We start from the raw sequence: 144179 nt of genomic DNA, 5'->3' as shown, positions 1-144179 counted from the left end.
CCCGAGTAAATAATGTCTCCATACTCGAAGGCAATGTATAATCGCTGTCATCTCCTTATCATGTATCAGATACCTTCGCTCGGTCTCATTAAGTTTCCGACTTTCGTACGCCACCGAATGACCTTCTTGTAACAAAACACCACCTATATAAAAGTCTGAGGCATCAGTTTGTACCTGGAACGACTTCGAGTAATTGGGTAATGCTAGAATTGGTTCTTTTGTGACGGCCTTCTTTTGCTCCTCAAACGTTTCTTGACACTTATCTGTCCACTCCCATGCGACCTTCTTTTTAAGTAGATCAGTTAGTGGAGTTGACCGTGACGAGTATTCTGATATGAATCTTCAATAATAATTGACCAAACCTAGGAACGATCGTAGTTCGAACACGTTCTTAGGTGGTTCCCTTTCTGAAATTGCTTTTATTTTTCTTTCATCCATGTAGATCCTCCCGTCCTTAATCTTGTGCCCAAGGAATCTTACGTCAGGTTGGGCAAAAGTGCATTTCTCCATCTTTACATACAATTGGTTTTCCTTTAATGACTGAAAAACCAATCTTAGATGTTCCACGTGTTCTTCCAATGTTTCTGAGTAGACTACGATGTACTCTAGATACACTACTACGAACTTATCCAAGAATGGGTGGAAGATTTTTTTCATGAGGGTGCAAAATGTGGCCGGTGCGTTTGTGAGTCCAAAGGGCATGACCAAGAATTCAAACAATCCATACCTGGTCACACATGTTGTCTTTGGCTCGTCTCCTGCTGCTATGCGAACTTGCCAATACCCTGATCGTAGATCTAACTTTGTGAACCATCGAGCATTTGTGAGTCTATCGAAGAGATCGGCGACTAAGGGGATTGGGTACTTGTTCTTCACGGTTACCTTATTCAAGGCTTGATAGTCAATACACATTCTTAGACTACCATCCTGTTTCCTTTGGAACAATACTGGGGAGCCAAAGGGGGCTTTGGAAGGTCTGATGAAGCCAGCATCTAGTAACTCCTTCAACTGTTTTCTTAGCGCTTCTAATTCTGGTGGTGCCATTCGGTAAGGTCCCAACGTTGGTGGCCTTGCTCCTGGTTCTAATTCTATCTCATGATCTACCTCTCTTCGTGGTGGTAGTTTCTTGGGTAATTCTGGTGGTATTACCTCTTTAAATTCCTCAAGTACCTTCTTGATTTTTTTCGGTACCTCCAGTTCTGGAAAATTGACTTCTTCTTTTAATGTGGCTAGGAATGTCACCTCGCCCCTCCGAAGGCCTTTGCTAAGTTGCATGGCTGAAATGATACGGGAATTCTGTAACAGCCCGGAATTCCAAGTATTGTAATAATTATGTTTTTGGGGTGTTTTAAGAGGGGACTCGGTGAGTTGGAGCCTAGACTCGCCGAGTAGGATCGCAGACCGGGTCGCGGGTTCACGACTGGACTCGACGAGTCCAGATATGGACTCGGCGAGTCTGCACTGTTTAGCGAAAACCCTAACCGTTTAGGTTTGGGACGTATAAAAGGCACTCATTGGCCGTCATTGTTCATTTTAGCCTTCTGAGAAGAACCCTAAATCGATTGGGTGTATCTGGAGCAAAATTTAAGGGCCATTATTGATCTTGGAAGAGTTGTTGTGCAAGGAAGAGAAGGGCTTGGCTAAAGGAACAGCAAGGGAGTCACGTTCTGAGGATTTGGGGACACAGAGGGCACATTATTCAGGTAAGAATTCGAGTTATGCTCTGCTATGTTGATGTGTCATCGAATTAGGGTTTATAGAACCCCTTTTGTGACTAGATTGAATGTTACCCTAGTTCCCCAAGCGATTGTAACCTTGTATTGGGACCTTTGGAGGTCCAGAATGTCCCATGCCTGTGCATTTCGGGAATTGATGAAGGCTTTGGATTTGAATCCTTATGCCTTAGGTCAAAATGTGAATTATGAATCATGGGGTGTATCATGAGCACTGAAATGAGGACCTTACGTGGTGGATCAGTCTAGGAAGGCCAGACTTATGTATGGTCGGAGCAGTTCTGACCTTAGGAAGCAGTTTGAGCGGTTGCATGGCATGGACTCGCCGAGTCCGATGAACAGACTCGGCGAGTAGCTTGAAGAATAACTGGGACTCGTCGAGTTGTCCTTCAGACTCGGCGAGTTGAGTCGGGGTGGCCCCGCGATTCTTCCAGGAGGAACTCGTCGAGTCAAGGGGAATACTCGACGAGTTAGATCGCGGATTGAGTGAAGTTCTGAGTATGGGGACTCGGCGAGTCATAGGGTTGACTCGGCGAGTAGGGTCAGTCAGGGGTTGACTTTGACCTTGTCTTTGACCAAGGATTTACCAGTGGTTCCAGGGGTATTTTGGTAATTGTTGTTATTGTTTGAGTTCAGTGCATTGGTGACTGTCCAGAGGTGGAGATCGTATCAGTGATCGGAGCAGCTTGAGCTATCTGTTCAGTCGGCAGTTTCGAGGAGAGTTATCCTCACTATATCGCTAGGGTTTATGGCACCAAAGCTGACCCTCTTTATCGGATAGAAATTCGGGTAGTTGTCATTGTTATGATATAGGCCGGAAGGCATTACATGTTATGGGCCGGAAGGCATTGCTATGTGGACCGGAAGGTCATGGCCTGGAAAGGCGTATGTATGCATTTAGTGTGTTGACTGATTCATAGGGTAATGTTATGCTAGTGACCGGCCATACCGGTATCTTGTTTAGAGTAATGCTATGATATGTGATCTGTTGATCGATTGTTGTTTATGAACTGCTATATGATTATTTGTTATGTTATATATGCATTTTATGCTTATGGGCCGCAAGGCGATATGTTATGGGCCGGAAGGCAATATGTTGTGTAATGGACCGGAAGGTCGGCGTGGGTAGGACCGGAAGGTTTACCCAGCAGGGACGGAAGTCCCCTGAGACACATGGACCGGAAGGTCAGGGCCTGGAAAGGCGTATATGTGGTTGGTATTCTGGGGGTATCTCACTAAGCTTTCGGGCTTACAGTTGTGGTTTTATGTTTCAGGTTCTCAAGAGGCTGTGGCAAGGCAAAGGCGTGATCGTACCGTTCCTCGCGTTGGTGTTTTATGATATGAACCTGGGAAAATACTCTGTTAAATAATGTATTGAAAACCTTTTTGTAACAACGTTATTAAAATGAGTGGTTTTTGAAAAGTTTTAATTGTTTTGAAATTTTGGATGTTACAAGTTGGTATCAGAGCCTTGGTTTGAGTGAATTGGGGAAACATTCGTGTGACTCCAGTCTCAAATCGAGGAGGATTTAAAAAAAAAAGAAATTAAAATGGTTTTCAATTTAGTAAAAGGAGGACGCGGAGGTACGATCAGCCGGAGCCAGTAAGTAACCCCAAGATACCACACATGATATTTGTTTGAGCTTGATAGAACAGCATGCTAGAGTTAGGCTAGGGATCTTCAGGAATTCATGATAACGTTGCCTGATTTGTGATGCCTGTAGCCTAGGGTCCCCTATGGGATGTTCTCAGTGTTCCTCTAGTGGTGAGGGTTGATAGTTGTTATGCATGTTCCCTAGGGTATTGTGGTAGTACTTCATACAAATATGGGTAGGTGTGGAAGGTAGTATGGGCCCATACTACTGAAAGCACAGGACCCATACGCGTATCAGGGAAACCATGGTCTCTAGGGTAGGGTTGCGAGAGTTGGATCCCAGGATTTTGGGAAGTGTCTGAGATTGGTAGGGTGTCCTCAGTATGGAGATTTCGAGGCATGATGATAGTGGATCCGGATCGGGATCGGGAGCTAGAGAGCGAGTTCCGGGTGGATCGGTATCGTCTGAGGTTATCGATCAGACGAGCACGAACGAGTTGGACGCGAAGGTTCGCGAGATCCTATGTGATGAGGTTGCTGCATTGTTACGGGCTGAGTTGCCGAAATTGCTTGGGTCAATCAGGACCGCCATGGTTGAGTAGTTTGATGAGTGATATGCGGCTCTCGTAGAGACGGCTGCCGCGGCGGCTACAGCGGCTGTAGCAGCGGCAAAAGGGAAGACCTAGTCGGGGTTTTCAGTATCGGGACTTCTATTATACGAAGCCTCCCACATTCGATGGAGTTCAGGACCCGATTGTTGCTATGAGATGGTTATCAGACATGGAGTGGTGTTTCTCCACGAGTTTATGCCCTGTTGATCAGGGGGTGAGGTATGCTCTGAACCTATTGAGGCCCGGGGCGAAGGATTGGTGGAGATTGACCACGAGGTCATATTTCGATGCGCAGAGGGCTGCGGTTTCAGGAGATCGGTTAGAGAGATGTTCAGTACTCGCTATGTTCCGCGAGATGAGAGGGAGAGATTGGCTCGGGAGTTCCTTGAGCTGAAGCAGGATTCGGAGTCGGTGACTGAGATCGCCAGGATGTTTATTGAGAGGGCGACGTTTTGCCCTGAGTTCGCTTCGGAGCAGGCTCAGATGTCCCGATATCTGAGTATGCTCAAGGGGGATATCAAACAGTTCGTGTCTGCGCAGAGGTGCGAGACCTTGTTGGTGTTACAGGAGACCGCCATGCGGCGTGAGTTAGAGGTTGAGCTGCAGTTGCGTGAGCTGAGGCAGGCTCCGATGCAGTCGCAACCAGTGCCAAAACGGTCCAGTACCGTTGATGTTAGAATGGGGGATCGGAGCGGCCACACTTGTGGGAAGTGTGGGAGGAGTCACACCGGAGTTGCTGGTCCGGTGGTGCATGCCGCAAGTGCGGAAAGGAGGGGCACTATGCGCGGAATTGTCGGCAGTCAGTGCCGATGCGGGATTTGAAGAACTGTTATCATTGTCGGCAGGTTGGACATTTGAGGGTCAACTGTCCACAGCTTTCTGCAGGACCGGTGCAGGCTCTAGCACCGGCCACCTTGAGGTGTTCAGGAGGAGGACTGGATGGAGCGGAGCCCCAAGGGCTCAGAGTCGTGCTTATCAGCTTGCGGCAGAGGGAGCCGGAACAGTGCCGGAGGCAGCTGCGGGTATGATGCCTTCTTGATGTCTTGATTATCCCGCGTTGATTATGGCGTATTGTTTGTGCTGGTATCTCGTGTGGATTTCGATGCGGTATTCGTTGTTTCGCAGGTTTGGCATGGTTATGGATTGGTGCTTTAGGTTTTCGCTTTGGCATTCATTGTTTCCCTGATGGTTTGGTATGGTTATAGTTTGGTGTTTTGGTGCCGGTAGCCTTGTGCGGTTTTCGATGCGGTATTCATCCTTTGGCAGGTTGTGGGTTTGGTTACGGGTTATTGTTGGGAATTCCGTTGGTTATCATTCGTGAGGGTTGTTAGTGGGGATGCGGCACTGGGTTGAATGTCAGGTAGCATCTGCAGTCGTAGAGTGGATAATTGAAAGACCGGATTCTTTTGAGTGGATTGATCAGGGAGGAGATGTGTTTTGCTGAGGGTTGCTTATGCTTGTGGGAAGCAGTCAGTGTGTAAATGTTCTCTTTGTGCAGGATTGTTCTGAAAGGTCGTTAATGATGATCGGTGGCAGTTAGTCAGTGCTTTAGTGGGGGAGAATTGGAGAATTCTCCGGGAGATCGATGAGTATGTGAGGGTGCTTAGCTGTTGGGATTCAGCAGTGTTTGTCAGCTCAGAGTATAGGCCGACGAGAGCGAGTGTCGGGTATGCGGGGCGGGATACAGACCTAGGGCATTTGATTGTGGAGGCCTGAGAGAAGGCCGGGATCAAGCTTGAGTAAGTAACCTGGGTTATGCGATCAGAGTATTTGTATGGTTGAGGTACGTGATGGGTTATACTGCATTAATCCCACAGGATTATGTTGTGCATGTTTCTAGAGTTGGAACCGGAAGGTTCCCAGAGTTAGAACCTGAGGGTTCGCAGAGTTTGGGTGTACAGACCCACAGAGATATAGCCTCGAGTGGCTAGTATGTGTTATGAGAGTCGGTTCAGTCATGCTGGAGACTTTGTTGGTATTGCTGGATCAGTTTGAGATTGCGGATTATGTATGTTGCAGTGTGATTGCATTGGAAGGTCTGGCCCCGGGTTAGTGATCTTGTTTAGCTGAGGCAGTGATTTTGATGAGTGGAGAGAGTGCATGGGATTGAGAGCCCCTGCAATGAGAGCCAGAGTACGTGAATAGCGGTTACGCAAAAAGGGTGGTGTCGCTTGGGGCGAGCACCGTGGCATTGGTTGGAGTGGCATTATGGCCAAGAGGGTTCCTTGGAAGGAAAAGAGAAAGGTGTGTAACTCCGAAGGGGAGTGCAAGTTCACGAGAATGAAAGCTGCAGAGCAGGGTTATGGTTAGAGTATTTCGAGTATGGCTTCGAGCATCGTGTTCGCGGCAGTGAAGTAGGGACCCATCCGGTTTGGGGATGTCTGTTGAGGCTCAGAAGGGATGCAGGGGGAGAGAGAATCTTAAATTCTCAGTGTGATTCTGATCAGAGTGTAGGGTGGATGTAGTGGCTCATCTTGGGAGATGTTCGAGGATATCATCAGTGTATCGGGTCTTCCAACCTGCGGGTGTTGGGGCTAGTTCAGCATGTGTATGTGATGGCAAGAGGAGAACTTGTGAGAGTTGCTCTGAGAGTGAGAATGGATCTCTCAGTCGGTCCGGAATGGACAAAGTGGGCTTTGGATCGGGGATCCGGTGGTTCATGGTTTCCTAAACCTTATGGGTCGAGTGATCGTTGAGATTTAGAGCAGAGTTGCATCTTGGGTAAATTTCGGTTACAGAGAGTGATGTGCAGTACAGAAATCGTGCTTCAGTCGACAGAGCAGATTCAGCAGGTTAGACAGAGGTTATTGACCGCCCAGAGCCGACAGGAAAGGTTATGCAGACAGACACCGGTCCGAGCTTGAGTTTCAGGTCGGCGACCTCGTACTCCTGAAGGCCTCTCCTTGGAGAGGAGTGATTCGATTCCGGAAGAGGGGCAGGTTGGGGCCCCGACATATTGGGCCTTTTCATGTGGTTGCGGGGGTAGGCCGGGTGGCCTACCGTTTGGAGTTGCCCACGGATTTGAGACAAATCCACGACATTTTTCATGTGTCACAATTGAGAAAGTGTAAAGCCGATGAGTCGGCAGTGGTCCCATTAGAAGACATTCAGGTGGATGCGAGCCTGAATTATGCTGAGAGACCAGTGGTCATCAGAGATCGGAAGATCGAGGTTCTGAGGAATAAGCAGATACCTCTGGTGTTGGTTCAGTGGCAGCGCCGGAGGGGATCGGAAATGACCTGTGAGCCGGAGCGTGAGATGTGGGAGCAGCATCCAGAGCTATTTTCAGAGTGAGACTTCGAGGGCGAAGTCTAGTTCTAGTGGGGGAGAATTGTAACAGCCCGGAATTCCAAGTATTGTAATAATTATGTTTTTGGGGTGTTTTAAGAGGGGACTCGGCGAGTTGGAGCCTAGACTCGCCGAGAAGGATCGCAGACCGGGTTGCGGGTTCGCGACTGGACTCGACGAGTCCATATATGGACTCGGCGAGTCTGCGCTGTTTAGCGAAAACCCTGACCGTTCAGGTTTGGGACGTATAAGAGGCACTCATTGGCCGTCATTGTTCATTTTAGCCTTCTGAGAAGAACCCTAAATCGATTGGGTGTATCTGGAGCAAAGTTTAAGGGCCATTGTTGATCTTGGAAGAGTTGTTGTGCAAGGAAGAGAAGGGCTTGGCTAAAGGAACAGCAAGGGAGTCACGTTCTGAGGATTTGGGGACACAGAGGGCACATTATTCAGGTAAGAATCGAGTTATGCTCTGCTATGTTGATGTGTCATGGAATTAGGGTTTATAGAACCCCTTTTGTGACTAGATTGAATGTTACCCTAGTTCCCTAAGCGATTGTAACCCTGTATTGGGACCTTTGGAGGTCCAAAATGTCCCATGCCTGTGCATTTCGGGAATTGATGAAGGCTTTGGATTTGAATCCTTATGCCTTAGGTCAAAATGTGAATTATGAATCATGGGGTGTATCATGAGCACTGAAATGAGGACCTTACGTGGTGGATCAGTCTAGGAAGGCCAGACTTATGTATGGTCGGAGCAGTTCTGACCTTAGGAAGCAGTTTGAGCGGTTGCATGGCATGGACTCGCCGAGTCCGATGAACAGACTCGGCGAGTAGCTTGAAGAATAACTGGGACTCGTCGAGTTGTCCTTCAGACTCGGCGAGTTGAGTCGGGGTGGCCCCGCGATTCTTCCAGGAGGAACTCGTCGAGTCAAGGGGAATACTCGACGAGTTAGATCGCGGATTGAGTGAAGTTCTGAGTATGGGGACTCGGCGAGTCATAGGGTTGACTCGGCGAGTAGGGTCAGTCAGGGGTTGACTTTGACCTTGTCTTCGACCAAGGATTTACCAGTGGTTCCAGGGGTATTTTGGTAATTGTTGTTATTGTTTGAGTTCAGTGCATTGGTGACTGTCCAGAGGTGGAGATCGTATCAGCGATCGGAGCAGCTTGAGCTATCTGTTCAGTCGGCAGTTTCGAGGAGAGTTATCCTCACTATATCGCTAGGGTTTATGGCACCAAAGCTGACCCTCTTTATCGGATAGAAATCCGGGTAGTTGTCATTGTTATGATATAGGCCGGAAGGCATTACATGTTATGGGCCGGAAGGCATTGCTATGTGGACCGGAAGGTCATGGCCTGGAAAGGCGTATGTATGCATTTAATGTGTTGACTGATTCATAGGGTAATGTTATGCTAGTGACCGGCCATACCGGTATCTTGTTTAGAGTAATGCTATGATATGTGATCTGTTGATCGATTGTTGTTTATGAACTGCTATATGATTATTTGTTATGTTATATATGCATTTTATGCTTATGGGCCGCAAGGCGATATGTTATGGGCCGGAAGGCAATATGTTGTGTGATGGACCGGAAGCTCGGCGTGGGTAGGACCGGAAGGTTTACCCAGCAGGGACGGAAGTCCCCTGAGACACATGGACCGGAAGGTCAGGGCCTGGAAAGGCGTATATGTGGTTGGTATTCTGGGGGTATCTCACTAAGCTTTCGGGCTTACAGTTGTGGTTTTATGTTTCAGGTTCTCAAGAGGCTGTGGCAAGGCAAAGGCGTGATCGTACCGTTCCTCGCGTTGGTGTTTTATGATATGAACCTGGGAAAATACTCTGTCAAATAATGTATTGAAAACCTTTTTGTAACAACGTTATTAAAATGAGTGGTTTTTGAAAAGTTTTAATTGTTTTGAAATTTTGGATGTTACAAATTCGCCTTGCTTCTTTCTAAGGGAACGATGTGAATCGAGGATCCCTTGGCGAGACGCATGGTTTGATCTTCAGATGAAAAAGGCCAGGCTTTGTCTAGGAATTCCATCCCAAGCACCATGCAGTAATCATCCATAGGGACTGCCGTTAAGTCTATGATTCCTGTCCATCCTCCTATCTCGATGGGCACATTGTGTGCGACACCAAGGATGGGTTTGGATGGGGAATTTACTGCTTTCAGCCAACCTATCTCCTTGGTGTATTGAATATTCCTTTTCTTGGCTTCATTTTCAGCAAGAAAGTTATGAGACGCACCTGTATCGACTAGGGATTTAGTTGTCTCTCCATTTATTTTAGTCTTCACGAACATGAGACCTCCGCCCTTCTTTGGTTTTGTCTCTTCCTTAGCCACCAAGTTGAGGAGATGCATCGAGCTTAGTTGTTGTTCGTCCCTTTCTTCATTTTCATCTTCAAAGACCATGGCGTTGAAACTTTTCTTCTTGGGACAATCTCTTATTAGATGGGGACCGTCACATAAATAACACTTCACCTCCTTACGAGTCCCTCCTTCGATCGCCTTTCCTTTGAAAGTTGAGGGTTTGACCGCGGGTCTATCGTCCCTCGGTGACGACTTTGGCGCAGATTTATCTCCCCCACTAGTCCTTCTAATCGGTGCATCTCTTCGGAAGTCCATAAGGTCTTCCGCTACAGCAATAGCTTCGTTAACGTCTTGGACATTCCTTCGCTTGAGCTCATTATAGGCCCAAGATTGTAGTCCATCCTGGAAATAAAATAACTTGTATTTTTCTTGTAATTCAGGCAACTCCAACATTAAAGTAGTAAATTCTGCCACATAATCTTTAATCGACCCAGTGTGTTTCAGTCCCCGGAGCTTTTTCATTGCTACATCTTCGGCGTTATGGGGACAAAACTGCTTGTTGAGTTGCCTTTTGAACTCATCCCAGGTCTCTATGGTGTATAACCCTTTTTCTATGTTGTTATGCTTCCGGCTCCACCATAGGGCGGCGTTCTCACATAGGTATAGGACAGCCGTGTCTATTTTGGGCTTATCGTCCTTTACCCCGACTGCATTGAAATAACATTCTACGGACTAGAAAAATTCTTCAAGAAGTTTAGGGTCACGCTTACCTCCGTACTTCAGGGGTTTAGGTGCATCTTCATGTGGCGTCATCTTTGTACTTGCTCCTCCAGCAATTGCGGCTTTGCACAACTTTACTTCAGCTTCTAGAGTAGCTACCTTCTCACGGAACTCATTACGCAGGGTGTTAATAAGTCCAAGGACTTCTTCCTTGATGACACCAATGGTCTCCTTCATTCCATCACTCGTGTCACTTATCTTGGCAACGAATTGATCGACGGTATCCTTCCATTCAAGGATCTCACTGACATTAATCTCTGTCCTTGTAAGCTTGTTCTCTAAGCTTGCCAAAGAATCTATCGATTGGTCCTTCTTCCTGGACTTTCTTCCTTTCTCCTCGATGACAGGGGGCACGTTTGCAACTTCACTACTTCCTGCTTTCGTAGTCATGATCTCTTGCTTGTACGAACCTAGCTTTGATACCACGTGTCACAGGATGCTTCAATCACCGTGCGCCACTTAGTATTTTCACCGACTAAGTCAGGCTAACTTCGATGGCTTAGATGTATTAACGATTAAAGGAAGCAAGATAAACGATAAGAAACACTTCTAAGAAAAGAGCTTCTTTATACAACTTTACTTCTTACAAGAGAACTTCTTGGATGCCTTGGACAAATGATTCCACCACCTATTTATAGGCATCCTACACCTCCTCAAAGGGAAGTTTCTAGATTTTGTTTATTCTGGAGTATTCTAGATTGTTCTTACAAGATCCTTATCTATATACAAAGTTCTACACAATTCTATTCTATAGTTTTGCATCCTAGAGAATTCTAGATCGTTCTAGGGACTTATGGTAGATTATTACTTGTTCTACCATCTTCTTGACCGGTCTGGAAGATGCTAGAACACCGTCTCGTGACACAGTGCCCATGGTGCTATCTTTGTTGGCATCATCAGGTGAAGCACTCTGCTCTTCAAAAACCTCATAGTATAAGTACTACATATTTCACTTAAAAATATAATCATGGATTGATGCTCAGAAGGAACAACAATACCACCAAAAGAGGTGCATCAAAATATCACTCAATCTTGAAATTTTAGTAGCAGCAAGGTAGTTATCAGAAGGTGAATCCTCGAAGGTTCTTGAATGTAACAATGCTATCAAGTGTTGGGTTTCAGAACTATTGCAACATGCAATATATATATATATATATATATATATATATATATATATATATATATATATATATATATATATATATATATATAACACTTCAGTAGTGACAAAATAATATATTCCAAATAATGAATCATGTTAAATCTTGTCTAGATTACATGATTAGACACCATCTTTTACCTCAAAATCAAGTTTTAGCATGATGTCAGTTCAAATGTGCAGTATAGGACTGTAATAAAAAAAAACAGACCTAGTAAAGGTTTTCTGTTTCAAGATTTGTTCAAGCTCTGATATCCCAATGTTAGCAAAAATGTTAGCATAATTCCTACATAGATTAGTGCTAAGTTCTGATCCTCTAGTTGAATTCTGCAGTCAGGAAACAATTAAGACAAGTATACATTTATTAATCGTGTAGAGAAGAGAAATACTATGCCCAAGAATAAAGCAAAATTTAAAAGTGATGTTACCTTTGTTTTGTGACTTAACCATCTTGAAAATGTCATCCATTGACTTTTGACCATGTGTACCGGACCAACTAGATTGTTATCTAAAAGATAGCTATGAAACTGATGCACTATCGGCTGAATTTTGAGTTGATGCTTGATTTTCAAGAGCACAAAGAATCACTGTAGTAGCAATATGAATAAAACTTATCAAATATAAAATGTTGAAATTACCCACAAAGTAAAAATTCAGCAAACTTGCTTTAATATGGATAACCTGAAAGTATATATATATATATATATATATATATATATATATATATATATATATATATATATATATATATATATATATATATATATATATATAAGGTTACAACCCGTGAAAACCACGGGTAAGAAAGAAAAATAATATATATAATTAAAAATTGTAATAAAATTTGATTTTTAAACTTTTATTAAATAAATAAGACATAAGTTTTGTATAGACTTTTATATTGATTATTTAAAATTTATATATATATATATATATATATATATATATATATATATATATATATATATATATATATATATATGAATTTGAATATCCCATATACATTGTGATATATTCTATGGAGGAAGTATTCGAGTCATGATATTACCGGGATGAAAGCTTGTGATAGACCCAAAGAATAGGTGATGGCACCGACAAAAGTGGAGAAAACACCTAACTGGTTAGGAACCAACCAACAATACAAAGTGTGACAACCCGTAATTTCCATGACTTGTAAAAGTCAAACTTGGTCAACGAAATTCAAATATATCAAATAAAGGTCAAACTTGTTTCTTAAATTATCTTAATCTGGTTAGATTAATGAGTTATATGTGTATAAACCTTGTACTCAAAAGTGTTGTGTGTTTTGGAGGGAAAAAAACTTGGAACCGAGAACCTTCATCCGAGCCGCAAACCCTCACAGCCGCAAACCCTCGCGTAGCTTGAGACTTTGGACCTTAAACGGTTCGCAACCGAAAACGATTTGCAGCCGCAAACAAGGTTCACGGTCGTAAACTTCGGTCTTATCCCTTCGGTGTGGTAACCAACGAAGGTGTCCCATCAGTTTTGACCCTATATAGGGGTTGGAACGTGAAAAACTCCTCACTTCTTCTTGTTCCAGACAAAACTCACCCCTTCTCTCTCTCTCTCTCAAGAACACCAACCGAAAACACCTTTTCTCTCTCAACTATCATCCTTCTTCCTTTGAATCTTATTAGCATCTTGCTTAGGATCTTCAAGTGTTATTCCTTCATCAAGATCCTTGGGCCGTAAACCCTTGAATTTCCTTCATTCCTTCAAGAACACTCAACTGCAAACTCAAGAACACCAAGATCTTCTTGGGCCATAAACCCCCAGGCTGGTCGTAAACACTTAGCAGCCTTCCATTTTGCTTCTAACACTCTTATTTGTAAGTTAAACTTACAAATTAGTCCAATTCCTTATCATTCTTGTGATTCTATTCACTAATTGTATACATATATATTACGTGAAATGCTTTTAGGACTTGTTTTGTCTCGGGATCTAACTCGTGGAAACAATCATCCTATATCGAACATTCAAAAGAATGACCCACACAAGGTGAGTTCATACCCTTACAATTTACTTTTTTAAATACTTTTAGGGGGGGGGGGGAATACTGTAACGCTCTGATTCTCGAATACCAAATTATGGTTGTAAATTCTCATGAATTCAAGATCTACTTGACGAGTTGGTTTCCTGACTCGTTGAGTAGCAGTGGATTTGGGCCACGTGTTTAAGTGACCAACTCGCCGAGTCGGAAGAGTGACTCGACGAGTTGGAGCTGGAGGGTGAAACCCTAATTTATAGGGTTTTGCAGCATATTTAAGGGATCATTTGCCCTCATAGCCTTCCCTTACAGCCCCTGTGAGTCCAGAAACCCTAAATCTCCATTTTTTCTCCATACTTGTGTGTCTAAGCTTGAAAGGTAGATCTTGGTGAGGAAAGGCTTGAAGATCAAGAAGCTTTGAGAAAGGAACAGTTGGGGATCTGAAGTCTACCTTAGTTTATCATCATTTGAAGGTATCAATTCATCACCTTGTGCTTCTTCTAGCTAGATCCCTTTTATATTTGAGTTTTGGGACCATTTTGGGGCATTTGGTGTGATGAGCCAAGATCTGAAGTTGCAACTTCAAATCTAGGATCATCTTGGCTCTTATCATCATAATGTCTTAGTATTTAGCATGTTGGTGAAGCTTTTTTGCCTAGAACCTCTTCTTTAGCTTGTGTTGGGATTAAAACCCTAATTGTGATTTGATGAACAAGATGCGGAAAATAAGAACAAACACAATAATGAAGATTATGTCGAATGATCACTCGATTTATTGAATTGTGAGGAACAAATTACACTTAAGAAATAAGAATCTAACTCTACAAGAAACCTCACGTCGCGGCTACATTTTGCCTCACTCTCTTAACCCTAATAATGAATAATACATGACTATTTATAGGGAAAAGACAAGTCTTGGGCTTTTAACCTAGAATTCATCAAAGGGGCCCATTGCCATCATCCATGGAGTGCTTTGAAACCCTACAATCTCCCCCTCAAAGTATGGAATGGATGACAATGCTTTAACTTCCAAAACAAGCATCTAGCAAATAAAAAGATCTGCAACGAGGAATATATGAAGCAATCCACGAATCTTGATTCTTCAATAGTCTTCAAACACGGGCTCTAGGATATATAAATCAAGCACTGAAGTAATGTCTTTAAACTTCATTTTCGAATGTAATCCCAAAGAATCTTCATGAAAACCAAACCCGCCATAAAACCCATCTCAGAACAAAGAAACCGAATCACTTCTTGTCTTTGAAGAGCTCCCCCTCCAAGTCACAACGATCTTCAAATAAGCTAATGATATAAGCCATCAAAAAATATCATGTAACAATCCAAACTTTAAGATTCGTAACGCCACTTGATCGAGAAAATACAAGAAGTCAGAGATATAACAAGTCCTTGGCAGAGCTCGATGAAGAACTCTTGCTGTAAAGGATACTTCTCTGTAAAAACCTTAGTAGAGCTCGATGAAGAACTTCTGTAAAAAAGCTACCTTCATAATTTTCCCACAAGCTTTATCAAAAATCTTCGACTTTGAAAAGTCACAAATCCAATTTCGAATGGCCATACCAAATTCTCCCCCGATTTATAATCAAAAACATGATTATAAAGCCTTCAAATGGTCATGAGAATGATCTTGAATGGATAAAAAAAAATTACTAAGCTCCCCCGCGACAAAACGATATACACAATGAAGTATAAAATCCGAAAAAGTCGTGAAAAATTTGATGATATCACGAAAAACGACCTTCCGAACCGCCAAGACTTGATGGAATCATTATTTTGCTGTTCAAAAAAAAATATGAGCGTTAAAGAATCCAAAACTATTCACCGGCCCTTAATGTAGTAATTTTTCTGAAAATTGGGCCGAAACTGTCACTTTCTGAAAGACAGGGGCTGGAATGGTAATTCAGCATCAACAAACCCTTTTATATGTAACAAAATCTGCAAATGGTCCAAAACTGCCAAGGCATGAAAAGTATAGGGACCGGAATTGACAAATCGTAGGTGTTGCAGGGACAAAAAAGAAACTTTAAGTCATCTTCCCCAATTTAAAGAACACGACTGGAAGGTGATTTCAAGCGAACGGGAATTTGAGCCACTATCGTTTCAACCACAAGCAACCGAACCAAGGTTCGTTTCAAGATCGCCATGTAATCACGCGAACCGAACGTTCGGTTCGTTTCAAATCAAGCATTATCAGGCGAAACTACTTTCGCTTTCGGTTCATCCTTCGATCGCTCCAACCATTAACAACCGAACCCAGTTTCAAAAGCAAAACCGAGCATCCCGATTAGAATAAGGAGCGAAACCTTAGCCAAGCCGAATTACAGGTTTGCTTTCGGTTCATCTCCTATTACAGTCCCAGCATAAACACACGAACACAAGATCGAGGTTCGTTCCATGAGCTGCTAACGCGAATTTCCCCCCCTTTCGTTCCAAGTGCTAACAAATGACCCCAAGTTTATTTCACGTTCGTTTTAAGCCCTCATACCGAGCCCTGAGTTCTGAACACCAAGAACCTCACCCAAAGCGAACCAATTTCAAACACGAACCCAATCACAGGTTCACTTCCGAATCAAACGATCTTGGGAGAAGAACGAGCGCGAACACAGAATCACAATCACCGAACCCTTAATCTTTCTCTCATGTTCACCCGATTGAGTTACGATTCAGATCTCATACATTCTCAGGTAATGCCTTTTCTAACCAGTTTAGACTTGACAAAGCGAACTCAATTTCATTTGAACCAATGTATTAAGTCCCAAAGGTAAGACCCATTTGGCGATTAAGAACCTGATTCCAATTTGATTCCAGATCAACAACCCACAGTTCTTCGTTTGTATGAGTCGATTTTGACTTTTGAGGTTTGACTCACAAGAACATCTGCTCAATCCAATCAAGATTTTACCAACAGGGAATCGGTTTCTAGTTCCGAATGCTTCCAAAAGAAATACCGAATTCGCTACACATCTTTTATGCATTCCAATTTTGACTTATTCTGGTTTCACTTTTCACATCCGTTCGTCACCTGTACATCACAGGTCTTCAAAATTTCTACTCAAGAACCATATAATCGCTGCTTCCAAAAATCGAGATAAATCACAACAATATCATCAAACAATATCCAAGTTCAAAATGAGTTAATCAAACCGATCTTAAGAGTGTGAATGAGAAAATCGATGAAAGGTTTGATCTTGAATTAAAGCACACACAAATCGATTCATCAGAATTGATGAAGACATATCAATAATCCTTAGTCGACAGCGATACAAGCAACGATTGTTAATCTTGATTGATCTTTGAGAGAATGAATAAATGGGTGAATTGAGCACGTAAAGTAAATGACGCAAACGGAAATCGAATGTGATATTACAGAAAAAGAGTTGGATCATGAACAGTGAATCGGCCAAAGGATTGGGCCAGATCAAGATAAGACACGAATGGATTCAAATGGGTCAAAACAAATGATTAAAATCGACTGATATTTGGATTAAGCTAATCACCAGATCTAAGATGAACAGAAGAACGAATAAAAAAAAATTAGATGAACAGTGATGAACAACATGAATTTCCATGAGCAGTAGCTTGAACAAAATATTGATTCCATACCGCCAAAACACCAATAATCTTCAATATATGTAGAAAATCACCAAATCAAGAACCGATACTTCAAAAATCAATAGATTTTCAAAGACCCGCTCTGATACCACTTGTTGAGATTAAAGCCCTAATTGTGATTTGATGAACAAGATGCGGAAAATAAGAACAAACACAATAATGAAGATTATGTCGAATGATCACTCGATTTATTGAATTGTGAGGAACAAATTACACTTAAGAAATAAGAATCTAACTCTACAAGAAACCTCACGTGGCGGCTACATTTTGCCTCACTCTCTTAACCCTAATAATGAATAATACATGACTATTTATAGGGAAAAGACAAGTCTTGGGCTTTACAGCAGGAGGCTGTGTAATCGATACACATCTTTTCTGTGAAAAAGATTTCCATTAGGGTTTTCCGCAATCATCGATATTTATTGAGCCGTCATCTTAATTGACGTATCTTAGTATTTATTGTTTTGCCCTAATCTGCTTTATCACAAGTCTGATCTTTGAACAGGTTATTACGATCATAATGGACGCAACGCAATCAAACCCTATTAATATTTCCAACAACATTGGTTCGACGACAAAAATTCCAATCTTATACACCCATGACTATGAAGTGTGGGCACATCATTTTGAAGATTACGTGATTGGATCGGAGGACAATGGTTTTCTCATATGGGAAGCCATTATAAATGGACCGTTTTCTCATTCCGCGACATCCAGAGTTATTAAGACGCAAAAAGAATACAACGATCTGCTTAAGGATGTGACGAATATTGCGCAAGATGAAAAAGACAAATTCCAGTGCAATATTAAGGCACTGAGGTTGATCAGATTCGCCCTTCAGTTCGACACTTTCAGACTGGTCAGCTCATGCACTACGGCGAAGGAAGTGTGGGATAGACTTCGCGAACTGTACTCCACAGACGAAGATCTTGAACATTCTATTCAAACCTTGCTTCTATCTGAGTTTGGAGAATTCAGGCAAGGGGCCGAAGAATCTGTGACCCAGACGTTTGATCGCTTCAATCATCTTCTCAGCAAGATGATCAAACACGACATTGAAAGGAAGCTCATCGAACAAAAGGTTACTTTCTTGAACGGACTGCGATCTGAATGGAGAGGAGTTGTTTCCACAGTCAAAGCCCATGAACAGTTTAAATCATATTCTTTGGCGAAACTGGTGGGTATTCTAAAGTCCCAAGAGAAGATTGTGGTTCAAGAGAAAAATGTTGTCTCTAGTCTTGGTTCGTTGGCCCTCCTATCTAAAAGTAAAGCTGTGATGGAGGATGAAGAGCTCAATTTAGAAGAATATGACCTCTCAACTGAGGATTATGCCATGATGGTATCCAATCCTAAGAGGTTCATAAAGAAGAGCACCCAACTTTCCAACTCCGAACAACAATTGGAGGCTCTTCGATCCGAAAGGGAAGTCATCAAGACGTGTGTTTCGGATGTCCACGCCGCTCTATCCAACATCCTGGAAGCACACGACCCCATCCTCAATCACTCAGTGAGGCGTACCCTCGCTGAGAAACTCTCTCCGGCCATGGACCTCTTGAGTAAAATTGAAGGCCTACCCAGTTTCGTGTCCATTCCGAAACAAGGGGGAGATGAGAAGAAAGGATCAAAACCACCTCCTTCCTCAAAAGCAACTCACACAACCGAACCACCCCCAACTGGTCATGCTTCGGGTTCGGGTGTGAAGGACAAGGGCAAAAACATTGCAGAGGGAGGAGATGACGATGAAGATGAAGACAAGGAGACTATTGCGGACATGTTAAAAAGAAAGAACAGTCGCAATACTGATGAAGATGTCAGTCGTGTGGCATGTGAAGCTGAAGAAGCCGAACGTAAACAAAAAGAAGCCAACGATCTCCTTGAGAGTCGAAAGCTGCTCTTCCCTGCCTGGACCAGGGATCGTTTGATAAAGGAGGCCATAGAAACTCCAAGCATACTATGGCTCGAGCCGGTGATATCGTTCGACTGCAACAACTCGGTCGATTCGCAATTTGATATGCCGTTGACTCGAAAGGCGTTCATCTTCCACGCCTTCTCCAACATTTTCGAAGTCCCGCATCCGAACGATGAGCTTGACAGGGAGCTCATTGACTTTTATCTGGAGGCCGCTCGCCCTCAATACCTTACATGGAGCGCCCAGAAGATTGTCAGTGTTCGGGTGATGAAACCGTTTGCCGTGGGGAGATTCACAAACGTCAAGTTCAAGCTTATCCGAGGATCTGCAAGAACTGCTCACATGATCTCTCTGGCGGATCTGCCCAATCTAAACCCTCATGATTGGATAGTCTTGTACAACATCTTGCTGACAAATGAAGCCGAATATGGTCCCATCTTAGACCATGTCAAAAGGATGCTGGCATGCTATATCATGGAGGTGGCCCTAATGGATCAGGAGGTTGCCACAGTGTTTAAGAAGAAACCGAAAGTCAAGCCTGTGGGATCGGCCAGTGATCTAAATACGATGAAAATGGGCAAGATAGATTCGAGGCGAAACTCTGTGATGTTCACCAGAGCCGAAGGACAGAAATGTCTGTTCGCATTAGCTGACAAGCACCTCTACACCACTACCTGCTTGGAACACGTCCTATCAATCGTCAAGCGGTGTAAGGACAATTCGGCCGATGACATCAAATACTTTGAAGATATGATCAATTGGTACATCCGGTTTAGACAGACCATCCTTTCCATAACCAAGTGTCTGTTTAGTACCGTGAAGAAGAAGGTACCAGCTTCAGCCGCCGGCCCAAGTAAGAAGTGAAGGTCTCGCTCCAAATTGACGCAAAGGGGGAGATTGTTAGGCTGAAGTTCTGTTTTGTGTTGCGTCTTTTGGGCTCGTAGATTAGCCTTGTATTCTCCGGTTTGGGCCTGTCCAACCGAGAGCCTTTTATGTATTGTATATAAGTTATCGCTTGCATGCATATTAGGTTAAGATTCAAGATTTCAGTTTTTAGCATTCCAGAGTTTTACGATATTGCTTTCTTGTAATCTTCCAATCCTTTACAGTTGATGTTCTTAATCGAGCTCTTCTAAGGATTTTATTTAATCATTCGACACGTTTGATTCAAGCTGTTTGTTCTTATTGTTGCGTTCTGCCTTGTTATTTATATTGTGTTCTTGCATTTCATATTCATATACTTGTTCAAGATCTAATCGATCTTTATAGATTAAAAGTTGCTTTAATCTCATCAGCTTGATTTAAGTGATTAGTGCCTTGCATGCACGTAGCGTTTTCAACTTTACGTGATAAGCATGCTTGGGAAAGTTTGATCTACAATATGGAGCCTTTGAATGGATTAAAAAGCATATGTATGGAAGAAGGTCTGAAGGGACTCGACGAGTGGCAGGGTCGACTTGGCGAGTCCGATGAAGATGATCGTGGGCTCGACAAGTCCGATGAAGATTGCCTTGGGCTCGGCGAGTGGCATGGTGACTCGGCGAGTTGGCAAGTTATGCAAGGAAATCGGCGAGTAGCTGAGGGTACTCGATGAGTTGAGGTCAACATGAATTGTTGACCTTGATAGTTGACTTTGACTTTGACTAAGGGTTGACCGTTTTGACTTTTGAGGATAATTGGTAAGCGAGTATTTATGAATTGGATAATTGATTGTTATAGGTGTTGGAGTTTGGGGCAATGTTTTAGGAGTGTGATTTCGTGGTTCAGTCCGGCATTGCAAGGTGAGTTATCCTCACTATATCAACAGGGTCTACGACACCAAGGTCGGCCCTTTATCGGAATTGTATCCGGGTATTTGCATGATATGTTTACAAATCTGTTAGATATGTGTCCTGGTAGTTAGGACGGTATTATGTTTAGTGACCTGGTTTAGGTCGGTATCCTGGTATATAGGATGATGTTATGTTTAGTGACCTGGTTTAGGTCGGTATCCTGGTATATAGGATGATGCTATGTTAGTGGCTGGTTAGGTCGGTATCCTGGTTATAGGATGTTGCTATGCTATATGATCTTTTAGATTGGTTTGTTTGCCTATAGACTATTATGTGATTATCTGTTATATGTGCACATGGTTGTTGATTGGGGGTTAGGTTGAGGCTGGTCCTGCTTCGTGCTGTAGGCCAACATACCCAGGGCGGACCGGATAGACTGCAAACCTAGGAGGGCATATAGTCAGGCCGAAGGCCCGGCGAGTGGTCCGGATAGGCTGAAGGTCCCGGGAGGGTGGTCCAGAAGTGCCGAGGCTCGAAGAGTGGGCTAGATAGACTAAAGGCCCGATGCAGGTGGTCCATTCATACTTTAGACTCAAAGAGTGCACCAGGTGGACTGAAGGCCTGGTGCGGGCGGACCAGTCACACTGTAGACCCAAGATGCATGGTTGTTCTGTTTTTGTTGATATAATATGGTTATGGTTATATGAGGTTGGTATTTAGGGGGTAACTTACTAAGCTTTCGGGCTTACAATTTTAGTTTATTGTGTTCAGGTTCAACGGATGGCCGCGGGTAGGCAAAGGCGTGACCGTACACTTCCTCGATTGATGATTATGATTTCTGTGAACTCTATGTATATTGTTTGGGTGTTGTGGTGATACTTGAAACAAATATGGGTAGGTGTGGATGGTAGTATGGGCTCGTACTACTGAAAGCACAAGACCCATATGTGTAGCAAGGAAGTCACAACCCCTGGGGTTCACCAGCTACCACTCATAGTCGATCATGGCTCCGAATTGGCTCAACCAGTCCATGCCCATGATGACATAAACATCCCCAATCGCGATAGGTACCCAATCTATCGGAAACTCGACTCCAAAAATCTCAAGCACACATCCCCGGATCACATCAGTCGCAAAAACTGTTGGGTTTTGAGCATTCTAACACTCCTAAGTGTACATGCAACCCTAAATACCTTGGATCTATGTTTTTCTCTATTATACATGCAAATAAGAACTTCCAAGGTATTATCCTAATCTAGCATACAAAACAATAACTATAGCAAGATAGAATACATACGTCTTTGGTGTAGAAAGTCTTCATGAAGCTTGAGTGCCAAGTGCCCCAAGTGTGACACCTCAAATGGTTCACACAACACCAAATACACATGGCTTAACTTGAGAGAATTCTACACTTCATGAAAATCGGCTAGCCCTTTCTTACTCTCTCTAGTGGCCGATTTTGGTCAAGAATAAGATGTTTATATAGTTAGGGTTACACGATGTAAACCCTAATTAACATGTCCTTTCATTTCCATGATCCATGGGTACAAATACACCATGGAGCATCCATGGACCATCCTATGGGTTTTAGCCCAACTTGATTATCCATGGAGCATTAGCCCACTATACAAGTATGGATGATTTACACAATCAACCCATATATTTAATTAGTCTTCTTTTGATCACTTAATTAATCCTAGATTAATTCTTGATCAATACTAATTAAATAATCTTATTATTCTTATTATTAATATACTAGAACTTATAATATATTAATAACCATAAGTGTCTTATTTCTCTCATTAAAGTCTATCCAAGTGCATGATGCCATGCAACCCAAATGGACCATGCCGGGTCGGGTCAAGTCTTACCAATTATAGTTATGGAGTTAGACATTAATCCAACAGTCTCCCACTTGGATAAGTCTAAAACTAATATTGCGTATGACTTCAGGAACCAACTGGCAATCGTAGCTCTCAAAAGCTTCTGTCAAACTCTGACCTTGTAGATGAACTCTGACCTTTGTCAGTGACTTGTCCATTAGATAAGGGATCATATATTCCTCCATTCTAGATATCATATGGACTGAGACATGGATTATAATCATTCTCTCTGTCCATTTGTTGTTTCCCGATTTGCGATTTATGACGACTGACTAATTGAACAAATCAAATCAGTCCTGGCCCGGCCGAGCACTTCCATTTGTCATCATCAAATCATCGAGGGGCCCACAGATATCGCTTTTATCCCGAAGGTAAAAGGAACGGATAAACTTCGACTCATATGGCTTGTTCTACTACTTGTTGAATCATACACAAAGGCACGTTTTATAGCACCGAGTTACCAAATGCGTTTTCGTGCAATCAATTTACTATCAACTCATAGTAACAACTCATATCTCTAGGTTTGAAGAATATAAGATATTATCGTTCCATGATCACTCGTGATAAAATCCATGAAGTGATTCCAATGAGCGCGGGTTGAATCCAATACTCAGAACTTATGAGCACTCATGAGTGTTGTAGCCCTTTGTCCAACACCTTAGACCTCTACAAGCCAACCCATGACAGTCTTAATTCATATCTACTTCCAACATATGACCGACTGTGGATGGTTTGAATAACTTAGTCATTCCGGAAGAATAACCCAGTTTATTTGGGAAGTCAAAACATGCAAAATGAAACACAATAATAATTGAATCCAATATGGTATCAACTCTTTGAACATAAATAAAACACCTTTTATTTATCACCATATGATTACACATTATTCATTGTATACTGTTTCAGCTATCAACTTTATTCTTGAATTTAAAACAATAGTTGTCCCATGCTCCAAGCATGTACACTATGTTTTCTAAACACTAGTCATGCCATACACCAACTATGCATACTATGTTTGTCTATGATCTTTACTTTGTGAACTAGATCAATTAAACATAACTTCAATGCCATTTACTGAAATCTGCAAATGCAAGAATTCCAAATTCATGCCATTTACTGAAATCTGTTAGATTCTAAACTTATATGCATTGATCTTCTTGTAATGATTATGTACAAAATCAGAAAGACTTGACAACAATCATTACAGAGCATTCCAAAGGAGATCAACTCCTTGGAAACATCCTTCTTGCATTAAGTTTCCTTAATCTTACACAGATTGAAAAATCTAACTTTGAAACATTTCCAGATTCCATTTTGACTATCACTTCTGAACAAGAGTTTCCTCCTTACAAATTATGTCAATATGGTCCTTCCAGAATTATCACTATACTTCCAACTGTCCTTGAGCAACCAATCTTTGGTAAACCTTAGATTGTCCTCGACAATTGTTTAATCCTTTTAGTCATATCCAGTTCAAAACCTTTTCCCTTCTTAATGCCCCAGGCATTTGGAAAATTTTAGAACGGATGATTATAGCACATGTAATCGATCCTATATCCGAAGCATATGGGACACGATTCATGATGTCTCACATAAAGACTAAACCAGTCTTTTGCTATAATATGTCCATTTCAATTTGCCAAGTTTTCATAACTCAGATTATGAAAAGGAATGCCGTAATCATAATCAAATTTTAGAACGCAAATAATGGACCCATATATAGAATTTCCTTATGTTGAGCCATTCCAACATGAAATTCATATATAACAAAACAACTTTTTCCCAATTGAAACTTTTGTTTTCTATAATTAACATTGCTAACTTGCAATACTTATCATAATTATCATGCTCCCACTAACATGATGATTATTAGCTTAACACTTATGCTCCCACTAGCTTTGACATGTACCCAGAAATCAACTGGACTTCTAGAAATCAATACTTCATTGACTTTCCTACCAAAGTTCAGATTTCTGATACTAGATTGTTTTGATAAGACTTTATCAAAATCATACACCTTCCCTTAGATAGCACACTTGTGTGTCTAAACAATTATGAAGATGTATGCCGTAAACATAATGGTTAGACCTTTTTGCCACTTTTCACAAGTCCAGGTTAGTGTGCCGGTAAACCACACACGCTCTACTAACGACTTTGAGAATGCAAATATCACAATTGCTATCTAGCTAAAATCTACTTAGTGAAAGTGTTTCCTCACCATCATTTTCATGAATCGGAGAGAAACCTTATGACACTTAGATTTAATGGTGTATGTGTTCTTATCCATGTGAATTGTCATAACCATAGTCACAAGACAAGGATAATGACAAATCCAAACTCATATGGACTGAACTCAATCTTAATTTCTTGCCACCTGGCAGCTCAAGGGCCTGCCATTGCTTCCAAGTTGTTGTGCAACAAACTGAGAACTCTAAGAACTCATATGCAAACCCAACTTTAACTGGAATGGGCACAAATATGTCAACACGATAGGTTATAAACCTCAAGTCGTGTGCTAGTGAAGAACTTCAGGTTCTATTCTTGATTAGTTCTTGAGACTTTCAAGACCTTTAAGACTCCCACTGTCCTCTTGACATATAAGGCTCCCTTGTACAACATCCAAGAGATAGTACGGATTCTAATCAAGACAAACACTTCACAACATTGGCCTTAGTTGGTCTTTGTTTTATCCAAAACATCACAACTTACCAATTTCAAATGTACAAGAGTAGAAAACTTTTACTCTTACATTTGACAAGTGTTTTAAACCTTCTTTAAGACATGTCACTCAAGTTACAATCTTGGAGTATGACTCTAAGACTTGTATTGGAACGAAGTATGACTCATCTTCTTGATTTAACCATTTCAACAATTCAAGATCCCTCTTCTTAGTCATAAGAATGCACTAAGACTTCCTCAGAGAACTAATTGTGCTATGGTTTCTTAATCATTAAGATGATCACAAAAACTGATACTAAAGTACTCTCCCATCTTTTCAGATTTGAGAAACTTTTATCCTTCTGCCTAATTTGATTCTTGTTATTCGCTCTGCCATACATTGAAACCATTTTCCAATGTCTCAGAGTTACACTTAAGCTTGTAAGTATAATCATATTTACTGATCTTTTGTAATCTATGACGAATAGTTTAATCAATCTTTTGTGGTGGACTTGACCAATGCACAAGAATGTGTACTCGATCCCTTAGTCCTTCACTTGACTCACACATCCATGTGAACAAGTAATTAGTCTTAATTTCCCAATACTTGAAAGTTCTCATTCATCATGCTATACAACTTGCATGATTCCAAGTTCCGGTCCAATTGAAACGTGGGTGATGAGAATCTTTCCTTATTTGGTAAATTTTGACATTACCACAAATGAAAGAATCAATTTCATATTTCCACTCTTGCTCTCAATGGAATCATGTAAGCAACAATTTTTCCTCAAATGCCATTGTAAGGATATTTTAAAATAAATAAAATCAAAAATTTTCTTTTATTTTAAAACTTTGCGGAAAAACTTATCCTTACAATCCATATGAAAACTTGTTGTTATCGATTCCTAAGCAATATCTCATAACTCCGAAGAAATAGCTCAAGAATCCGATCTTCAAGCTACCCGATAGAAATCCATCTACACGATCAGATTCAACATATTCTTTCTTTAAGTTCCTTTACTTTTATTTGATTCTTAAACCTCACCATGTGACCCAGTTACATCATGTATCAAGAATCTCAGAATAGAAACTTAACAGAGTTAGATAGTGGACTTTACCCGAAGTAGAGTCAAACTTATTGACCTTAACATCCTTAGGTAAATTTGGCAGCTTCGCAACCAATGCCTCTTCCTTTGGCAATATAAACATATCGACCCTTTGATAATGGTACACGAGACTATCATAGACTTAGCTTTTCTCTTTACCATTTGGTCAACCAAGTTGACTATGGCCGATCCCTTTCCATTGGGAAGAGAATGCTTTTCTGGATGTCCAATGTCATCATTGTCAATGTCCATAAAGTTTTAGGAAGTTGATCTTAGCAAATAGATAAGATCAGTAAGGGTCTTGTCATAGTCTGTTTCATAGGTGTCCCAAAGGAACTCACTATGTGACTTAGAAAGTGGTTGAACCACCAACTTTCTCAAGACTTTGACACCCACCTCTCCCGGCTTGTCAATATGTGACTACATCTCTAAGATGTGACCACACCTAGACCTTGCCTTACCAATAGGGCTTGAGTGACCTTAAACTTTTCAAGAACTTGTGGGTTAGGGAGAATAATTGGAGGAGGAGAAAGAAGTATGATATCCATGGGACATCATCTTCATTAGGAAACCTTGTTTCAAGAGATTTGGGAAGATCATAGGGGTCTAAACCAGACATCTTTTGGGAGATATTCAAGATAGTTGATCTTAAGTCCTTAATATGACACGCAATATGAAATATTAAGGCTAGGACCCAACAAACTATTTTATAACTTAGAAGAGGTATGCCGTAATCCAAGCTATAAAATATTTGAAGGTAGGTGAATGACGATTCACCAATTTCCACCAAGATAAATGAAATGTATTATTAGGTTTTAATTGGTTTTGAAACTCCTAGATCTTTGAGATTCATTGAACTGTTCAATGGCATGTTTCAATCTCGAGTGTGCCCTTCAGGTTTTGTGACTGGGATGCCGAGGATCACAAAACAAGGTGTGAAGTAACCATGCAAATCACTTGGTACCCTTATTAAATTACCCCTCAATCGATGTGCCGGTTAACCACATACGCTCCATCAATACTATGATAAATATTAAGTCACCCTTTACCTTCCTTGTTAAGTCCAAGTTAGTGTGCCGGTTAACCACACACGCTCCACTAACGACTTAGACAAAGTGTAAAGTGTAATTTCATGGATTAGCACCTTATTCACATTTTTCCTAAGTAACTAAGATTGGGTATTATTAAGAGTTTAGTTACTTAGTATTATCATTAATACTTTTAATGAAGGGAGAATTCTAGTCCTGTCAAACCCGTTCGGCTAACGACCCTCCACCAGTCAAGCAAGCGGTGGGTGAGAGTGGACACCCATTAAGTTGCCATTTTATAGGCAACAACCTTATACCCACCTTATAGATCGACTTCGTGAATGAGGCGTACTAGCGGTAAGACTGACTTTACTCTTATACATATATATATATATATATATATATATATATATATTATTAACTTATAATATTATAAAGTATAAGGGTTGAATTTTAACTTTTAAAATTCTAAGGGCTAACTTGGAATTAAAGTATTCATAAGAGAAAACTTTACAAATTCCAAAACTTGAGGGCAAGTTTTGAAACTATTCAAAACTAATTAATTCCATAACTTATGTGTTTAAAGTAGTTTTAATCCAAAAACTCTTCAAGTTCCATAAGTTGAGGACAAGTTATGGAAGACTTTAAACTAATAAAAGAACTAACTTTTCCTTTATTTTTATAACTTATGGATTTAATTATGGTTACATATTTTTCTTTAATGAAGTGACTCTTGAACTTCCATAACTTGAGGACAAGTTATGGAGTCATAAAAAATTATTCAATGACACAAGACTCTTCATTTTGTAACCATTGCCAACTTTTATGAGTTTTATGAAACTTAAATGTGACTTTTCATATAACTTGAGGACAAGTTACACAAACACATTTTAGAATCAACTCTTAGATTAATTTGGATTGAAAACAATAATTTCACATAAGTTTCCTATTAATCTAAGCAACTCATAAGAACAAGATAATTCAAATCAAACTTTTTCATGTAATTAGTCTAAACCTTAAACTAATACAAAACATGAATCTATTGACAATTATCTTTGAAATTGGATTAGCATGAACATTACCACATCAAAAAACAAGTTCATAAGTTCAAAACATCTTAGGGTAATGTTCCTAGTCCATTTCTAGCCAAAAACCTCGAAAATATGTTGTCTGGGGCTCCTACGCGGCGAGTGCATGAACCTACTCGGCGAGTAGGATGATTTTACTCATGGACTCGGCGAGTTCATCAGTGGACTCGGCGAGTCCAGTGCCTAGAAAGCCAGAAAATCGAGTTTTTCAGCATTTTTCAGCAATTTGCATCAAGTATAAGAGAAAGCAAACCTGGCTCTGATACCACTGTTGGGTTTTGAGCATTCTAACACTCCTAAGTGTACATGCAACCCTAAATACCTTGGATCTATGTTTTTCTCTATTATACATGCAAATAAGAACTTCCAAGGTATTATCCTAATCTAGCATACAAAACAATAACTATAGCAAGATAGAATACATACGTCTTTGGTGTAGAAAGTCTTCATGAAGCTTGAGTGCCAAGTGCCCCAAGTGTGACACCTCAAATGGTTCACACAACACCAAATACACATGGCTTAACTTGAGAGAATTCTACACTTCATGAAAATCGGCTAGCCCTTTCTTACTCTCTCTAGTGGCCGATTTTGGTCAAGAATAAGATGTTTATATAGTTAGGGTTACACGATGTAAACCCTAATTAACATGTCCTTTCATTTCCATGATCCATGGGTACAAATACACCATGGAGCATCCATGGACCATCCTATGGGTTTTAGCCCAACTTGATTATCCATGGAGCATTAGCCCACTATACAAGTATGGATGATTTACACAATCAACCCATATATTTAATTAGTCTTCTTTTGATCACTTAATTAATCCTAGATTAATTCTTGATCAATACTAATTAAATAATCTTATTATTCTTATTATTAATATACTAGAACTTATAATATATTAATAACCATAAGTGTCTTATTTCTCTCATTAAAGTCTATCCAAGTGCATGATGCCATGCAACCCAAATGGACCATGCCGGGTCGGGTCAAGTCTTACCAATTATAGTTATGGACTTAGACATTAATCCAACAAAAACATCATGCTCATCAGCTATGGAGACTCTCAAAGGTCGAAACAACGCCTCACGTCGGATACTGATGTGACGACTAAATGCTAGCAATACGAAGGATTGACTCGCACCCGAGTCAAACAACACCAATGCAGGTACAAAACTCACAATAAAAGTACCTAAACATATCACAAATAAGCTCCACATTTAAATAAAAGAATAAGCAAAAGATCACATACCAGCCACAACATCGGGTGCGGCGCGGACCTCCTCCGCTGTCAACTGGAAGGCTCTGCCGCAAGCCTGCGGTGCCTCGGCCTTCAGGGACCGACTCTATGTATCTCGAGTGGTAGGAGGCGTAGATCCCTGAAACAGCTGCGGGCACTCGGCCTTCCTATGGCCAGTCTGGTTGCAATGGAAGCAAACCGAAAACCCCTTGGGGCAATCCCTCGTGATATGCCCCTCCTTCTCGCACTTGTAACACACACTCGATCTGCACACCCCATCATGGCTCTTGCCATACTTCCCACAAATGTGGCCCTTCTGACCTCCCGATCTCGAATCAGCGGGCTTTACCCGCTTGGCCACCGGCTAAGACTGTGTCGGCTGCCTATCCCTCCTCTGAGACTCTGCCTCCTCCCTTACCCGAGTCTCTAGCTCAATCTCCCTCTTTTGAGCATTTTCCTGGAGCTCAACAAATGTTTGGTATGTCAAGTTCGCTACGAAATCACGAATGTCTCTCCTCAAAATTCTCAGATATCGGCTCATACGTGCCTGCTCAGTAGACACGTGCTCAGGGCAAAACAACGTCCTCTCATGAAACATCTGGGTGATCGTAGTCATAGACTCAGTCCCCTGCTTGAGGGACAAGAACTCCTGGGCCGACCGTTCCCTCTCCATCGGGGGAACGTACTCGTCTCAAAACATAGCGGTGAACCTTTCAAAAGTCACCGCGGTAAGTTCATCAGTAGAAAAGTCAGTTGTCACAAACTTCCACCAGTGCTTCGCTCCCAAGCGGAGCTGGTTCAGCGTGAACCGTACCCTCATATGCTCCGGACAAGAACATGTGTAGAAGCATCCCTCAATGTCAGAGATCCATATCATCGCTGCTGTCAGATCCTGAGTCCCATCAAACTCTGGTGGCTTCGTGTTGCTGAACTCCCGGTACAACAACGAGTCACCCCCTTGTGGCCTAGCAGCGGCGACGGATGCGGTGGCCGCAACAACAACAACATCGGTAAGAGCAACGTACCGCTCATCAAATGTCTCAATCAGCGTGGTCTTGATAGACCCAAACATCTCTGGTATCTCAGCTTGAATGGCTGCAACCACCTCATCATGAATCATCCTGCGAATCTCATCATCACTAACACCGCTGCTCTCTGGAGTGTGGCGCGTACCCACCATGATGTCTCTGAAACACAACACAAAAGAAATTAGAGACTCGCTCGAGTATTCTTGCACTCAATCACTCAACCCTACTTGTTCCTTAGTACTCTAAGGATTCTTACTTGGACTGCTCACTAGTCTGGTGTTTCCAGTAGTATGGGCCCTATACTACCTTCCACACCACATCAGTATTCACACCAAGTCATCCTCCTAGGATTCTAGATCACAAGTACTCTATATCTCACTTAGCGCAGGCTACCACCCAGTAGACCTCTCATAAGCTCCTCTCTACTACCTACTCACACTCGAAGTAATTCACAGTAGCAGTAACTCCTAGGCCAAGGCATCACAAATCAGGCCACTTTAGTCCTAAATTTACTCTAGCATGCATAACACATCTCATAATATCTCATAACACATAACGTAAGGGTATTTTGGGAAATCACCATTCGGGCACTGGCTGATTGTACACACTTCTCTTTTCCACTCTTTTGGAATCTTTTACTCTTTTTAGAAAAATTGTTTCTTTTTGAAAACTTTTCTCAAATCCTTAGTTTGAGTTCAGCTATGCCCAAAGGTGTATCCAAATCCCTCAAACCAAGGCTCTGATACCAAATTGTAATGACATGATTTTTCAAACAAAATTTTCAATTTAAAATTCATAAACAAATGTCACATCATTAATTCTCAAAAACAACCAACAAGTTTTCAACACAATTATTCAATCCAGGATCCACAATCATAGCTCAACATCAAGAGTGTGTATACAATCATGTCGGTGCCTTCCCACGATCCTCAGAAATACCTGAAACATATAACACATAACACGGTAAGCACGAATGCTTAGTGAGCTCCCAAAAATACCACATACAACAATTCTCCACTCGAGGCTATACTATATATGACCCTCTGGTCAATGTGTCTCAGCGGGACCCTACAGTCCCGTGGCTCGTTGGACCCTCTAGTCCGGTCTAGCTCGTTATACCCTCCGGTCCAGTCTGGTTGAGTACCCTCTGGCCTTATAATTCGTTGGACCCTCCGGTCCGGTCTAAGCACAATAATATAGCATATAATACATATCACACAATCATGCATAACTCAAGCAAGCACATAAGACCCTCTGGTCACACATAGATACCACCCTAGGTAATGTATAGTGAGAAGACTCACCTCGGGTAACTCGAATGATCTCGAACTCGAAACACTGATCTAGCCTCTGCCTAATCACATACATAAAATATCTCTACTTAATAAAGGCTCTCAAAGGCTACACTAATCCCTTCCTATACTCTCTCAGAAGGGTAAAGGCCATTCTACCCCTCCAATCATGGGCGGAGCCAATAGGGGGGCTGCCGAATGCTTGGCCCCCCCTAATCTCTCAAGTAAAGCATTAATTGTAGCATAGTGCATAAAGCCCCTGAATAGTTAGAAGACCACATCGTCTATTACTAATTTTGTACTTAAGTAGTGCTCAACCCATCTAATTATTTCTTAAATTAAATTACTATACAAAAAAATAAAAGGTATGACAATTATGTCTAAAATTAAGTCTCACATTTATTAACTAACTAACTAGGTCATGCAAACATTTATTTTAACTGCCGGATCGCTTTGGTTTATTTATTTTAATTCATATTTATAAATTACTATCTTAATCTTAAATCGATATATGATTTCTATTTTATGAAACAAAGACAAACACAATTAAGATAACTAATGGATGATAATCGGTGCTTATAATCGTTTGAAAACATTTTTTTGAATGAAAATTGTTTAAAAAGTTTGAAGATTGATTATTGCAATGATCAATGTAGCCCATATCTACACAATTTTTTTCTTTATCAATTTTACAGATTAAATTATATTATTCGGATATAAAAATATTTTAATATCTTATTACGATGTAAGCCCCCCCCTTATCCTAAAATCCTAGCTCCGCCCCTGCCTCCAATGGTCCAAAACTCGATTTGTTGACTAAACCCTAAATGTCAACAAAAGTCAACCCTAAGGAGTACGCGGCCCGTACCAGATTCCTACGTTGGGCATACTTGACCGCTATGCTGATATCGGGCTGATTAATCTCTATACCCTGCGTATTGGGATTTACGCTCAGCGTACGTTCCAGTTTCACTATTATCTCACTTCTGGTCTGAATCAGTTACGACCTTGGCTCAAAATACAGATCTGGACCCCCCACAGCCTCCTAATCCATAATGTCGAAGACGTTACGCCTTTGCATGGCTGTAATGGTCAACATCATCCAAAACACACTGCTTTCTTCACTAAAGAGCTCGTATCTCATGTATGGCTCACTCCTAACGTCCAAGATTGGATTTTTATGGATCTATAACGCTTTATACATTGAATATGGACAAATCAAGGTCTTATGGAGCTCCTTTACTCATAACGTCTCCACCTTTGGACCAAAAACCCTACAAATGGTCCATAAAGCTCAAATAAAAAAGTTTGAGAAATCTTTGAGTTTTTTTACCTCCAAATGATGCTCCAACCTCAGAAAGTTCAGATCCAAAGCTTCCCTCCAACTCTAGCTCCTTCAATGGCACCTCCTTCTCTTGAAAAGCAAAGCAGAACACTTTCAAGATCAACCACACTCACACAAGCTCTAGTACGAGGGTAGGGCAACTTAGGGTTTTGCTCTCTGGAAATGGTGGCTAAAAGTGAGGGCATAATGTTCCTTATATAGGGCTCACCCCCATAATTAGGGTTTCAATCTGAACCTAGTACGCCCAGCGTACACTATGGTACGCCCAACGTACTGGGTAGACTCCGCGTGAAGAATACGCTCATGAGTACGCGCAACGTACTCTCCCTTACGCCCAACGTACTCAAAAGCCAAACATTCTATTCAAGGACTAATTTTGGCAACTTGAGGAAAGAAAAGGATCAAAGAGATATACCTGAATTCTAGGATGTTACACGGCTGTTGTCGCTATTTCCGGATGTTACTCAACCATCGTCGCAACTGCATGGCTATCATCTCAACCGCCGCTGTTGTTCCGCCATTTACCACCTCGAAGGGCCACCATGTTCATGCTTCACGGGGGTTCAAGTATGCTGCTGTTTCAAGTTCCTGTGGTGTGTATTTGTTATTTTCATGGAGTGGTGTTTGGGTGTTTATTTGACCGAAAATGCCACCACCACCACTTACCACCACAAGGGTGGCTGTGTGTGTGCATGTGTGTTATTATTAGTGTGTGCGTGTGTATTATCGAGTTGTACATTGTTATGGTGCCAAAATAATCATAGAAATCTCAAACCACCACTGTAGGGTGGTGGCTGCCGCCACCGGCCACTGTGTCGGGTGGCGGTGTGCTTGCCTTGTGAGTTTGATGCGTTTGGAGTGCTTGAAACCCTAATGGGTCTTGTAAGCCCTAATGGACCCTAATTGACCTAATAAAACTCTAATGGGCTTAATGATATTCTAGTGGGCCTAATAAGCCCAATAAAGCCCTAATTGACCAAAAATCCCAAACAAATTGATAAATGGGCTAGTATTTGGGTTGGAAACCCTAATTAGGTTAGGAAAACCCTAATGCCAATAAAACCCTAATTTGGGGAATTAACCGGGACACACAGGAATTATTTAATAACTTGAGATATTAAATAAGAATCATTAGCAAAGATTAATCTAAGCAATATTGGACTTAATGGATTAAGTCCTTAGAGGATTAAGTCCTTAATGGGTTAAGTGAGAAACACTTAACCCTAATCGTCATTTCATGTGAAACCCTAATTTCACTTGGGTTTATTGTTGGGCCTCTTTATTGGGCCTTGATGATCGGGTTATTAATGGGTCATCCAAAGTCAAACAATTAGACTAGAATAATTTAATGGGCCTAGGTTAAGGCCCATGTAAGGGGTTTGGGCCTATTTTGGAAAATTAGGCCATAGATGGGATATAGTTTGGGCCTTAATGATTATATGATGTTGGACCTTAGAATAAGACCATATATAGGCTTGGGCCCAATTTTGAAAATTGGGCCATATGTTGGGCTTTGACTCATAGTTGACTTTTGGGCGTTTGGATTGGGTGTTGGGCTTGAATAAAGCTAAGTTAGGGGTAAAATATTAATTACCCTAAGTATGTAAATATGGTTATGTACACTATGTTTTTCTAAACACCAGTTATGCCATACACAAAGTATGCACACTATGTTTGTTTATGATCTGTACTTTGTGAAATAGATCGATTGAACATAATTCTAATGATTCTCATTTCACACTCCCAAATCCTTATCGAAAAATGTAAGAATTCCAAATTCCTACCATTTACCGAAATTTGTTAGATTTTTAGCTTATATGCACTAATCCTCTATAATGATTATGCACAAAGTCACAAAGACTTGTCATCAAACATTACAGAGTATTCCAATGGAGATTAACTCCATGGAAATGACGTCTCATATTCAAAGCACATTGCTTTGAACATCCTTCTTGCATTAAGTTTTCTATTCTTACACATATTGAATAACTTCCACCTATGAGATTATTTCCATATTCCCATTTTGGCTATCACTTCTGAACAAGAGTTGCCTCTTTTCAGAATATGTCAATATGGTCCTTCCAAAATTAACACTATACTTCCAACTGTCCCTGAGCAACCAATCTTTGGTAAACCTTGGATTGTACTCGACAATTGTTTAATCATTTTAGTCATATCCAATTCTATACCTTATCCCTTCTTAATGCCTCATGCATTTGGAAAATTTAGAACGGATAAATATTATATCACATAAAAATCGGTCCTATACCCGAAGCATATGGGACACGATTCATGCTATAAAATTTTTATTTGCCATGTTCTCAAAATTTAACTATGGGACACGGATAAATATTATATATATCATTGACTAAATGTGATTAAAATCTCAATCTAAGCTTTTAGAATTGAAATGAAGTATATCCTCTCCTTTAATTGTAGCAAAACAACTTTTCCAACCCCTGCAACTTCAAGAATTGAAACTTTGTTTTCTATAATTAACATTGCTAACTTGCAATACTTATCATAATTATCATGCTCCCACTAACATGATGATTATTAGAATAACACTTATGCTCCCACTAGCTTTGACATGTATCAGAAAACAGCTGGACTTCTAGAAGTCAATACTTTATTGACTTTCTTACTAAAGTTCAAATTGCTGATACGGGATTGCTTTAACAAGACTTTATCAAAATCATACACCTTTTCTTAGATAGCTCACACGTGTCTAAACAATTTCAGAACTATGAAAATGGATGTCGTAATCATAATCTCAATTGTTTAGACCTTTGCCATTTCTCATAAGTCCATGTTATTGTGCCGTTTAACCACGCACGCTCCACTAACGACTTTGAGAATGAAAAGATTACAATTGCTATCTTCTTAAAATCTACTTAGTGAAAGCGTTTCCTCACTATCATTTTTATGAATCGGAGAGAAACCTTATGACACTTAGATTTTTTATGGTGTAAGTGTTCCTATCCATGTGAATTTGTCATAACCTTAATCACAAGAAGATGTCAACACAATAGGTTACAAACCTTAAGTTGTGTGCTAGTGATTAACTATAGATTTACTCTTGATTAGTACTTGAAACTATTCAAGATCTTTAAGACTCCCACTGTCCTCTTGACATATAAGATTCTTTTTGTCAAGAACTACTCCTTGACAAAACAAATATTCAAGAGTTATTGCGGATTCTTATCAAGTTAAACACTTCTCACAATTGGTATTAGTTGGTCTTTGTCATATCCAAAACATCACAACTTACCAATTTCATATATACTAGAGTAAGTGTAACAACGTAAATTTTAAAACAATTTTTCAATTTTAAAACATAATAAAACTCATATAATATTCTCAAAATCTCATGTATTAATGTCATCACAAATAAACATATCCCAAAATCTCAACACATAATCCTCTGCCAATGTGTACAAGTCATGCCGGCGCCTTCCCGCGATCCTCGCTAGTACCTGAAACACATGTCACATAACACGGTAAGCATAAATGCTTAGTGAGTTCCCCAAAATACCACATACGCACATACGCCACTCAAGGCTATAACTCTACAAGACCTTCCGGTCAATGTGTCTCAGGGGACTTCCGTCCCATAATCCTGGTAGACCTTCCTATCCATATCATCTTGACCTTCCGGCCCATATACTTTTAACCTTCTGGTCCATACCATATTACTCATAACATAACATAACACATACATATCATATAACAACATACATCACATACTCATCATAGCATATAAGACCTTCCGGTCACATATAATTACCACTCTAGGTAAAGTATAATGAGAAGACTCACCTAGTATGATGTCAGATAACCTCTCGTGCTCGATAACCTGACCTAGCCTCCTCCTATCAAAATGATAACATCTCTAATCAATACTTTCTCTTGTCCTCATCTCTAAAGAAATGGTAGAAGACCATTCTAGCCTTCCCTGACCTCTCTTGAATCAGCTTGACCAAAACCTTATGGTCAACTTAAGTCAACTCAAGTCAACAGTCAAACTTTGACTAGACTCGTCAAGTGCACTCAGGTGACTCGGCGAGTCCATGCGTGTTCTTTGATTCCTCCTGAGGGCTCACTCGACTCATCAAGTAAGCCATTCACTTGATAGGTTACCACTGGTCACAAATCACGGGGCTACCCGACTCGACTCATCGAGTTCTCTTATGGACTCGGCGAGTTTCCTCCATAAAAACACTCAAATGATCCTCTGAAGTTAGATCTGCTTGTCTAACTTTTAGATCTGACCTCCTAACACCCAATAATCACATAAAGGTCCAATCTTTAAGCTCATGTAACACTCATATATCCTTATTTGATGAAATAGCTCCTAAAATGGCAACCAAAGTCGACAACTCCAAAGGGACTGCATAAAGGTGGAAGGTTGGGACCCTATGGACCTCTTAATGTCCAGATCTAATGCTTATTCTACATTGGGTATTCATATACACCATATTCCCTTGAAGAAAAGGGTCAAGAAACCCTAGATTCATGCAACCTACACCATACAGAAAGAAAGGGCCGATTTGTTACCTCAAAGTGAAGCTCCTTGCTCCAAAGTCTCAGATTGAAAACCTCATTTGGTCCTCCTTGCTGAATCCCTTCTCTTTCTTTGCAAAATCACACCAATAAAGCTCAATGTAGCCCTTCTCTCACTCTCTATGCTTTCTGGTTCATAGGGATCTCTTAAGGGTGAAGGTAGCCGCCAATGAAGGCCATAAGGACCTTTAAATAGGGATCAGGCCCAAGGATTTAGGGTTTCTGCCTACAACGCGGAATCATCGAGTTGACTCTCCAACTCGTCGAGTCCATTCATTAATCCTAATCAGCAGTCGCGATCCTACTCGACGAGTTTAGGCGTCAACTCGTCGAATCCCTCCCCTTAACTCAAAATAAATACTCAATTTATGATACCTGGAAATCCAGATGTTACAGTAAGAAAACATTTTACTCTACATTTGACAAGTGTTTTAAACCTTTCTTAAGATTATGTCACTCAAGTTACAATCTTAGAGTATGACTCTAAGATTTGATTTTGAAACGAAATACAATTTATCTTTTGATTTAACCATTTCAACAATTCATGATTCCTCTCCTTAGTCAAACAAATGCACTAAGGTGCCCTTAGAGAATAAACTGTGATATGGTTTCATAATCACTTGGATATTCATAAAACAAGATACTCAAGTACTCTCCCATCTCTTCAGATTTGGAGAAAATTTTATCTTTCTGCCTTATTTGATTCTTCTCATCCGGTCTGCCATACATTGAAGCTTTTTCAATGTTTCAGAATTACACTTAAACTTGTAAGCACAACCATATTTACTAAACTTTAGTAAATCATAACGAATAGTCATATTGACCATTGTGGTGAACTTGATCAGTACACTACCAAGTGTACCCAATCCTTTAGTCCTTCACTCGACTCACACATACATGTGAACAAGGTCTTAGTCTTAATTTCCCAAAGATGAAAATTCTCATTCATCACACAATACAAATTGCATGATTCCAAGTTTCTATCCAACTGAAACTTGGGTGATGAGAATCTTTCCTTATTTGGTAAATTATGACACTACCATAAATGAAAGAATTAAAATTTATTTTCCAATATTGCTTTCAATGCAAACATATAAACAAAATTTTTTCACAAATAATGCGATTGTAAGGATACGTAAAATAAATAAATCAAAACATTTTTTTATTTTAAAACTTGCGGAAAAATCTTATCCTTACAATGCAAATACATATGAAAACTATGCTGATACCTATTCCTAAGCAATCTATCGTAACTCTTAACCAGTTGCTCAAAATTCTGATCACCGAACCATTTTCGCAATCAGAATCAGCATACTCTTTCTTTAAGCTTCCTTTGATTTTCTAAAACATCAAAATGTAATTAGATTACATTATGTATTAAAAATCTCCAAAAGATACTTAATAGAGTTAGATAATGGACTTTACCTGAAGTAGAGTCAAACTTTTGACTTTTCCATCTCTCAGATCTTTCAGGTAGTTAAGGCAGCTTCGAAACCAATGCCCCTTCCTTTGACAATAGAAACATATGGACCCTTTAGGAATTGTGCACTGGACTATCTCAGACTTGCCTTTTGGGAAGATCATAGATGTTTGAACCAAACATCTTTTGAGAGATATTCATGATAGTTGATTTAAAATCCTTAATATAACACTTAATATGAAATATTAAGGCTAGGACCCAACACAATATTTTATAACTTGGAAGAGGGATGCCATAATCCAAGCTATATAATATTTGAAGGTAGGCGAATGACGATTCACCAATTTCCACCATGAAAAACGAAATAATTTCTTAGGTTTTAATTGGATTTGAAACTCCTAGATCTTTTGAGATTTATTGAACTTTTCAATGGCATGTTTCAATCTCGATTGTGTCCACTCAGGTTTTGTGGCTGGGATGCCGAGGATCACAAAACAAGGTGTGAATAACCATGCAAATATACTTGGTACCCTTAATATTTACCCCTCAATCGATGTGCCAGTTAACCACACGCGCTCCATCGATACTATGATAAACATTAAGTTACCCTTTGCCTACCTTGTTAAATCAAGCTAGTATGCCGGTTAACCACACACACTCCGCTAATCGACTTAAGCAAAGTGCAAAGTGTAATTTCATGGGTTAGCACCAAATTCACATTTTTCGAAAGTAACTAAGATTGGAAATTTATAAAGATTTAGTTACTTTATATTTATCATTAATACTTTTAATGAAGGGAAAATTCTAGTCCTTGTCCTACCCGTTCGGCTAACAACTCTTCATTTTGTAACCTATGGCATTATTTATGAGTTTTAAGAATCATAAATGTGTCTTTTCATATAACTTGAGGACAAGTTACAAAAAAACATTTTAGATTAATTTGGATTGAAAACAACTAACACAAAGTTTTTTCATTAATCTAAATTAACTCATAAAACAAGGTAACAAAAAAAAACTTTTGATAATCCATAACTTATGGAAGTTTCAAAACTCTTAAGATCATAACTTTTAAAAAAGTCTTTTGAGTTCCAAAATTTTATGATAAAAATTTGTAAGTCCTTTAAAAATTTAGATCAAACTTTTAAAACAAATAAAATAATCATATCATTCAATCTTTTAATAAATTGACCTAATTCAACTCTTGTAGTAAAACGACTCAAATTTTACAAATAATTAGTTTTCCATAAAATCAAGTATTTATCTTAAAATTTGACAAACTTCATGTTTTTTTCCTTTTGTTTTCAACTTTGAAAATCAAACATTTGCATGAAATATAATAGAAAACAGCCCATGTCTCTGATACCACTGTTGGGTTTTTGGTATAATACATCTTATGGTGCACATACAACCCTAAATACCTTGGATCTATGTTTTCTCTATTATACATGCAAATATCAATTTTCCAAAGTATTGTTCTAACTAGCATAATATGAAGTACATATAATATAAATTTTAGTAGAATTACATACCTCTTTGTTGTAGCTTGATTTCAAGGAGCTTAAGAGCCTAGTGCCTCAAGTGTGACACCTCAAATGTTTCACACAACATCACCAAAATCTTGGAATAACTTGAGAGAAAAGGTTCCTATGCTCAAATTGGCTAGTCCTCATGTGTACACAGACTAGTGCCAATTTCTTGAGCCATGGGATCCTTATATATGGTGGTTATTAGGGTTACACCATTTAACTCATGTCTTTCCATTTTCTTCATGCTCCAACATGAAGAACTATGGATCATAAGCCCACATATATAAGAATGAATGGTTTACACAATCAATCCCCATATATTTAATTAGTCTCATTTTGATCACATAATTAATTCCAAATTAATTCTTGATCAATACTAAATAAAGAATATTATTTCATATTAATATATTAGAAATTATAATATATTAAAAAATCATAATTATCCTTTTCTCACAAAAGTCTATCCAAATTGTTCCGATGCCATGCAACCCAAATGGACCATGACAATCGGGTCAAGTACATACCAATTATAGTTATGGACATAGACACTAATCCAACACCCTCATCTCCTCCTCAGGTTCCCACGTCCACTTAGAACCCTTACGGTGCTGCCACTGCACCTTCACAAGCTGAACCACCTTGTTTCTCAAGGTCTTCGTCTTCTGATCTATAATTGCAATGGGTTTCTCGATGCAATTCAATCTTTCATCAACTTGAATATCCTCCAAGGGTACGCCTGCTGAATCATCCACTAAGCACTTCCGCAACTGGGAAACATGGAAAGTGTTGTGGATCTATTTGAGCTCTGTCGGAAGATCCAATTGTTACGCCACCTTGCCCACCCGGGCTATAACCCTGAAGGGGCCGATATACCTGGGGCCCAACTTGACTCGTTTCCGAAACCAGATGACACCCTTCTAGGGTGACACTTTCAGGAGGACCATGTCACCCACCTGAAACTCCAAATCTGAACGCCGCTTGTTGGCATAACTCTTCTGCCAGCTTTGAGCAGTCTGAAGCTTGCTTCGGACTTGCTGGATCATCTTTGTAGTCTTGAGCACCACTTCGGTACTCCCCATGACCCTTTGACCAACCTCGACCCAACATATATGGGTCCTAAACTTCCTCCCGTAGAGCATCTCAAAGGGAGGTCGGTCTATGCTAGCGTGGTAACTGTTGTTATATGAAAATTCCGCTAACGAAACATACGTATCCCAACTGCCACCAAAATCCAATACACATGCATGAAGCATGTCCTCGAGAGTCAAAATCGTCCTCTCGCTCTGTCCATCCGTCTGAGGGTCGCAAGCGGTGCTGAAATGAAGGCGAGTACCCATCTCGTCGTGAAACCGTTTCCAAAATCTGGACGTAAATCAGACATCCCGATCCGAAACGACCGACACAGGCACTCCATGGCATGCTATGTAACATCCGGACTTTAAAGTATATTATTGTGTGTTTAAATTTTAGAATTTATGGAGTGACTCGACGAGTTGTGAGTCCAACTTGCCGAGTAGGATTGAGTTGCCCACATGGAATTAATGAGTAGACTCGACAAGTCAGAGAGCTGACTCGATGAGTATATGCTGGCCAGGGAAACCCTAATTTCCCAGGGTTGGGGCCTACATAAGGGAAATTATGCCCCCATTTCCGCCTCACCAGTTACCCTACACCCTTGAGAGAAAACCCTAATCGCCATTAAAGCTAGAAAGGGAGTGAGGTGCTAAGTTGGTGGTTGTTGGTGCATTCGTTGAAAGAGAAATGAAGAGTATTAAGGTTGGGACAAGAGGAGGCTTTGGATCCACAGATTCAGCAGTGTTTGATTTACGTAAACGTGCTGACTTGCTCATCTTCTAGGGAGATCTTGATATGGGAGTTTTCTAGGGTTTTCTTCCATTACTTAGAGTTATTGAGCCTTTTATGTATGATTTGAGGTTGAAACCCCTAGATCTGAAGTGTGGAGGGTCTTGAGAGCCCAAAGACCTGAACTTTATTGAGCTAGAGACTAGACTTTCAGCATATAACCCTTTTTAAGACTTGGTATTGGCATTTTTGGGCATATATGCCATGCATGAGCGTATAGGTCGAGACTTTACACGACTTTTGTGCCTTTAAGGACTAGATCTAGTGCCTAGTGTGGTAGATCTGACCTTGGACGTCTGAATGAGAAATCATATCGAAGGGACTCATCGAGTCCATGGCCTGACCCGATGAGTCGGTGAGGGTTTGTCCCGATGAGCTTGATCGTGCGATAACTCACCGAGTTGGGGGTCAAATCGACGAGTTGAGCTGGACTTTCTTGAGAATTCTAAGGAAACGAGGGGACTCGACGAGTCGCAATAGTGCACTCGACGATTCAGGTCAAACATGAACTGTTGACTCGAGTTTGACTTTTGTTGACTTTAGGGTTGGGTCAATCACAAGTATTGGAGACCATGGAGGGGTAAGTGGTCCTTTATCCACTTCAAGAGTTAGGCAGAGAAAGAGAATAGCCTTTGGTGTATTTGAGCATGCGTAGACTATTAATTAGAGGTGTTATCCTATGTGTTAGGCGGACGCTAGTTCAGGATTTCCGAGTACGAGGCTGTTATTGGCTAGCTTGCGATGTGAGTCTTCTCACTATACTTTACCTAGAGTGGTACTTATGTGTGAACTGAGGGTATTATGTGCTTACTTGAGTTATGCATTTTGTCTGTGGGATATATATGCTATGTTATGTGTTACTGAGACCGGACTGGAGGGTCCAACGAGCTGTGAGACTGGAGGGTCCTCACTAATACCAGACTGGAGGGTCCCACTGAGAAACGTAGACCGGAGGGTCTTACAGAGTTATATCCTCGAGTGGCTAAAGTGTTGTATGTGGTATTTTGGGGAACTTACTAAGCTTCGTGCTTACCGTGTTATGTGTTTCAGGATTTCTCAGGATCGCGGGAAGGCACCGACTTGATTGTACACACCAGTGAAAGATTTATGTTTTGAAGATCCCGGATTTTAATCAAACAATTATGGAGTTGTGATTTGTAAATTAAATAAATGAGATTTTTGTGAAATGTGTTATGAGAATTGTGCGATTTTAAATGAAAATTTTATTTGAAAATTTACGGTGTTACAAGTTGGTATAGTAGCCTTAGTTTGAGGGATTCGGATGCACAGTCGGGTATGTCTCGACTCAAACTGAGGATTTGAGAAATTTTTTCAAAAGAAACGATTTTTCTAAAACGAGCAAGAGTTCTAAGAGAAAACAAGAAGTAGCAGTGTGTACAATCAGCCAGAGCCCGAACGGTGATTTCCCATAATACCCTTATTTTTGTGTTATAAGATACTTTTGAGATACCATTTATGCATGATAGAGGATAGACTAGGTATTTCGTATTTTAGGGCTAGAGTTGCTTGATGTGTGATGCCTTAGCCTAGGAGTTGTTGCTATCTGTTATGTGCCTTAAGTATGTGTTGGGTATGAGTATCTAGTAGGAATCATTTAGATAGGGAGTTCTTAGTTAAGAGATAATCTAGGAGAGATACCTAGACGGACATTGGAGGAACTTACTGAGAGAGTAGTTAGATACCCGTGTGGGGTAGAGTTGCTTGCGTTAGGTGACACCTTTTGAGTGTGAGAAGAGCAAATAGAGTTTTAACCTAGAGTGGTTTTACGTGCTGGTGGAGATTATTCAATGCCCGAATGCTGCTTGCTTCGTGCTTTGTGGAACTCTCGTTGATGGGAGTCAGTTACTAAGTGAATATGACGATATTCAGAAGGTAGATGACTGGCATCATAAGGAGTTCTTGAGAAGCTGATGGCAAAGAAGTGTGAGAACCTAGGAAGAGCCTAGGAGTGACCTTAGTCAGATGAGTATGCTAATAGAGGAGAGTATGGGTAGATGTGTCTGGTGGTATGGGCCCGTACTACTGAAAGTAGAGGACCCATACTCGAAACAGGGAGAATTCCAGAGGTTCTAAGTAGCAGATTAAGAGGAGATAACATGGTTCGAGTACCATGATTCGTGGCGGTTAGTGCTTCTGGTTTTACCAGTTATCCTGTTAAGATTGATTAGACTGAGGTTAGATGCGATAGAGTGTGGGGCCAGAGGGCCATGTTGAACGACTTTCAATGGAGCATACCTTCAGAGGGAAATTGAGTTATTTTCCGAGAGATTTTTGGTAAGATGGCGGTTAGATTTGCAAGACTCAGGGATGAGTAGAGATGGTGCTTTATGGTGGATTACGGTCGGAGTTGAGCAATCGATTGATAGTGGAGATGCCACTTTCTGTGACCAGAGTTATGCTATTTTCGGTGAGAAGCAGAAGAGATATTGAGCTTCCAGTTTCTGAGCTTGGAGGTAAACCCTGTGGGGCAGCGTTGGTTGCGATCTTTCACCTGAGTATCTGGGCAATATGTCTGCCGCAAGGTAATATTATAGCATGCGAGGGTCATCACTGTGGACTGAGATGGTAAAGGAAAAGGATATACCCTATTTGAGGATAGTATGGCATATGTTAGCAACAGTGTCGGGTGATCAAGAGGAGTGTATTGCACAGTGGCACTCATTGTCTATGATGGAAATCGAGTGTGGGGGGTGAGGTCTCTGCTCTCATGATAATTCTCATGATGGGATGTTGGTTGGGAACTCGAAGATGAGGAGTGTGATATCTCATTATTTTCAGACTGATTATATTGTTGGATTAATGTCTAAGTCCATAACTATAATTGGTAAGACTTGACCCGACCCGGCATGGTCCATTTGGGTTGCATGGCATCATGCACTTGGATAGACTATAATGAGAGAAATAAGACACTTATGGTTATTAATATATTATAAGTTCTAGTATATTAATAATAAGAATAATAAGATTATTTAATTAGTATTGATCAAGAATTAATCTAGGATTAATTAAGTGATCAAAAGAAGACTAATTAAATATATGGGTTGATTGTGTAAATCATCCATACTTGTATAGTGGGCTAATGCTCCATGGATAATCAAGTTGGGCTAAAACCCATAGGATGGTCCATGGATGCTCCATGGTGTATTTGAACCCATGGATCCAAGGAAATGGAAATTCATGACAATTAGGGTTTACTTTAATTGTAACACTATATAAAGATCTTATTCTTGACAAAATCGGCCACTATGATCACACTAGTGTGTGAAAAAGAAGGGCTAGCCGATTTTCATGAAGTGTAGAATTCTCTCAAGTTATTCCAAGTGTATTTGGTGTTGTGTGAGCCATTTGAGGTGTCACACTTGGGGCACTAGGCACTCAAGCTTCATGAAGACTTTCTACATGAAAAAGGTATGTATTCTATCTTGTTATATTCATTATTTCGTATGCTAGCTGAGGATAATACCTTGGAAGTTCTTATTTGCATGTATAATAGAGAAAACATAGATCCAATGTATTTAGGGTTGCATGTACACTTAGGAGTGTTAGAATGCTCAAAACCCAACATATACATCCCCGATGAACCCTCGCAACCCTGACTATCCTATCATCTGCTATCTCCATGTCAGGTGGATAGTCCAGCTCCCCTGGAGTTCTACTAAATCGCTTGCTATGCACAAGCAAAACAAAAGATTGGGTAGCCTCGGAATCAAATAGTACCATAGCTGATATACCGTTCACTAAGAGCGGTCCTATAAGCAAACATGGAAACATAAGCAATAATCATAAATATTAAAGAGATAATGGAGAAGATACATACCCGTGACGACATCTGGAGCGGCACATGCCTCCTCCGCTGTCAACTGTAAGGCTCTACTCTTCACCGTTGGAGCCTCAGTACGGCCCTGACGGTCATCTATAATCCTCAATGTCGCAGGAGCGGGTGCCACCACCTTCCCTGCCGCTGCCAGACTCGGACACTGGGACCTCATGTGGCCCCTCTGATTGCACTAGAAGCAAATCAGATAAGATGTTGTCGTGATGGTGGTAGTAGCAGTACAATCTTGGCTCACATGACCAGTTCGGTCGCACTTGAAGCAGCCCGTACTCCCTGCCATGCATGCTCCCTCGTGCAACTTGTCGCATTTTCCACAACGGTTGTGGCCTTGCTGGCTCCTAGACCTCTGATATGACACTGTGGGCTTCTTTCCCGAGCCCTCCACACCAGACCCCGACTCCGGCTTCCTCTTTCTCTCCAACTCCAGATCAATCTCTCTCTCACGCGCCCTCGCTATCATATCCTCTAGTGTGCTACAGCTGGATCGGCTGACAAACTGTCTAATATCTCTCCTCAACATCTCATGATATCGAGCCTTTTTCATCTCCTCGTCTGCCACATACTGCGGAACGAGAAGGGCTCTCTCCCTGAACTTGGTGGTAATCTCCGCCACTGTCTCTATCGTCTGCCGGAGGTCCTGGAACTTTCTGGCAAGCTGCTCCAACTCGATAACAGGTGCGAAACCAACCATGAACTTGGTCGTGAAATCACTCCATGTCATCGCATCCAAAACTGTGTCATCACCAATGGCTCGTCCAACCTCCTCCCAGCAGTCACGTGCCCTGTCCTTCATGAGACAGGACGCAAGTCGGACCTTGTCCCCCTCGAGACATCTGCTAGTACGGAAGGCGTTGGCAACATCAGCCAACCACCTGCTGCTAGCTATGGGGTCCCGATCCCCATGATAGTCAGGAGCTCCACATGCCCTGAACTCCCTGAAAGTCAAAGTGCACGACCCCATCACGACCGCCACCTCAGTGCCGAAGGCACTCAACCTCTCGTCCAATAGCTCTAGAATACCCTCCTTGATCGTCCTGAAGATCGCAGGAGTTTGATCAATCATGTTGCGCGTGATCTCAGAGGATATAAACTCCCTCATCTGGTTATCTAGCTGCTCGGCTCCAGAGCCCGAGCCCGATCCCTCACCGGCACCTTAACTTCCTACTGTTGAGGGATCCACTCATACAATAAGGTTCCAGGATTCATCTCAGCCCTCCTTGATTCGAATACGGATCCTCTGCTTTCAGTAGTATGAGCCCAAACTACCTTCCACATCTATCCGTACTTTCCTCAAGAATTTCCTTGACTCGACCAAGTCCATTCTACTATTTCTTCTACACACGCTACTCTCTTCCTAGGCTTTCCCTAAGGAAAATCTCCGACCTACCCTCCACCATCAGTGCATAAGAAGTCCTTGCCGCCTTTCCCTAACTAGCTCATGAATACAATTACATATCAATCAGACTAGATAATTATTCGAATGATAGGGCTCACACTATAATGGTTAGGACTCAAACAAGAGCTGCACAATAGCATTAAAACCTAGCCTTGTCAATTTATTTCGTCCTTATAATATGTAACTTTATCATATTCGTTTACTAGTTAATTAAAGATAATTAGAGCTCCTATAAGCACAAAGCAAGCAGCATTCGGGCATTGAGTATCCATACTCTACTCTAGCTATCATGTTACTGACTAATCAGTACTATCGTACTGCTCAAAACTCATACAAATGGCATACAAGGCATCCTTCCAAGATCCTTAGCCCTAATCTAGCATGCAGTTCTCATACATATAAAGCACGCATACAAGGCATCCTTCCTATATCCTTAGCCCTAATCTAGCATGCTGAACACATAGTCATATCATGTCAAATAACTTGTATGGATAGTTTGGGAAACCTACTTGAGCTCAGCTGATTGCATGCACCACACCCTTTTTCCTTTTTTTAAAACTCTTTTCTCTTTTAAGTTTCTTTTTATAAAAATGATTTTTTTTTGAAAACTTCTATACCAATTCCTTAGTTTGAGTTTAGAGCCGAGAGCTCGCCCAAATCTATTAAACCAATGCTTTGATACCAACTTGAAACGATCCAAAAATCATGACCAAAAATTTTGTTTTAAAAACATTAATAAAACCATAATTACCATTCGATATATAAAACATAAGTCACAATACTCAAAACATCATAACAAAATAAGTGTCAATGTATCTAAATCACATATAAAATATCACAGTGATATCCCAGGCTAAAGAAACTGCGGTGTGTGTCACACCCCCAAACCAGAACAGTAGAAACGTTTGGAGGCGTAGGACGTCATGTACAGTATCAAAAGAATGCACAATAGTAAACAAGCAACAATATCATCCATTGCATTAATACTATAATTTAATACAAGTGTGTTCTGTGTATAGTTTGAAAGACACCAAAATATGAATCAAAATAACAGATGAGTCTCAAATGTGCTCTGTCTTCTCAAAACCTTGTCCAATGTACCTGTCTACTGGTGACCTGAGAATACAAGTTATTTTGAAAGAATAGATCAACATTAAAGCTGGTGAGTTCATAAGTATTTTAGTGTCAAATGTTTGTATAAATTTGATGTAAATGTTTGTAAGTGTTTGATGTAATTATTTCTATCTCCTAGAAAATCCTATATTTTCTACTTATAATGAAATGTAGTCTTCTACCAAGACCCGACTGTTCTGCATGTTTGTTCATTTGTAAAATTGAGTGTTTTTCCCAAGTATGACTATCATTACCAGAAAATAGTTCACGTTACCGTTTATGTGACAATGTGAATGTAATGGGAAAATGACGATGTGTAGTAGTATTGTATATAGTAACTACAGATGTACTAACCACCTTAAACCAATTGTTTAATTAAGGTAAAATGTGATGAGATTATAACCATGGTTGATTGACTAGTAAAACACAACGTTCGAAGACGTCAAAATGGTATGACATTAGTCACCCATAGACCTGCAGGTCCTACTGTAGCTAGCAGCAAGGTGTAGGATGGTGTTAGGGTAAAAGTATTGTTGTAAAGAGTCGAAGTGTGTTCTATATTTCGTATGTAATGTATTTGCTAAGTCATTGTATGTTCGAAGCGTAACTCCTAGACTTAGTATTTTTTTTGTACTCTCAGTTTCCTATAAATAGGGACTGCACATAGAGTTAAATAACGAGTTTTCCATGAATGTTGTCTACTTTTGTACTCTTGTTCATTTGAGAGTAATATGAGCTTAAACCAGATTCTATTTACATTCTATGTTCTTAATTGATCTTTTGCTTGTTTAACTTTGATTCTATTCAGTTTCTCATTACAATTCCTCTTCAATTGGTATCAGAGCAGGAATCAAACTGCAATGATCTGATTTTCATTTTTTGAATCATTTGTTTTTGAGTCATTTTTCGTCTCAAAAAGTTTCCGCATTTTGGTTCTGAAAATCACGTCTGATCTATATATTTGATTAGATTCTGCATTTGAATTGTATAATCGAGTGATCGATTACAAGCTTCTGATCAATTCATTTGATCAAATTTCAAATTCATCAAGTTTTCTGAAATTTTCTCGTTTGTTCATCAATGGCGAACTTCAACTTGAATACAATGACTTCTTATTCTCATCTACTTGGATCATCAACAAAAATTCTGATGCTGATTCCAGAGGACTACGATCAATGGTCGGATCGTATGGAAGACTATCTAAATGGACTGGATGAGGAATTATGGAATTGCATCAAAGGAACAGTTCAACCTCCAATAAATTTTCAGAACATTGGTTCATCTACAAAAATTGCTGTTGTTGAAAATCAATCCACAAGGCTGGAAAACAATGAGAAACGTTGTGTGAGAGAGCTGAGAGGTGCATTGCCACCGGATGTTTACAACTATATCCGTGGTTGTAAAACTGCTAAGGATATCTGGATCACTCTCAAGGAGAAGTATCATGGGATTGAGAAGACGAAGATCAATTTAGTTAAGAAATGTTTGGTAGAGCTGAAGGAGTTCAGACAAAAGGAAAATGAAACAATTGAAAGTTATTATGATCGTCTAAATGAGCTGATTTACCAATGCAATAGGTATGGAATCACAATATCCTTAATGGAATTCAATCTTACTTTTGTCATGGGACTTGGTAAGGAATGGAGAAGTGTGAGTACGATGATTAAGAATCAACAGAGTTTCGACAGTTCATCTCTAAATGATCTGTACAATCAGCTGAAAACACATGAAGATGAAGTTTCGGAAATGATGGAATAGGCAAAACAGAGCATAGTAGGACCACTAGCTCTTGTTTCGAAAGTGTCTGAGGTAGAGACTATTGAAAAAGAGGGTTCGGATGAAGAAGGTTTTCTCATGAACTCTGATGATGAAGCTGTAGCTTTTTATACGAACAATCGAGTTAAAAAGTTTTTCAAGAAGCCTTTTAATCCCAAAGGAAGCAAAGTGATGGAAAAGGAAGCTTCGTGAAGTCTGGTGTGGATGAGAAGAAGAAATTCAAAAAGATTGAGAAGAATGATGAAAAAGTGAAAGAGTCCAAAACTGAGAAGAAACTGAAAGGTGATTTAGGAATAGATTGCCATTATTGCAATGGAGCAAATCATCTTGCGAATGACTGCATACTTCGTAAGAAAGATGAAAAGAAGAATAAAGTGAAGGACAAAGCATACTACACTGAGAGGCTTGAAGAGATTCATACAAAGGCTAAGGGAATGTCGCCTGTGGCAAAAGGAGAAAATGAAGATGACGACACTTATCAGATCTGGTCATCTGGATCTGATGATGAAGAGATGAGGCATCCCACTCATGGTGCAATATTTGCTAAGTTTGAGGATAGAGAAGAAGAAGTGACTGGTCGATGCTTCATGACGAAGTCAAGTGACAAATCTCCAATGAAAACAAAGGTACGTTATATTCTTGAGCCATTTAACATTCCTTTACAAGCATATGATTCTGAAAAAGTTGTTTTTGATGATACTGTTGCTTACTTTGATGCTATTGTTGTGTCTGCTAGTAGCGAAGCAAAGAAACTGAATAATCAGCTGCTAGAGACACAAAAGTTACTTGATACGAAACGAAGCAGAGTAGAGTATCTAGAATTACAATTAAGGAATGTTAACACTGATAGAGAAAATCTAAATAAGGATGTTAGGACGTTACTTGCTCAACGAAGCATCTATTGTAATTCAGCTAAGCGTTTGTATGCAAAATTAACTGCTTTACATCATTCATCTAAGATTAGCAAAGAACAACATCATAAGTTGTTACCTTTTATTGTATATGAGAGAGAAAAAGTTGATATCATGTCGTATGATTGTGAAAATACCATAGTTGATTTTAACAAAGTGCCAGATGATAAATATGCTTATGGTATTGTTAAGATAGATGAATTTCTAAATGCCGATGAACTTGTTGAAATTGTGAATGAAAGTTTGAAAAAAGAAGAATAAGTGAAAATTTTGAAAAGAACTGAACATTCGAAACTTGACTCTCAATTCAACTTTGCTGATATTGATGATAATTCTGATAATATTAGTGAAATCAGTGAAATTGAAGAAGAGGAAAGTATTGATTGTTCTCAGTTTAATGTTACATCTAAGATCGAAGGTAAAGAAATTATTAATGATTTGATAGTTGAGGATGACATTGGAAAACCCTCTACTTCGAAAGTTTGTGTTTTTGATGATGTGGAGATACGAGACAGTCAAATGGATAGTAGTGATGATGAGGAGGACGAAGTCAAAGTTTCATATGATAATAAGTTAGAAAAGAATGTTTTGAATACAACATCCATTCAAAGACTAGTTGTTGAACAAGTCTATGGAGACTCAGAAAAGTTTGACAAAGTGATGAATGAAAAAGGTGCTCACTATTTGGAAACTAATACTGTTGTGTATCCAAATTTTACATGCACAGATGAAGTAGTTTATCCAAATCAATTATTTGTCACAACTGGGAATGCTGAGAGCATCAAGCCAAAGTTTAATGGATTAATTGAAGAAGACAACAAAAGAACTTCAGACGAAGGATTCTTTTCGAATCAAAGCACTTTTGAAAACAACCTAACCAAGAATTCGTATGTTTTTCAAAGACAAAAATCAAAATGAAAATGGGTTGTAAAATCTGAAAAAGAAAAAGAAGTTTTTAAACAAGAAATTGTGGAGATACCTTAAGTTGTGAAACTTAATTCACAAGAATTTAAAACACTTGTTGAAAGATTTTCAAAAGAAAAAGGAGTTTAAAAAAGAAAAGCACAAAAAGCAATTTTTTTGGCATGTAGTGTCAAACGAAAAACAAACATTCGAATCAACAACAAAAAAGAAAAATCCCGCTCTATCCAAATCCAATGTTTTGTCTGATTCACGAGAACGAAAGATCAATAATTTTTCAAATTTAAACTCATCAATGATTTCTCAAACAACGAATCATCAAGATATGATTTTGAAAAGAAAACCACCAAATACTTCTTTTCATTTTGCAACAAATGTAATAGACTCATTTCCTTCAACTAAGCATAAAAGTGATACAAATCAAAAGGTTGAAAATGTTCGAAATTCTGTCAACTATCCAAATTTAAAAACAAGTGACAACCTTGTGAATGTTTGAAAATCAACACATTCTCAAACGAATGTCAAATTCACTCCACAAAAACCAAATTTTCCAAATCCAATAGTTCATAAAGCAACAAAGGTTACACACTCATAAGGTACTTCGGACGTGAAATCAATCAATCATTGGCTTGAAGGACAAGGGAAAAAGTTTCAAAAAGGAAAGTTTTCTCAACAACAGATTTGAAATGCGTATGAAGAGTATTTGAATGAATCTTCAACTGGAAGTTCATTTTCTCAAGATTCAAATATTCTGGTTTAGAGATGGCAACCAATCAACAAAGTTACACAAATTGAGAAGCCTGAGGTGGAATCAAATGAAACTCCAAAACTATCGAAAATTGTGTTTCAATATCTTTAACTGATGATGTTGATTTAATTGATATTGTAAAAACAAAAGTTCGAACTTTGGCTTTGAGTTTGAAATTTTATTCTTTGTTTCAAGCTAATAACCAAGGACCCAAAAAGCCTTGGGTACCTAAATTCTTTACTTAAATGCAGGTATTGTGTGACGAGCAATATGATGAGAAATGATATATTGATAGTGGTTCCTCTCGTCACATGAGTGGTAGAAAGGAGAATTTAAGAGATTTTCAAAGTCTTGAAAATGCTGGAGTGGTGTAATATGGAAATAATCATAAATGTCAAGTTAAAGGTTATGGCAAAGTAACAAATGCCAAACTCACAGTAAATCGAGTTGCTTATGTGGAAGGTCTTCAACATAATTTGATAAGTGTTTTGCAACTTGTTGTGGTCACTGGGAATCAAGTTGTGTTTAACGAAGAAGGAAGCACTTTCAAAAGTTGAAACAAATGAAGTGTTGTTAAAGTTGAAAAGATATGGCAATATGTTCACACTAGATATCAAACCAATTGTAGGTAAACCATATGTGTGTCTACTTTCGAAAGCTTCAAATGATGTCAGTTGGTTATGGCATAGGTGTTTATCACGTCTTAATTTTTGAAACTTGAATAAGCATGTTACAAAAGACTTAGTTCGTGGTTTACCTGTTTTGAAATTTGACAATGATACTCTTTGTGCAGCTTGCGAACATGGAAAACAACATCATAAAGGACATCCAATCATCATCGATTCGAAAATTGTTGAACCATTGGAACTTCTTCACATTGATCTTTGTGGACCATCAACTGTTGACACACTCAACAAGAAACAGTACATTTTGGTTATTGTTGATGATTTTTCACGATTCACTTGGGTATATTTTCTCAGGTTAAAATCTGAAGTTACTAAAACAATGATCGAATTTATCAAGAAAATAGAGATAAGTTTGAAAAAGAATGTTCGAAGAATCAAAAGTGATAATGGGTCTGAGTTTAAGAGTAATGTGATGGATTCGTTTTTCACAAAAAAGGGATTTCACGTAATTTCTCATCACCATATACACCTCAACAAACTGGTGTTGTCGAAGGGAGAAATAGGTCATTGTGCGAAGCGACAAGAACAATGTTGACATATGCGAATCTTCCTCAGTATCTATGGGCTGAAGTTGTATCAACATCATGTTTTACTCAGAATCGATCGTTTATTCATAGAAGATTTAATATCACTCCTTATGAAATAATAAACCATCGAAAACCTAATGCAAAATTCTTTCATGTTTTTGGTTGCAGGTGCTTCATAATGAACTTCAAAGATAATCTTTCGAAATTTCAAGCTAAATATGATGAAGGAATATTTTTTGGTTATTCGAACAATTTAGTTGCATATAGAGTGTTAGACAAACGAACACAAAAAATTGAAGAAAGATTCAATCTTGCTTTTGATGACTATTATGTCAAACAAGTGGAAAGACAGTTTAAACAAAAACCTATTCTAAATGAATCAAATAATCAAACTGAGGATATTAATTCCATCAATTTTGATTATGATTTAATTTTTGGTGTCCCAGACAGGGCTGTTGATGCTGAAGTTATTGCTACTGATAATCAAACACCCGAATCCTCGAAACATACTGATGATTCAATAATCACTTCGGATACTATTACAAAAAGCGAAAGTATGCAGAATGTTCGTATGTAAGGGGAGCATACGAGTAAACCTTCAAATTTTGAGGGGGAGCATCCTTTCGAGGGGGAGAAGAATAATATGATGATATTTTCGAGGGGGAGCATCAAAATGACAATTATGTTGAGGGGGAGCACAATGAAACAGAAGAATAAATCTTGATCAAAATGATGAATTTCATGAATTTAATGATAATATTTCTGTTGTAGAATCTAAAAATGAAGATATGTGTGAAGATGCACCATTGGAATTTGATCCAACATATCCACCACTTGAGAAATGGACGGAAAATCATCCAAAAGAGCAACTTATAGGAAATCCACAAGATGGAGTCTTAACAAGAGCTCAGGTTCGTGTGAAAAATGAGGTACTCAATACGAATAAAGAATTATGCATGTTTAATGTTTTTATTTTGAAAATTGAGCCAAAAACAGTTAAGGTTGCTATGGAACACTCAGATTGGGTTGTTGCAATGCAATCTGAACTTGCTGAATTCGAAAGAAATAAGGTTTGGAGATTGATTTCAAAACCAAAAGACGTTTCGATTACCGGGTTAAAATGAATTTTCAAAAACAAAAGCAACGAAGAAGGCAATATCATTCGAAATAAAGCTAGGCTTGTAGTTAAAGATTATACGCAACAAGAAGGTATCGATTATGAAGAAACCTTTGCCCTTGTCGCAGGACTTGAGGTTGTTCGAATATTTTTAGCCTATGCAGCTCATAAAGACTTTGATGTTTATCAAATGGATATCAAATGTGCATTCTGTTGGGTTTTGAGCATTCTAACACTCCTAAGTGTACATGCAACCCTAAATACCTTGGATCTATGTTTTCTCTATTATACATGCAAATAAGAACTTCCAAGGTATTATCCTAATCTAGCATACAAAACAATGAGTGTAACAAGATAGAATACATACCACTTTGATGTAGAAAGTCTTCATGAAGCTTGAGTGCCTAGTGCCCCAAGTGTGACACCTCAAATGGTTCACACAACACCAAATACACTTGGAATAACTTGAGAGAATTCTAAACTTCATGAAATCGGCTAGCCCTTTCTATTCTCACTCTAGTGACCGATTTTTGTCAAGAATAAGATCTTTATATAGTGCTACAATTAGGGTAAACGCTAATTGTCATGACTTTCCATTTCCTTGGATCCATGGGTTCAAATACACCATGGAGCATCCATGGACCATCCTATAGGTTTTAGCCCAACTTGATTATCCATGGAGCATTAGCCCACTATACAAGTGTGGATGATTTACACAATAAACCCATATATTTAATTAGTCTTCTTTTGATCACTTAATTAATCCTAGATTAATTCTTGATCAATACTAATTAAATAATCTTATTATTCTTATTATTAATATACTAGAACTTATAATATATTTATAACCATAAGTGTCTTCTTTCTCTCATTATAGTCTATCCAAGTGCATGATGCCATGCAACCCAAATGGACCATGCCGGGTCGGGTCAAGTCTTACCAATTATAGTTATGGACTTAACCCGACCCGACCCGGCATGGTCCATTTGGGTTGCATGGCATCATGCACTTGGATAGACTATAATGAGAGAAATAAGACACTTATGGTTATTAATATATTATAAGTTCTAGTATATTAATAATAAGAATAATAAGATTATTTAATTAGTATTGATCAAGAATTAATCTAGGATTAATTAAGTGATCAAAAGAAGACTAATTAAATATATAGGTTGATTGTGGAAATCATCCATACTTGTATAGTGGGCTAATGCTGCATGGATAATCATGTTGGGCTAAAACCCATAGGATGGTCCATGGATGCTCCATGGTGTATTTGAACCCATGGATCCAAGGAAATGGAAAGTCATGACAATTAGGGTTTACCCTAATTGTAACACTATATAAAGATCTTATTCTTGACCAAAATTGGCCACTAGTATGATTCTAGAGAGGGCTAGCCGATTTCATGAAGTGTAGAATTCTCTCAAGTTATTCCAAGTGTATTTGGTGTTGTGTGAACCATTTGAGGTGTCACACTTGGGGCACTAGGCACTCAAGCTTCATGAAGACTTTCTACATCAAAGAGGTATGTATTCTATCTTGTTACACTCATTGTTTTGTATGCTAGATTAGGATAATACCTTGGAAGTTCTAATTTGCATGTATAATAGAGAAAACATAGATCCAAGGTATTTAGGGTTGCATGTACACTTAGGAGTGTTAGAATGCTCAAAACCCAACAGTGGTATCAGAGACTAGGCTTGTTTTCTTGTTATACTTGTAAAACTGCTTAAAAAATCGAAATCGTTGCTGTCTGATCGTCAGACTCGGCGAGTCCATCCGGAGACTCGACGAGTCCATGCCTAAAAAGTGATCAAATCGATCCAACTCGCCGAGTTGGTTCATGCACTCGACGAGTTGGACCCCCAGACAGCATAAATTCGACTTTTTTGGCTGGAATTGGACTAGGAACATTACCCTAAGTTGTTTTTGAACTTATAAACTTGTTTTTGATGCGGTAATGTTCATGCTAATCCAATTTCTAAGATAATTGTCAATAAATTCATGTTAGTTTAAGGTTTAGACTAATTACATGAAAAAGTTTGATTTGAATTATCTTGTTCTTATGAGTTGCTTAGATTAATAGAAAAGTTGAGTGAAATAGTTGTTTTCAATCCAAATTAATCTAAGAGTTGATTCTAAAATGTGTTTTTGTAACTTGTCCTCAAGTTATATGAAAAGTCACATTTAAGTTTCATAAAACTCATAAAAGTTGGCAATGGTTACAAAAGATGAGGAGTCTTGTCCTTAAGTTATGGAGGTTCAAGAGTCACTTCATTAATAAAAATAAATTAAAAAAGTGTAACCTTAATTAATTCCATAAGTTATAAAATAAAGAAAAGTTAATTCTTTTATTAGTTTAAAGTCTTCCATAACTTGTCCTCAAGTTATGGAACTTGAAGAGTTTTTGGATTAAAACTACTTTAAACTCATAAGTTATGGAATTAATTAGTTTTGAATAGTTTCAAAACTTGCCCTCAAGTTTTGGAATTTGTAAAGTTTTCTCTTATGAATACTTTAATTCCAAGTTAGCCCTTAGAATTTTAAAAGTTAAAATCCAACCCTTATACTTTATAATATTATAAGTTAATAATATATATATATATATATATATATATATATATATATATATATATATATATATATATATATATGTATATGTATAAGAGTAAAGTCAGTCTTACCGCTAGTACGCCTCATTCACGAAGCCGGTCTATAAGGTGGGTATAAGGCTGTTGCATATAAAATGGCAACTTAATGGGTGTCCACTCTCACCCACCGCTTGCTTTACTGGTGGAGGGTCGTTAGCCGAACGGGTTTGACAGGACTAGAATTCTCCGTTCCTTAAAAGTATTAATGATAAATACTAAGTAACTAAACCTTTTATAAATACCCAATCTTAGTTACTTAGGAAAATGTGAATAAGGTGCTATTCCATGAAATTAGACTTTGCACTTTGTTTAAGTCGGTTAGTGGAGCGTGTGTGGTTAATCGGTACACTAACTCGTATTCAACAAGGTAGGCAAAGGGTAACTTAATGTTTATCATAGTATCAATGGAGCATGTTTGGTTAACCGACACATCGATTGAGGGGTAAACACTTAAGGGTACCAAGTAATTTGAATGGTTACTTCACACCTTGATTTATGATCCTCGGCATCCTAGTCACAAAACCTGAAGGGCACACTCGAGATTGAAACATGCCATTGAACAGTTCAATGAATCTCAAAAGATCTAGGACTTTCAAAACCAATTAAAACCTAATAATACATTTCGTTTATCTTGGTGGAAATTGGTGAATCGTCATTCACCTACCTTCAAATATTTTATAGCTTGGATTACGGCATACCTCTTCTAAGTTATAAAATAGTTTGTTGGGTCCTAGCCTTAATATTTCATATTGGGTGTCATATTAAGGACTTTAAATCAACTATCTTGAACATCTCCCAAAAACATGTTTGGTTTAGACATTTATGATCTTCCCAAATCTCTTGAAACAAGCTTTCCTAAATGAAGATGATGTTCCTTGGAAATCATACTTCTTTCACCTCCTCCAATTATTCTCCCTAACCCACAAGTTATTGAAAAGTTTAAGGTCACTCAAGCCCTATTGGCAAGGCAAGGTCTAGGTGTGATCACATCTTGGAGATGTAGTCACATATTGACAAGCCGGGAGAGTTGGGTGTCAAAGTCTTGAGAAAGTTGGTGGTTCAATCACTTTCTAAGTCACATAGTGAGTTCCTTTGGGACACCTATGAAACAGATTATGACAAGACCCTTAATGATCTTATCTATTTGTTAAGATCAACTTCGTTAAAACTTGATGGACATTGACAATAGTGACACATGAAATCCAGAAAAGCATTCTCTTCCCAATGGAAAGGGATCGGCCATAGTCAACTCGGTTGACCAAATGGTAAAGAGAAAAGCTAAGTCTGTGATAGTCCCGTGTACCATTATCAAAGGGTCTATATGTTTATATTGCCAAAGAAAGGGGCATTGGTTGCGAAGCTGCCAAATTTACCTAAGGATGTTAAAGTCAATAAGTTTGACTCTACTTCAGGTAAAGTCCACTATCTAACTCTGCTAAGTTTCTATTCTGAGATTCTTGATACATGATGTGACTGGGTCACTTGGTGATGTTTTAAGAATCAAAGAAAAGTGAAGAAACTTATAGAAAGAATATGCTGAATCTGATGGCGTAGATGGATTTCTATCGCATAGTTTTAAGATCGGATTCTTGAGCTACTTCTTAGGACTTATGAGATATTGCTTAGGAATAGATAACAACAAGTTTTCATATGGATTGTAAGGATAAGTTTTTCCGCATAGTTTTAAAATAAAAGAAAATTTTTGATTTTATTTATTTTAAAATATCCTTACAATGGCATCTGAGGAAAAAAAAAATTGTTGCTTATATGATTCCATTAATAGCAAGAGTGGAAATATGAAATTGATTCTTTCATTTGTGGTAATGTCTAAATTTACCAAATAAGGAAAGATTCCCATCACCCAAGTTTCAATTGGACTGGAACTTGGAATCATGCAAGTTGTATAGCATGATGAATGAGAACTTTCAAGTATTGGAAAAATTAAGACTAATTACTCGGTCACATGGATGTGTGATTCAAGTAAAGGACTAAGGGACCGAGTAAACATTCTTGTGCACTGATTAAGTCCACCACAAAATATTGATAAGACTATTCGTCATAGTTAACTAAAGCTCAGTATATATGATTATACTTACAAGCTTAAGTGTAACTCTGAGACATTGGAAAAGGTTCCAATGTATGGCAGAGCGAATAAGAAGAATCAAATTAGGCAGAAGGATAAAAGTTTCTGAAATCTGAAAAGATGGGAGAGTACTTTAGTATCATTTTTATGATCATCTTGAAGATTTAGAGATCTTATCACAATTCATCCTCTAAGTGCCTTCTTATAGCTAAGAAGATGAGCTATGAATTGTTGAAGTGGTTAAATCAAGAAGATGATTCATACTTCCTTCCAAAAAAAATTCTTAGAGTCATACTCCAAGATTGTAACTTGAGTGACATGTCTTAGAGAAGGTTTAAAACACTTGTCAAATGTAAGAGTAAAAGTTTTCTACTCTTGTACATTTGAAATTGGTAAGTTGTGATGTTTTGGATAAAACAAAGACCAACTAAGGCCAATTGTGTGAAGTGTTTGTCTTGATTAGAATCCGCACTATCTCTTGGATGTTTGACAAGAGAGTCTTATATGTTAAGAGGACAGTGGGAGTGTGAAAGATCTTGACAGTCTCAAGAACTAATCAAGAATAAAACCTGAAGTTCTTCACTAGCACACGACTTGAAGTTTATAACCTATCGTGTTGACATATTTTGTGCCCATTCCAGTTAAAAGTTGGCTTTGCATATAAGTTCTTAGAGTTCTCAATTTGTTGCACATCAACTTGGAAGCAATGACAGGCCCTTGAGCTGCCAGGTGGCAAGAAATTAAGATTGAGTTCAGTCCATATGAGTTTGGATTTGTCATTATCCTTGTCTTGTGACTATGGTTTTGATAATTCACATGGATAAGAACACATACACCATTAAATCTAAGTGTCATAAGGTTTCTCTCCGATTCATGAAAATGATGGTGAGGAAACACTTTCACTAAGTAGATTTTAGCTAAGATAGCAATTGTGATATTTGCATTCTCAAAGTCGTTAGTGGAGCGTGTGTGGTTAACCGGCACACTAACCTGGACTAGTGAGAAGTGGCAAAAAGGTCTAACCATTATGATTACGGCATCCCTCTTCATAATTGTTTAGACACACAAGTGTGCTATCTAAGGGAAGGTGTATGATTTTGATAAAGTCTTATCAAAACAATCTAGTATCAGAAATCTGAACTTTGGTAAGAAAGTCAATGAAGTACTGATTTCTAGAAGTCCAGCTGATTTATGAGTACATGTCAAAGCTAGTGGGAGCATAAGTGTTATGTTAATAATCATCATGTTAGTGGGAGCATGATAATTATGATAAGTATTGCAAGCTAGCAATGTTAATTATGGAAAACAAAAGTTTCAATTGGGAAAGAGTTGTTTTGCTATAATTAAGGGAGAGGAAATTATACTTCATCTCAAATCTAAAATCTTAGATTAAGGTTTTAATTGTATTTAGTCAAGGATATATATATATATATATATATATATATATATATATATATATATATATATATATATATATATATATATATATATATGAATTTCATGTTGGAATGGCTCAACATAAGAAAATTCTGTATATGGATCCATTATTTGCGTTCTAAAATTCGATTATGATTACGGCATCCCTTTTCATAATCTGAATTATGAGAACTTGGCAAATAGAAATGGAAATGTTATAGCAAAAGACTGGTTTAGTCTTTATGTGAGACATCATGAATCGTGTCCGATATGCTTCAGATATAGGATCGATTACATGTGCTATATTCATCCTTTCGAAAATTTTCCAAATGCCTGGGGCATTAAGAAGGGAAAAGGTTTAGAACTGGATATGACTAAAATGATTAAACAATTGTCGAGGACAATCTAAGATTTACCAAAGATTGGGTACTCAAGGACAGTTGGAAGTATAGTGATAATTTTGGAAGGACCGTATTGACATAATCTGTAAGGAGGCAACTCTTGTTCAGAAGTGATAGTCAAAATGGAATATGGAAATGTTTCAAAGTTAGAAATTATACAATCTATTTAAGATTAGGAAACTTAATGCAAGAAGGATGTTTCTAAGGAGCTGATCTCCTTTGGAATGCTCTGTAATGGTTGTTGTCAAATCTTTCTGACTTTGTGCATAATCATTACAAGAGGATCAATGCATATAAGTTTAGAATCTAATAGATTTCAGTAAATGGCATGAATTTGGAATTCTTGCATTTCCAGTAAGGATTTGGGAGTGTGAAAAGAGAATCATTGAAGTTATGTTCAATGGATCTAGTACACAAGGTAAAGATCATAGACAAACATAGTATGCATACTTGGTGTATGGCATGACTAGTGTTTAGAAAACATAGTGTACATGCTTGGAGCATGGGACAACTATTGTTTTAAATTCAAGAATAAAGTTGATAGCTGAAACAGTATACAATGAATAATGTGTAATCATATGGTGATGAATAAAAGGTGTTTTATTTATGTTCATAGGTTTTGATACCATATTGGATTCAATTATTATTGTGTTTCACTTTGCATGTTTTGACTTTCCGAATAATCTGGGTTATTCTTCCGGAATGACTAAGTTATTCAAACCATCCACAGTCGGTCATATGATGGAAGTAGATATGAATTAAGACTGTCATGGGTTGGCTTGTAGAGGTCTAAGGTGTTGGACAAAGCGCTACAACACTCATGAGTGCTCATAAGTTTTGAGTATTGGATTCAACCCGCGCTCATTAGAATCACTTCATGGATTTTATCACGAGTGATCATGAGACGATAATATCTTATATTCTTCAAACTTAGAGATATGAGTTGTTACTATGAGTTGGTTGTACATTGATTGCATGAAAACGCATTTGGTAACTCGGTGCTATAAAACATGCCTTTGTGTATGATTCAACAAGTAGTAGAACAAGCCATATGAGTCGAAGTTTATCCATTCCTTTTACCTTCGGGATAAAAGCGATATCTGTGGGCCCCTCGATGATTTGATGATGACAAATGGAAGTGCTCGGCCGGGCCAGGACTGATTTGATTTGTTCAATTAGTCAGTCGTCATAAATCGGAAATCAGGAAACAACAAATGGACAGAGAGAATGATTATAATCCATGTCTCAGTCCATATGATATCTAGAATGGAGGAATATATGATCCCTTATCTAATGGACAAGTCATTGATAAAGGTCAGAGTTCATCGACAAGGTCAGAGTTCGACAGAAGCTTTTGAGAGCTACGATTGCCAGTCGGATCCTGAAGTCATACGCAATATTAGTTTTAGACTTATCCAAGTGGGAGACAGTTGGATTAATGTCTAAGTCCATAACTATAATTGGTAAGACTTGACCCGACCCGGCATGGTCCATTTGGGTTGCATGGCATCATGCACTTGGATAGACTATAATGAGAGAACTAAGACACTTAAGGTTATTAATATATTATAATTTCAAGTATATTAATAATAAGAATAATAAGATTATTTAATTAGTATTGATCAAGAATTAATCTAGGATTAGTTAAGTGATCAAAAGAAGACTAATTAAATATATGGGTTGATTATGTAAATCATCCATACTTGTATAGTGGGCTAATGCTCCATGGATAATCAAGTTGGGCTAAAACCCATAGGATGGTCCATGGATGCTCCATGGTGTATTTGAACCCATGGATCCAAGGAAATGGAAAGTCATGACAATTAGGGTTTACCCTAATTGTAACACTATATAAAGATCTTATTCTTGACCAAAATCGGCCACTAGTATGATTCTAGAGAGGGCTAGCTGATTTCATGAAGTGTAGAATTCTCTCAAGTTATTCCAAGTGTATTTGGTGTTGTGTGAACCATTTGAGGTGTCACACTTGGGGCACTAGGCACTCAAGCTTCATGAAGACTTTCTACATCAAATAGGTATGTATTTGATCTTGTTACACTCATTGTTTTGTATGCTAGATTAGGATAATACCTTGGAAGTTCTTATTTGCATGTATAATAGAGAAAACATAGATCCAAGGTATTTAGGGTTGCATGTACACTTAGGAGTGTTAGAATGCTCAAAACCCAACGACATCTTCTTCATTAGGAAAGCTTGTTTCAAGAGATTTGGGATGATCATAAATGTCTAAAGCAGACATCTTTTGGGAGATATTCAAGATAGTTGATCTTAAGTCCTTAATATGACACCCAATATGAAATATTAAGGCTAGGACCCAACAAACTATTTTATAACTTAGAAGAGGTATGCCGTAATCCAAGCTATAAAATATTTGAAGGTAGGTGAATGACGATTCACCAATTTCCATCAAGATAAACGAAATGTATTATTAAGTTTTAATTGGTTTTGAAACTCCTAGATCTGTTGAGATTCATTGAACTGTTCAATGGCATGTTTCAATCTCGAATGTGCCCTTCAGGTTTTGTGAATGGGATGCCGAGGATCACAAAACAAGGTGTGAAGTAACCATGCAAATTACTTGGTACCCTTAAGTGTTTACCCCTCAATCGATGTGCTGGTTAACCACACATGCTCCATCGATACTATGATAAACATTAAGTTACCCTTTACCTACCTTGTTAAATACGAGTTAGTGTGCCGGTTAACCACACACGCTCCACTAACCGACTTAAACAAAGTGCAAAGTGTAATTTCATGGATTAGCACCTTATTCACATTTTTCTGAGTAGCTAAGATTGGGAATTATTAAGAGTTTAGTTACTTAGTATTTATCATTAATACTTTTAATGACGGGAGAATTCTAGTCCTGTCAAACCCGTTCGGCTAACGACCCTCCACTAGTCAAGCAAGCGGTGGGTGAGAGTGGATACCCATTAAGTTGCCATTTTATAGGCAACAACCTTATACTCACCTTATAGACCGGCTTCATAAATGATGCGTACTAGCGGTAAGACTGACTTTACTCTTATACATATAGATATATATATATATATATATATATATATATATATATTATTAACTTATAATATTATAAAGTATAAGGGTTGAATTTTAACTCTTTAAAATTCTAAGGGCTAACTTGGAATTAAAGTATTCATAAGTGAAAACTTTTCAAATTCCAAAACTTGAGGGCAAGTTTTGAAACTATTCAAAACTAATTAATTCCATGATTTATGTGTTTAAAGTAGTTTTAATCCAAAAACTCTTCAAGTTCCATAACTTGAGGACAAGTTATGGAAGACTTTAAACTAATAAAAGAATTACTTTTCTTTATTTTATAACTTATGGAATTAATTAAGGTTACACTCTATTTATTTATTTATTAATGAAGTGACTCTTGAAGCTCCATAACTTAAGGACAAGACTCTTCATCTTTTGTAACCATTGCCAACTTTTATGAGTTTTATGAAACTTAAATGTGACTTTTCATATAACTTGAGGAAAAGTTACAAAAAACACATTTGAGAATCAACTCTTAGATTAATTTGGATTGAAAACAACTATTTCACTCAACTTTTCTATTAATCTAAGCAACTCATAAGAACAAGATAATTCAAATAAAACTTTTTCATGTAATTAGCCTAATCACTAAACTAATTCAAAACATGAATCTATTGACAATTATCTTTGAAATTGGATTAGCATGAACATTACCACATCAAAAACAAGTTTATAAGTTCAAAAACAACTTAGGGTAATGTTCCTAGTCCAATTCTAGCCAAAAACCTCGAAAATATGCTGTCTGGGGCTCCTACTCGTCGAGTGCATGAACCTACTCGGCGAGTAGGATGATTTTACTTATGGACTCGGCGAGTTCATCAGTGGACTCGGCGAGTCTAGTGCCCAGAAAGCCATAAAATCGAGTTTTTCAGCAATTTGCATCAAGTATAAGAGAAAGCAAGCCTAGGCTCTGATACCACTGTTGGGTTTTGAGCATTCTAACACTCCTAAGTGTACATGAAACCCTAAATACCTTGGATCTATGTTTTCTCTATTATACATGCAAATAAGAACTTCCAACGTATTATCCTAATCTAGCATACAAAACAATGAGTGTAACAAGATAGAATACATACCTCTTTGATGTAGAAAGTCTTCATGAAGCTTGAGTGCCTAGTGCCCCAAGTGTGACACCTCAAATGGTTCACACAACACCAAATACACTTGGAATAACTTGAGAGAATTCTACACTTCATGAAATTGGCTAGCCCTCTCTAGAATCATACTAGTGGCCGATTTTGGTCAAGAATAAGATCTTTATATAGTGTTACACTTAGGGTAAACCCTAATTGTCATGACTTTCCATTTCCTTGGATCCATGGGTTCAAATACACCATGGAGCATCCATGGACCATCCTATGGGTTTTAGCCCAACTTGATTATCCATGGAGCATTAGCCCACTATATAAGTATGGATGATTTACACAATCAACCCATATATTTAATTAGTCTTCTTTTGATCACTTAATTAATCCTAGATTAATTCTTGATCAATACTAATTAAATAATCTTATTATTCTTATTATTATTATACTAGAACTTATAATATATTAATAACCATAAGTGTCTTATTTCTCTCATTATAGTCTATCCAAGTGCATGATGCCATGCAACCCAAATGGACCATGCCGGGCCGGGTCAAGTCTTACCAATTATAGTTATGGACTTAGACATTAATCCAACACATTCTTGATTGGAGAGCTTGAAGAAACTGTTTATGTTGAACAACCACCAGGTTTTATTAACGAAGAATTTCCTAATCATGTCTACATCTTAGATAAGGTTGTTTATGGGTTAAAACAAGCATCAAGAGCATGGTATGCAACACTTACCAATTTCTTAAAACAGTCGAAATTTTAACAAGGATCAGTTGATCCCACATTATTTTGTAAGAAAGTTGGGAATCATCTAATGCTTGTTCAAATTTATGTTGATGATATTATTTTTGGCTCTACTGACCCAACTTTGTCTAGTGAATTTGAGAATTTGATGAAGAGTAAATTTGAAATTGTAACAACGTAAATTTTCAAAATAATTTTTCATTTTTAAACACTTCATTCATTCATAAAATAATGTCAAACACATTGTATCAAATGATATTGTCACAAAACATCTCCCCATAATCTTTACAAATACTCCAATGCGTGTGTGTACGAATCATGCCGGCGCCTTCCCGCGCTCATCACTAGTACCTGAAACACATAACACAACAACTGTAAGCATGAATGCTTAGTGAGTTCCCCAAAATACCACATACAGCACATACGCCACTCGAGGCTATAATACGACCCCCCGGTCGATGTGTCTCAGCGGGACCCTCCAGTCCCGTAGATCGTTGAACCCTTAGGTCTGGTCATAGCTTGTTGGACCCTCTGGTCCGGTCTGTATCATCATACAACATAAAAATATCACATAACACATAATCTCATACATAACACATAAGACCCTCTGGTCATCGCATAGTACCACTCTAGGTAACGTATAGTGAGAAGACTCACCTCGATGTCTCGGTAAATAACTGACTCGGAAGAAGGGTGATCTAGCCTCCGCCTAATCACATAAAGTAATACTCTCATAGATACAAACTGTACTCAACCCTAAAAGTCAACAAGGTCAACGGTCAAACTTTGACCCGACTCGTCGAGTGCACTAGGGCGACTCGGCGAGTCCATATGTGTCCACTGACTCTCTTAGATTCTCTCTTGGCACGTCGAGTACTTCCCTTGACTCGACGAGTTCCACCAAGCATGAATCGCGGGGCCACCCTGACTCAACTCGCCGAGTCTCAAGAACAACTCAGCGAGTTCCAACTTGAACTCAGACCCCTGACTCACCCTAACTCACCGAGTCATTCCCCCAACTCAGCAAGTCCACTCACTGAGTGATTAACAGGTAACCTTCATACTACTCGCCGAGTCCGAAGAACAGACTCGGCGAGTTCATGCCATGCACAAAATCAAAAATATCTATTCCATACAATCATAGATCTGGCCTCCCCAAGCATGATAATCACGTAAAGTTCGGACCTTGACACACATATAACATCTAAATGGTCCAAAATGGTGATTTAGCCCCAAAAATGACATTCCAAGCTCATGACTCCCAAAATGACTCATAAAAGCTCCAAGGGTTAAGGTCTCTGGACCTCTTTGGGTCCAGATCCAGAACACAAACTCGAGAAGGGACCATATACACCACATAATCAACCTCTAAAAGGGTTAGAAAACCCTAACACTAAGAATCAACACCAAAACTGAAGAAGGTCTGAGAATAATACCTCAATGCAATCTCTAAGAGCTCAAAAACCACCAAAATCGCACCTCCTTCAGTCTCCTCTTGCCTTGAACACTCCCTTCTTGCAAAAACACCAACAAAAGTTCAAGAATGGCCTCTCCTTCCTCACAAATGCTCTAGATCTCTTTAGGGTTTCTCTCTGGGGGTTGGTGGCCACAAATGACGGCCATAAGGCCCTTTAAATAGGTATCAAACCTTGGAAATTAGGGTTTCATTAAACAGCATGGACTCGCCGAGTCCACTCATGAACTCGCTGAGTCCAGCTGTGAACTCGCATACGAATCCGCGACTATACTCGGTGAGTCTAGACGCCAACTCGCCGAGTTCCCCCACAAAACCCAAAAATAAAGTAATAAAAGATCATACCTGGGAATCCGGGTGTTAAAGAAATGAGCATGATGGGTAAAATCAATAATTTTCTTGGGTTAAACATTCGTCAAAGCAGAGAAGGAATTTTCATTAACCAATAAAAATACATGAAGAGCTTGCTTGAGAAGTTTGGAATGACGAATAGCACGAAGCTAAGAGTGCCAATGGCAGTTGGAATGAAATTAACACCTTCATTAGATACACCTGCTGTTGATCTTACTTTATTCAGAAGCATGATAGGTTCTCTACTTTATTTAACTGCAAGTAGACCTGATATCATGTTTTCTGTATGTAATTATGCAAGGTATCAAGCGAATCCAAGAGAACCACATTTGACAGCTGTGAAAAATATCTTTCGTTATCTAAAAGGAACGGTTTCGTTAGGATTGTGGTATCCTTCGAAATCTGGATTTTTCATTCAAGATTTTTCGGATTCTGATCTTGGTGGATGTACTCTTGATAGGAAAAGTACAAGGGGAGGATGTCAATTATTAGATGAGAAGCTTATCAGTTGGCAATCGAAAAAGCAAACTTGTGTTGCAATTTCCATTGCTGAAGCTGAATACATTTTTGCTGCTGCTTGTACTTCTCCAATCATCTGGATTCAAAGTCAATTGCATGATTATGAAATTAATATGAAAAAGGTTCCATTGTATTGTGATTCACAAAGTGCTATACGCATTTTTCATAATCCAGTACAACATTCGAAAATGAAACATATTGCTCTTCGTTATCATTTCATAAAAGATCATGTTGACGATTGAAATATTGAAGTTCATTTTGTAAAAACAACTGATCAACTTGCTGATATTTTCAAAAAACCTCTTGATGAATAATCTTTTAAGAGAATTTTGGCATGTTTGGGAATGTTAGATGCGGATTCTGTACCATAATCAGTCATACAAAATTAACGAAGCATCTATCGGTGAAAAGGTGTCTATTTAGAGGTGAACTGATTCGTTCAGAGGCAGATTGTATTAACCATTCAAGGGTTACTGTTCACATTCAGCACTTCGACACACTTTGTTTTCGTATATTGGAGCTGATAGTTTTCGTGTGTTTGGTATCATCTTTAAATTTCGTTAATTTGTCTTTTTTTTTGACAAAAGCCTGAAAAACCAAAAATATTTTCATTTCTTTGTAATCCTTTTCGAAAATTCAGAATACCAAAAAGATTCTTTTTTTGTTTTTCAAAATATAAAACCCAAAAAGATTTTTGTTACTTTTTAATTTTTTTTCAGGTATCAAGGATGTTTACACGAAGAATTATTCAAGGGTCATGCTTATGTTTCTTAGGGAAGGTATTCTTTTTCAAACTATGCACAAGTTTAGATGTCTCTAGAATTATGCTGTAGCATGTCAACCCAAGCCTACAAAGACTCAATGTGTGTTTACGAAAGCCTTAATGAAAATTTTCATACGAAAGTTTCTTCCTAATCAGGCTTACATTCACATTAGTCACTGAGCTACCTTACTCTTCTCATATGAGTTGAGAGTTTACTGTCTTGGTCCATGTCTAATACAGTTACATTCGAATCTTTAAAAATCTTTTTCATCACAAACTTCTTAACACTTTTCGCACACAAAGACACATGTTCAAGAGGTCATTGATCAAACCAATCGTGACTTAAACATGTCTAAAATATCTGTTGATGATCTTAATTCATGAGTCCCTGATGCAAGTGAAACCTAAATATACAATCTTATCAAGGAATTGACGGGGAACTTTGTTCCAGATTCTTACGAAACACTTGTTTCAGTACCAAAAATCTCGTATACTCCAAATCACATTTTTTCATGTGAGAGGTCTTGATCAAATGTTCGAAGCCCATGAAATTTGTTTCCCAACAAGATCCAGCTTAAATATTTTTCTTTGAATGTGATTTCTGTGTGAGTATGAATTCTTTTCTTTAGTCACTTTTACGTAATATTCCAAAGAAACTTGTCACTGACTACACTGGTCAAACAAGTAATTTCGTTTACAATTACTCACCTTATGTTTAGGATGATATGCAACGAAATTCGTAAGCCACCCAATGATGTCTTGAAAAAGAAGCCCTTCGATACTTCTCTATATGTATTTGATTGTAATGCATGGGAACATACACAAGCTGTTGATTATCTCTGTTGATAATTAACGAAGCAACCTTTGCCTGGGGTTTAACTGCCTTCGTGTTTAAATTTTAGACATCACAGAATCCAAATTTTCGTTAATTTGCTTCTTATATTTTTGTTTGGCACACATCACTAACGAAATCCTTGAGGTTCTAAGTAATACCAACTTAGGCTGATGATTTCACAAGACTGGCAAATGACTTCGTTTCTAAACCCAAAAACGAAAGAGCCCAGCCGCCAATCTGAAGGGTTCTATCTTATCCACTTTGTACTCACGAACAATCTAAACTAACCATTGGGCATCTTGGCAGGCTACTGGTGCGATCTTCAAGGAATGATGTGGCCTACTCTTTAATGAGAAACGGTTCATGTTATTTTGGGCTTAGATATAAAAGGAAAATCTGTTTCCTTTGATCATTAAGCGATGACAAATTCTTAGACGACTAAAAAGCCCTAATTCTCTCAAAAGTTTTCAAGAACTCGCAAATGGCTGCTATTCAGAACTCCACCACTGAAGAGGTTGAATCTCAACCTTTGATGAAAATTCAAAGCAACAGCTACCAAGTTGAGGCTAATGTTTCATTGTATCCGGAGGAATTGAAGATGATAATAGTTTCCCTAAAATGATCTGCATTAGCGAATGCAATGTTCAAATCATTCGTAGTCCCGATAACATGGTTGTCAATGGCTGCCTCAACTGCTTCTTATAGCAAGGCTACAAATATCATTACTTTCAGTCTGATTACTGAGAAGAAATTTCGATTGACAAAGAAGATGTTCACTCAGTTTCTGGATATTCCTAACTCTCCACCATTCTTCAAGCCTACGAATCCATAAATCATGCACATGTTTAATGAGATGGGTCACCAGCCCCTACTCGAGAAGATTAGTGATTTTAAGAAATCAGGACTTCCTTGTTTGTGGAACTTCTTATTTGGAATTTATCTCAGATGCTTGATAGGAAGAAGTTTAGGTCTTGAAAAGGGAAAATTTGAAGTTTATGAAATGGTAATGGGTCTTTACTATGATTTGAGTGTTGACTATGCCACTCAGTTGTGGAAGGAGTTTGGCAACAGTTTGCAGAACACAAATATGAAAAAGGGGATTTCGTGTGCAAGGTACTGGAGCCTTGTTCTTGAAAAAGTGTATGAAAAAGAGGGAATTCAAGTCCATGCTGATGAACCTACTGCTGACTTTGCTAAGTATCAGTTTCTGAAAGTCGTAGAGGATGATGAAAATATTTTTCCAAGTGTAGCACGAATTCCAGATGCTATGCTAAAGAAGGTGAATCCTACTCACAAGGTTCTTGTGAAGTATTTGCAAATGATTAATCTAGATGTGGAAACGGGTGTTTTGCTTCAAGTTGAAACTAAAACTTCTAAACAATCCAAGAACTCGAAAGGTGATGAAACTGAGGTACTAGTTACGAGTTTGAAAAAGTTATCATCCAAGTTTCCTAAGCACAAGGCTAATGGTGATTCGAAGCAGAAAGAAGAGACTGATGTTGTTAAAGCTTCAAAGAAGGTGATGTCATCGATGTCAGGAGTTCATAAAGTTCATAAACGAAATTTGTCTGATGACTCAAAGACAGTTCATAAAGTTCAAATTAGTAGCAAAGGCGTTATTGTTCGTGAGATCCCTGCTCCTGCTTCTTCATCATCTAAAAAACGAAGGGCTCACGATGTAATCAATCTTATATCAAAGAAGCAGCACAAAAGAAAAATTGTTCTTCGTGATGACTCATCCAGAAACGAAGTGGTCCCTGAAACACCACCAGTGTTGTCTTCTTCCATGGTAACTTCCGTTCCTATCATTAAATCTGTTGTCACTACTATTTGTATTGAACCTTCAACAACTATTCCACTCAAAATAGTGGTGACCAAGTCAATTCCTGAGGAGGTCCCTATTTCAAACATCCCAGCTAACGTATCTGATACGGGAGTAAATGTTTCAGTGAGTGTCGATGTTTCATAACCCATTTCTCTTTCTACTCCATTACCAATCATTTCATCATCATCATTGGTTTCGTTACCACCATTCATTCTTCCTACATCAACTGTCACAACCTCACCAATCTTTGACAATATCCTTAACCAACCTATTACAACTATCTTTTCCTCACAATCCACTGAACCACAAATACCTCATTCTGATGATGAAACTGATGGAGGAGGTTTCGGAGGGACATTTGAAGATTTGCAATTCGATTTATAGGAAGAAGATATTCTTGATCATATGCTCATGTCAGGAAATAAGTTTAAAGTGCTAAATAGAAAGCTTAATTCTATTCTTCAATTTCAAGCAGACTCAAGCTCAAAGCATTCGGTATCAGGAATCAAAGTTGATGTGATGCTCAAAGCAGTAGAGTATCATTTGAAACATATAGTTGATGTCAATGATAAAAATAACGAACTTCGGATCAAGACTCATAATGATCTGTTTACTTTTTTGTTAATGGAGCTTCGAAATGTTGCAAAAGAAAGGCATGTTCTCTTTGTACAAGATGTGAAGAAGGTACGAGAGGATGTAAACTTCAAACTTGAAGAACTGAAGAATGAATTTTCAAGTGAAGTTCATGAAGTAAATGATCTTTATAATTCGATTTAGGAGTAATTTGATATTATAGCGGGGGCAGTCACTAATTTTGTTCAAACATTTCAAGAAACTGTTCCATCATTCGAAGCCAAGGCACATGAAGATAAAAATCAGTTTGAGAAGTTACATATTCTTCTTGTAGAATTAAAATAATTTGTTTCTAAGCCTACTCTAACATCATTCTTAACTACTGAGTTTCTTACTCAGAAGTTAAATCTTCTTGATCAAGTTATCCAAAAGGCTGTTGCTCCTATCATGAAGTTTGCTCAAATGTTACCACATAATGCCCACCTGCAGTCACAGGGGTGAAAGGGGTAGAAAGGAGGGTGAGCATAGGTTCGAAAAACGATAACAAGGGTGGAGGCATTGGAAAAACGAATGAAGATGCAAAGGTTGTAGGGAAGGTTTTGACTTCGCAAATTCCAATTTCCTTACCTACCACAACTGATTCTATTTCAACAACAATTGTGACTACAAAACCAATTGCAAGACCTGTTGTCAAAGGAATTGTAATTTGTTCATCAACTGAGGGAGGAAACTCAAGTTACTCAAACTCGAATCCTGATTTGAAAGATAGAGGAAAAGATGTGTTAGTCGAAAAGTCTAAAGAAGAAAAGAAAGCAGAAATCGAAGCTGAGTTTGAACGTCAAAGGCATATTCAAAGTATCATGAGGCTGAGGGAAAGTGATCCTCCATGCATGGATAAGGGAGATCCAAAGAAACTCTACAGTTACAAATCTATAGAGTCAAGGGTTGCATTCAACCATATGTATGCCTTTGAAAAGAAGCCAAAGAAGAGTTATTCCATTGTTGGCACATACATGAATCAACTTGATTTTCCTATCAACGAAATGATGTTTATAACTGCCCTGTACAAGATAAGTGAGAAATTCGAAAATTCTGATGACTACACACACATGAAGATTCATTTTCATGATGTACTTGGAAAAGAAACTGAAGAAGTATGGTCTCACATCAAAATCAAGAAGGTGGTTGCAATAAAGAAAGATGTGATGTTCTGAAATATGATACAGGACTTTAGGTATTATTTTGTTCGTGCGAATAATCAACAAGTCGACTTCAGTGTTCCTGATTTCCCACTAATGAACTTGAATGATCTGATTCAAGTTGCATCAATCTTGAAGGAAATGGAAGCATCTCAACTCAAGGCTACAGACAACGATGTGCTCAGACTTGGTCTTGCTCACATTAAAATTTTCATTGACAATTATTATGATTTTTTAGCCCTGACGGATGAAGAGTTGGCTTCGAGTATGGAAAGGAAAGTATCTGTTTCTATGTTGCCTTCAAAGCCACAACCTAAACTAAAGAAATATGCAGATGGTGAGATTTGCTTAAAACCATTTTGCATGGTATTTGCAGGAAAAGATACAAAAGGGAAATCCAAAAGATTCTTATTCCAAGTTGCTGAGATAGAAAGATACACAACTTCACAATATACGAACTTCATTGTTCGTATGAATAGTTGTACGAAGAATAATGAAGGAGATAAAACCGAGTTAAAGAAAGTGTTAACCTGGTATTCAGAAATCAGAAGGAAGATGCACTTCGCTGCTCAGATTCTCATGAATTGAGTAGTTCGACTCGTTTACAATGGGGGAGATTGTTAGGGTAAAAGTCGTATTGTAGAGAGTTGAAGTGTGTTCTATATGTCGTATGTAATGTATTTGCTAAGTCATTGTATGTTCGAAGTGTAACTCCTAGATTAAGTATTTTTTGTACTCTCATTTTCCTATAAATTGGGACTGAACATAAAGTTAGGTAACGAGTTTTCCCTAAATGTTGTCTACTTTTGTACTCTTGCTCATTTGAGAGTAATATGAGCTTAAGCCAGATTCTATTTACATTTCGTGTTCTTAATTGATCTTTTTCTTGTTTAACTCTGATTCTATTCGATTTCTTGTTACAATTCCTCTTCAGATGGTCAATCCCGTATAAATCTATACACAAATTCACGCTCTCCCTCCAGGAGAATCTGGTTACAAAACATGACACAACAGTATATTGCCATGCCATAAATTAGTGGCTCACATTAATGTTATAATGTTCTTGTATTTGTATAGTATGTTCTCTCTGTCCTAGTGTATAGTATGTTCTTTCCTTTCTAGTGTATAGTATGTTCTCTCTGTTCTAGTGTATAATATGTTCTTTCTGTTTCTCGTTATAGTATGTTTGAACTGACTCATGTATGAACTGACTCTTGTATGTTTCATTGTTCTAGAAATAGTGAGTAATATTCCTCTAAACTATACCTATTATAGTTTACTAGTACTGTTATTTGAATGACTAGTCATGTTTGTACACCTTTGCTACCCAAAGTTATTGAACTGATTGGAAGAACTCTTATATCTACATACATATACATAATATATAACTAAGATTCAAACGACACTCAGACAAACAACTGATACCCTATGTCTACAAACAAACAAGGAACATGAAATAAAGCGAGTCACCAGTCCTAAGGCCTTTCAACCTTATTTATATAAATATATCTATATAGATACGATTTTGACAATATATAAGTTTAAAAGAGTTTGATAAAGAGTTTATAATATAAAATAGTTTTAACCATTTGAATGGTTATTGATAACTTGATGTCAGTTTATAAAAGGTTCTGAAATAGTTTGTTTGATAACACAATTTTGAAGTATACGAAATCCTCTTGTTTGATAAATATAAATCACATGTGATTGATAGTATAACTATAATATTTTCTACTTGTATTCCCCCCATAAAAGCATTTGAAATCATTTAAAAGATAAGTTTAAGGGTATGAACTCACCTGTAGTGAGTGATTCGAATGTAAGATCGATATAGGATGCTAAGTGTCAAGTGAAGTCTCAAGCACTAACGGATCCTATTAAGTATATAATGACACATATATGTATATAATTAGTGTATATAACAACTAATCATGTTAGGGAACAACCATAGGAACTAGGAAACACTTGTATTGAAGTGTTACAATCACAATTGATTGTACACAGGGTGTTCACGACTACACAAGGGTGTGTTTACGGCCAAGGGATGTTCACGACCAAGGAGTTTACGGCCACACATGAACAAACTAGGGTTTACAGCCATGACTTGAAGGGTTAACGACCACCTCATGAACTAAGAAGGGTTTACATCCATATGAATAGTTTATGGCCATAAACTCTTCATGTTCATGCCAAAATGGTTGATTCTTGCTTGTAATTCAAGAGCTTCTAATGGATAACTAGTATATGGAAATGATACTTACGTTTTGGAAGCTTGAAGGGGTGATTATGGCCCAAAGAACTAGTTTTTGTTATTGGTGTTCTTGATGATTTGAAGATCTAACCCAAAAGAGATGAATTCATGGATGAAATCATAGGGTTTTACTAGATCAAGAAGGATGTCAACTAATAATGAAAGAATCACTTATAACTTTGACGAGAAATGGAAGCGTTCTTGATGATACTTGAGTGAGAAATGAGTGTTCTTGACTTGAAGATGTGACAAGTGAAGAAAACTGAAGGAAATTCGTACTCAAGGAGAGGGGTGCACGACTGCCAAGAGTTTACGGCCATAAACTCTAGTTTGTGGCCGTAAACTCCTTGTGATGGAGTTTCCAGCTTGAATACAACGCAATGAACTTTACTTAGCACATCCTAACACACAATCCTTGAATATATTAGGCTTAGAACACTCAAACAAACCGTTAACAATGCTAAAATATAGCATGAACAAGTCTGACTTTTTATTGAATTGAATGGCTTTACAAGATAGAAATTTCTGGTTGTCACATCATCCCCCTGTTAGAGAGAATTTCATCCTGAAATTAGAGTTTAAGAAAATACAAATAACTAAGTAAAAAGATGAGGATATTTTAGTTTCATTTGATCCTTGCACTCTCAAGTGAATTTAGGTCCCCGCTTGGCATTCCAGCGAAGATTCACTATCGGGATACGACTTTGCTTCATTTGCTTGACCTCTCGATCCATGATCTCTACTGGTTCTTCCACGAAGTTGAGGCTCTCGTTGGTCTTGATCTCGTCGAGTGGGATTACAAGAGTCTCATCGATAGACACTTTTTCAAGTTTGAAACGTAGAAAGTAGGGTGTACGCTACTAAATTCCTAAGGTAGTTTGAGTTTGTAAGCTACATGGCCGACTCTAACAAGAATCTCGAAAGGCCCTACGTATCTTGGATTTAGCTTTCCACACTTTATGAAGCGTATGAAGCCCTTCCAGGGTGAGACCTTCAATAGAACACGATCACCAACCTGGAATTCCAAAGGTTTCATTCTCTTGTCTGCGTAGCTTTTCTGTCGGTCTCTAGAGGCTTTCAATCGTTCATGAAGCCGGATGATCTTCTCTGTCGTTTCCCGTATGATCTACGAACTTGTAAGAGTGCTGAAAGGAACTCGTCCTTTAGCTAGCTGTGTGTCACCCACCACAGCCCAACACAGAGGGGATCTGCACTTTCGGCCATAGTGGGCTTCAAATGGAGCAGCTTTTATGCTCGTGTGATAACTGTTATTGTAGGAGAACTCGACAAGGGGTACATGAGTATCCCATTCCTTCCTAAATTCTATCACACAGGCTCGCAACATATCTTCCAAGGTTTGAGTAGTCCTTTCACTTAGTCCGTCGGTTTGCTGATGGTAGGTTGTACTCATGTCCAGCCTAGTTCTTGGCGATCCTTGTAGCGACTGCCAGAACCTTGTGAATCTCCTATCTCTATCAGAGATAATGGATTTGGGAATACCATGTAGTCGTACTATATCCCTAGTGTAAGTTCTCGTTAGTTTCTCCATCTTGTCAGTTTATTTGATAGGCAGGAAGCATGTGGACTTTGTTAACCTGTCTACGATCACCCAAATGGTATCGAGACCACCCATTGTCTTGGGCAACTTGGTTATGAAGTCCATTGTGATCCACTCCCACTTCCGTTCCGGTATCTCTGGTTGCCATAGTAAACCTGAGGGTTTCTGGTATTTGACCTTAACCTTGGCGCAAGTAAGACACTTACTCACGAAGGTAGCAATCTTTACTTTCATTTTAGGCCACCAGTATAACTTTTTGAGATCCAGATACATCTTATCTGAACCTGGGTAGACGGAATATCGAGTGTTGTGCGCTTCGGTCATGACTAAGTCTCTGAAACCACCGTGCCACGGTGTCCAGATCCAATCCATGAGATATAAGGCTCTGCCACCCTTGACTTCCAAGTTTTTATCCATCCCTCTCAGGGATTCACCCACCACATTTTCAGGTTTTAAGGCTTCTAGCTAAGCCCCCTTAATTTGTGTGCACAAATGTGAATGGATAGTCATAGTCAATGATTTGACGCTACGACCAAAGTATTCTTTCCAACTTAGGGCGTCAGCTACTACGTTGGATTTACCGGGATGATAACGAATTTTGCATTCGTAGTCACTGAGTAACTCGACGTACCGTCGTTTTCTCATATTGAGCTCCGTCTGGTAGAATATATGTTGAAGGCTCTTGTGGTCTATAAAGATAGTGCTTTTTGTACCATACATGTGGTGTCTCCAGATCTTCAGAGCAAATACCACTGCTCCTAACTCAAGATCATGAGTGGTGTAGTTGACTTCGTATGTCTTTAGCTGTCTTGAGGCATAGGTGATGACCTTACTATTGGATTAGATGTCTAAGCCCATAACAATTATTGGTATGTACTTGACCCAAGAGTAGCATGGTCCATTTGGGTTGCATATCATCAGGAAAATTTGTTAGGATGGACTTTTGAGAGAAGGTTATTTATTGTTTATTAATATATTATAAGTTATAATATATTAATATGAAATCATATGTTTTAATTAGTTTCGATCAATAATTAATTTGGAGTTAATTTAGTGATCAAAAGAGACTAATTAAATCTATGGGGAGTAATTATGATAATTAGTTATATTTATATGTGTTGGGCTTATGACCCATGTTGGACCAAGTTTATGTATGGATACATAAAGAGTTGGGCCGCATGAACCATGGATCATAAAACCCATGGGTATGGATTATGGGTTATACCCATGACCCTTGGAATCCTACATATAAATAGGTTACTCCATAGCCAAAATCAGCACTTCTTTTCTTAGAGAAATATGGAAGTGTTTCGGTGCATGGAATTCTCTCTCAATAGCCACCTTTGTCCTAGGTGTGTTGTGATTCCATTTAAGGCATTTCATACTATTGGTGCTAAGCTCTTAAGGCCAAATACATCAAGACTTCAAGCCACATAAAAGGTATGTTTCCCTAACTAGTATATTATATGGTTTATGTCAAATGCATGCTAGTTATAGGTTTAATGCCTTGGAAACCATTTGCATGTATAATTAGTGAAAACATAGATCCAAGGTATTTAGGGTTGTATGTGCACCATAGGATGTTGTATTATACCAAAACCCAACAGTGGTATCAGACCATGGGTTGTTTTCTACTATATTTGATGCAAATGTATTTTTTTTCAAGTTAATGGAAAAAAAAGCAAAAAAAACATGAAGTTTGTCAAATTTTATGATAATTACTTGATTTTATGAAAAACTAATTATTTGTAAAATTTGAGTCACTTTACTACAAGAGTTGAATTAGGTCAAATTATTAAAAGATAGAATGATATGCTTATTTTATTTGTTTTTAAAGTTTGATCTAAGTGGTTTTAAGGAGTTAAAAATTTTGTCATAAAATTTTGGAACTCAATAGTTTTTTTTAAAGTTATGATCTTAAGAGTTTTGAAACTTCCATAAGTTATGGATGTGAAATGTCTCATTTATTAAATCTTTAGGTTATGAAGTCCAAGAGTCTTCAAAGGATAATTTTCAAAGTTTCAAGATTTGTGTTAGTTTATACGATTATCTAATTTCTTGAAAATTGTTGATGTGAATTATCTCTACTTATGAGTTTAATCTGGATCATAGAAAAATTATTTGATTATTGTGTTAATTGGAATATTTGATCTTAATGGTTTTTATGAACTCCATAACTTGTCCTCAAGTTATGGAAAGCGAAGAGTTATTCTTTTTAAAGTGTCATTAAGTCTCATAGGTTATGAAAATAGAAGAGTCTCTATTTTTAATGTCATCATTAAATGATTTAATGTCTTCCATAACTTGTCCTCAAGTTATGGAACTTGAATTTTTTTTCATTAAACCTTAATTAAACTCATAAGTTATGAAAAAGCCAAGAGTTTTGAAAGGTTTCAAAACTTGTCCTCAAGTATTGGAATTTGTAAAGTTACCCCCCATGTATACTTTAATTCCAAACTAGACCTTAGAATTTTAAAAGCTAAAATTCAACCCTTATACTTTATAATATTACAAGTTAATAATATTTATATATATGTATAAGAGTAAAGTCAGTCTTACCGTTAGTAGGCCTCATTCATGAAGCCGGTCTATAAGGGGGTATAAGGTTACTGGCTATAAAATGGCAATTTAATGGGTGTCCACTCTCACCCACCTCTTCCTTGACCGGTGGAGGGTCGTTAGCGAACGGGTAGGACAATGACTATAATTCTCCTTCATTAAAAGTATTAATGAAAAATACTAAGTAACTAAACCTTTTATAAATACCCAATCTAAGTTACTTAGGAAAATGTGAATAAGGTGCTAATCCATTAAATTACACTTTGCACTTTGTTTAAGTCGGTTAGTGGAGTGTGTGTGGTTAACCGGCACACTAACTCGTATTTAACAAGGTAGGCAAATGGTAACTTAATGTTTATCATAGTATCGATGGAGCGTGTGTGGTTAACCGACACATAGATTGAGGGGTAAACACTTAAGGGTACCAAGTAATTTGCATGGTTACTTCACACCTTGTTTTGTGAGCCTTGGCATCCCAGTCACAAAAGCTGAAGGGCACACTCGAGATTGAAACATGCCATTGAAAAGTTCAATGAATCTCAAACGATCTAGGAGTTTCAAATCCAATTAAAACCTAATAAATTATTTCGTTTTTCATCGTGGAAATTGACGAATTGCCATTCAACTACCTTCAAATATTCTATAGCTTGGATTACGGCATCCATCTTCCAAGTTATAAAATAGTTTGTTGGGTCCTAGCCTTAATATTTCATATTGGGTGTTATATTAAGGACTTTAAATCAACTATCTTGAATAACTCTCAAAAGATGTCTAGTTTAGACATCTATGATCTTCCCAAATATCTTGGAACTTCACTTCCTCCACCTCCTCCAATTACTCTCCGTAACCCACAAGTTCTAGGTCACTAAAGACCTATTGACAAGGCAAGGTCTAGGTGTGATCACATCTTGGAGATGAAGTAACATACTGACAAGCCGGGAGAGTTGGGTGTCAAAGTCTTAAGAAATTTAGTGGTTCAATCACTTTCTAAGTCACATAGTGAGTTCCTTGGGACTCCTATGAAACATACTATGACAAGAGCCTTAATGATCTTATCTATTTGCTTGGTGCTGCTAAATCAAAAATGATTTAGTGTACTAGTAAAGCAAATTAGATTAGGATATCAACTTCCCAAAACTTTATGGACATGGACAATAGTGACATAGGAAATCTAGGAAAAGCATTCTCTTCCCAATGGAAAGGGATCGACCATAGTCAACTCGATTGACCAAATGGTAAAGAGAAAGGCTAAGTCTGAGATAGTCCCATGTACTATTAGCTAAGGGTCCATATGGTCCTATTGCCAAAAGGAAAGGGCATTGGTTGCGAAGCTGTCAATTTTACCTGAAAGATCATAAGGCTAGTAAAGTCAACAAGTTTGACTCTATTTCAGGTAAGGTCCACTATCGCTTGATTGAAGATTGGATTCTTGAGCTACTCTTAGGAGTTATGATAGATTGCTAGGAAACAAGTAATAACATTGTTTTCATTTCAAGTTACATTGAAAGGAAAAGGTTTTTTCCGCATTTTAAAATAAAAAAAAGTTTGTTTTACTTTATTTTTATCTCCTTACAATGGCATTCATGAAAACTTGATGTTTGTATGTTTATAGCAATATTGGAAATATGAATTTGATTCGTTCATTTGTGGTAGTGTCTAAATTTACCAAATAAGGAAAGATTCTCATCAGCCAAGTTTCAATTGGACCGAAACTTGGAATCATGCAAGTTGTATAGTATGATGAATGAGAACTTTCGAGCATTGGAAAAATTAAGACTAACTACTTGTTCATATGGATGTGTGAGTCAAGAGAAGGAATAAGGGATAAAGTACACTTTCTTGTACACTTGTCAAAGTCCACCGCAAAAGATGAATCAGACTATTCATCATGATTTACTAAGGTTTAGTAAATATGATTATACTTACAAGCTTAAGTACAATTCTAAAACATTGGAAAATTTTCAATGTATGACAGAATGAATAAGAAGAATCAAATTAGGCAGAAGGATAAAAGTTTCTCAAATCTGAAAAGATGGGAGAGTACTTTAGTATCATGTTTTAAGGTCATCTAAATGATTTTGAGACCTTATCACAATTCATCCTCTAAGTACATTCTGATAGTTAAGAAGAGGAGTTATGAATTGTTGAAGTGGTTAAATCAAGAAGATGATTCATACTTCATTCCAAAACAATTCATAAAGTTATACTCTAAGATTGTAACTTGAGTGACATGTCTTAAAGAAGGTTTAAAACACTTGTCAAATGTAAGAGTAAAACTTTTCTACTCTTGTACATTTGAAATTGGTAAGTTGTGATGTTTTGGATAAAACAAAGACCAACTAAGGCTAATTGTGTTAAGTGTCTATCTTGATTAGAATCCACACTATCTCTTGAAAATTTGGCAAGAAAGTCGTATAGGTCAAGGAGACAGTGGGAGTCTAAAAGATCCTGGAAAAGGTTTCAAGAAGTAATCAAGAATAAAACCTATATTTCATCGCTAGCACACAAGTAGAGGTTTATAGCCTATCGTGCTGACATTTCTGTGCCCATTCCAGTTAAGTTGGCTATACATTTGAGTTCTACATGTTCTCAATTGTTTGCATAACTACTTGGAAGCAATGGCAGGCCCTTGAGCCGCCAGGTGGCAAGAAGTTAAGATTGCACAAGTTCAATCCATATAAGTTTGGATTTGTCATTATCCTTGTCTTGTGACTATGGTTTTGACAATTCAAATGGATAAGAACACATACACCATTAAATCTAAGTGTCATAAGTTTTCTCTTCGATTCATGAAAATGATGGTAAGGAAACTCTTTCACTAAGTAGATTTTGAGTAGATAGCAATTGTGGGAATGACAAAAGGTCTAAACATTATGATTACGACATCCCTCTTCATAATTGTTTAGACACACATGTGAGCTATCTAAGAGAGGTGTATGATATTTATAAAGTCTTATCAAGGCAATCTAGTATCAGAAATCTAAACTTTGGTAAGAAAGTCAATATAGTATTGATTTCTAGAAGTTTAGTTGATTTCTGGGTACATGTCAAAGCTAGTGGGAGCATAAGTGTTATGCTAATAACCATCATGTTCGTGGGAGCATGATAATTATGATAAGAATTGCAAGTTAGCAATGTCAATTATAGAAAACAAAAGTTTCAATTCGTGAGGTTGCAGGGGTTGAAAAAGTTGTTTTGCTATAATTAAGGGAGAGGAAATTATACCTCATCTCAAATCTAAAAGCTTAGATTGAGGTCTTAATCGTATTTAGTCAAGAATATATATGAATTTCATGTTAATTTGGCTCAACATAAGGAAATTCTATATATGGGTTCATTATTTGCGTTCTACAATTCGATTATGATTACGACATCCCTTTTCATAATCTGAATTATGAGAACTTGGCAAATAGAAATGGAAATATTATAGCAAAATATTGGTTTAGTCTTTATGTGAGACATCATGAATCGTGTCCCATATGCTTCGGATATAGGATCAATTACATGTGTTATATTCACTCTTTCTAAGTTTTTCCAAATGCCTGGGGCATGAAGAAGGGAAAAAGGTCTAGAAATTGATATGACTAAAATGATTAAGCAATTGTTGAGGACAATCTAAGGTTTACCAAATATTGGTTGCTTAAGGACAGTTGGAAGTATAATATTAATTCTGGAAGGACCATATTGACATAATCTATAAGGAGGCAACTCTTGTTCAGAAGTGATAGTCAAAATGGAATATGGAAATGCTTCAAATTTAGAAAGTATTCAATCTGTATGATTAGGAAACTTAATGCAAGAAGCATGTTTCCAAGGAGATGGTCTCCTTTGGAATACTCTGTAATGATTGTTGCCAAGTCTTTGTGAATTTGTGCATAATCATTACAAGAGGATCAATGCATATAAGTTTAGAATCTAACAGATTTCAGTAAATGGTATGAATTTGGAATTCTTGCATTTGCAGTAAGATTTGGGACTGTGAAATGAGAGTCATTGGAGTTATGTTTAATTGATCTATTTCACAAAGTAAAGATCATAGACAAACATTGTATGCATACTTGGTGTGTGGCATGACTAGTGTTTAGAAAAACATAGTGTACATACTTGGAGCATGGGACAACTATTGTTTTAATTCAAGAATAAAGTTGATAGATGAAACAGTATACAATGAATAATGTGTAATCATATGGTGATAAATAAAATTTGTTTTATTTATATTCATAAGTTCTGAGAACATATTGGATTCGATTATTATTGTGTTTCACTTTGCATGTTTTGACTTCCAGAATAAGTAGGTCATTGTTCTGATTGACTAAGTTATTCAAACCATCCACAGTCAGTCATATGTTGGAAGTAGATATGAATCAAGACTGTCATGGGTTGGGTTGTTTAGTTCTAAGATGTTGGACACGGTGGTGCTACAACACTCATGAGTGCTCATAAGTTCTGAGTATTGTATTCAACCCGCGCTCATTTTATCACGAGTGATCATGAGACGATAATATCTTATATTCTTCAAACCTAGCGATATGAGTTGTTACTATGAGTTGGTTATACATTGATTGCACGAAAACGCATTGATAACTTGATGTTATAAAACGTGCCTTTGTGTATGATTCAACAAGTAGTAGAACGAGCCATATGGGTCGAAGTTTATCCATTCCTTTTACCTTCAGGATAAAAGCAATATCTGTGGGCCCCTCGATGATTTGATGATGACAAATGGAAGTGCTCGGCCGGGCCAGGACTGATTTGTTTTGTTCAATTAGTCATTCGTCATAAATCGGAAATCGGGAAACAACAAATGGACGGAGAGAATGATTATATTCCGTGTCTCAGTCCATATCATATCTAGAATGGAGGAATATATGATTCCTTATCTAATGGACATGTCTTTGATTTGTTCAGAGTTCGACATCGGCTTTAAGAGCTACAATTGCTAGTCGGGATATGAAGTCGTACTTGTAATAATAGTTTTAGAATTATCCAAGTGGGAGACTATTGGATTAGATGTCTAAGCCCATAACTATTATTGGTATGTACTTGACCCAAGAGTAGCATGGTCCATTTGAGAGAAGGTTATTTATGGTTTATTAATATATTATAAGTTATAATATATTAATATGAAATCATATGTTTTAATTAGTTTTGATCATGAATTAATTTGGAATTAATTTAGTGATCAAAAGAGACTAATTAAATCTATGGGGACTAATTATGATAATTAGTTATATTTATATGTGTTGGGCTTATGACCCATGTTGGACCAAGTTTATGTATGGATACATAAAGAGTTGGGCCACATGAACCATGGATCATAAAACCCATGGGTATGGATTATGGGTTATACCCATGACCCTTGGAATCCGACATATAAATAGGTTACTCCATAGCCAAAATCAGCACTTCTTTTCTTAGAGAAATATAGAGGTGTTTTTGTGCATGGAATTCTCTCTCAAGAGCCACCTTTGTCCTAGGTGTGTTGTGATTCCATTTAAGGCATTTCATACTATTGGTGCTAAGCTCTTAAGGCCAAATACATCAAGACTTCAAGCCACATAAATGGTATGTTTCCCTAACTAGTATATTATATGGTTTATGTCAAATGCATGCTAGTTATAGGTTTAATGCCTTGGAAACCATTTGCATGTATAATTAGTGAAAACATAGATCCAAGGTATTTAGGGTTGTATGTGCTGATGGGTTATGAGCATTCTAACACTTCCTAAGTGTACATGCAACCCTAATAACCTTGGATCTATGTTTGTCTAATTATCATGCAAAGTTGAATTCCAAGGTTATATTCCTATCTAGCATACATGGGGAACAATTTCTAACTTGAATGAAAGATAGAATAACTTACCTTGTTGTTGCTTATATTCCTTGAAACCTTGTGAGCCTAGCACCCCAAGTGTGATGCCTCAAATGCTTCACACAACACCAAATGCTCTTGGAAAGACTTTTGAGAGAACACACACTTCTTGAAATCGGCCTAGCCCTCTTGTTTCTTATGTGTAGCCAATTTTGGTGGACAATGGGATCCTTATATAGTGTTGACACATCTAGGGTTACACCATGTAAATCCTAATGTGTCATGAGTCTTCATTTTCATGACCCATGGGTTTGTAACTCCCATGGAGCATCCATGGAGCATCCTATGGGTAGAACCCAACTTGATAATCTATGGAGCCTCTTAGCCCACTATTCAAGATATGAATGATTTACATAATCAACGCATATATTTAATTAGTTATCTTTTGATCACTTAATTAATTCCAAATTAATTCTTTGATCAAAATAATCAAATAATATTATTAATATATTAGAAATTATAATATATTAATAATCTCCAAGTGTTGTTCCTCTCATTTAGTCTATCCAATTGCATGGTGCCATGCAACCCAAATGGACCATGCCGGGTCGGGTCAAGTACTAACCAGAAATAGTTATGGACTTAGACACCTTATCCAACACTCTCCCACTTGGATAAGTCTAATAACTATAACTCCAGTACTTCAGGAACCGACCGACAATCGTACCTCTTTCAAGGTCTCTCGGAACTGAGAAGATGTTGATACGCCATTTAAGATAAGTGATCATATAATCCTCTGTTCTAGATATCAGCCGGACAAATACATGGAATAATGTCTTACTTATTGTCCAACAGTTTGTTTCCCGATTTCCGATTTGTTTGACAAAGAACTTAATTGAACACATCAACTTAGTTCTGACCGGGCCCGGTACATAGGTCAAAAGAAAATCATCGAGGGGCCTAGATATCAGCTTCTAATCCAAGAAAGAACAGATAAACTTCAACTCATATGTTTGTTCTACCACGCATTGAATTATACACAAAAGCACGTTTTATAACATTGAGTTACCAATGCGTTTTCATACAATCAATGCATCACCAACTTGTAAGTAACAAATCATATCTCTAGCATAACCAGCTTGTAGAATTCCATGAAGTGATACAGTGAGCGTGGGTCGATTCCAATGCTCAGAACTTATGAGCACTCATGATTGTTGTAGCCTTGTCCAACACCTTAGACCTCTACAACCAATCATGATAGTCTTGATTCATACCTACTTCCGACATATGACCGACTGTGGAGGTTTGAATAATATGTTATACCAAACAAAATTATTCTGGAAGTCAAAACATGCAAAAGAATTATAGTAAACGATCGACAAGAGATAGCAACACTTTACTCATAAATAAAACACCTTTTATTCATCATCTAATGTCAATTACACTTTACAAATTTCTAGGTTATCTAACTACTAAATCTAATATAATCCTTCAGCCCTATGCTCCGAGCATGCTGAAGATGCTTAACCCGAGTCAGTCCCTTCGTGAGGGGATCTGCTGGGTTCTCATCCGATGATACCCTCTTTGCCACGAGGAGTCCTTCTATCCGATGTCAGATAAAATGGTATTTTCTGTCGATGTGTCTGGATCTCCCGTGATCCCTTGGTTCCTTGGCAAAGGCAAAAGCACTTTCACTATCATAGAAAATTTCCATTGGCTCTTTAATAGCTGGTAAAACTCCAAGGTCTCTAATGAAGTTCTTCAGTCATATCACCTCCTTTGCCGCCTCGCTAGCTGCAATATACTCTGATTCACAAGTTGAATTAGCCACTGTCTCTTGCTTGGAACTCTTCCAAGAAATTGCTCCTCCATTTAGGGTAAAGACCCAGCCCGACTAAGAGCGGAAATTATCCCTATCAGTCTGAAAGCTAGCATCACTATACCCTACAACTCTCAAGTCATCACTCCCACCGAGGGTAAGGACCCAGTCCTTAGTCCTCCATAGGTACTTGAGGATATTCTTTACCGCAGTCTAGTGTGCCTTGCTAGGGTTCGCCTGATACCTGCTAACCATGCTCAGGGCAAAGGCTACATCAGGTCGAGTACACGTCATAGCATACATGATCGATCCTACTGCCGAAGCATAAGGTATTCGACTCATTTCTGCTATCTTAGCCTTAGTGCTAGGGCTTTGTGTCTTACTCAATCTGGAGTTACTCTGGATGGGTAACTCTCCTTTCTTGGAGTCCTACATGCTGAATCTCTTCAGCACCTTATCCAAGTAGGTACTCTGACTAAGTCTAATTAGTCTTTTACTCCGATCTCTCAAGATCCTTATCCCTAGAATATAGGTAGCTTCTCCTAGGTCCTTCATAGAGAAACACTTCCCAAGCCAGGACTTAACTTCCTGCAGAGTTGGGATGTCATTTCCTATGAGTAGTATGTCATCCACATACAATACCAAAAAGCTAACTATACTCCCACTAGCCTTGACATACACGCAAGACTCTTCTTCACTCCTAGAAAAGCCAAATTCATTGACCTTTTCATCAAAGCAAAGATTCCATCTGCGAGGTGCTTGCTTCAATCCATAAATGGATTTCTCAAGCTTACACACTCTATTAGGGTACTCGTTGCTGACAAAACCCTCTAGCTGACTCATGTAAACATCTTCAGCCAACTTTCCATTAAGGAAAGTGGTTTTGACATCCATTTGCCATATTTCATAGTCATGAAATGCAGCAATGGCTAACAGAACCCTAATAGACTTAATCTTGGCTACTGGAGTAAAGGTCTCATCATAGTCCACTCGAGGAATTTGAGAGAAGCCCTTTGCAACCAGTCTAGCCTTATAAGTGTGTACTTTACCATCCATGTCAGTCTTTTTCTTGAAGACCCATTTGCACCCTACTGTCTTACGACCTGGTACATGCTCAACCAAGTTCCAAACTTGATTGTCATACATGGACTGTATTTCGTTGTCCATTGCCTCTTTCCACTTGGTTGACTCAGGGCCTGCCATGGCTTCCGCGTAACTGCTAGGTTCATCCAGACCTATCAATGTCTATGTTGGGTTTTGATCATTCTAACAGTCCTATGGTGTACATGCAACCCTATAAACCTTGGATCTATGTTTTCTCTATTATACATGCAAATAAGAACTTTCCAAGGCTTTAATCCTAACTAGCATACTATGAGGTAACTATACTACAAAGACTAGTTAGATGACATACCTTTTGGTGTAGCTTGATGTCTTCAAGCTTTAAGAGCTTAGCCCCAATAGTGTGGAAGCCTCAAATGGAATCACAAATCACCAAAACACCTTGGAAGACTTTAGAGAATATGGATACTTGGTTCTCTCTAGTGAAATTGGCTAGCCCTCTTAGTGTACCCACACTAGTGCCCATTTCATCAACCAAGGACATCTTTATATAGTGTGGAGGATTAGGTTTAAACCCTAATACCCATGACCTTTCATTTCCTAGGATCCATGGGTTAAAGCTCCATGGACTATCCATGAAGACTTAGCCCAACCTAAATGAACATGGCCCACTACACATATATATCTAAGAGTCCATATTTAATTTGTTCATTTTGATCACTTAATTAATTATAAATTAATTCTTGATCAATACTAATTAAATAATATAATTATATTAATATATTAGAACTTATAATATATTAATATAAAGCATAAATATACTATTCTCAAAATACTATCCATATAAATTATGCCGGTGAAGTGCAACCCAAATGGACCATGCCGGGTCGGGTCAAGTACATACCAAATATAGTTATGGACTTAGACATTAATTCAACAGTCTCCCACTTGGATAAGTCTAAAACTATTATTGAGTATGACTTCAAAACCTAACTAGCTATCGTAGCTCTTAAAGCCGCTGTCGAACTCTGATCTTGTCAACGAACTTGTCCATTAGATAAGGGATCATATATTCCTCCATTCTAGATATCATATGGACTGAGACATGGATTATAATCATTCTCTCTGTCCATTTGTTGTTTCCCGATTTTCGATTCATGATGACTGACTGATTGAACAAATCAAATCAGTCCTGGCTTGGCCAAGCACTCACATGTATCATCATTAAATCATCGAGGGGCCCACAGATATCGCTTTTATCCCTAAGGTAAAAGGAATGGATAAACTTCGACTCATATGGCTTGTTCTACTACTTGTTGAATCATACACAAAGGCACGTTTTATAACACTGAGTTATCGAATGCGTTTTCGTGCAATCAATGTACAACCAACTCATAGTAACAACTCATATCTCTAGGTTTGAAGAATATAAGATATTATCGTCTCATGATCACTCGTGATAAAATCCATGAAGTGATTCCAATGAGCACAGGTTGAATCCAATACTCAGAACTTATGAGCACTCATGAGTGTTGTAGCCCTTTGTCCAACATCTTAAACCTCTACAAGCCAACCCATGACAGTCTTAATTCATATCTACTTCCAACATATGACCGACTGTGGATGGTTTGAATAACTTAGTCATTCTAGAAGAATAACCTAGTTTATTCTGGAAGTCAAAACATGCAAAGTGAAACACAAGAATAAATGAATCAAATATGGTATCAAACCCTTTGAATATAAATAAACACTTTTATTTATCACCATACTGATTACTCATTATTCATTGTTTCGGTTTTATCAACTTTATACTTGAATTTAAAACAATAGTTATCCCATGCTCCAAGCATGTACACTATGTTTTCTAAACACTAGTCATGCCATACACAAAGTATGCATATTATGTTTGTGTATGATCTTTACTTTGCGAAATAGATCAATTGAGCATAACTCCAATGATCATCTTTTCACAGTCCCAAACCCTTACTGTAAATGCAAGAATTCCAAATTCATGCCATTTACTGAAATCTGTTAGATTCTAAACTTATATGCATTGGTCCTCTTGTAATGATTATGCACAAATTCAACCAGACTTGGCAGCAATCATTGCAGAGTATTCCAACGGAGATCAACTCCTTGGAAACATCCTTCTTGCATTAAGTTTCCTAATCTTACAGATTGAATACTTTCTATCTTTGAACCATTTCCATATTCCTTTTTGACTATCACTTCCGAACAAGAGTTGCCTCTTTTCAGACTATGTCAATATGGTCCTTCCAAAGTCAACACTATACTTCCAACTTGTAACAACGGAAATTTTAAAACAATTTTTTTCATTTTTAAAAATGTATTTTCATTCAGAACATGGCATAAATATCCAACGTATCATGTCATAATACAATCATATAAATCCCAAGATCATAAATCATCCATCAGTGTGTACAGATCACGCCGACGCCTTCCCACGGTCCTCGCTATTACCTGAAACACATACGCAACAACTGTAAGCATAAATGCTTAGTGAGTTCCCCAAAATACAACTTACACACATACGCCTTTCCAGGCCCTGACCTTCCGGTCCATGTGTCTCAGGGGACTTCCGTCCCTGCTGGGTAAACCTTCCGGTCCTACCCACGCCAACCTTACGGTCCATATTACAACGCCTTCCGGCCCATAACATAATGCCTTCTGTCCCATATCAAGCATATCATACATAGCACACATAACAATTAACATATCACATATAGCACGTATGTCTCATACCATATCCGACCTTCCGGTCACACAGTCAAAACCCTTCCGGGTATAGTATAGTGAGAAGACTCACCTAGTAAATATCGATAGCTAGCAAATCCCGAAATCACACGTGCTCGATCCTCCGAGCTACAAGCTCCCTATATCATCATACGTCACTTATTAACATTTTTACCACTAAGGTTGACTACCCTTTTTAAGTCAACACTAGTCAACTCTTGGTCAACGGTCAACGGTCAACTTTGATCAGACTCGGCGAGTGCACTATGCCGACTCAGCGAGTCTAGACGTTTTCACCAGAATCTCTAGGATTCCCTTTTGACACGTCGAGTACCCCCCCTGACCCGACGAGTTCCACCTGGAAGAATCGCGGGGCCACCCCGACTCAACTCACCGAGCCTCAAGAACAACTCGGCGAGCCCAGTTCAACTCAGACCACCTGTCAACCCTCTCAGACTCGTCCTGACTCACTGAGTCAACCTATGACTCGACTGGACCACCTACTGGGCGATCTGAGGGCAATATTCAAGCTACTCGTCGAGTCTGATCATCGGACTCGGCGAGTCCATGCCATGCAATCACTCAAACTTGCTTCTAAGGTCAGATCTGTTCCAACAATTCATAGATCTGGCCTTCCTAGACTGATTCAACACGTAAAGTCCTTATCTTGGTGTTCATAACACACCCCATGGCTCATAAATGGCATTTTGACCTAGGGCATAAGGATTCCAATCCAAAACCTCTATTGATTCACAAAAAGCTTGGGCAAAGGGACACTCTGGACCTCCATAGGTCCAGATCTATGGTCTAAATCGCTCAAGGGACCAAGGGAGCACTAGATTTAGCCACAAAAGGGCTCAACAAGCCCTAAATCAATGAAAACATCAACACAGCAGAGGATAGCTCGAAGACATTACCTCAAATGTGATGCTCTGGACCCCAAACTCTCAGGAAGTGGCTCCTCTTGTCTTTCCTTAGCTGATCTTCCTTGTTCCTTACAAGATGACACCTCCAAGATCAATAATGGCCTCCTTCTATGCTCCAAACGCTCACACTCGATTAAGGTTTCACTCAAAGGACTGGTGAGCACAAATGACGGCCATAAGGCCCTTTAAATAGGTCCCAAACCCGAGAAATTAGGGTTTCATTAAACAGCGCTGACTCGCCGAGTCCATACCTTGGACTCGCCGAGTCCAGGCGCGAACCCGCGTCCTGACCCACGATCCTACTCGGCGAGTCTGAGCTCCAACTCGCCGAGTCCCCTCTCAAAACACCAAAAACATAAACATAAAAGATACCTGGAAATCCGGGCTGTTACAACTCTCCCCCACTAGAACTAGACTTCGCCCTCGAAGTCTCGCTCTGAAAATAGCTCCGGATGTTGCACACGCATCTCACGCTCCGGCTCCCAGGTCATCTCCGATCCCTTCCGATGTTGCCACTGAACCAACACCAGAGGTACCTCCTTGTTCCTCAGAACCTTGATCTTCCGATCTATGATGGCCACTGGTCTCTCGGCATAATTCAGGTTCGCATCCACCTAAATATCCTCTAATGGAACCACTGCCGACTCATCGGCTATACACTTCCTCAACTGCGACACATGAAAAGTGTCGTGAATCTGCCCCAACTCTGCTGGCAACTCCAAATGATAGGCTACCCAGTCTACCCTCGCAATCAGACGAAATGGTCCAATATACCGGGGCCCCAACTTGTCCCTCTTCCTAAATCGAATCACTCCTTTCCAAGGAGAGACCTTCAGGAGAACGAAGTCGCCGACCTGAAACTCAAGCTCGGACCGGCGTCTGTCTGCATAACTCTTCTGTCGGCTCTGAGCGGTCAAAAACCTCTGTCTGACCTGCTGAATCTGCTCTGTCGTCTGAAGCACGATCTCTATACTGCCCATCACTCGCTGACCAACCTCTCCCCAACAAATGGGGGTCCGACACCTCCTCCCATACAACAGCTCAAAGTGCGGCATACCAATGCTCGAATGATGGCTGTTGTTGTAAGAAAAATCTGCCAAGGGTAAATACGCATCCCAGCTACCCCCAAAATCCAACACACATGCTCGGAACATGTCCTCAAGCGTCTGAATCGTCCACTCACTCTGACCGTCTGTCTGGGGATGATATGCGGTACTAAAATGCAGTCTAGTACCCAACTCCTCATGAAATTTCTTCCAGAATCTGGAAGTGAAACGCACATCACAGTCCGAAACAATCGAGATCGGCACCCCATGCCGAGATACCACTTCCCTCACATACACCTCTGCCAACTTTTCCGCTGAAGAACTCTCACTGATGGCAAGGAAGTGAGCGCTCTTCGTCAACCTGTCCACAATCACCCAAATTGCATCAACTCCTCTGGCAGTCCTCGGCAATTTGGTGATAAAATCCTTGGTGAATTGTTCCCACTTCCACTCGGGAACCTCCAATGGTTGCAACTTGCCATGCGGTCTCTGGTGCTCGGCCTTAACCCTACGGCATGTCAAGCACCTCTCAACAAACCATGCGACGTCCCTCTTCATACAGGGCCACCAATACTCTTTCCTCAAATCCAAATACATCTTCATAGCCCCCAGATGGATCAAAAATTTCGACCAATGAGCCTCTTCCATCAAAGTAATACGCGTACCGCCCACAAAAGGTACCCAAATCCGACCCTGAAAAGTCATAAGCCCTCGCCCATCCGTAACGAACTCCGAAACCAACCCAACAACTCGCTCCTTCTTCTGCATCTCCGATTGCACAGCCTCGGCATGTGCCCCACGAATGGCATCCAATACCGGAGCTATCACGGTCAATCTCAAACATATATCCCGCAGTGGAGTGCTCTCCGCCCTGCGGCTCAACGCATCGGCTACCACATTAGCCTTCCCTGGGTGGTACATGATCTCACAATCATAGTCCTTGACCACATCCAACCACCTCCTCTGCCGCATATTTAGGTTGGGTTGATCCATCAAGTACCTCAAACTCTTATGGTCCGTGTATATCGTACACCGAACCCCATACAAGTAGTGACGCCAAATCTTGAGGGCGAACACTACTGCCCCCAACTCTAGATCATGAGTGGGATATCTCGTCTCATGAGGCTTCAGCTGCCTCGATGCATATGCTATCACATGCCCCCTCTGCATCAGTACCGCTCCCAGCCCCAAAATCGATGCATCACAATATACTACAAAATCCTCCATCCCTTCCGGGAGAGCTAATACCGGGGCTTCGCACAACCTTTGGCGGAGTGTCTCAAAGGAGGTCTGCTGCTCGGGACCCCATGAAAAAGCAACACCCTTCCGGGTCAATCTGGTGAGTGGCACTGCGATCTTGGAGAAATCCTTGATAAATCTCCGATAATACCCTGCCAACCCAAGGAAACTCCTGATCTCAGAGGGTGACTTCGGCACTTCCCAATTCATCACCGCCTCAACCTTGGCCGGATCGACCAGTATCCCTTCCTGGTTAACAAGATGTCCTAAGAACTGGACCTCCCGTAACCAGAAATCACACTTGGAGAACTTTGCATAAAGTTTCTCCGATCTCAGGACCTCAAGGACCTCCCTCAAATGTTCCTCATGCTGCTCTCTAGATCTCGAATATAGCAGAATATCATCGATAAACACAATCACCGATCGATCCAACATCGGCCTACATACTCTGTTCATGAGATCCATGAACACCGCCGGGGCATTGGTGAGCCCAAAAGGCATCACCACAAACTCATAATGCCCATAACGCGTCCTGAACGCTGTTTTCTGGACGTCCTCATCCCGCACTCTCACCTGATGATATCCAGACCTCAAATCGATATTGGAGAACCAAGATGCTCCCTGCAACTGATCGAACAAATCATCGATCCTCGGCAATGGGTAACGGTTCTTGACCGTCAGCTTGTTCAACTCCCGGTAATCAATGCACATCCAGTGTGAACCATCCTTCTTCCTGACGAACAAAATAGGTGCTCCCCACGGCGAGCTGCTCGGCCTAATAAATCCCTTTCCCAGCAGCTCCTGAAGCTGCGAGGATAACTCTTGCATCTCTGGAGGTGCAAGACGATAAGGCACCTTAGCGATAGGCGCGGCCCCCGGGACCAAGTCGATAATGAACTCCACTTGCCTCACAGGAGGCATACCCGGCAACTCGTCAGGAAAGACATCAGGAAATTCGCGCACCACCGGAACCTCCTCAACTGAAGTCGGCCTCCCGAAAGTCACTCGCGTATCCATCACATACGCCACAAAACCCTTACAGCCCTGCTGTAGACACTGCCTCGCCCTAGCGGCCGAACAAAAAGCTGATCCCAAACGTGTACCGTCGCCGTACACTGAAGGAACTCCCCCACTAGGGTCTCGTATAGTCACCAACTGACGCTCGCAGTCGATAACCGCGCCGAATCTGCTCAACCAGTCCATGCCCACAATGACACAGACATCACCCATCGTAATAGGAACCATATCAATCGGAAACTCAACCCCGAAAATCTCTAACACACATCCACGGAGAACCTCCGTGGCATAAATCACTCTCTCGTCAGCTATAAAAACTCTCAGAGGCCGACTCAACGGCTCACGGCTAACACTAATATGCTGACTAAAGGCCAAAGATACAAAAGACCGACTCGCACCCGAGTCAAATAACACTAAAGCAGGTACAGAGTTCACAAGGAAAGTACCTACACATTGTTGGGTTTTGAGCATTCTAACACTTCCTAAGTGTACATGCAACCCTAAATACCTTGGATCTATGTTTTCTCTATTATACATGCAAATAAGAACTTCCAAGGTATTATCCTAATCTAGCATATAAAACAATGGATATAGTAGGATAGAATACATACCTTTTTGGTGTAGTAAGTCTTCATGAAGCTTGAGTGCTTAGTGCCCCAAGTGTGACACCTCAAATGGAATCACAATCATCAAAACACTTGGAATGACTTGAGAGAATTCTACACTCATCAAAATCGGCTAGCCCTTTCTTGAATACTACTAGTGGCCGATTTTTCCTCAATAATAAGATGCTTATATAGTTACACAATTAGGGTAAACTCTTAATTGTCATGGCTTTCCATTTCCTTGGATCCATGGGTACAAATACACCATGGAGCATCCATGGACCATCCTATGGGTTTTAGCCCAACTTGATTATCCATGGAGCATTAGCCCACTATACAAGTATGGATGATTTACACAATCAACCCATATATTTAATTAGTCTTCTTTTGATCACTTAATTAATCCTAGATTAATTCTTGATCAATACTAATTAAATAATCTTATTATTCTTATTATTAATATACTAGAACTTATAATATATTAATAACCATAAGTGTCTTATTTCTCTCATTCAAGTGCATGATGGTATGCAACCCAAATGGACCATGCCGGGTCGGGTCAAGTCTTACCAAATATAGTTATGGACTTAGACATTAATCCAACAGTCTCCCACTTGGATAAGTCTAAAACTATTATTGCGTATGACTTCAGGAACCAACTGGCAATCGTAGCTCTCAAAAGCTTCTGTCGAACTCTGACCTTGTAGATGAACTCTGACCTTTGTCAGTGACTTGTCCATTAGATAAGGGATCATATATTCCTCCATTCTAGATATCATATGGACTGAGACATGGATTATAATCATTCTCTCTGTCCATTTGTTGTTTCCCGATTTCCGATTTATGACAACTGACTAATTGAACAAATCAAATCAGTCCTGGCCCGGCCGAGCACTTCCATTTGTCATCATCAAATCATCGAGGGGCCCACAGATATCGCTTTTATCCCGAAGGTAAAAGGAACGGATAAACTTCGACTCATATGGCTTGTTCTACTACTTGTTGAATCATACACAAAGGCACGTTTTATAGCACCGAGTTACCAAATGCGTTTTCGTGCTATCAATGTACTATCAACTCATAGTAACAACTCATATCTCTAGGTTTGAAGAATATAAGATATTATCGTCTCATGATCACTCGTGATAAAATCCATGAAGTGATTCCAATGAGCGCGGGTTGAATCCAATACTCAGAACTTATGAGCACTCATGATTGTTGTAGCCTTGTCCAACACCTTAGACCTCTACAACCCATCATGACAGTCTTAATTCATATCTACTTCCAAAATATGACCGACTGTGGATGGTTTGAATAACTTAGTCATTCCGGAAGAATAACCCAGTTTATTCGGGAAGTCAAAACATGCAAAGTGAAACACAATAATAATTGAATCCAATATGGTATCAACCCTTTGAACATAAATAAAACACCTTTTATTTATCACCATATGATTACACATTATTCATTGTACACTGTTTCAGCTATCAACTTTATTCTTGAATTTAAAACAATAGTTGTCCCATGCTCCAAGCATGTACACTATGTTTTTTTTCAAAACACTAGTCATGCCACACACCAAGTATGCATACTATGTTTTTCTATGATCTTTACTTTGTGAACTAGATCAATTGAACATAACTTCAATGATTCTCTTTTCACACCCCCAAATCCTTACTGCAAATGCAAGAATTCCAAATTCATGCCATTTACTGAAATCTGTTAGATTCTAAACTTATATGCATTGATCCTCTTGTAATGATTATGCATAAAGTCAGAAAGACTTGACAACAATCATTACAGAGTATTCCAAAGGAGATCAGCTCCTTGGAAACATCCTTCTTGCATTAAGTTTCCTAATCTTAAACAGATTGAAAATTCTAACTTTGAAACATTTCCAGATTCCATTTTGACTATCACTTCTGAACAAGAGTTGCCTCCTTACAGATTATGTCAATATGGTCCTTCCAGAATTATCACTATACTTCCAACTGTCCTTGAGCAACCAATCTTTGGTAAACCTTAGATTGTCCTCGACAATTGTTTAATCCTTTTAGTCATATCCAGTTCTAAACCTTTTCCCTTCTTAATGCCCCAGGCATTTGGAAAATTTTAGAACGGATGATTATAGCACATGTAATCGATCCTATATCCGAAGCATATGGGACACGATTCATGATGTCTCACATAAAGACTAAACCAGTCTTTTGCTATAACATTTCCATTTCAATTTGCCAAGTTCTCATAATTCAGATTATGAAAAGGGATGCCGTAATCATAATCGAATTTTAGAACGCAAATAATGGACTCATATACAGAATTTCCTTATGTTGAGCCATTCCAACATGAAATTCATATATATATCCTTGACTAAATGATTAAAACCTCAGATCTAAACCTTATAGATTTGATATGAAGTATAATTTCCTCTCCCTTAATTATAGCAAAACAACTTTTTCCCAATTGAAATTTTTTGTTTTCTATAATTAACATTGCTAACTTGCAATACTTATCATAATTATCATGCTCCCACTAACATGATGATTATTAGCATAACACTTATGCTCCCACTAGCTTTGACATGTACTCAGAAATCAGCTGACTTTCTTACCAAAGTTCAGATTTCTGATACTAGATTGTTTTGATAAGTCTTTATCAAAATCATACACCTTCCCTTAGATAGCACACTTGTGTATCTAAACAATTATGAAGAGGGATGCCGTAATCATAATGTTTAGACCTTTTTGCCACTTCTCACAAGTCCGAATTAGTGTGCCGGTTAACCACACGCGCTCCACTAACGACTTTGAGAATGCAAATATCACAATTGCTATCTAGCTAAAATCTACTTAGTGAAAGTGTTTCCTCACCATCATTTTCATGAATCGGAGAGAAACCTTATGACACTTAGATTTATATGGTGTATGAGTTCCTACCCATATGAATTTGTCAAACCATAATCACAAGACAAAGATAATGACAAATCCAAAACCATATGGATTGAACTCAATCTTAACTTCTTGCCACCTGGCAGCTCAAGGGCCTGCCATTGCTTCCAAGTTGTTATGCAACAAACTGAGAACTCTAAGAACTCATATGCAAAGCCAACTTTAACTGGAATGGGCACAGATATGTCAACACAATAGATTATAAACCTCAAATTGTGTGATAGAGAAGAACTTTAGGTTTTATTCTTGATTAGTTCTTGAGACTTTCAAGACCTTTAAGACTCCCACTGTCCTCTTGACCTATAAGACTCCCTTGTCAAATATCCAAGAGATAGTGAGGATTCTAATCAAGACAAACACTTCACACAATTGGCCTAAGTTGGTCTTTGTTTTATCCAAAACATCACAACTTACCAATTTCAAATGTACAAGAGTAGAAAAACTTTTACTCTTACATTTGACAAGTGTTTTAACCTTCTTTTGAGACATGTCACTCAAATTACAATCTTGGAGTATGACTCTAAGACTTGTATTGGAACGAAGTATGACTCATCTTCTTGATTTAACCACTTCAACAATTCAAGATCCCTCTTCTTAGTCATAAGAATGCACTAAGATTTCCTTAGAGAACTAATTGTGCTATGGTTTCTTAATCATTAAGATGATCACAAAAACTGATACTAAAGTACTCTCCCATCTTTTCAGATTTGAGAAACTTTTATCTTACTGCCTAAATTGATTCTTCTTATTCGCTCTGCCTTACATTGGAACCTTTTCCAATGTCTCAGAGTTACACTTAAGCGTGTAAGTATAATCATATTTACTGAACTTAAGTAAATCATGACGAATAGTCTTATCAAACTTTTTGTGGTGGACTTGACCAGTGCACAAGAATGTGTACTCGATCCCTTAGTCCTTTACTTGATTCACACATCCATGTGAACAAGTAATTAGTCTTAATTTTCCAAAACTTGAAAGTTCTCATTCATCATGCTATACAACTTGCATGATTCCAAGTTCCGGTCCAATTGAAACTTGGGTGATGAGAATCTTTCCTTATTTGGTAAATTTAGACATTACCACAAATGAAAGAATCAATTTCATACTTCCACTCTTGCTACTAATGGAATCTTATAAGCAACAAAAATTTCCACAGATGCCATTGTAAGGATATTTTAAAATAAATAAAATCAAAAATTTCCTTTTATTTTAAAACTTTGCGGAAAAACTATCCTTACAATCCATATGAAAACTTGTTGTTATCTATTCCTAAGCAATATCTCATAACTCCTAAGAAGTAGCTCAAGAATCCGATTTTTCAAACTATGCGATAGAAATCCATCTATGCGATCAGATTCAACATATTCTTCCTTTAAGTTTCTTCACTTTCCTTTGATTCTTAAACCATCACCATGCGACCCGGTCACATCATGTATCAAGAATCTCAGAATAGAAACTTAACAGAGTTAGATAGTGGAATTTACCTGAAGTAGAGTCAAACTTATTGACTTTAACATCCTTAGGTAAATTTGGCAGCTTCGCAACCAATGCCCTTTCTTTGGCAATACAAACATATGGACCCTTTGATAATGGTACACAGGACTATCACAGACTTAGCTTTTCTCTTTACCATTTGGTCAACCGAGTTGACTATAGCCGATCCCTTTCCATTGGGAAGAGAATGCTTTACTGGATATCCAATGTCATCATTGTCAATGTCCATAAAGTTTTAGGAAGTTGATCTTAACAAATAGACAAGATCATTAAGGGTCTTGTCATAGTCTTTTTCATAGGTGTTCCAAAAGAACTCACTATGTGACTTAGAAAGTAGTTGAACCACCAACTTTCTCAAGACTTTGACACCCAACTCTCCCGGCTTGTCAATATGTGACTACATCTCCAAGATGTGTCCACACCTAGACCTTGCCTTGCCAATAGGGCTTGAGTGACCTTAAACTTTTTTCAAGAACTTGTGGGTTGGGGAGAATAATTGGAGGAGGAGAAATAAGTATGATATCCATGGGACATCATCTTCATTAGGAAACCTTGTTTCAAGAGATTTGGGAAGATCATAGGTGTCTATTACAGACATCTTTTGGGAGATATTCAAGATAATTGATTTAAAGTCCTTAATATGACACCCAATATGAAATATTAAGGCTAGGACCCAACAAACTATTTTATAACTTAGAAGAGGTATGCCGTAATCCAAGCTATAAAATATTTGAAGGTAGGTGAATGACGATTCACCAATTTCCACCAAGATAAACGAAATGTATTATTAGGTTTTAATTGGTTGTGAAACTCCTAGATCTTTGAGATTCATTGAACTGTTCAAAGGCATGTTTCAATCTCGAGTGTGCCCTTCAGGTTTTGTGACTGGGATGCCGAGGATCACAAAACAAGGTGTGAAGTAACCATGCAAATCACTTGGTACCCTTAATAAATTACCCCTCAATCGATGTGCCGGTTAACCACACACGCTCCATCGATACTATGATAAATATTAAGTCACCCTTTACCTACCTTGTTAAGTCCAAGTTAGTGTGCCGGTTAACCACACACGCTCCACTAACGACTTAGACAAAGTGTAAAGTGTAATTTCATGGATTAGCACCTTATTCACATTTTCCCTAAGTAACTAAGATTGGGTATTTTTTTAAGAGTTTAGTTACTTAGTATTCATCATTAATACTTTTAATGAAGGGAGAATTCTAGTCCTGTCAAACCCGTTCGGCTAACGACCCTCCACTAGTCAAGCAAGCGGTGGGTGAGAGTGGACACCCATTAAGTTGCCATTTTATAGGCAACAACCTTATACCCACCTTATAGACCGGCTTCGTGAATGAGGCGTACTAGCGGTAAGACTGACTTTACTCTTATACATATATATATATTATTAACTTATAATATTATAAATTATAAGGGTTGAATTTTAACTTTTAAAATTCTAAGGGCTAACTTGGAATTAAAGTATTCATAAGAGAAAACTTTACAAATTCCGAAACTTGAGGGAAAGTTTTGAAACTATTCAAAACTAATTAATTCCATAACTTATGTGTTTAAAGTAGTTTTAATCCAAAAACTCTTCAAGTTCCATAACTTGAGGACAAGTTATGGAAGACTTTAAACTAATAAAAGAATTAACTTTTCTTTATTTTATAACTTATGGAATTAATTAAGGTTACACCTTTTTTTATTTTATTTTATTTTATTAAATGAAGAGACTCTTGGTCCTCCATAACTTGAGGATAAGTTATGGAGTCATAAAACCATTTAATTAGAACTAGACTCTTCATTTTTGTAACCTTTGCCAATTTTTATGAGTTTTATGATTCTTAAATGTGACTTTTCATATAACTTGAGGACAAGTTACAAAAACACATTTTAGAATCAATTCTTAGATTAATTTGGATTAAAACCAACTATCACATAATTTTATTCATTAATCTAAATTCACTCATAAAACAAGCTAACACAAAAAACTTTTGGTGATCCATAACTTATTCTTAAGTTATGGAATCCTTTAAAACATTAACACCAAATTTTGTAACTCCAAAAAAACTTTGAATCAATTTTTTTTTAAAACCTTTTCATATCCATAACTTATGGAGGTTTCAAAAAATAAAACTCTTTAGATCAAACTTTTAAAACTAATAAAATAATCATATTATTTTATCTTTTATTAAATTTGACCTAATTCAACTCATAAAGCAAATTATTCAAATTTTACAAATAATTAGTTTTTCACAAGAACAAGTAATTATCTTAAAATTTGACAAACTTCATGTGTTTTTTTTTTTTCAACTTTGAAAATAAAATATTTGCATCAATATAACAAAAAAAACAACCCGTGGCTCTGATACCACTGTTGGGTTTTGAGCATTCTAACACTTCCTAAGTGTACATGCAACCCTAAATACCTTGGATCTATGTTTTCTCTATTATACATGCAAATAAGAACTTCCAAGGTATTATCCTAATCTAGCATATAAAACAATGGATATAGTAGGATAGAATACATACCTTTTTGGTGTAGTAAGTCTTCATGAAGCTTGAGTGCTTAGTGCCCCAAGTGTGACACCTCAAATGGAATCACAATCATCAAAACACTTGGAATGACTTGAGAGAATTCTACACTCATCAAAATTGGCTAGCCCTTTCTTGAATACTACTAGTGGCCGATTTTTTCTCAATAATAAGATGCTTATATAGTTACACAATTAGGGTAAACTCTTAATTGTCATGGCTTTCCATTTCCTTGGATCCATGGGTACAAATACACCATGGAGCATCCATGGACCATCCTATGGGTTTTAGCCCAACTTGATTATCCATGGAGCATTAGCCCACTATACAAGTATGGATGATTTACACAATCAACCCATATATTTAATTAGTCTTCTTTTGATCACTTAATTAATCCTAGATTAATTCTTGATCAATACTAATTAAATAATCTTATTATTCTTATTATTAATATACTAGAACTTATAATATATTAATAACCATAAGTGTCTTATTTCTCTCATTCAAGTGCATGATGGTATGCAACCCAAATGGACCATGCCGGGTCGGGTCAAGTCTTACCAAATATAGTTATGGACTTAGACATTAATCCAACACACATAACGTAACTTAAGCATAATATCTCAACATCAAAATAAATACATGAAATAAAGCATACCTGCCACAACATCAGGCTTAGCGCGGACCTCCTCCGCAGTCAACTGGAAAGCTCTCCCACGAGCCCTCGGGGCCTCGGACTTCACTGGTCGAATCTTAGTAGCCCTGGCAGCAGGTGCAGGTCCCTGATGAAGCTGAGGGCACTCAGCCTTCCGATGGCCGGTCTGGTTGCAATGGAAGCAGACCATAAACCCATTGGGGCAATCCTTAGCGATGTGCCCCTCCTTGCCACACTTGTAGCAAGCACCTGATCGACATGTTCCTTCGTGACCCTTGCCGCACTTTCCGCAAGTGCGGCCCTTCGGACCTCCCGTCCTCGAATCGGTGGACTTAGTCCGCTTGGCTGCCGGCTGAGACTGAGTCGGCCGCCGATCCACCCGTTGAGACTCGGCCTCCTCCCTGGCCTGGGTCTCCAACTCGATCTCGCACTTCCTGGCATTCGCCTGATGGTCAGCAAAGGTATGGTATGTTGAGTTCGGCACGAACTCCTGGATATCCCTCCTGAACACACCCAAATACCGGCTCATCCGAGCCTGCTCTGTGGACACCTGCTCGGGGCAGAACATCGCCCTCTCATGAAACTTCCGCGTGATCACCGTAACTGAATCAGTACCCTGCTTGAGGGTCAAGAACTCCTGAACCAACCGTTCCATCTCCACCGGGAGAACGTACTCGTCTCTGAACATAGAGGTAAACCTCTCCCATGTCACAGCTGAAATCTCTGCCAAAGTGAAGTTCGCCGTCACGAACTTCCACCAATCCTTCGCTCCCAGACGGAGCTGGTTCAAGGCGAACCGTACTCTCAGATGCTCCGGACATGAACAAGTGTAGAAGCATCCCTCGATATCAGTAATCCATCTCATCGCAGCGATCGGATCCTGCGTCCCGTCAAACTCAGGTGGCTTCGTGTTGCTGAACTCCCGAAACAACAATGAGTCATCTCCCTGTGGTCTGGCAGCGGCCACAGCTGCGGTAGCTGCAGCGGCTGCAGCCTCAGTCAACGCGGCGTACCGCTCATCAAAGGTCTCCATCAAAGTGGTCTTAATAGACCCAAACATCTCCGGAATCTCAGCCCGGATCACTGCAGCCACCTCCTCATGAATCATCTGACGAATCTCCTCGTCACTCACACTGCTCGTACTCGGTCTGTGGCGTGGTCCAACCATGATGCCTCTGAAATACAACATAGAACTATCAGAGACTCTATCGAGCATAATCGCACTCGATAATGCAACCCTGCTCAGTCTCCGATACCCAGGGATTCTCACTTGGGTCGCCCACTGACCCGGTGTCTTCGGTAGTACGGGCCCAATACTACCGACCACACCGCATCAGCATTCACCCCAAGTCCTCCTCCCCAAACCCCGGATCCTGATTACTCTACTCTTGTTATGCACTAACCACCCGCTCGCTCACAAAGCATCTCATAGCAACAGACTTCCCTAGACTAAGGCATCACAAATCAGGCCACTCTAGTCCTATCATGAATACCTAGTCTTCTAGCATGCATAACAATTCATATCATATCATATCTCTTAACACATCATTGTAAGGGTATTTTGGGGATCTTTACCGTTGGGGCGCTAGCTGATCGTACACACTTCTTCATTTTTGTTTACCACAAAATCCTTTATAAAAATTTTATGCCTTTGTTTTTAAAAGTTTTTCTCAAATCCTCAGTTTGAGTTCAGTTACGCCCGAAGGTGTACCCGAATCCCTACAACCAAGGCTCTGATACCAAATTGTAACAACGGAAATTTTAAAACAATTTTTTTCATTTCTAAAAATGTATTTTCATTCAAAACATGGCATAAATATCCAACGTATCACGTCATAATACAATCATATAAATCCCAAGATCATAAATCATCCATCAGTGTGTACAGATCACGCCGACGCCTTCCCACGGTCCTCGCTAGTACCTGAAACACATACGCAACAACTGTAAGCATAAATGCTTAGTGAGTTCCCCAAAATACAACTTACACACATACGCCTTTCCAGGCCCTGACCTGCGGTCCATGTGTCTCAGGGAACTTCCGTCCCTGCTGGGTAAACCTTCCGGTCCTACCCACACCAACCTTACGGTCCACATTACAACGCCTTCCGGCACATAACATAATGCCTTCCGGCCCATATCAAGCATATCATAAATAGAACACATAACAATTAACATATCACATATAGCACGTATGTCTCATACCATATCCGACCTTCCGGTCACACAGTCAAAACCCTTCCGGGTATAGTATAGTGAGAAGACTCACCTCGTGAATATCGATAGCTAGCAAATCCCGAAATCACACGTGCTCAATCCTCCGAGCTACAAGCTCCCTATATCATCATACGTCACTTATTAACCTTTTTACCACTAAGGATGACTACCCTTTTTAAGTCAACACTAGTCAACTCTTGGTCAACGGTCAACGGTCAACTTTGACCGGACTCAGCGAGTGCACTATGGCGACTCAGCGATTCTAGACGTTTTCACCAGAGTCTCTAGGATTCCCTTTTGACACGTCGAGTACTCCCCCTAACCCGACGAGTTCCACCTAGAAGAATCGCGGGGCCACCCCGACTCAACTCGCCGAGTCTCAAGAACAACTCGGCGAGTCCCAGTTCAACTCAGACCACCTGTCAACCCTCTCAGACTCGTCTTGACTCACTGAGTCAACCTATGACTCGACTAGACCACTCACTGGGCGATCTGAGGGCAATCTTCAAGCTACTCGTCGAGTATGATCAACGGACTCGGCGAGTCCATGCCATGCAATCACTCAAACTTGCTTCTAAGGTCAGATCTGTTCCAACAATTCATAGATCTGGCCTTCCTAGACTGATTCAACACGTAAAGTCCTTATCTTGGTGTTCATAACACACCCCATGGCTCATAAATGGCATTTTGACCTAGGGCATAAGGATTCCAATCCAAAACCTCCATTGATTCACAAAAAGCTTGGGCAAAGAGACACTCTGGACCTCCAAGGGTCCAGATCTATGGTCTAAATCGCTCAAGGGACCAAGGGAGCACTAGATTTAGCCACAAAAGGGCTCAACAAGCCCTAAATCAATGAAAACATCAACACAGCAGAGGATAGCTCGAAGATATTACCTCAAATGTGATGCTCTGGACCCCAAACTCTCAGGAAGTGGCTCCTCTTGTCTTTCCTTAGCTGATCTTCCTTTTTCCTTGCAAGATGACACCTCCAAGATCAATAATGGCCTCCTTCTATGCTCCAAACGCTCACACTCGATTAGGGTTTCACTCAAAGGACTGGTGAGCACAAATGACGGCCATAAGGCCCTTTAAATAGGTCCCAAACCCAAGAAATTAGGGTTTCATTAAACAGCGCTGACTCGCCGAGTCCATACCTTGGACTCGCCGAGTCCAGGCGCGAACCCGCGTCCCGACCCGCGATCCTACTCGGCGAGTCTAAGCTCCAACTCGCCGAGTCCCCTCTCAAAACACCAAAAACATAAACATAAAAGATACCTGGAAATCCGGGCTGTTACACAACTGTCCTTGAGCAACCAATCCTTGGTAAACCTTAGATTGTCCTCAACAATTGCTTAATCATTTTAGTCATATCCAATTCTAGACCTTTTCCCTTCTTAATGCCCCAGGCATTTGGAAAATTTTAGAAATGATGAATATAGCACATGTAATCGATCCTATATCCGAAGCATATGCGACACGATTCATGATGTCTCACATAAAGATTAAACTAGTCTTTTGCTATAATATTTCCATTTCTATTTGCCAAGTTCTCATAATTCAGATTATGAAAAGGGATGCCGTAATCATAATCGAATTTTAGAACGCAAATAATGAATCCATACATAGAATTTCCTTATGTTCAGCCATTCCAACATGAAATTCATATATATATATATATATATATATATATATATATATATATATATATATATATATATATATATATATATATATATTCTTGACTAAATACGATTAAGAACTCAATCTAAGCTTTTAGATTTGAGATGAAGTATAATTTCCCCTCCCTTAATTATAGCAAAACAACTTTTCCTAATTCAGACCTTTTGTTTTCTATATTTAACATTGCTAACTTACAACCTTTATCATGCTCCCACTAACATGATGATTAATAGCATAAGACTTATGCTCCCACTAGCTTCGACATGTACCCAAAAATCAAATGGAATTCTAGAAATCAATACTTTATTGACTTTCTTACCAAAGTTCAGATTTCTGATACTAGATTGCCTTGATAAGACTTTATCAATATCATACACCTCTCTTAGATAGCTCACATGTGTGTCTAAACAATTTCAGAACTATGAAAAGGGATGCCGTAATCATAGGCTAAATTGTTTAGACCTTTTGCCATTTCTCATAAGTCAATGTTAGTGTGTCGGTTAACCACGCACGCTCCACTAACGACTTTGAGAACTGCAAATATCAGAATTGCTTTCTACTTAAAATCTACTTAGTGAAAGAGTTTCCTTACCATCATTTTCAGGAATTGAAGAGAAACCTTATGACACTTAGATTTTATGGTGTAAGCGTTCCTATCCATGTGAATTTGTAAAAACCATAACCACATGACTAGGTTAGTGACAAATCCTAACTCATATGGATTGAACTTGTGCAATCTTAACTTCTTGCCACCTGGCAGCTCAAGGGCCTGTCATTGCTTCCAAGTAGTTATCCAAACAATTGAGAACATGTAGAACTCAAATGTATAGCTAATTTAACTGGAATGAGCACAAAAATTTCAACACGATAGGTTATAAACCTCTAGTTGTGTGCTAGTGATGAAATACAGGTTTTTGTTCTTGATTACTTCTTGAAACCCTTTCAGGATCTTTTAGACTCCCACTGTCTCCTTGACCTATAAGACTTTCTTGCCAAATATTCAAGAGATAGTGTGTGGATTCTAATCAAGACAGACATTTAACACAATTAGCCTTAGCTGATCTTTGTTTTATCCAAAACATCACAACTTACCAATTTCAAATGTACAAGAGTAGAAAACTTTTACTCTTACATTTGACAAGTGTTTTAAACCTTCTTTAAGACATGTCACTCAAGTTACAATCTTAGAGTATAACTCTATGAACTATTTTCGAATGAAGTATGAATCATCCTCTTGATTTAACCACTCCAACAATTCATAACTCCTCTTCTTAACTCTCAGAATGTACTTAGAGGATGAATTGTGATAAGGTCTCAAAATCATTAAGATGATCTTAAAACATGATACTAAAGGACTCTCCCATCTTTTTATATTTGAGAAACTTTTATCCTTCTGCCTAATTTGATTCTTCTTATTCGTTCTGTCATACATTGAAAAAATTTTCAATGCTTCAGAATTATACTTAAGCTTGTAAGTATAATCATATTTACTAAACCTTAGTAAATCATGATGAATAGTCTTATCCATCTTTTAGGTGGACTTTGACAAGTGCACAAAAAAGTGTACTTGATCCCTTAGTCCTTCTCTTGACTCACACATCCATGTGAACAAGCAGTTAGTCTTAATTTTCCAATGCTCGAAAGTTCTCATTCATCATACTATACAACTTGCATGATTCCAAGTTTCTATCCAACTGTAACTTGGGTGATGAGAATCTTTCCTTATTTGGTAAATTTAGACACTACCACAAATGAAAGACTCAAATTCATATTTCCAATATTGCAATCAATGGAATCATATAAACAACAACTTTTTTCCCAATTGCCATTGTAAGGATATTTTTTTAAAATAAATAAAATTAAAAACTTTTCTTTTCTTTTAAAACTTTGCGGAAAAGCTAATCCTTACAATGCAGATGTATATGAAAACTTGTTGTCATCTATTCCTAAGCAATCTATCATAACTCTTAAGCACGTGCTCAAAATTCTGAACAACGAACCATGCGATCGAAATCCATCTTCGCGATCAGAATCAACATATACTTCCTTTAAGTTTCTTTACTTTTCTTTGATTCTTAAAACATCAACATGTGACCCAGCCACATCATCTAATAAGAATCTCCAAGTAGGAACTTAATAGAGTTAGACCATGGACTTTACCTGAAATAAAGTCAAACTTATTGAGTTTATCATTCTTAAGTAAGTTTGGCAGCTTCATAACCAAAGCCCCTTCCTTTGGCAATAGAAATATATGGATCCTTAGGTAATAGTACATGGGACTATCTCAGATTTAGCCTTTCTCTTTACCATTTGGTCAACCAAGTTGACTATGGCCAATCCCTTTCCATTGGGAAGAGAATGCATTTCTAGATTTCCTGTGTCACTATTGTCCCTGTCCATAAAGTTTTGGGAAGTTGATCTCCGAATCAAATTTGCTTTACTAGTACACTAAATCATTTCTGATTTAGCAGAACCAAGCAAATAGATAAGATCATTAAGGGTCTTGTTATACTCTATCTCATAGGAGTCCCAAAGGAACTCACTATGTGTCTTAGAAAGTGATTGAACCACTAACTTTCTCATGACTTTGACACCCAACTCTCCTGGCTTGTCAATATGTGACATCATCTCCAAGATGTGATCACACCTAGACCTTGCCTTGCCAATAGGACTTGAGTGACCTTGAACTTGTGGGTTAGGGAGAATAATTGGAGGAGGTGGAGGAAGTGAAGTTCCAAGATATTTGGGAATATCATAGATGTCTAAACTAGACATCTTTTTGGAGATATTCAAGATAGTTGATTTAAAGTCCTTAATATAACACCCAATATGAAATATTAAGGCTAGGAACCAACAAACTATTTTATAACTTGGAAGAGGGATGCCGTAATCCAAGCTATAGAATATTTGAAGGTGGGTGAATTACGATTCACCAATTTCCACCATAAAAACGAAATAATTAATTAGGTTTTAATTGGATTTGAAATTCCTAGATCTTTGAGATTCATTGAACTTTCAATGGCTAGTTTCAATCTCGAGTGTGCCCTTCAGGTTTTGTGACTGGGATGCCGAGGATCACAAAACAAGGTGTGAAGTAACCATGCAAATTACTTGGTACCCTTAAGTGTTTACCCCTCAATCGATGTGCCGGTTAACCACACACGCTCTACTAACTGACTTAAACAAAGTGCAAAGTGTAATTTCATGGATTAGCACCTTATTCACATTTTCCTAAGTAACTAAGATTGGGTATTATTAAGAGTTTAGTTACTTAGTATTTATCATTAATACTTTTAATGAAGGGAGAATTATAGTCCTGTCAAATCCGTTCGGCTAACGACCCTCCACCAGTCAAGGAAGCGGTGGGTGAGAGCAGACACCCATTAAACTGTCATTTTATATGCAGTAACCTTATACCCCCCCTTATAGACCGGCTTCGTGAATGAGGCCTACTGACGGTAAGACTGACTTTACTCTTATACATATATATAAATATTATTAACTTATAATATTATAAAGTATAAGGGTTGAATTTTAACTCTTTAAAATTCTAAGGGCTTAACATGGAATTAAAGTATTCATAAAAGAAAACTTTTCAAATTCCAAAACTTGAGGGCAAGTTTTGAAACTATTCAAAACTCTTGGATTTTTATAACTTATGAGTTTTAATTAAAGTATTAAAACTTTTGAAGAGACTCTTGGACATCCATAACTTGAGGACAAGTTATGGAGCCATAAAAACTATTTATAAGAAAAGACTCTTCATTTTTTTATAACCTAAGGCATTTTTATGAGTTTTTAAGATTCATAAATGTGACTTTTCATATAACTTGAGGACAAGTTACAAAACCACATTTTATGAACAACTTTTTGATTAATTTGGATTGAAAACATCTAACACATATTTTTCATTAATCTAAAAAATAACTCATAAAACAAGGAAATATAAAACTTTTGGTAATCCATAACTTATGGAGTTAAATGTTTGTTTTATGATGAAACTTTTCATGTTCCATAACTTAAGAATAAGTTTTGGAATTCTTTAAAACATTAACACCAAATTTTGTAACTCCATAAAAACTTTGAATCATTTTTTTAAACCTTTTCATATCCATAACTTATGGAGGTTTCAAAAAACTCTTTAGATCAAACTTTTAAAACTAATAAAATAATGATATCATTTTATCCTTTACTAAATTTGACCTAATTCAACACATATAGCAAATGATTCAAATTTTACAAATAATTAGTTTTTCATAAAAAAAGTAATTATTTTAAAATTTGACAAACGTCATGTTTTTTTTTCCTTTTTTTTCAACTTTGAAAATAAAACATTTGCATCAATATAACAGAAAACAAGCCATGTCTCTGATACCACTGTTGGGTTTTGATCATTCTAACACTCCTATGGTGTACATGCAACCCTATAAACCTTGGATCTATGTTTTCTCTATTATACATGCAAATAAGAACTTTCCAAGGCTTTAATCCTAACTAGCATACTATGAGGTAACTATACTACAAAGACTAGTTAGATGACATACCTTTTGGTGTAGCTTGATGTCTTCAAGCTTTAAGAGCTTAGCCCCAATAGTGTGGAAGCCTCAAATGGAATCACAAATCACCAAAATACATTGGAAGACTTTAGAGAATATGGATACTTGGTTCTCTCTAGTAAAATTGGCTAGCCCTCTTAGTGTACCTACACTAGTGCCCATTTCACCAACCAAGGACATCTTTATATAGTGTGGAGGATTAGGTTTAAACCCTAATACCCATGACCTTTCATTTCCTAGGATCCATGGGTTAAAGCTCCATGGACTATCCATGAAGACTTAGCCCAACCTAAATGAACTTGGCCCACTACACATATATATCTAAGAGTCCATATTTAATTAGTTCATTTTGATCACTTAATTAATTATAAATTAATTCTTGAACAATACTAATTAAATAATATGATTATATTAATATATTAGAACTTATAATATATTAATATAAATCATAAATATACTATTCTCAAAATACTATCCATATAAATTGTGCCGGTGAAGTGCAACCCAAATGGACCATGCCGGGTCGGGTCAAGTACATACCAAATATAGTTATGGACTTAGACATTAATCCAACAGTCTCATCACTGATAAGTGTATCCCCTTCTGCAGTAATATGGAATCCATAGTAATGCTCAGGAGCATTCCTAACCCTTGTGGACCGCCTCAGAGGTACAGACTTGTCAATTGGCTCAACAGGAGTTTCCTCCTCAAGTTGAGTGCTAGAGTTTGAAGTTCCTTCACCGCTTGACTCTTGAATTTCTTCAAGATCAACTTGCCTCCCACTGTTTCCTTGGCGTATGAACTCTCTCTCTCTAAAGAAAGCCCTCCTAGCTACAAAGACCACATTTTCACTAGGTTTGTAGAAGAGGTAACCAAAGGATTGTTGTGGGTAGCCGATGAAAATACAACTTTCGCTTCGGGGTTCGAGCTTGTCATGAGTCTCGCGTCTCACGAAAGCCTCGCAACCCCAAATCTTGATGTGGTCTAGTTTGGGTACTTTACCAGTCCACATCTCGTGAGGAGTTTTGGCAACTTTATTTGTAGGGACTAGATTAAGGATATGGTCGGCCGTCTCTAAGGCATACCCCCAAAATGAGATTGGTAGCGAAGCTCGACTCATCATGGAACGAACCATATCCAACAAGGTTCGATTACGCCTCTCAGCCACACCATTCAACTGTGGTGTCCTGGGAGGTGTCAATTGTGAGACTATCCCACATTCCTTTAGATAGTCAAGGAACTCTGAACTAAGATACTTACCACCACGATCGGATCGGAGAATCTTAATGTTCCTGCCCAATTGATTCTCGACTTCCTGTTTAAATTCCTTAAACCTTTCGAAAGTCTCTGACTTATGCTTGATCAAGTAGACATATCCATATCTACTGTAATCATCAGTAAAAGTCAAATAATAACGATTAGCATCCCTTGTGGCATGTTTGAATGGTCCACACACATCCGTGTGTACAAGGTCCAACAAACCTTCGCCCCTCTCACACGAGCCTGTGAAGGGTGACTTTGTCATTTTTCCAAGTAAGCATGATTCCAAGACTCCATCCTTTTGGAGTTGGCCTATGCGTTTCTTGCTTATATGTCCAAGACAACAATGCCATAATGATGCTCTATCCAAGTTATTATTATTAACAGAATCAATACACAATACATTATTTCCTAAGTTATCAACCACAGATACTGTTTCATACACGCCATCACAAGGTAATGCTTTGAAATAAACAACATTATTAAAGAAAGCATTAATCGAACCAACTTCATTATCAAATGAAAAGGTGAAACCTTGTTTATACAATGCATGAAAGGAAATAATATTTCTTGCCATTTCTGGCGAATAACAACACTTATTCAAATATAAACTAAACCCACTACTTAGCGATAAAGTATAAACTCCAATCTTGGTGACAGGTAAAGCTTTCCTATTCCCCATGATTAAGTTTATTCTTCCTTGCTCCACATTCTCACTTCTTCTTAGTCCCTGCAAGTCACAACAAATATGAATACCACAACCGATATCAAGGACCCAAGAGTTAGAATGGGGTGAGTTATTAGATAGGATAGTGTAAATACCTGCATGGTTGGGTTTAACTTTCCCATCCTTCACATCGTGCTGGTATTTTGGGCAATTTCGCTTCCAATGTGATTTTTCATGGCAATAGAAGCATTCAACCTCTTTTGGGTTAGAGGAAGGAGTGACGAAACCTTTCTTGGTTCCACTTGAAGAAGAGCCATCAAGGGTCCGAGCCTTGGTACCCTTAGAAGAGCTATTTCACTTCTTCCCTCGACTTTTCCCGATTGCCAAAATCGGAGTAGAGTTTGGAGTAGGATTGTTAACAACCGACTTCCCCTTAAGACCTGTTTCTACGGTCTTGAGAAGTCCCTGAAGTTTGCTGAGTGTGACCTCTTCCTTATTCATGTGATATGTCATGCGGAATTGATCATAGCACGATGGTAAGGAGTGCAAAATGATATCTATTGCAAGCTCCTCAGGGAAGTTCACATTAAGCTTCAGCAATCGATCCACATACCTTTGCATTTTCTACATGTGGCTCATTACGGATTCCCCGTCCTTCATCATGGTTGTTATCATGGAGCAGATGATTTCATACCTCTCTTGTCGTGCACTTTGATGGTATCTTTCCATCAGATCTTGGTGCATTTCATAAGGGTAGAAATCCTCATAAGACTTTTGGAGTTCCGCTGTCATCGTGGCCATCATGATGCATGCCACTTTTGTAGCATCCCTTTCATGTGCCTGAAAGTCAGCGATCTCCTGAGGAGTTGCAGTGGTCTCATTAATCTCCTTAAGCTCCTTGTCAATTCTTTGTCCTCGTAGCGGGTAATCATCCTGATGTTTCTGATCCACTTATTGAAGTTGGATCCATCAAAAGTGACTTTCCCACACAAGTTCGTTAGGGCAAAGGAGCCATTAGGATTAGAGCCAGAAGCAGCATTGTTTGAAGACATCTGAAGGAAGAGGACAAGATTAGTTTAGATATTAAGAGAGTCCTTAATAAAACACCCAAATGTAATATTAAGGCTAGGATCCAATCACAATATATTATAACTTAGAAGAGGTATGCCATAATCCAAGCTATAACATATTTGAATGGTAGGTGAATGACGATTCACCAATTTCCACCATGAAAACCGAAATATTAAATATTAGGTTTTTTTATTGGTTCTTAGAAATTCCTAGATTCTTTGAGATTCAATGAACTTTTCAAAGGCATGTTTCAATCTCGAGTGTGCCCTCCAAGTTTTGTGATTGGGATACCGAGGATCACAAAACGAGGTGTGAAGTAACCATGCAAATCACTTGGTACCCTTAAATTTTATCACTCAATCGATGTGCTGGTAAACCACACACGCTCCACCGATACTATAATAAACCTTAAGTCACCCTTTACCTACCTTGTTAAGTCCAAGTTAGTGTGCCGGTTAACCACACACACTCCACCAACGACTTAAACAAAGTGTAAAGTGTAATTTCATGGATTATCACCTTATTCACATTTTTCCTAAAGTAACTAAGATTGGGAATTTAATAAAACATTCAGTTACTTTATAATATTCATCATACTTTTAATGAGAATTTATAAGTCCTTGTCTTACCCGTTCGGCTAACGACCCTCCACCGGTCAAGCCAACGGTGGGTGAGAGTGGACACCCATTAAGTTGCCATTTTATAGGAAACAACCTTATACCCACCTTATAGACCGGCTTCGTGAATGAGGCGTACTAGTGGTAAGACGACTTTGTTGTTATACATATATATATATATATATATATATATATATATATATATATATATATATATATATATATATATATATATATATAATTATTAAATCAAAATAATATAAGTATAAGGGTTGAATTTTAACTTTTAAAATTCTAAGGGTTGGAACTAAAGTTTTTAACATGACTTTACTTGTTCCAAAACTTGAGGGCAAGTTTTGTAAACTTTCAAAACTTTTCATTTCTTGTAACTTATGAGCTTATTAGAGTAATAAAATGAAGACTCTTCATTTTTCTAACTCTTGTGTTCTTTTAATGGTTTTAACTCAAGTGACTTTTGGTTTTTCCATAACTTGAGGACAAGTTATGGACTCCATTAAAACACATTATCATCAAGAATTAAACTACCACATAAGTTACAAATAATTCCTATGATCATCTAAACATCATAAGATCAAGAACATGAATATGAACACCTTCATGAATCAAAATTACACTTAAAACTTTGTAATTTTGATAACTAGTTGTTGTAAATGGATTAGCAAAAAACATTACACCATCTAAAACAAGTTTTCAAGTACCAAAACAGTTTAGGGTAATGTTTCTAGTCCATTTCCAGCAACTAAAGTCGAAAATCTGCACTCTGTGGCTCCTACTCGCCGAGTGCATGAACCTACTCGGCGAGTAGGTTGAAGATACAAGTGAACTCGGCGAGTCTCCCCATGGACTCGGCGAGTTCATCAGGCAGACAACAAGTTTTTCGACTTATTTCAACTTTTAAGCACAAATAACAAACAAACAAGCCTAGGCTCTGATACCACTGATGGGTTATGAGCATTCTAACACTTCCTAAGTGTACATGCAAACCTAATAACCTTGGATCTATGTTTTTCTAATTATCATGCAAAGTTGAATTCCAAGGTTATATTCCTATCTAGCATACATGGGGAACAATTTCTAACTTGAATGAAAGATAGAATAACATACCTTGTTGTTGCTTATGTTCCTTGAAACCTTGTGAGCCTAGCACCCCAAGTGTGATGCCTCAAATGCTTCACACAACACCAAATGCTCTTGGAAAGACTTTTGAGAGAACACACACTTCTTGAAATCGGCCTAGCCCTCTTGTTTCTTATGTGTAGCCAATTTTGGTGGAGAATGGGATCCTTATATAGTGTTGACCCATCTAGGGTTACACCATGTAAACCCTAATATGTCATGACTCTTCATTTCCATGACCCATGGGTTTGTAACTCCCATGGAGCATCCATGGAGCATCCTATGGGTAGAACCCAACTTGATAATCCATGGAGCCTCTTAGCCCACTATACAAGATATGAATGATTTACATAATCAATCCATATATTTAATTAGTTATCTTTTGATCACTTAATTAATTCCAAATTAATTCTTTGATCAAACTAATCAAATAATATTATTAATATATTAGAACTTATAATATATTAATAATCTCCAAGTGTTATTCCTCTCATTTAGTCTATCCAATTGCATGGTGCCATGCAACCCAATGGACCATGCCGGGTCGGGTCAAGTACTAACCAGAAATAGTTATGGACTTAGACACCTTATCCAACATGTGTACCATAGGATGTTGTGTTATACCAAAACCAAACACTTACCTCGTTGCATATGAACACAACCAAGCCCTTGGTTGGATGCACCGCAATAAACCACGAAGCCTTCTATCCCTTCTAGGATGGATAGTCTCGGTGCGCTGCATAAGGATCTCTTTAGTGTTTGGAACGCCTTTTATTGTTTCTCTTCCCAGGCAAAGGCCAAGCCTTTCTGGGTCAATGTAGTAAGCGGTTTCACGATCCTAGAGATGTTCTAAATGAACCTATAATAGTAGCCAACGAATTTCTATAGGCGTCTTTGGTGGTGACCAGTTCTCAATGGCCTTCCCCTTGCTAGTGGAAGTACCTGAAACCAAAACCGAAAACTATAAGCACGAAGCTTAGTGAGCTCCCCAATCTACCACATACCATACACATAATCACATAAAGCATACTGGGCCTAGACCACTACATTGGGCCCCGCCCGACATCGCCCCCCTGGCATCGGACCGAAGTGTGGTATACAAAATATATCAACACATATAACATAAAATCATAACATAGCACATGACATATGTTGGGCTTGCCCCGACATCGAATCGAAGTTCGGAAACACATAAGAAAAACATGCAAGAATCACGAAGACATCAAGCATACAAACATTCCTCGGTCTTGCCCCGACATCGGACCGAGGTACGAAACTACTAATATCTATACAGGTCGGCATGGTGGCCGTAGACCCGTTCCTACTGGAGAAAAACTCACCTCGTAATGTTGAATGTCGAATATCGCGAGAAGAAACCTCTAACAGCTACTCCGGTGACTCCTGGCTGTCAATATCATAACAACACTTAATCAAAATCCATAATACTTCCTAGGGTAAAATCACCATTTACCCCTTGGTCTAAAATTGGATCATACCCACGGCCCGAAACCATCTTATCCTTCGTAGCCTACCAATGACCCATTAAACGCCCACTAATGGCCCAATTTTCCAAATTGGGCCCAATTCCCCAAATGGGCCTTGTGCTAATCCCAGTAAATCCTTAGCCCTAAAATAACTAATTTCAAGTGGACCATTATGGCCCAAAATACTATAATTCTCAGTCCTAGGCCCAAACTCCTCTCCACAGTGGAATATGGGGCCCAAATGTTCAAGCCCCACTTCTGAGGCCCAAAAGCCCAATTTTCCACTCTGCATGCATACACACGTCGTACTTGGCACGTACACCCAGCGTACGATGGCCTTGAACAAAAGCGGGAAATTAACGCAGCACGCGCAGCGTACAAGGATTACGCCCAACGTATTGGCTAGTTTCCTTGGGGCTCTATTTGTGACTTAATCCATTAACCCTCACATCCAAAATGTAGATCCAGGTCCTTAAAGATATCTTAGTCCATAAAGTTACAAACTTTATGTGATTGCATGCATGGGTGGGGGTCAAAACATGATTTTGGTTCTATAACAAACTTTGTGACCATTAAACACTTGCATGGTGGGGTCTCAATCAACACATATGATTTTTATGACCCTAAGTGCTTCTAAGGGCTCAAAAGTACAATTCTTAAGGTTTGAAACCATCAAGATACAAGAAGCCTCAACAATGGAGTCCAAAAGTGACACAAAACATCCCCAAAATCAAATCTAAGCAAGCAATAATCAAGTTTGGAGCTTGATACCTCAAATGAGTCAGAAATGATGCTAATCCCCTGGATCTACAAGCTTTCTCTAACTTCTTGATCCTTCTTCAAACTTCTATCTCTTCAAAACCACCAAAACACACCAATAAACTCCAAAATGAGCTCAAGATTAAAATGAGAGTGTTAGGGTTCGAGATGGACACTAAGAGGGAAAGGGATGCTGTGAGGATAATGGTGTTGGAGGCTATATGTTGTTTAAATAGGGTGAAAACCCTAAAATTTAGGGTTTATATCTAAACACCCTACGCCTAGCGTACGCATGGAGCCACCCCGATGCGCGTGTCTCTTATGTACGCGCGCATACACCTTGTACGCCTAGCGTACGCCTTAATTCCTCTATTTTAAAGATACACAAATACAATTGCCTTGAATAATAATAATCATAATACCTGATGACTTCCTGGCATTACATTCCAATGGTCCAAACTCTCATAATCCTCAAGGCCTAGTTATGGCCCATCGATGGCCCAATTTTCCACATTGGGCCCAAACCCTCACACGGGCCGTACCCTAAAGCCCATCCATATATTCTTAGTCCATATGATTGTTCTTGGATGGCCCATCAATAGCCCAATGACTAAAAACCCAATAGAAAGGCCCAACTCAAAGCCCAAGTGAAATTAGGGTTTTCACATAAATGACGATTAGGGTTAATTGTGTTTTAGTTAACTCATTAAGTCCATCAATCTACTAGGTTAATCATGTAATGTGGTTGAACTTAATACATAATCCTAATCCGACTATCCAAAATGTGGGTCCCGACACTCCAAAAACCATATATCCAAAATTAGGGTTTTCTAAACCCTAATTCGGGTTTCCAACCCAATCACAACCCAATTAGGCCCAAACACTAGGTATTTAGATCAATTAGGGTTTCATTAGGCCCACTAGGGTTTCATAAGTCGTGCATCACCCACTACCACCTCGAGTAGTGTTGGTCAATGACGACTCATGATGGTGGCCCCCACCTCACAGTGGTGGTTATGCTTCTAGTCCATTTGTGTGCAAGCATCCCAAAAACAGTATAAACACAATCAAAAGCACACTACCACCCAACACGGCGGCAGGTGGCAGTAGAAGGCGGAAGCCACCACCTCACGGTGGTGGTTATGAGTTTTCTTTTGATTATTCCTACGCCGATTACAATTTTACAATGCAATATCCCAAATAACACACACACACACACACACACTAAGATAAACAAACACACACACACACAGCCACCCTTGTGGTGGCCGACGGTGGTACATGGTGGCAGTCACCACCTCACGATGGTGGTGGTGGCCTTTTGACGGTTTTCCGGCCAAAAGAAACCACATAAAACACACACACACACACATATGTTTCTGATTTGCAAAATGCACCCCAGCCACCCACCCAGTGGCATTTGGCGACGACAACAACACAACTAGCGGCAACAATGGCGGCACAACGCGGTTTGCGATGACAGCCACAACCTCACGATGGTGGCGGTGGTTTCTCTTGATCTTCAGCCTAGAAACACGTCAACACATGTGAGAAACAACGTGAAACAACAGTCCTCAAGCATGGACATGGTGGCTTGCGGCACTAGAATGAGCTAAGGTGGCGACCAAACCCGTTGCTGGCGGCAACGACAAGCTTGACGTCAAACCCATAATGAAGAACGAAGAATGAGATGTTTTTGGCATTCCGAGAGTCTTTTGGTCACTCATGGCCCGCACGACGACGTCCCTAGCTCCAATATTTGGTCTTCAGCGGCACCTTCAGTTGCACACAACATCATTGGTAGCAGGCGCTGTTGGGTGGAGTCCGACGGTGAGGTTTCAGGTGACGGTTCGAGGGTCACGTGTGACGATGCTTCTGTTGGTTCTATGGTTCCAACAATGACGACAGCTTCCCCAACCAGTGCTTATTCCACCGGTCACGGTGGTTCTTCCCCAGCTATAGGGTTTCAGGAGGGTGGTGCTTATATACCCGGTATCAAGAAACTTTACCCCATAATGACAGTAATTGTCCCTCCTGCATAAGAATCGTTCCAAAAGAAGTCCATAATATACCATTTAACCCCACCTTCTGAAATCCCTTACAAATGAAGTCTAGAATTTTACCAAGCAGATCCTCCCTCTACAAATTGTTTTCAATTGAATTCCTTATGTTATCAAATGGCCCATTCTCTACCAAAACCTTTTCAACGTAGGTCCAGGATTTACTCTTTAGCCCCTGCTTCTATAAATCTATCCATATTAAGTCCCATACTTACCAAACACCCCTTGTGTAACATCCGGATTTCCAGGTATCATCATTGATGTATTTATTTTGAGTTATGAAGGGACTCGCCGATGATGACTCGGATTTCCAGTGTAACATCCTATGTAACATCCGGATTTCCAGGATCGCGATTGATGACTCGGATTAATGAATGGAATCGACGAGTCGGTGAGTCGACTCGGCGAGTCCGTGCTATGGACAGAAATCCTAAATCTTTGGGCCTGAGCCCTATTTAAAGGCACTCATGGCCTTCATTTGTGGCTACCATTCCAGAAGAGAAAACCCTAACGAGCTTGAGCTTGTAGAGTGAGAAATAGTCGTCATGAGCCACTTGGCGTGATTTTGAAAAGGAGGAGAGGAGCTCCAGCAAGAAGGATCCAAGGAGATTGTTGCTATGAGTTGGTCAATCAAGGAGCTTCCATTTGAGGTACGAAAGCGGAACCCTCTTTCTCTCTATTGTATAGATTTCATTCTTCGGGGTTAAGGCTTGAATCATTTCTTTTTGGGGTTTTGGATGCCTCGAACCCCTCTTGCAACTTGTGTTTCAGATCTGGACCCTTCTAGGCCCAGAGAGTCCCAACCATCCAACTTTATGTAGTCCCATTGGAGCTTTGAACCTAGGTTGTCATTTTAAGAGTTATTTCTTCAAATGGAGCTTGATGTGTGGTGCATGGACATAAAGATTAAACATTTACGTGACTTTTCAGTGTTAGAAGGTCAAATCTATAGGTTAGAGAATCAGATCTAACCTTAGAAGGTCAAATGAGTGTTGCCATGGAGGAAACTCACCGAGCCCATAGGGGGACTCGACGAGTCGGATCGGGTTGCCCCGCGATTCATGATCAGAGGTAACCCGTCGAGTGAAAGGTTAACTCGACGAGCCGATTAAGGCCTTATAAAGGATTCAGGAGACATGAATGGACTCGCCGTGTCACATGAGTGCACTCAATGAGTCTGGTCAATGCAAGACCGTTGATTGGAGTTGACTTTTGTTGACTTTTAGGATTTGGTCAACAATTGGATATTCGGACCATTGAAGGGATAAAATGGTCTTTTCTCCTTCTAAGAGACTATAGGAAGGGATCAAACTAGCCTTTGAGAATCGTTGTTGATTAGAGGTGAATTATTTGATGTGATTAGACGGAGGCTAGATCAGTTTTTTGAGTTTGAGACTTTCTGAGATTACCCGAGGTGAGTCTTCTCGCTATACATTACCTAGAGTGGTATCTATGTGCAGACCGGAAGGTCCTATGTGTTATGTGTATGTTTGAATTATGTGTGTTGATATATATATATATGCTATGTGTTGTATGGACCGGACCAGAGGGTTCAACGATTTAGACCGGAACAGAGGGTCCAACGAGCTACGGGACTGGAGTGTCCTGCTGAGACACATTGATCGGAGGGTCATACCGAGTTATAGCCTCGAGTGGCTTATGTGTTTTACGTGGTATTTTGGGGAAATCACTAAGCATTTATTCTTACCGTGTTATGTGTTATGTGTTTCAAGTACTAGCGAGGATCGCGGGTAGGCACTGACATGATTTGTACACACTAGCAGAAAATTATGTTTTAAGATTCTGGGATATGTTTATTTGTGATGATACTTAATAGCATGAGATTTGAGAATATTATATGAGTTTTATTGTGTTGAAAAATAAAAAATTGTTTGAAAATTTTACGTTGTTACAAGTTGGTATCAGAGCGTTGGTTTGAGGGATTTGGATGCACCTTCGGGCGTATCTGAACTCAAACTGAGGATTTGAGAAAGTTTTTCATAAGAGAAACATTTTTTCTAAAAAGAGTAAAATATTTTTGAGAAAAGCAGAACAGAGCAATGTGTACGATCAGCCAGTGCCCGGACGGTGATTTCCTAGAATACCCTTACCTTATGTGTTATGAGATATTATGTGATATGCTATGCATGCTAGAGTAGGCTAAGTATTCATATATAGGACTAGGGTGGCTTGATTTGTGATGCCTTAGCCTAGGAGACTTTTGCTACTATGAGTTACTTCTAGAGTGAGTAGGTAACAGTGAGGAGCTTATAAGAGGTCTACTGGAGGGTAGCCTGTGCGTAGCGAGATATAGAGTACTTGTGATTTGGGACCCTAGGAGGAGGCCTTGGGGTGAATGCTGATGCGTTGTGGAAAGTAGTATAGGGCCCTTACTACTGGAAACAATAGATTAGTGAGCAGTCCAAGTAAGAATCCTTAGGGTACTAAGGAACAAGTAGGGTTGAGTGATCGAGTGCGAGAATACTCGAGCGAGTCTCTGATTTCTTTTATGTTGTGTTTCAGAGACATCATGGTGGTATGCGCCACACTCCCGAGAGTAGCGGTATCAAGACCACATTGATTGAGACCTTTGACGAGTGGTACGCTGCTCTTTCTGATGCTGCTATTGCTGCGGCTATCGTAGTTGTCGCCACTACTAGGCCGCAAGGGGGTGACTCATTGTTGTACCGGGAGTTCAGCAACATGAATCCACTAGAGTTTGATGGGACTCAGGATCCGATAGCCGCGATGTGGTGGATCTCTGACATTAAGGGATGCTTCTACACCTGTTATTGTCTGGAGCATCTAAGTGTACGGTTCGCGCTGAACCAGCTTCGCTTGGGAGCGAAGGATTGGTGGAAGTTTGTGACGGCTGACTTCACTACTGCTGAGATTACATCAGTGAGCTGGGAGAGGTTTGATGGGTTTTAAGCATTCTAACACTTCCTAAGTGTACATGCAACCCTAATAAAACTTGGATCTATGTTTCTCTAAGATACATGCAAATAATTATTTTTCCAAGGTTCATATCCTAACTAGCATGGCATGGGGAACATGAATCAAATAAAGCTAGTAGAAATACTTACCTTGTAGTTGTAGTTGATTGCTTGGAGTTTTAGAGCCTAGCACCAATAGTGTGGATGCCTCGAATGGAAATCACAAATCACCACAAACTTGGAACTTTGAGAGAATAGTCACTACTATCTTGAAATCAGCCCTCTTACTTTACTCACCTCAACTAGTGTGATTTCAAGAACCAAAGCCTCCTTTATATAGTGTGGTGGATTAGGGTTACATCCATGTAAACCCTAATACCCATGTCTCTTCATTTCCATGAGATCCATGGGTTAAAGCTCCATGGAGTATCCATGGACTTTCCATGCAAGCCTAGCCCATTACAAATAAGCATTAGCCCACACTATATAAATATAGAAGCCCATATTTAATTAGTAATACTTTTGATCTCTAAATTAATACTAGATTAATTATAGATCAATACTAATTAAATAATATGATATTATATTAATATATTAGAACTTATAATATAATAATAAATCATAACTTGTACTATTCTCAAAAGATTATCCATAAATTGTTTGGGTGAAGTGCAACCCAAATGGACCATGCCGAGTCGGGTCAAGTACATACCAAATATAGTTATGGACTTAGACACTATATCGAATAGTCTCCCACTTGGATAAGTCTAATAACTATAGTTGCAAGTATGACTTCAGGAACCGATCAGCAATCGTAGCTCTTTAAACTCTGTTGAACTAGAACGCACCATTTTAGATAAGTGATCATATAATCCTCTCTTCTAGATATCAGCCGGACAAATACATGGAACATGGTCTTACTTATTGTCCAACATTTGTTTCCCGATTTCCGATTTGTTTGACATAGAACTTAACTGAACACATCAATTTACTTCTGACCGGGCCCGGTACATAGGTCAAAACAAAATCATCGAGGGGCCCAGATATCGCTTCTAATCCTAGAAGGAACAGATAAACTTCGACTCATATGTTTGTTCTACCACTCATTGAATTATACACAAAGGCACGTTTTATAACATCGAGTTACCAATGCGTTTTCATACAATCAATGCATAACCAACTCGTAAGTAACAAATCATATCTATAGGTTTGAAGACTTATATGATATTACTATCTCACGATCACTCGAGATAAATTCCAAAAAGTGATTCCAGTGAGCGTGGGTTGATTCCAATGCTCAGAACTTATGAGCACTCATGATTGTTGTAGCCATGTCCAACACCTTAGACCTCTGCAACCAATCATGACAGTCTTGATTCATACCTACTTTCGGCATATGACCGACTGTGGAGGTTTGAATAATATGATATACCAAATATAATTACTCTGGAAGTCAAAACATGCAAAAGAAATATACTAAATGATCGACAAGAGATATCAAGACTTTGCACATAAATAAAACACCTTTTATTCATCATCTAATGTCAATTACACTTTACAAATTTTGGGATTATCTAGCTACTAAAACTAATATCATCCTTCAGCCCTATGCTCCGAGCATGCTGGAGATGCTTAGCCCAAGTCAGTCCCTTCGTGAGGGGATATGTTGGGTTCTCATCCGATGATACCCTCTTTGCCACGAGGATTCCTTCTTCTATTGGATGTCTGATGAAGTGATATTTGCTGTCAATGTGTCTAGATCTTCCATGATCTCATGGTTTCTTGGCTAAGGCAACCGCACTATTGTTGTCACAGAAAATTTCCATTGGCTCCTTTATAGCTGGTACAACTCCAAGGTCTCCGATGAAGTTCTTTAGCCATATAGCCTCCTTTTCAGCCTCGCTTGCTGCTATATACTCTGATTCACAAGTGGAATCAGCCACTGTCTCCTGCTTGGAATTTTTCCAAGTAATTGCCCCTCCGTTTAGGGTAAAGACCAAGCCCGACTGAGAGCGGAAATTATCCCTGTCAGTCTGAAAGCTAGCATCACTGTACCCTAAAACTCTCAAGTCATCACTCCCACCAAGGGTAAGGACCTAGTCCTTAGTCCTTCGCAGGTACTTAAGGATATTTTTTACCGCAGTCTAGTGTGCCTTGCCAGGGTTCCCCTGATACCTGCTAACCATCCTCAAAGCAAAGGCTACATCAGGTCGAGTACACGTCATAGCATACATGATCGATCCTACAGCTGAAGCATAAGGTAGTCGACTCATTTCTGCTATTTCAGCCTTTGTACTAGGGCTTTGTGTCTTACTCAATCTGGTGTTACTCTGAATGGGTAATTCACCTTTCTTGGAGTTATGCATATTGAATCTTTTCAACACTTTGTCCACATAGGTGCTTTGACTAAGTCCAATTAGTCTTTTACTCCTGTTTCTCAAAATCCTTATCCCTAGGATATTGACACAAGATTCATCTTCACTCCTTGAAAAGCCAAATTCCTTGAATTTCTCATCAAAGCAAAGATTCCATCTGCGAGGTGTCTGTTTCAATCCATAAATGGATTTCTCGAGTTTACACACTTTATTGGGGTACTCTATACTGACAAAACCCTCTGGCTGAACCATGTAAACATCTTCAGCCAACTTTCCATTAATGAAAGCGGTTTTGACATCCATTTTCCATATTTCATAGTCATGAAATGCAACAATGGCTAACAGAACCCTAATAGACTTAATCTTGGCCACTGGTGAAAAGGTCTCATCATAATCAACTCCCGGAGTTTGAGAATAACCCTTTGCAACCAGTCGTACCTTATAAGTGTGTACATTACCATCCATGTCGGTATTCTTCTTGAAGATCCATTTGCACCCAACTACCTTACGATCAGGTACATTGTCAACCAAGTTCCAAACTTTATTGTCATACATGGACTGTATCTTGCTATCCATAGCCTCTTTCCATTTAGCAGCCTCAAGGCCTGCCATGGCTTTCGTGTAGCTGTTAGGCTCATCCAGATTTACCAGTGTGTTATCACTGATAAGTGTCTTACCTTCTGTAGTAATATGGAAACCATAATAATGCTCAGGTGAATTCCTAACTCTGGTGGAACGCCTCAGAGGTATAGATTCGTCAGTTGGCTCAACAGGAGTTTCCTCCTCAGGTTGAGGGCTAGGGTTTGAGGTTCCTTCATCTCTTGACTCTTGAAGTTCTTCAAGGTCAATTTGCCTCCCACTGTCTCCTTGACTCATGAATTTGATGGGTTTTAGCCATAAGAACATCCTATGTGCTCATGCAAACCCTAATGCTTGGATCTAGGTTTCTTTATTGTACATGCAATTCATCCAAGACTTTAAACCCTAGTTCCAGCATACAATTAATCATATTAACATGTGAAAGGGTTTTTAGATCTTACCTTGATTGTTATGTGTAACACCAAAAAAAATTAAAACAATTTTTTCGCATTTTATAAGAACAAAATTCATATAGTAATCATAAAAACATCATTGTTTGAAACTCAATCCATAGCATATAAAAATGCCAAGATCTCATAACATAAAAATCCCGTGTGTGTACTGATCAGGCTGGCGCCTTCCCGCGATCCTCACTAGTACCTGAAACAAATAACACCAAAAACTGTACGCACAAAGCTTAGTGAGTTCCCCAAAATACCATATATATAACACATATTAGCCACTCGAGGCTATAACTCTTTGGGCCCGTGCACCCAACTCTATGAACCCTCAGGCTCTATCTCTGTGAACCTTCCGGTTCTAACTCTGTAGCATGCACAACATAAATCACATAGAATAATGCAGTGCAACAAATAACACATATATAGCATACAACACTCTATCACATAACTCTAATTACCTACTCAAGGTAAAGTATAGTGAGAAGAATCACCTTGCGTATCTCAGTAACTTGTAAATCCCTGAAATCACTAGTGCTCGATCACCCGAGCTATAGTCCTCCTATAACACAAATACATCCCTAATTAACACTTTCCAAACTAGGGTTGACTAACTCTATCAAGTCAACATCAGTCAACTCTAGTCAACGGTCAACGTTCAACCCAACTCGTCGAGTCCCTTCGGGGACCCGATTCCTCAGAATCCCCTTCCGACTCACCGAGTCGCTCACCTAACTCGGTTCCTCAACCCCTGGTTCGAAAACACGGAACCACTCGCTCCAACTCGTCGAGTCTGCCAATGGACTCGATGAGTGCATTCCATGCATAACCCCAAACGACCTTCTGAGGTCAGATCTGTTCCACTAACTCATAGATCTAGTCTTTCCAAGCTTATTTACCACGTAAAGTCTATGTCTTGGGGCTCATATCACACCTATTGAATCATAAATGGTGTTTTAACCTCAAACATAATGATCCCAAACCAAAACCTCCATAGACTCATATAAAGCTTGGACAAAGAGGCACTCTGGACCTCCATGGGTCCAGATCCAGAACCTCACTCGCCTAAGGGACCATAGGAGCACTTGATCTAGTCACAAAATGGCTTAATAAGCCCTAAATCAACATGAAGATCACCTCAACAGAAAATGGTTCGAAAACAATACCTCAAACGTGATGTTCTGGACCTCAGCTCTTCAGGAAGTTAACCCTCTTGCTTCCTCTTGGCTATAGCTTCCTTTCCCTTGCTAGACAAGACCACCAAGGTCAACAATGGCTCATTCTCTCATTCCAAATGCTCAAGCTCACTAGGGTTTCGCTCTGGGGGGCTGGTGAGCACAAATGACAGCCATAAGGCCCTTTAAATAGGCCCCAAGCCCGAGAAATTAGGGTTTCATTAAACAGCGCGGACTCGCCGCGTCCACCAATGCGACTCGTCGAGTCCAGTCATTAATCCGGGTGAGAAATCGCGTCTCTACTCAGCGAGTCTACGCACCAACTCGCCGAATCCTCTCACAAAACTCGAAATAAAAATGAGTAAATATAATACCTGAAATTCCGGATGTTACAATTCTCCTCCACTTGAAAAGTACCTACGCATAACATAATATAAGCATAATATCTCAACATCAAAATAAATACACAAAAGAATACATACCAGCCACGACATCGGGTGCTGCGCGGACCTCCTCCGCGGTCAACTGAAAGGCTCTTCCTCGTGCCCTTGGCGCCTCGGCCTTCACTGGCTGACTCTCGGTAGCTCTGATGGCGGCAGGGGCAGATCCCTGAGGTGCTCCCTGTGCTGATCCCCGCAACTGCGGACACTCCGCCTTCCGGTGTCCGGTCTGGTTGCAGTGGAAACATACTGCAAACCCCTTGGGGCCGTCCTTGGCCATATGCCCCTCCTTGCCACATTTGTAGCAAGATCCAGCTCTACAAACTCCATCATGACCCTTGCTGCACTTTCCACAAATGCAGCCCTTCTGGCTCCCTGCTTTGGGATCAGCGGGCTTCGCTCGCTTGGCTGTCGGTTGGGACTGTGTCGGTCGCCGATCCCTCCTTGAGACTCCGCCTCCTCCCTAGCCTGAGTCTCTAGCTCAATCTCCCTCTTCCGAGCATTTGCCTGAAGCTCGACAAATGTCCGGTACGAGGAGTTCACCACGAACTCCCAAATATCTCTCCACAAAATACTCAAATAACGGCTCATACATGCCTGCTCAGTAGACACGTGCTCAGGGCAGAACATCGCCCTCTCATGAAACATCATGGTGATAACCGTAACGGACTCTGTACCCTGCTTGACGGTCAAAAACTCCTGTGCCAACCGATATCGTTCCATCGGGGGAACGCACTCATCACAAAACATGGTGGTGAACCTCTCCCAGGTCACCGCAGCAAGCTCTGCTGGAGAATAGAGTGCTGTCGTGAACTTCCACCAATCCTTTGCCCCCAGGTGAAGCTGGTTCAGCGCAAACCGAACCCTCAAGTGCTCCGGGCACGAGCATGTGTAGAAACACCCCTCAATGTCAGATACCCATCTCATTTCTGCAATCGGGTCCTGTGTCCCGTCAAACTCTGGTGGCTTCGTGTTGTTGAACTCCCTGAACAACAACGAGTCACCCCCTTGCGGCCTAGCAGCAGCAATGGCTGCGGTGGCCGCCGCAACAGCAGCCACAGAAAGAGCGGCATAACGCTCATCAAAAGTCTCAATCAGCGTGGTCTTGATAGACCCGAACATCTCCGGTATCTCTACCCTGATGGCCGCAGCCACCTCCTCATGGATGATCTGGCGGATCTCCTCATCACTGGTCTCGCTGCTCTCTGGCGCATGGCGTGTCTTTCACCATGATCTACCTCTGAAAAACAACATACGATATATTAGAAACTCACTCGAGCATACTCGCACTCAATAACTCGTCCCTCCTTGTTTCCTGGCATCCTGAAGATTCTTACTTGAACGGTATACCGTCCTGGTGTTTCCAGTAGTACGGGCCCAATAATACCTTCCACACCGAGTCAGTATACAACCCAAATCCTCCTCCTAGGATCCCAAGTCCCAAGTACTCTATTATGCAAAATCCTTTCTCTAACAGATCTCTCACAAGTTCCTCGCTGCTACCTACTCACTCTCAAGCATCTCATAGCAGCTCACCTCTCCCTTGGCTAAGGCATCACAAATTAGGCCACTCTAGTCCTAATAGGAGTACCTAGCCCACTCTAGCACGAGAATACATCATATCAATATCATAAGCATATAACATAAAGGTATCTTGGGAAATCACCGTTCGGGCGTTGACTGATCGTACACACGACTCTACTCTGTGTTTTCCAAAAATCTCTTACTCTTTTTGAAAATATTTCTCAAATCCTCAGCTTGAGTTCAAATACGCCCGAAGGGGTACTCGAATCCCTCAAACCAAGGCTCTGATACCAACTTGTAACACCAAAAAAATAAAAACAATTTTTTCACATTTTTTAAGAACAGAATTGATTTAGTATTCATAAAAACATCATTGTTTGAAACTCAATCCATAGCATATAAAAATCCCAAGATCTCATAACATAAAATTCCCGTGTGTGTACTGATCAGGCCGGCACCTTCCCGTGATCCTCACTAGTACCTGAAACAAATAACACCAAACACTATAAGCACAAAGCTTAGTGAGTTCCCCAAAATACCATATGTATAACACATATTAGCCACTCGAGGCTATAACTCTTTGGGTCCGTGCACCCAACTCTATGAACCCTCAGGCTCTGTCTCTGTGAACCTTCCGGTTCTAACTCTGTAGCATGCATAACATAAATTACATAGAATAATGCAGTGCAACACATAACACATATATAGCATACAACACTGTATCACATAACTCTAATTACCTACTCAAGGTAAAGTATAGTGAGAAGACTCACCTCGCGTATCTCAGTAACTCGTAAATCCCTGAAATCACTAGTGCTCGATCACCCGAGCTATAGTCCTCCTATAACATAAATACATCCCTAATTAACACTTTCCAAACTAGGGTTGACTAACTCTATCATGTCAACATCGGTCAACTCTGGTCAACGGTCAACGGTCAATCCAAATTGTTGAGTCTGGCGTGGACTCGCTAAGTCCCTTCGGGGACCCGATTCCTCTGAATCCCCTTCCGACTCACCGAGTCGCTCACCTAACTCGGTTCCTCAACCCCTGGTTCGAAAACACGGAACCACTCGCTCCAACTCGTCGAGTCTGCCAATGGACTCGATGAGTGCATTCCATGCATAACCCCAAACGACCTTCTGAGGTCAGATCTGTTCCACTAACTCATAGATCTAGTCTTTCCAAGCTTATTTACCACGTAAAGTCTGTGTCTTGGGGCTCATATCACACCTATTGACTCATAAATGGTGTTTTAACCTCAAACATAATGATCCCAAACCAAAACCTCCATAGACTCATATAAAGCCTGGACAAAGAGGCACTCTGGACCTCCATGGGTCCAGATCCAGAACCTCACTCGCCTAAGGGACCAGGGGAGCACTAGATCTAGTCACAAAAGGGCTCAATAAGCCCTAAATCAGCATGAACATGACCTCAACAGAAAATGGTTCGAAAACAGTACCTCAAACGTGATGTTCTGGACCTCTGCTCTTCAGGAAGTTAACCCTCTTGCTTCCTCTTAGCGATAGCTTCCTTTCCCTTGCTAGACAACACCACCAAGGTCAACAATGGCTCCTTCTCTCACTCCAAACGCTCAAGCTCACTAGGGTTTCGCTCTGGGGGGATGGTGAGCACAAATGACGGCCATAAGGCCCTTTAAATAGGCCCCAAACCCGAGAAATTAGGGTTTCATTAAACAGCGCGGACTCGCCGAGTCCACCAATGCGACTCGTCGAGTCCAGTCATTAATTCGGGTGAGAAATCGATTCTCTACTCGGCGAGTCTACGCACCAACTCGCCGAGTCCTCTCATAAAACTCAAAATAAAAATGAATAAATATAATACCTGAAATTCCGGATATTACATTATGTAGTAATAACAATCTCAAATCCTCCTTGTAGTGACTTTAGAAAGCATAGAGTCACAAGTGTCACTCCTCTAATGGTTCACAAACACCAAGAGCAAGAGGATGAAGAATAAGGAGAGAGGAGGCTGCCCAAAACATGTGCAAACCCTAAGGAACAAGTTAACCACGTTTTTGAGTCTCAAGGGTTCTTTAAATAGTGAGGCTATTAGCGTTATCTAACAAGGAAACCCTAATTTGGATGCTTAGGCCCTAAGCAACCCATGGACTTCCTCCTTGGAGGCCTAGGACGATTTCTAATGGGTTTCCCCATAGAATTTGTCGACCCCTCTAATATGGAGTTTATTAGCCCAATATTCAACTATCACACAATTGACAGTTCCAGTCCCTTAAGTTTAATTAATGTCTTTTAGCCACAAACTTAATTCTTATTAATTCTTGACTAATATTAATTAAACATTATGATTTCTCCTTTAATATATTATTCTATTAATAAATCATAATTAATCCTCTCTCTCCATAATTCATCCTATCAAGTTGCTTTGGTGAAGGCAACCCAAAAGGACCATGCACCATCAGGTCAAGTACATACCAAAATAGTTATGGACTTAGACACTAATCCAACAGTCTCCCACTTGGATAAGTCTAATAACTATTCCACGGATGACTTCAGATCCTGATCTGCAATCATAGCTTTCAAAAGCCGTTGTCAACTCTAATCTTATCAGATACGTGTGTCCTTTAGATAAGGGATCATAAATTCCTCCATTCTAGATATCGTATAGATATGAGACATGAACCTAATCATTCTCTCTATACTATTTCCCGACTTCCGATTTATGCGACTAACAACAGACTATAATTGATCACATCAAATTAGTCCCGGCTTGGCCAAGCGCTTAGGTGCCATCACTAAATCATCGAGGGGCCCAAAGATATCGCTTTTATCCTACTTTGGATAAAAGGAACGAATAAACTTTGACTCAATGCTCGCTTGCACTCACTTATCGAATCACACACAACAATATGTTTTATAACACCAAGTTTCTGGTGCGTTTACATATTATCAATGTGCAACTGACTCACAAGATACAACTCACACATCTCGGTTTCAAGAATATAAGATATTATCATCTCAGTAATCACTTGTGATAAAATCCATGAAGTGATCCAAGTGAGCGTGGGTTTAATACAATGCTCAAATCATATTCATAAGCACTCATGAACGTTGCAGCAAACATTTGCTTATGTCTAATACTCTTTAGACAATCCACACACCAATTCACGACAGTCTTCACTCATATCTACTTCCAACATATGACCCGTTCGAATAATTTGACTGTTCTGAACCAATTAAATTATTCAGGAAGTCAAATCATGCAAAGTGAAACACAAGAATAATAATAATCCCATATGGCCTTAAACCTTTGAGTATAAATAAAACACCTTTTATTTATCACCATATCGATTACTCAGTATTTGTTGTTTCGGGTAATCAACTTCTTACTTGAATTATTACAACACTTGTCCCATGCTCTTAGCATGCACACAATGTTTATCTATGGTTCTTACTTTGTGAAATGGATCAAATGAACACATTTCCAATTATACTCATTTCACAACTCCCAATCCTTTTCACAAGTGAAAGAATATCAAATTATTGCCACTTATAGAATATGCTAGATTCTAAGATTTTATGCAATGATCCTTTCGTAATGTCATAGCACAAAAGTCACAATGACTATTGCCAATGAAATTACAAAGTCCTCTATTTGAGATTGTTACAATACAATTCCATAGACATGATGTCTCTCACTCAAAGTACATTCCTTTGAACATCCTTTTGCATAAAATTTCTAATCTAGACATAGACTCTCAATATCCAACTCCCAATATGGAAAAATTTTCATATTTTACATATGACAACTCATTCTTAATAGAATCTTTTCTATTCATAATAATGTCGATATGGTCCATCCAATACTATACTTCCAACTACTCACAAGCAACCAATCCTCAGCAAGCTTTGGATCATCCTTTGATAGTTGTTTAATTATCTTAGTCAAAACTGATTCTTGTCCTTTTTCCCTCTAAATGCACTAGACATTTGGAAAATTTTAGAATGGTCAAGTATTATATCATTTGCAATCGATCCTTTACCTAAAGCGTATAGGACCCAATGCATAATGTCTTTCATAAAGATCTGATACTTTATCAATCTTAAGCCATAATATTTTATGCGTCACATTCTCACAATTTGAACTATGAAGAGGGATGCCATAATCATAATCGAAATTTTAGAACGCACTGTGTATCCTTTACTAAATTTATTAACATTCCACAACCTAAGCCTTTAGATTTGAAATGAAGCATAATACTCTCTCCCTTAATTATAGCAAAACAACTATTCAACCATTACAACTTTTGAAAGTGTAACTCTTGTTTTCTATAATTAATATTGCTAACTTGCAATACTTGCCATAATAATCATACAAGCACAACATTGATGCTCCTAATATGATGATTATTATCACATAAGCATAACTCTTATGCTCCCACTAGCTTTGACATGTATTTAGAAATAGTTTAACTTCCAGAAAACAATTCCTATTGAATTTCTTAAGTTCATATTTCTAATGCTTTGATAATCCTTTATCTAAGCTTCTCAAAATTATACACCTTTGCCTTAGATAGTTCATATGTGTGTCTAAACAATTCAGACTAATTGCCAAATCTCACAATTCGAATCATGGAAAGGGATACCGTAACCATAATCGGATTTGAGAATACAATTTTCACAATTACTATCTTCTTAAAATCTCTCTTAGTGAAAGCATTTCCTCAGATTCATTTTCATGAAGGAGGGAATCTTATGCCACTTAGATTTTAATGGTGTATGTGTTCCTATCCACGCGAATTTTTCAAAATAATGTTTGCGACAAATCCAAACTTATATGGACCGAACCTTCTCAATCTTGATCTCTTGCCCTATGGTAACACAACTGCCCACCATGTCTTCCAAGTAGCTAAGCAGCTCACCCTTTCTTATCAATGTACTTTTCACTGATCAAGGTGCTTGCCTTTTATGCGTTCAAATGAGAACTCATAGAACTCACATGCATAATTAACTCAATTGGAACAACACAGAAACAAGATAGTGTCAACACGATAGGTCGTAAACCTCAATTCGTGTGCTAGTGATGATTAATAAGGTTTTTTTTTATTTGTTCTTGAAACCTTTCAATACCATTAAGACTCCCACTGACTCCTTGACATATAAGATTCTCTTGTCAATAGACATTTCTTGACAAACAAATATTCAAGAGTTAGTGTAGCTTTTATCAAAACAAAACACTTCATAAAATTGGTTCTAGTTGGTCTTTGTCTTATCCAAGACATCACAACTTTCCACATTTGATGAATGTTATAAACCTTCCTAATACTTGTCACTCAATGTCACAATATTAACTTTAAGACTTGTTTTGGAACGAAGTATGATTGGCCTTTTGATTTAACCATTTCTTCAATTTTTGATTCCTCTTCTCAGACATACAATTGTACTAAGACTCACTTAGAGGATCAATTGAGATATGGTTTTTAATCATTAAGACCTAACATAATAAAAGGTACTCTCCCTTCTTCTTAGAATAGAGAAACTTTTATCTTTCTGCCTACTTGATTCTTCTTATTCGTTCTGCTAGTAATTGAAACTCTTTCAATCAATTCAGAATTACACTCAATCTTATAAGTATAATCATATCCACTAAACCTTTAGTAAATCATGACGAATATCTTTGTCACTATTGTGGTGGACTTGATTAACATACAACCTTATGTACTTGATGTCCTAGTCCTTCGCTTGACACTTTGTCAACGAATTAGTATAATTTCCAAATATGAAATTTCTCATTCATCATGCAATACTTGTTGTATGATTCCAAGTTTCTATCCAATTGAACCTTGGGTGATGAGAAACTCTCCCTATTTGGTAATTCTCGACATTTCCACAAACAACATAATTAAGAATAAAATCCATTATTGCTAATAATAGAAAACATTCAAACATCAATTTTTCATACACGCCATTACAAGAATAAATAAATAAACAACATCAAATTTTATCTTATTGCGGAAAAATTTGTCCTTACAATGCAACTCATTGAAAAACTATCCTAATACATATCTTTCTTAGCAATCTATTCTAACTCTAAGTAGTAGCTCAAGATTCTAATCTTCAAGTAATGCGATCGAAATCCATTTCTTCACGATCAGATTCCGCTCACTTCTTCCCTTAAGCTTCCTCTCTTTTCTTCGATCCTACAAGACATCGAAATGTAATCTTATCACATCATGTATTAAGAATCTAGAATAGGAACTTAAAATAGTTAGTTAATGGATTTTACCTAAAGCATAGCCATACGTTTTGACTCTCCCATCTCTTAGATCTCTTAGGTAAATAGGGCAGCTTCGTCTCCAATGCCCCTTCTCTTGGCAATAAAAGCAGACTGACTTCTTTGGAATAGCACATGGAACTAGTTCTCACTTTGCCTTTCTCTTATGATCAAACTTTTCGATCATGGCATGCCTTTCGTTGCCATTGCCTATATCCATAGAGGTCTGGAAGGCAGATCCACCAATTAACTTTTCTTTTCCAGTGCGCCAAATCATTGCTGATTCAGCAGCAATAAGCATATCGGTGAGATCAATGAGGGTTACGTCGTGGTTCATCATATAGTACTCTCTTACGAACTCACTATATGAGTTAGGAAGTGACTGAAGAATCCATTCAACAGCTAACTCCTCACAGACAAAAGATCCCAACATTCTTAACCTATCAATGTGTGACTTTATCTGTAGGACGTGTGCACACACCGACTTTCCTTCTTCATGTTTACTTGCGTAAAGGGCTTGAGTGAGCTTGAACTTTTCAAGCCTTCGAACTTGTGGGTTAGGGAGAATAACTGGAGGAGGTGAAGAATGATCTCTTGTTCCTTGATCGAATCGTGGAATATCATCTTCATGTGGAAAGCTTGTTCCACGGGATTTGGGAATACCATAGTTGTCATACTTTGACATCTACAAAACGGGAGAAAACAAATTCAAGTTAGTTGATTGAGTGAGTCCTTAATAAATCACCCAAATGAGATATTAAGGCTAGGACCCAACACAATACGCTACAACCTAGAAAAGGGATGTCGTAATCTAGTTGCAGAATATTTGATGGTAAGTGAATGACGATTCACTAATTCTCCACCATGAAAAACGAAAAACCGATTAAGTTTTAAATGCTTTGAAAACTCCTAGATCCTTTGAGATTCATTGAACTTTTCAATGGCATGTTTAAATCTCGATATGCCCCTCTAGTTTGTGACTGGGATACCGAGGATCACAAAGCGGGTGTGAATAACCATGCAAACTTACATGGTGCCTGTAACGTCCCAAAAATTCAAGACTAAAAATTTCTTTTTAATAAACATTACTTAAAGTAAAATCATAATTTTAAAACATAATCAGAGTTTAATTTCCAAAACACATGTTCATTATCAGAATAAAACATTCCCAGACTGTCAAATGTATGGTGTGTGCCATGCGATCACCCCGAGCACTTCCCTCCGCTACCGGAAGTACCTGAAACCAAAACTGAAAAACGTAATCACGAAGCTTAGTGAGTCCCCCCATCATACCTCATACCATACAATCACATATCGTAACATACTGTCGGGCAATTCTGGGGTGCCCGACCTACCCGGTACGGCCATTCTGGGGTGCCGACCTACCCGTGTCAAGCCATTCTGGGGTGCTGACTACCCATGTCAAGCCATTCTGGGGTGCTGAATACCCTTCGGTCCTAACGACTGAACCTCGGGGACTATTTCACCCCATACTACTAGTACTAGCACATATCATAACGTAACATATTATCAGACATATCTAGGGTGTCTGAACTACCCTTCGGTCCTAACAACCGAACTCGGGGACTACTCCCCTCCTACTACCTCTAACTCATATAACAGATCATGCTAGCATATAAACATCACATCACATACTGTCAGGCGTATCTGGGGTGTTTGACTACCCTCCGGTCCTAACAACCGAACTCTATTGATGAGTCATCGAACCCCGTCCATGCTCCTACTGATAGTGAGATACGGGCCTAGCCCACACTCACCCTTCCCCTAACTTGGGCCTCGCCCCTGATCTACTGCTAATGAGATGTGGAACACCATCCACACTCTGCTATTGGTGAGGTACGGGACTTCGCCCACACTCACCTCCCTACCAGGCACATACAAGTATCATACAGACAAGAAGTATAAACTGTCCCATAAACCATTCCTTGGGTACCCGCCCGCTATCATTGGACCTCGTCCTGAATATCATACCAGCATACTGTTCCTAGGGGTAACCCCGAGTCTTCCACTCGTAACTACATGAGCCGACATTGTGGCCGTAGACCCATTCACAGAAACGGGAAACTCACCTGCACTGGCTGAACTTGCTGATGATCCAACTAGCTGCTGTGCAGCAACTCTCTGAACTCCTGCTCCACTAACTCCCCGAGCTACCAATATCAATGTAACACTTAGTCTAGCTGACCCCCGACAGTCAACCAAGTCAACTCTGATCAAAGTCAAAGTCAACCTCCCAGGCCAACCCTACTCGCCGAGTCTGCCTACCGACTCGTCGAGTTCATAAGCCCAGAGTCCTTCCATTCGCGACTCGACTCGCCGAGTCATTCCATGACTCACCGAGTCTACCGATTTCCAAGTCCTGGCCTGTCCAACTCACCGAGTCTCTATTCGACTCACTAATTCGAGTCTCAACTTGAAGGGTTTGGGGTTTCGCGACCTGACTCGCCAAGTCCAAGAACAGACTCGCTGAGTCCAAGACAACCTTCAACAGACTCGCCGAGTTGTTCATCCAACTCGCTGAGTTCCTGCCCAACTTCATCTGACTCAACGATCTGTTCATCCCACTCGTCGAGTTCCTCCTAACCTTCATGCTACTCGCCGAGTCCACTCAAAGGACTCGCCGAGTCCATTCAGATCTCCATATATGCAGAGGACTTTTGAGTCATGCATGGACTCCGAACTGTAGATCTACCCTTCCCAAGCCTATTCCTCACGTAAAGTTGCAAACTCTACGTGTAGGGAAGGAGATCTAGCAAAATACACCATAAACTAGGGTTTAAGGCAAAGAGGCTCCAAAATCCACTCAAGGGCTGGTACTTTATGCTTTCCAAGACCAAAATATGCTTACACTTACTTCTCGACCCGGATCCCGTTCGTACTCGTCGAGTCTCCCCTTAAAGTTAGGGTTTTCTTTCCTTTCTTGGCCTTCAAAACTTTGGGTGTTACAAATCTCCCCCACTTAAACTAAACTTCATCCTCGAAGTTTGCTATGGCCCACCGCCTGCGATCTGCCTCCAATATCCCACCAATTATTCCAACACTATCTGCCTACCTTCGCTGGCCTTCCGCTCGGTCATTCTGACTAACACTAATCCTTGCAGATTATAGACTCGGGTCACCCTAACCCTGAACATCCTGGAAACACAACTTACCCACCGACAATCCTTCTTGTACTCACCGAGTACTGCACTGAACCTATAGTGGTTCACCCCTTCTTTCCTTGCGCAAATTCCTTGCCTTCCCAAGGCAAGGCTCCATAACCAACTATTTCCTCTGTCACTATGAAGGTCCTATCCTTCACCAACTCCATCACCCCCGCTATTTCCAGTACGGATCATCACCGCCAGTAACCACTGACACTCCTCTTAGTCAAAACTTGGTGCCGAGCACCCCTCGATTCAACTAACTGAATTCCACCATACGCTGTTTACCCACAGTACTACTGACTGAAAATTCTACTATTCCTTATCTGCCTTTCGGATGAAATGAGACCACCCTGGTCCCTACCAACCTTTCAATGTCTGGATTACCGACTACCACCGGTAGCTAGTCACAACACCACCACTAGTTGCTCCCAGCGACTTCCGAAGAAACTTCGACCACCTATAACTGCTCAATCTATTCTGCCATTCAGGCACCACAAACCTGGGATCCCCGATCCCCTAACTTGACACTAAGGTCCCTAACAGGCCCCACCTGCATTGCTAAAACTCACGGGCCTCGCCCATGGGTCCCACCCCCCTCTATCCTTCTAGTCCCACTAGTCTAATCACTCTCGTTCGGGCCTCGCCCACGGGTCTAACCCAACCATACTACTGAGCAACCCTGCTCTCAGGTCTCATCTACACTGCTAATCTCATACGGGCCTCGCCCCAACTCCGCTAACGAAGTTACTAAGGAATGCTACGGCTTACCCGTAGTCTTGCATCACCATCCCTTGCTGACTGCTAGTGAATGCTACGGCTGCCCCGTAGTCTTACAACACTTCCATCACTAACTACTAGTGAATGCTACGGCTGCCCCGTAGTCTTACATCACTTTCTACCACTGACTGCTAATGAATGCTACGACTGCCCCGTAGTCTTACATCACTTCCTACCACTGACTGCTAAAACGAAGGCACCAATGTGCCATTAGCTCTCAAGATCCTCGTTCCGACTACCTCAAGTCTTACAGGCGATACACAACCCGAATTCCCAACCACGCACTATCCCTTACCATCAAACACACTAGCTGATGGGGACTTTCTCAAACTCCCAACCCTGAAATCCTCAATCCATCAAATGTTGAACCACTTCTTTTCCTTCTCGGAGGTCGCACACTCATTCTGGGTCTGCGTGCTCCTACCTTGCACACTCGGAGGATTCTCCCCCACTTCGATCCTGCTTACCCCTTGTTGCTCAAAACTCAGAAAGAAATCCCAATCCTTGCTACCATTCCATAATCAATCTGCTGAGGAACCCAAGCTTACCATAGCTAGGGATCTAACCAATCCATCTCCAACACTATACAACTCCGATCTAGCGAGACATACCAAGTCCCTCCCAAGCATGCTACAGTTACTGCATCCTATGTAACCTTTTCCAATAGGGCACATCTCCTCACTACCATTCGAATATCCAAGATATGCAGATGGCATATCACTCGATCACAATCAACCGCTCAAAATAAAATACTCATACCGATAATGATGCAGAACCATAACAATATAATCATGCACAAATAAAAGGACTGAAAACAAAAATCGCACACCTGCAACGTCCGGTGCTGATCGCACCTCTAAGGTAGTCATCTGAAGAGCTCTGCCTCCTATCGCAGGCGCCTCTGCACGGCCCTGACAGTCGTCTGTGATCCTCAAAGTAGCAGGGGCAGGTGCCATAACCCGTCCTGCTGAAAACAAACTGGGGCACTGGGCCTTCTTGTGGCCCCGCTGATTGCAGTGAAAACATAACAAGTCTGACCCTTGTGAGGTGGTAACAATACAATCCCTGCTGAAATGACCAGTCCGACTGCACTTGAAATAGCCAGATTTACCACCGCTACCACTCCTGCACGCGCCCCCGTTCGCTCTACCACACTTCCCGCACCGACTGCGGTCCTGATAATCCCTCGACCTCGAATCTGATCCCTTGGGCCTTTGCCCGAACCTGTAGCTACCTGGACCTCATCCGGCTTCCTCTTCCGGATCTACTACAAATCAATTTCCCTCTCTATAGCCCGAGAAATCATATCTTCCAGCATCTTACAGCTGGATCTGCTCACGAACTCCCTGATGTCATCCCTCAACATCTCATGGTATCGGGCCTTCTTCATCTCCTCATCTGTGACATACTGCGGTACAAGAAGAGCCCTCTCCCTGAACTTGGCGGTGATCTCCTCCACAGTGTTAGTGGTCTGCGTCAAATCCTGAAACTTCCATGCCAACTGCTGCACCTCAATAATCGGCGAAAACTCTGCCCTGAACCTGGCCGAGAAATCGCTCCAAGTCATCGCGTCCAACGTGGCATCATCCCCCAAATCATGACCAATCTCCACCCACCAATCCCTCGCTCGTTCCTTCAAAAGACAGGAAGCGAGTCTGACCTTGTCCCCCACTCAGGACACCGGCTCCTACGGAATGCGTTGGCAACATCAGCCAACCATCTGCTGCTAGCGATGGGTTCCTAGCCTTATGATAATTTTGGTGTCCTGCAAGCCCTGAACTCTCTAAATGTCAAGG

The sequence above is a fragment of the Lactuca sativa genome, chromosome 3 (genome assembly GCF_002870075.4).
Source record: "Lactuca sativa cultivar Salinas chromosome 3, Lsat_Salinas_v11, whole genome shotgun sequence".
NCBI classification, from domain to species: Eukaryota; Viridiplantae; Streptophyta; class Magnoliopsida; order Asterales; family Asteraceae; genus Lactuca; species Lactuca sativa.
The sequence above is the reverse complement of the archived record's forward strand: the minus strand, read 5'-3'. Positions refer to the sequence as shown.